The sequence below is a fragment of the Neospora caninum genome, chromosome X, assembly GCF_000208865.1.
Source record: "Neospora caninum Liverpool complete genome, chromosome X".
NCBI classification, from domain to species: Eukaryota; Apicomplexa; class Conoidasida; order Eucoccidiorida; family Sarcocystidae; genus Neospora; species Neospora caninum.
This window is the reverse complement of record NC_018396.1, coordinates 6,412,899-6,550,558: the sequence shown is the minus strand read 5'-3', so window position 1 is coordinate 6,550,558 and position 137,660 is coordinate 6,412,899. Positions and strand designations below refer to the sequence as shown.

At 52.5% G+C, this 137,660-nt stretch overlaps 23 protein-coding genes across 23 annotated transcripts; 13 read left to right on the top strand and 10 right to left on the bottom strand.

Annotated features, from left to right (window-relative positions):
• Positions 1-2,820: 2,820 nt before the first annotated feature.
• On the bottom strand, positions 2,821-5,781 carry NCLIV_052480 (Protein arginine methyltransferase 5, related; the record flags this gene model as incomplete). The annotated part of the gene is made up of 1 exon (XM_003884801.1): positions 2,821-5,781. One exon carries the CDS (start codon positions 5,779-5,781, stop codon positions 2,821-2,823), a length of 2,961 nt encoding a protein of 986 aa, XP_003884850.1.
• Positions 5,782-8,143: 2,362 nt separating this feature from the next.
• On the top strand, positions 8,144-13,709 carry NCLIV_052470 (hypothetical protein; the record flags this gene model as incomplete). Its single annotated transcript, XM_003884800.1, has 4 exons — positions 8,144-10,016; positions 10,416-10,489; positions 11,037-12,546; positions 12,982-13,709. 4 exons carry the CDS (start codon positions 8,144-8,146, stop codon positions 13,707-13,709), a joined length of 4,185 nt encoding a protein of 1,394 aa, XP_003884849.1.
• A 2,248-nt stretch (positions 13,710-15,957) lies between these two features.
• Positions 15,958-16,362, top strand: NCLIV_052460 (hypothetical protein; the record flags this gene model as incomplete). The annotated part of the gene is made up of 1 exon (XM_003884799.1): positions 15,958-16,362. The coding sequence occupies one exon, from the start codon at positions 15,958-15,960 to the stop codon at positions 16,360-16,362; it is 405 nt and encodes a 134-aa protein (XP_003884848.1).
• A 2,457-nt stretch (positions 16,363-18,819) lies between these two features.
• On the bottom strand, positions 18,820-19,257 carry NCLIV_052450 (conserved hypothetical protein; the record flags this gene model as incomplete). The annotated part of the gene is made up of 1 exon (XM_003884798.1): positions 18,820-19,257. One exon carries the CDS (start codon positions 19,255-19,257, stop codon positions 18,820-18,822), a length of 438 nt encoding a protein of 145 aa, XP_003884847.1.
• A 3,223-nt stretch (positions 19,258-22,480) lies between these two features.
• NCLIV_052440 (conserved hypothetical protein) lies at positions 22,481-23,875 on the top strand (the record flags this gene model as incomplete). The annotated part of the gene is made up of 1 exon (XM_003884797.1): positions 22,481-23,875. The coding sequence occupies one exon, from the start codon at positions 22,481-22,483 to the stop codon at positions 23,873-23,875; it is 1,395 nt and encodes a 464-aa protein (XP_003884846.1).
• Positions 23,876-25,621: 1,746 nt separating this feature from the next.
• NCLIV_052430 (putative S-adenosyl-methyltransferase mraW) lies at positions 25,622-31,107 on the top strand (the record flags this gene model as incomplete). The annotated part of the gene is made up of 7 exons (XM_003884796.1): positions 25,622-26,953; positions 27,702-28,384; positions 28,622-28,958; positions 29,459-29,671; positions 30,090-30,542; positions 30,817-30,860; positions 31,035-31,107. The coding sequence occupies 7 exons, from the start codon at positions 25,622-25,624 to the stop codon at positions 31,105-31,107; spliced, it is 3,135 nt and encodes a 1,044-aa protein (XP_003884845.1).
• A 4,064-nt stretch (positions 31,108-35,171) lies between these two features.
• On the bottom strand, positions 35,172-39,018 carry NCLIV_052420 (Protein with possible 2 TPR domains, related; the record flags this gene model as incomplete). The annotated part of the gene is made up of 5 exons (XM_003884795.1): positions 35,172-35,444; positions 36,191-36,262; positions 36,533-37,152; positions 37,688-38,068; positions 38,766-39,018. Coding segments are annotated over 5 exons (1,599 nt in total), but the record flags the coding sequence as incomplete, so codon positions are not given.
• Positions 39,019-41,415: 2,397 nt separating this feature from the next.
• NCLIV_052410 (putative transporter, major facilitator family domain containing protein) lies at positions 41,416-43,250 on the bottom strand (the record flags this gene model as incomplete). The annotated part of the gene is made up of 2 exons (XM_003884794.1): positions 41,416-41,869; positions 42,067-43,250. The coding sequence occupies 2 exons, from the start codon at positions 43,248-43,250 to the stop codon at positions 41,416-41,418; spliced, it is 1,638 nt and encodes a 545-aa protein (XP_003884843.1).
• Positions 43,251-44,378: 1,128 nt separating this feature from the next.
• Positions 44,379-46,727, top strand: NCLIV_052400 (putative adenosine/AMP deaminase domain containing protein; the record flags this gene model as incomplete). Its single annotated transcript, XM_003884793.1, has 4 exons — positions 44,379-44,870; positions 45,195-45,308; positions 45,534-45,663; positions 45,964-46,727. The coding sequence occupies 4 exons, from the start codon at positions 44,379-44,381 to the stop codon at positions 46,725-46,727; spliced, it is 1,500 nt and encodes a 499-aa protein (XP_003884842.1).
• A 1,749-nt stretch (positions 46,728-48,476) lies between these two features.
• Positions 48,477-50,388, bottom strand: NCLIV_052390 (hypothetical protein; the record flags this gene model as incomplete). The annotated part of the gene is made up of 3 exons (XM_003884792.1): positions 48,477-49,024; positions 49,577-49,677; positions 50,384-50,388. 3 exons carry the CDS (start codon positions 50,386-50,388, stop codon positions 48,477-48,479), a joined length of 654 nt encoding a protein of 217 aa, XP_003884841.1.
• A 624-nt stretch (positions 50,389-51,012) lies between these two features.
• NCLIV_052380 (hypothetical protein) lies at positions 51,013-52,366 on the top strand (the record flags this gene model as incomplete). Its single annotated transcript, XM_003884791.1, has 2 exons — positions 51,013-51,372; positions 52,319-52,366. The coding sequence occupies 2 exons, from the start codon at positions 51,013-51,015 to the stop codon at positions 52,364-52,366; spliced, it is 408 nt and encodes a 135-aa protein (XP_003884840.1).
• A 2,059-nt stretch (positions 52,367-54,425) lies between these two features.
• On the bottom strand, positions 54,426-56,970 carry NCLIV_052370 (hypothetical protein; the record flags this gene model as incomplete). The annotated part of the gene is made up of 4 exons (XM_003884790.1): positions 54,426-55,195; positions 55,585-55,704; positions 56,138-56,392; positions 56,940-56,970. The coding sequence occupies 4 exons, from the start codon at positions 56,968-56,970 to the stop codon at positions 54,426-54,428; spliced, it is 1,176 nt and encodes a 391-aa protein (XP_003884839.1).
• A 4,229-nt stretch (positions 56,971-61,199) lies between these two features.
• NCLIV_052360 (putative zinc finger (C3HC4 RING finger) protein) lies at positions 61,200-65,938 on the top strand (the record flags this gene model as incomplete). The annotated part of the gene is made up of 7 exons (XM_003884789.1): positions 61,200-61,396; positions 61,990-62,182; positions 62,696-62,876; positions 63,585-63,839; positions 63,975-64,189; positions 64,623-64,716; positions 64,980-65,938. The coding sequence occupies 7 exons, from the start codon at positions 61,200-61,202 to the stop codon at positions 65,936-65,938; spliced, it is 2,094 nt and encodes a 697-aa protein (XP_003884838.1).
• Positions 65,939-68,826: 2,888 nt separating this feature from the next.
• On the top strand, positions 68,827-72,371 carry NCLIV_052350 (conserved hypothetical protein; the record flags this gene model as incomplete). The annotated part of the gene is made up of 4 exons (XM_003884788.1): positions 68,827-68,863; positions 69,748-69,958; positions 71,325-71,489; positions 72,050-72,371. The coding sequence occupies 4 exons, from the start codon at positions 68,827-68,829 to the stop codon at positions 72,369-72,371; spliced, it is 735 nt and encodes a 244-aa protein (XP_003884837.1).
• Positions 72,372-75,608: 3,237 nt separating this feature from the next.
• Positions 75,609-77,841, top strand: NCLIV_052340 (hypothetical protein; the record flags this gene model as incomplete). The annotated part of the gene is made up of 4 exons (XM_003884787.1): positions 75,609-75,823; positions 76,240-76,420; positions 76,885-77,028; positions 77,689-77,841. 4 exons carry the CDS (start codon positions 75,609-75,611, stop codon positions 77,839-77,841), a joined length of 693 nt encoding a protein of 230 aa, XP_003884836.1.
• A 1,587-nt stretch (positions 77,842-79,428) lies between these two features.
• Positions 79,429-80,091, bottom strand: NCLIV_052330 (conserved hypothetical protein; the record flags this gene model as incomplete). Its single annotated transcript, XM_003884786.1, has 1 exon — positions 79,429-80,091. One exon carries the CDS (start codon positions 80,089-80,091, stop codon positions 79,429-79,431), a length of 663 nt encoding a protein of 220 aa, XP_003884835.1.
• A 1,836-nt stretch (positions 80,092-81,927) lies between these two features.
• Positions 81,928-83,037, bottom strand: NCLIV_052320 (putative RNA binding protein; the record flags this gene model as incomplete). Its single annotated transcript, XM_003884785.1, has 1 exon — positions 81,928-83,037. The coding sequence occupies one exon, from the start codon at positions 83,035-83,037 to the stop codon at positions 81,928-81,930; it is 1,110 nt and encodes a 369-aa protein (XP_003884834.1).
• Positions 83,038-83,501: 464 nt separating this feature from the next.
• On the top strand, positions 83,502-83,979 carry NCLIV_052310 (putative Tim10/DDP family zinc finger containing protein; the record flags this gene model as incomplete). The annotated part of the gene is made up of 3 exons (XM_003884784.1): positions 83,502-83,560; positions 83,678-83,774; positions 83,914-83,979. 3 exons carry the CDS (start codon positions 83,502-83,504, stop codon positions 83,977-83,979), a joined length of 222 nt encoding a protein of 73 aa, XP_003884833.1.
• A 3,175-nt stretch (positions 83,980-87,154) lies between these two features.
• Positions 87,155-89,674, top strand: NCLIV_052300 (conserved hypothetical protein; the record flags this gene model as incomplete). Its single annotated transcript, XM_003884783.1, has 1 exon — positions 87,155-89,674. One exon carries the CDS (start codon positions 87,155-87,157, stop codon positions 89,672-89,674), a length of 2,520 nt encoding a protein of 839 aa, XP_003884832.1.
• A 1,957-nt stretch (positions 89,675-91,631) lies between these two features.
• NCLIV_052290 (conserved hypothetical protein) lies at positions 91,632-95,098 on the bottom strand (the record flags this gene model as incomplete). Its single annotated transcript, XM_003884782.1, has 4 exons — positions 91,632-91,807; positions 92,128-93,297; positions 93,714-94,242; positions 94,697-95,098. 4 exons carry the CDS (start codon positions 95,096-95,098, stop codon positions 91,632-91,634), a joined length of 2,277 nt encoding a protein of 758 aa, XP_003884831.1.
• A 5,057-nt stretch (positions 95,099-100,155) lies between these two features.
• NCLIV_052280 (conserved hypothetical protein) lies at positions 100,156-101,256 on the bottom strand (the record flags this gene model as incomplete). Its single annotated transcript, XM_003884781.1, has 1 exon — positions 100,156-101,256. One exon carries the CDS (start codon positions 101,254-101,256, stop codon positions 100,156-100,158), a length of 1,101 nt encoding a protein of 366 aa, XP_003884830.1.
• Positions 101,257-104,545: 3,289 nt separating this feature from the next.
• NCLIV_052270 (conserved hypothetical protein) lies at positions 104,546-105,508 on the top strand (the record flags this gene model as incomplete). The annotated part of the gene is made up of 3 exons (XM_003884780.1): positions 104,546-104,654; positions 104,919-105,029; positions 105,411-105,508. 3 exons carry the CDS (start codon positions 104,546-104,548, stop codon positions 105,506-105,508), a joined length of 318 nt encoding a protein of 105 aa, XP_003884829.1.
• Positions 105,509-115,209: 9,701 nt separating this feature from the next.
• NCLIV_052260 (uncharacterized protein) lies at positions 115,210-128,960 on the top strand (the record flags this gene model as incomplete). The annotated part of the gene is made up of 13 exons (XM_003884779.1): positions 115,210-115,357; positions 115,776-116,720; positions 116,874-117,443; positions 117,843-118,863; positions 121,627-121,766; positions 122,330-122,815; positions 123,210-123,605; positions 124,456-124,560; positions 125,103-125,156; positions 125,684-125,974; positions 127,626-127,663; positions 127,841-128,048; positions 128,527-128,960. The coding sequence occupies 13 exons, from the start codon at positions 115,210-115,212 to the stop codon at positions 128,958-128,960; spliced, it is 4,836 nt and encodes a 1,611-aa protein (XP_003884828.1).
• Positions 128,961-137,660: the final 8,700 nt, after the last annotated feature.

Genomic DNA, 137,660 nt, shown 5'->3' with positions numbered 1-137,660 from the left:
TGGAAGAAGAAAGGACGGACGGGCATAGTCGCGAGGCTGAGAAACGGGCACAATCCCGGGCGCAGAGAAGGAAGGCGAAACACTGGAGGCCCAACTGCATGACGGATTCAAAAGAGCCAAAAGGGCGAGGTTGCGACGGAGTGTCTCTGCGCACTTCTCGCGTGGCCTTCGCCTGGAATAAAAGAAGGAAATCGAAACTGAGTGTGCCTCCACGGTATATCTGGACGTGTCTCTCTTTGTCTCTTCGCTCGACGCGTGTCCCCTCCGGAGGCGTGAAGCCCCAACGCACCCTCAAGCAGAGACGCAGGGACGGCACGCGCGGATGTGGGGAGTCTCCCTTCGCTAAAGACTCGGCGCGCTCTTCTCGTTCTCTCTCGCATGCGCTTTCCCCTTCTTCTGTATGTACCCAAAGTCAAGGATTCTCCAAAGCACCTACGCCCAGGCACGTCCCTTCGCATCCTGTCGGAAATACATTACCTGTTTAAGCATCTACAAGCATGTGGTGTACGCCGTTCTGTGTGCATGCATATGCAACCAGGAGCCTACATATATATGTATATGTATGTATATATGTATATATGTTTATGTGTATGTGGCACTCTGTCTCGTGTAAGAGTCGACGCACTGTGGCTCGAGGTCGGGTCCCAAGGCATCTGTTCCTGCCTGGCCTGGGTATCTGCGCGGACCGCAAGCCCCGTCGAGTCACTGGATCTGTGCATGCGTGAGTGACATTTTCGGAGCGTATGCATTCACGGAGAGAGCATGGGGTCTGTCTCGGTTTTGTGAGAAACGTGCCGGGGCAGGGTCAAGCAGCAGGACCAGCTGTGCGTGCTTCGCTCTCCTCTTTTCGCACTTTCTTTGCTTGTACAGCGAAACAGAAAGGCAGGCTTTGACCGCGTTCGCCTCGCTCCGAGACTGGGCGTGAGGCACTTGTATAGTTTGGCGTTTCGCCCTCGACTGGTCCGTTTCTTCATCGGGACGCGGCGTGTCAAGAGACGGGAAAACCCCTGGGTCGCTGGTGTATCTTTTGCTGCTGTCTGTACTTACTCCATCTCCGTGTCGTTCCCCCCCCTCTCGCGCGGCTTTTTCTCACAGTTCTCTTTTTGCGGTCTCGTCACCGTGCACGTTTCGTGGCCAAGAGGCTCTCTCTCGCCCGTCTGTGCGTGTGTGGAGTCAGCAACACGAGGTGAGATCAATCACCTCTGGGGAATGCAGCGGTGGAAACGCCCCGATTCTTTTTCTCATCGGGCACCGCCCGCCTCGCCGTGCCTCTCGTCTGTCTCAGTAGAGGATGTGCTTCGTTTGTGGGGTTGGAGACAAAGAACACGTGAGAGAAAGACTCTGTTCTCTGTTCCGCTTTGTGTGCTTGTGTGCACCTTGCATGCAAGGCATTCCCTCGCCGGTCTGTTCATGCCTTCCGTTGGTCCAGGGTATCAAACCTAACATTGCTTAACTGAATTAAATAATACAGGGCTGAACTCAGTACCGCGTTCTCTCCACGCGACCGTCTCCTGGGTGCGTCGGGCCTTCACGGCACGAGGCAGTGTTTCTTTTTCGAGTCGACAGGAGGCCGTGGGTCTCCTGTCCACGTGAAAGGACATCTCGCTTGCTGTTCTACCTGACAGGTAACCTTTTGCTTTCGATTCATATACACTCTATAAAGATTGCCCTTCCGTGAGATATCTCTTCACTTCCGAGTTTTCGCCCGCCAGGCACTGAACCTAAGAAGCACTCGAGCGCTAAGTGCCTCTCGCGAGGCTTGTGTCTCCGAGAGGTTCCCTTCACGGGCTTCTTTTGGGCTCGCCACAGGCAAGAGAGTGAAGACAAAACTTCCTGCAATGCCTCAGCGACAGCGCAGCGCGTCAGCTATCCCGGAAACAAAGGAAAGACGACCGTCTCCGTTTGCGCGTTACCGATGTCGCAATCAACTACCCCGCGTAGAAAGAAAGCGACAGGCGTGAGAGTATCTCCGCCCAAAATGTGTGCTTGTAGACCTCTAAAGTAGTTCCTTACCGGCCTTTTCTTTCAAAGTAGATCTTTAACGGCCTGTCTTTCACAGTAGATCTTTAACGGCCTGTCTTTCAAAGTAGATCTTCTACTGCCTGTCTTTCAAAGGAGATCTTCTACTGCCTGTCTTTCAAAGTAGATCTTTAACTGCCTGCTCTTTCAAAGTAGATCTTTAACGGCCTTTTCTTTCAAAGTATTTTTTCCTACCTCTACATTCGAGACCGCGTGCGTGTGGGGGACTGCAAGACGTGGGAGGCAGTCGGTTCTCTAACGAGCGCCTTTTGGCACTGCGCATCTCGGTGCGGAAGCGCGCAGGCGAGCCTCCGGTCTCAGGCGTATTCGCCAGTTTGTTCTTCCGACTGCTCGAGTCCAGCAGTCGGAAGCAGGAAAAAGAGAAAATGGTTTCGCACTGGAAACTTGATCGCGGCAGAGCAGACGCCGCACACGTGGACTCAACGCTGCACGCTCTGGGAGACATAAAACAGCCAAGCCTTGCGTCTCCTTTCCCATCAACAGGCACAAGGAAAATAAGCGTTGCCGCCGCTCTGCCGTGCCAAGTGCGACGCCCAGCCCGACACTCTCTCTGGGTCGGTCGACACCGTCGTTCGGGGTCTCCCGCTTCTTTTTTGTGGCTCTCTGCTTCGAGATCCACGCTCTGTTTTCTTCCCTGTCTTTCGTCGCTGCCGCTGCTTCCCTTCCCTCCTTTCCTTTCTCGCCCCTCTCTCCGTTCCCTTTGGCCGGGTCGGGCTTTTCTCGGGGCGTCTCGGGGCGTCTTGCGGCTCGGTCTCTCTGCGCGTGCATCGCGCGCGTGGTCTACTTTCCGATGAAGTAGTGCTTCCCTAGGTGGTTGTAGATTTCGCTGCTGTGAGGCTTGACGGAGGCCCATTCGTACCAGACGCGGTGTCCGTCGCCTTCGCGCGCGAGGTACACTTCGAGTTCTTCGCCGCGCTGGACGTACACCGGCACGCGGAACGGGAGGAAGAGCGGGAACCAGCTGAACATACCCTCGGAGAACGACCGCGGATCGATGGAGATGTACACGTCTTTGTACAGACAGCAGTGGAAGTAGCCTGCAAGGCCGTGAATCAGCGCGTCTGCCTTCATGTGCCACGCGAGGCGCGTGCGCCTGTGACGCCACGTGGTCAGCTGCTGCGACGTCGGGGACGCAGGGCGCTCCCCGAAGGCCTTCTTCGGGCCCTTCGCGGCCTCGCCAGGTGTCTCCCTGTCTCCCGTCTCAGCCGCGCCGCCCGCGCCGGAGGTCCGCGTGTCCCCTTCCTCGCCGGCGAACGGCAGGAGGGGCTCTGGGTGTCGGAAGTGGAAGCACTCGAGTGGGCCTTCGACGCCGGCTCTGTACACCGCGAAGAGGTCCACGACGTACGGCGACTCAAAGTGTTTCGCGTCTCCGTAGCTCTCAATCGCAGTCCAGAGCCGCGGCGAGCTGACGGGCTCGACGCTCGAGACGTACGCGGTCGGAATGGAGACGCCTCCGCGCTTCAGCAGCTTTAGCTGCGCGCCGTGGAGACACTCGACGGACAACTCGTTGTCTCCGAAGCTGCCGAGGAGTTCCGAAATCAGGATGTCGGCCTTCTCGGTCACGAGCCCGACTTCGCGCATGTCGGATTCGATCACGCGCACGGCCCGCCAGCCCTCGCACGGATCGGTCGCCTGCCGCGAACGGAGCGTGATGATCGCGTTGCTGTTCTTCTCCACGGCGTAGATGTGCACGCGGCAGAGCGGAATCTCCGCCTCGCGCAGCGCGTCCAGCGCCGCCTGCACCAGAGGTCCGCGCCCCGCCCCCACAACCATGATCACCAGGCGCCCGAGGCGGCCGTCGGCGAAGACCTCGGGAAGGTGTCGGTGCGCAGGACAATCCTCGCCGCCGAGACACCAGGCGTACGCGGCAGGCCGAGCGACTGAGGGAGTCGCGTCGTCGTCCTCGCTCCACGAGTCGCCGAAGTCGCTGTCTGTCTCCGCGGAGCCGCGACCCCGTCGCGAGGTCTTCTTCGCCTTTGCGCGCCGAGACGCCCGCTCGCCCTTCCCCGCCGTCGCGTGCGCCCCGCTCGGGCTCGTCCCCTTCGCGGGTGTCTCCGCTGTCTCTTCGCACGCACGCGTCTCAGGGCCCCAGATTTCGCGGAGACGCCGGAGCGTGGCCTGGCGGTAGCGGACGTACTTCACTGGGTCTTTCTCAAAGACTTCATAGTTCATCGTGCTCAGATTGTCGGCGAGCGGCTGCATGGGCGACTGCAGCACGTCGCGGTAGGGCGCGGAAAAGAGCGCCGCCGGCGAGAGCGTCGGGAGCTGGAGGAAGCGCGCGACAATGTACGAAAGGTACGGCTGCAGATCCATCACGGAGAAGTTCGCCTGGGGAGACGCCGAGACCACAGTGTCGCCCGGCGACGTGGAAGCTTGCAGGGAAGGAAAGGCGTCGGCGCTGGCCAGGTCGAGGGCTCCCACGTCCGCTGCTTCCGCGCACGCGTCCTCTTCGTGGCGAAGAATGATCTTCACGCGGTGCTCTGCACACCGAGAGAGAAAGGCAAAGTGCCGGGGGCTAAGCGCCACAGACAACCCTTCGCGCGGCCCGACGCCCCCAGGAGTTGATCCGGAACGCTTCCCAGGTTTCCGACTCCGCTTCGACGCCTCGGCGGGTTCACCGCCATCGGCCTTGCCGACCCCGTTTTCGTCCTCGTCGTGGATGTCTGCCCCGAGCGTCGCTGCGCACGTGAAGATTGCAGGCGAGACGAGGACGGCGCGAATGGGCTCGGCGAACCAGCGATCAAGTTCCTCGTCGCTCGGCAAGTCGGCGGTGACCTCGAGACACAGACCAAGAGCGGCGTGGTGGCCGATGAAGGCTCGAATCAACCGCCACTGCTGCCACGGGTCGTCATAGACAGACGCGGGCTGCGCCTCCGAGGCCTCGACTCCGTCGCGCGGGTAGACGAGCGGGAGACGCACCCAGACCGACGGCGGCTGCAGCTGGCCGAGCGCCGCTCTGAGCTGTCTCGCGTACTCGACAGGAGCCTCGCCGGGGATCGGCACAGGCGCAATCACGGCGTACGCACCGACGTGCGTCGCCCACTGCATTTCGCGCTGCCACGCGGCCACGTGGAACGACCAGTGGGAGAACTGCGGAGACACCCGGGAGCGGAGAGAAGACGATTCAGGAAAGGACACGAGCAACTCGGTTGCGGGTGAGTCAGAGGCGTCTGGAGAAGACGCGGCGGGAGGAGACGAAGACGAGGGAGAGGAGGAAGCAATGGAGGGGCTCGGAGGTCGGAGACAGCGGTCGGGGGAGATCCACGGAGACAGTTCGCACACGATGGACGAGGCCCAGGTCTGCGAGTCGAGGGCCAAGTCGGAGCCGGTGCTCGGCGTGAAGGGGATGGAGACAGGCAAGTCCACGAGACCGCCGTCGACGCCGCGGAAGGAACAGGACGAAAAGGAGTCGAGGGAAGCAGAGAGGATCTCTGCCTTCTTCTCTGGATGAGCAGCGTACACTGGCAAGTGGTCCAGGGGAATCGACGCGCGGACGGCAGGAACCTGCGAAGCAGACGACGGCGAGGAAGAAGGGGAAGAAGGCGCAGGAGCGGGGGACGTGGGAAAGTCGGGAGAGAAGGCTGCCGTCGGAATGACCACAAAGTCGCACTGCAAGTTGCTCCGCACCGTCTGCAGATGAGTGTGCAGCGCGGACGGTGTACGTACAGCCGCGTGGGGAAGGCCGACCCCGAAGTAGACTGGGCCTGTCAGGCACGAGTTGGAGGGGGGATGCAGCGGCATGGTGGCTGAGGCAAAACGGGAGAGAAGCACGAACGAAGGACGGACGAGAAAAAAGAGCAAGGAGAAGGAGGAGAAGGAGGAGAAGGAGCGTTAGGGAGAAACGAGGAAAAACGCCGATTCTTCTCGGTTACCTGAGACGAAAAACAGGGAACTGGAACAAGGCGCCGGGCCGTGCTGGAGAGCAAGCGGCGACAGACCAGAGCAGGAAAAGGAGGAGATACAACCTATCGAGAGGAGAGAGGGAGAAGAGGAAACGAGAAAGGAGGACAAACCGAAAAAAGGACGAGAACGGAGTGGACGGACACAGGCACGAGAGAGAGACGAGAGCAGAGACACGGACGCGGGATCGGAGCAGGGGAGACAAAAGAGATCCACGAAGCCTGTGATGAATGCGTCCCCGTGGAAAGAACTGAGCTCGCGGTAGCAAAAACGATCCTCGACAGAACGACGAAACGTTTGGCCTCAAGCAAGGAGCAAACCGCGTTTGCCAAACCCACGCTGAGTCGCGGTGTTTCTCTTGTCTCTCAGGATTGCGGCGGTAAAGCAGGCGTCCTTCGTTGGCGAGAAACAGACCGCTCTGAATCTCTCTTTCTTGATACCCAGAGTGGCTCCAGAGGACGAACCTCACTACGGCGACGCAGGAGGCAGAGAGGAAAAATTCCAGTGCAGCAAAGTCGAGACTGAAAAGCGCAAGAGGGCTCTTTGTGGGGAGGTCCGCTGGAAGGAGGACGGAAAGGGCGGAGAAGACAAGAGGAAAAGAAGAGAGGAAAATATACACCTACGGGGAAACGTCCGGGACAGAGCCTCAACAAATGCTTCTTGCATTCGCGGCCGCTTGAACTTGCCGACGAGTTCCGCCATTCTTCATGCCAGCACGCGGATGGGGAGACGGGAACAGCGCGCATGTGCGCGAGGCAAGCATGCAGGGGCGTGCCACGCAAAAACGGCGGCTGGGCAAATGAGCGTGCTCGACTCCGGGCTGCCTAGGCAGCTTTGTGGTCAGCACGGCTCGCGGGTGAAAAAGGAGACGGAAAAGCGGGCAAGCCGCTGCAGAGGAAAGGGGGAAAGCAAGCTTGCGGTCGCTGTTTCTCGATGCAGCTTTGAGCCTGACAACAACGGAAAGAACTGGCAACGCTGGGCGAGTGCGCGCCTGCATCTGGGACAAGACAAGGTGTACGTACACCGAAAATCCGGGCGCGGCGGAGCGCCAGGGAGTGTGTGCGCGTGCCTGCTTTTCCTGTGGATTTTTCGACAGGAGCTCTCTCGATTCTTGTCGAACGCCTGCATGGAGAACCCAGTGAAATTCGGGTTGCCCCGAGCATGAGAGCCTGACTTTTTGCGAGTTGCCATTCTTTTGAAGGCGGCCGGTCGAGCCCTGCAATCCTCGTAGTCCGAGGCTGTGCCAGCAGGCGAGCCGTGCAAAACGCGCCTTTATCCTTGTCTCTGGCGGAGGCAGACTCCGTTCAAGACTCTGTTTTCTTCCTGGAAGTCCAGGAAGGCGAACGCACGGCGTCTCTCCACGATCAACCGTGCACGCTGTACCTATACAGCGCCGCTGTGTGCGGGATGCGTTTGTCTTGCCGACCCCCCCTTATTGCCGGACTTGTCATTTGCAAAATTCTCGTTGCATTCTGGGTAGAACACGATCCACCTAGGAACTCTGAATTCGGCTGTGGCTTCCCTCGACGTCTGCCTTTCCCCCTCACCTCTTCCCGACTCCTCCTTTTCCTCTGTTTCCGTCCACACTCCTCTGCGTCACTCGCCGGCCAGGCGGAGAAGTCGCGGTCTTCGACTCTCTGCGAATGTGTTCGGGTACTTGCTTCGGTGTGCCAAGTGTTTTCCACAAAACAGACAAAACCCTTCCCTGTGGCGCAACTGGCAAAGAAGAGGGAAACGGGAAAGCCTCGAAGGATCCTCTGGCGGAAACGCCGTTGGCGGGGGCCCGCCGCTGTGTCCAGACACCTCGGGCTCCTCGGCTCCACCCCCTCGGCGGCGAGGAAGGAAAACTCTCCTTGTTCCTTCGGAGGAACGTCCGCACCGCAGTTACGGGAGGCCGGTCGAAACGCGAGCAACGCGGGGCAGAAAAAACTGGTTAGCCGTGCACGTGTGGCTACCCTCAGGAGCAGTGACGCGAGACGCGGGAAAGGATTCCTGACAAGAAAGAACTGGGAGAGTACAAGAGGAGAAAAAAGATATGCGCCACTTTGCATGTCCTGGCCGAGCCTACAGCGCGCGTTGTATCCCCTCGCTCTTTCCCTTTGCTTTCCGGAGTTCAGCCGGCGTGTATGTACAGCCCTGGAAGGGGACGGGACCGCTCGGTTTCGTGTCTCCGGAAACTGACGCCGTCTCTAAAACCCCAAGAATGCAGTCGCCACAGCCTGCTCTCGCTTCTCTCAAAAAGAGACCGCGTGAGCAGGATGTGCCCACACCCGCACCTGGCTGTCGAGCCCGCAGCCGGTTGCCTGTCTCTCAGGACTCAGAAGGCAAATCCCCAGAAGAAAGAGAAGGCAGAGAGGAAGAGCGAAGCAGCGGAGAGCGAGAAGACACTGATGATTCTCTTGCTTTCCCGCCAACTCAGGTTCTTTCCTCCAGAGAAAGCCTTGGCGAGTCGTCTCCAGGGCCAGGCGATCTCTCTCCGGAGAAGAGTGCGTTCGACCCGACGCACGATTCCTTTCGTCTCTTCAAAGATACCAGTGAAAAGATTGCCTCCGGTGGGTCCGCGGGCCCCTCCGGTGTCCGTCCTCGATTATTGGGTGAGGCGCCCCCGAAGGGAGACACAGGAGGCAGGAAGGGAACCGACGGAGACAGAAAAGGAACCGATGGAGACCGAAACGATTCGGCACCTGACAAGGAGAACCTTTTCGCTAGAAAAACCGGCCTGGACCAAATAACTGCCGGCCCGTGCCGGACGCCCAGTCTCGGCAGAGAAGTATGGAAGACCGGAGGAGACGTGGAGCAGCGCGGCGGTGGTGCAGAGCCTTTGAAAGGGAGGGCTTCTGTGGCAAATCCTCAGAGAGAAGCGAGCGAGAGAGACCAGACGCGCGAAAGAGAAACGGCGAGAGAAACACAACCAAGGCAGGAGAGAGGCGAAAGTGAGAAAGGTCGGCGGCCAACTCAGGCGCACGACGTGTCTCATTCGCAAGAGACTTCGGGCCCTCCTTGCCGCTCTCCAGATGTTCCCGCCCTCGGGGGCCCAACCTCACTTCTCCTTGGGCGTGCACCTGTCGACCTTCCCGCCTCTCAGCCGCCTGCCTCTTGTCTCCCAGAGTCTTCTCACAGAAGCCGGTCTTGCCCCACTCCCTCGCCTGTTTGTTCTTCAGTGTCAGTTCCTTCTTCCTCTCGCTCGGCCGGTCCATCGAGCTCTCTTCCGTCCTCTCTTCCTTGGTCGTCTGCCGAGTCTTCCTCTCCACCCTCCTCTCTTCCTGCTTCTTCTTTGTCGCCTTCGCCTTCCTACAGCACGCCCGCCTCGGCGTCTGACGCCTCGCCGCCCGCCCTCGACGTGGAGGAATTTCTGCGGCGGCGCGCGACAGCGCAGGAGACAGGGCGAGTGCTCCTCGTCGCAGCACGGCCCCGCCACCGTGTGGAGGCGCAGCGGCTGAAGCAGGCAAACTCCGGCAAAGACGCTCGAGCAGAAAAGGAGAGGGAAGACGCGGGCCGCGCAAAGGAAGACGCTTCGGTCGGAAACGCAATCGGTCGAGAGAACGAACCCAGCAGGGAGTGGAAAGAAGGCAAAGAAGCTGGAGAGACGGCAGGACCAGCGACGACAGACTCGGAGAAGGTTGAAGGCTGTCGAGACAGTGGAGAGCAGCGGCGCTGCGAAGCGGACGCGCTCCCGTCGCAGGCCGCATCCGCTCCACGATCTTGTCGCCCTTCAACGACCGACATCGAAGACATTGCGGAGTGGCTCGATGGGCCCAAAGGTGGAGAAGCGTGTCCACGGGCGCCTTGGGCGCCAGGCGGGGAGACAGCACGCGACGGCGGGTCGGGTAGTGCGCCAGGCAGCGCATGTGGAGAGGCGGAAAGAGGCGCTGCTGCGTCCCAGCGGAGCGACGCAACTCGGGACCGAAAGGCGAACGAAGGGGAAGACCTCGCAGAAAAGGATGAGGCCTGGAATCCCCTGAAATCGAAACACCTCCCCTCTGTCACAGACTTCTCCGCGCAACTCTGGTGTGAACGGCAACTCCAGTTCACTCTGCAGACAGGCATTCGGAGAGAGACGATCGCCATGAAAAAAGGTGAACAAACAAGACCCGGAATACTCGCGTTCTGGCGCATGCAGAACCCTGCGTGTCGTCGAGATGTGGCCCTCCACCCTCGAGACATGCACATGCGCGTGCCCAGGTGTCAGCATGCAGGCATATCTAGGCACCTACGTAGCTCCGTATACGTATCTCTGTGTATATCGATGTATGCATCTATGCATCAGTACATCGAAGCATGCAACAAGTGGTTGCCAGTGAATGTACCAATTCATGTATCTATCTATCTACATATATATATATATATATATATGACGTGTGGTGTATGGACGTGTGTAGGCAACGCAGGACCAAAGAGCCTCTCCAGGCACGTGTCCACAATCGTGTTTAGCTCTTTCGTCTTTCCACCTTCTTTCTCGGATTCTTTGCGCACAGGCAGCGTACGGCATCTGGCGTTGGAGCTTCACCATTATCAGATGGAAGAGATTGTCGTCGAGACAGAGGAAGAGGTTCGTTTGCTTCCCGTCGTCTGGCCCCGCTTGTCGTTTAGGTGGTTTAGAGTCATCTTTCGAAACCACGAATGTTCACTGCTTCCATGGCGTTTTTCGGGTTCGCTTGGCCCTCTTTTTTTCCCGTTGCAAGTTGCGCAGAGACCGGAAGCGAAAGAAAGCGCCTCCTCGTTTCCGTTTTGAGCCCGTTCGTTGTCGCCACTAGCCCCCCTGCGTCAGACACTCCCCTCTGAACCTGTCTGTCTCTGTTCGGGGATCCTCTGTTTTTGCGTCTTTACACGCGAAAACGCTTGTCGCTGTGGTGCATTTCTTCCCCTTTTTTCCCTCCTGCGCCACAGCGGGCTTCCTGTTCTCCGTTTGCGTCCGCTGTTCGCCCGTACCCGGCGCCTCTCTGAGACACCCCAGCGGTGTGCCTGCGCGTTGGAGGCGCCAAAGCAGAGAGATGCCCTGTTTTGCACGTGGAGCCAGAAATAAGCAACAGGAAGCAGGGCGAAGGGACACTCAGCGGAAGGGGCGAACTTGCGCGTCTTGTCTTTTTCCCTCTCAGGCAATGGCCTTTAAACTCCTCAATTCCATTCAGCAGCTGCAACAGCTCCAAACGCGAGGCGTCTGTCGAGAGCTCTGGGTCTTTGGTCCCGTTGCGGGTCTGATGGCCCGTGGCGTCATCGACGAGTTGCGCATTGGCGTCGTCGAGTCTTCTTCCTCGGGTTCCGCCTCCTCTCTCTCCGGCGCGGGGAGTTCTTCGCGGGGGCCGCGTCCGGCCTGGCAGTTGATTCCCCCTGGGGGTGGATTCGGCGCTCTGCAGAACCCCGTCGACCTGGCGCTTCCGGACTGGGAAAGGCTGCTGGCTTTGGACGAAGAGAAAGGACAGCCGAAACACGATGAAGAGGGTGAGGAAACTGAAACGAAGGAGAATCTCCACGGTGGCGACGGGTGGAAGAGAGCGCGCGACGGGGAACGTGGCGGCAGGGCTCGGCCGACCAAGGCCGTCGCGTTCGTTTGTCCGTGGGAAGAAGAGAGACTGCAGGCGCTTTCGGCCCCTCTGGGAGGTGGAGACGAAGCACCGGCTGATGCGGCAAGACCGAGGCAGCGGGGAGCCTTCTTCACGCTCCTCAGCGACAACAAAACTCGGAGCGTGAAGAAGACCCCGTGCCTCGCCCAGAAACAGACCTCGGCCCTTCAGCTGCAGATCTACTGGCATCTGGTGGACCGGCTCCGACGGCAACCGCTTACTCTGGACCTCTTTTTCTCTGCCTTCAAACTCGACCGTCACTCGCGCCTCACACATCCCGTGCTGCTCGCATGCGCCGAAGCAGCCGGTGTTCTGAAGACCCCAGAGCCCACGCGCTCTGACAGCTGGAACGACCAAGAGGAAGCCCCCGCGGAGAGGCTGTGGAATGGCGGGGACACAGGCAGTCAGAACAGAGTCGACGAACAGTTCAGTCCGCCGGAGGTGAAGGGTGGGGAAGGAGAGAACGAAGGGGAGAAGAAACCGGCAGGGCCGTACCTGCTACTCGAGATGCTTCTCGCAAGTCTGCAAGAAGAATTCCGGCGACTCCCTCCTCTCTGGAAAGATGTCCACGTCGTGTACGAGTGCGAAGGGGAAGAATTCGCCAGAGAGAAGATCCCGTACCACGCCGCCTCCGTCGAGTTCTCGCTCCGGGACCTCACGAGCTGGTGGCGAGGCCTGCGATCTGCAGAGGCGGTCCAGGACTCGGAGAAGTGGAAGTGCCGCAGTTGCCCCTTTCTGGCTGACTGTGACGCGACGCCTCTGGGTTGCGCAGAGCGCGAGACGGCGCTGCGGGAGCAAGAAGAAGCCGACGAGGAGAACAAGAGGGCGCTGGAGGAGTTCGACGAGGTTGTAGCCCTCCAACAGGAACAGCAGCGTCTTCAGGAGCGTCTCAGCAAGAAGCGGGATTGTCACCGGCACTGGGTTCCCGCGCACGTCGTGCCCGGTGGCGAGCCGGGAAAGGCAACGGAGGCCCCGTCCCAGGTGACGCCCTTCATAGGCGACTCTTTTCTTTCGTCCGCATTTCGTCCGTCGTCTAGGCTCCGAGGTAACGCCCCGTCTGGGCCGTCTGCTTCCTCTTGTCTTTCCTCTTCTGTCTTCTCGTCGCCGGCTTCTCTCCCGCCCTCGTCTCTCTGCGCCTCTGTCTTTTCTCCGTCTCTGTCCACGCATACCACGGCGCTAAAGAGTCAGAGAAGGGAACCGTACTTTGCCCCCAGCCGGGGAGGCGACTGCGTTCCCGGCTCCGGTGTCCGGGACACACCACGTTCAGAGTATCATAGCGCCAGCTCTGCTGCAGTGAAGCCAAGCAGTCAATTGCTGTCTTCCGGTAGAAGACGGTTTGCTGGATTTCTCTCTTCGCAAGAGAGCAGTTCGCACCGCGGGGGGGGAAACACCGAGACGAAACCGGAGGATGAGCAGACGGGAGTGGTCCGCTCCCCAGCTGATGCGTGTGACACATCGCGAAAGTTTTCTTCTTGCGCAGATGCTGCCTTGTCCAAGGAACGGCTAAAGCCCTCGTATAAAGAGGGTCCCAAACGCAATCCGTCTAACGCAGTTGAGGTGTCTGTACACCACACGTCTCTTCGTCGCAGCACGATTGCTCATTCTCCTCACGCACGTTCCGTCGACGTAACTGAAAAGGCGAGTACGTCCTTGACTTCGATTATGTTCAAAAAGAACGCGAGTCGAGCGGATATGCCTCGTTTTGTGTCTTCGAATTCGTCGTCGGCATCCCGGTGTCCGTCCTCCGACCTCGGCGGTCCCCTGTTCGGCAGGGCTCGGAGTGATGTGAGCCGAGACGAACAGAAAGACGTGCAAACGAAAGCACACATTTCGCCGGAACTGTCTGATTGTGAGGGGGTCGTGACGGCGAAAACAAGCGAAGAGGGCGCAGAGATTACAGGTGGGGATGGAGCGGAAAAGGAGGGCCAGCGGGCACGTACAAAGACGATAACGAAGGTGATGGATCGACAAGATGTGCAAGAGGAAAATCAGGGAGTGACAAACTTCCCAGTTTGTGGAAAGCAAGGGAGCAAAGAGCAAGGAAGATCATCATGTCCTGTGCAGAGAAAAAGGTCTCAGAAGGGAAAGAAGAACGAAGTAACTATGCTGGAGGGGCAGACGCATATCACGCGTTATTTCGCGACGAAGAATACTGGGGAAAGGAAAGAAAAAGATGCTGACCGAGTCATTGGTGTAGGCAACAAGTAGAGCCCTTGTGGGGAGAACTGAGGGATGCGTTCGCGGGTGTACTATTAGACTGCTGTGTCAAGAGTCCTCTTGAGCTGCGCGGTGGTCGTACTCATTGGTCTCCTCGTTGCCCAGCACCAGAGGACAGGACTCCAGAGAAAAGTGTGAACCGCGGTTGGGAAGACAAATGGTCATTCTGCTTTTCGAGTGATTTTCTTAGTTTTCCCCTTCTGACGCGATGCGCATGCTCCTTGTACTGATACGCGAGAGGACCCATTGCGGCTTGATGGCGTTTTCTTCCGAAATCATGGTCTTCGAATACCAGCTACGCCGATGTTGTTTTGGGGAGACAACGAGGAACGTGGGTGGGTTTTCGGGTGAAGCACGCGTCACACTGGCAAACGGACACAAGAGAGCCGGTGCTAACGCAGATCGGTGAAGCACGAAAAGCGGTGCCAAGTCGACTAGATGTTTCTAGCTGATCTGCGTACATCGCGAGACCGGAGGAGGGGAAGAGTGAAGGATTTGCTGAGGTTCACTATTTTCCTACCGAAACTGTCACGGACCCTGTTAGCAGCAGAAAGCTTGTCCGTTCTTCAGAGTTGTACCCGTCTCGTTTGTCCTTTCTGCGCTTCTCTACCGGTTGTCCGGCAAGTTCTATCCCGTGTTGAGCTAAGACCATGCTAGTCTTACATTAGAAAGTTTCGGTTTTCTGGTTTCCTGGCACCATACCTGTAGATCACAGGGACACCAGTTGTGCGATTGAGAAGATGCTGCCAGTGTTGGGCACCCTCTTCGTGTGCGTCAGGGCTTTGAAAATACGCGCGTGGGAAGATTATCTGTATGTAAACGTCTTAGAGACGATCGAGAGTTCCTCGTCAAAGCTGTGTTTGTGGCTTATCGCCTCGTTCCCTGTCGATAAGCTTAAATTTAAATAGGGGGTTCGATGAAACAGCGTATGGTCGAGGAAATCTCAGCCACAATCGTCATTTAAAAACAGATTCTTTGGAGTTGTCCATCGGCTGTTTTCTCTCCCGCTTCACTTCACCGCTCAACTTGGGCAATGAAGAGAGGAAGATCAGTTAAGGATGGTGAGCGTTGACAAGGAACACCTCAAGGTGAAACAGGTCTTCTTGAACGTCGTACCGCTAAACAAAGCTGTCCAGTTGCAACAATCACGGAACGAGTTCCAGTCGATGTGAGTTCCGCTTGTTGCGTCTTTTAGACGCCGGTACACAGCCAGGGTGGCAAAACTAGAAAAAGGATTATTTGTTCGGCAGGCCAGTGCCCCCCGCAGCTGAATGACCCTCTTACAGGCAGCACTGTCCGGCCGCATCTGGTTTCATTCTACCGTTGTCGAGACCGATATGTTACCAACCCCTCTGGAAACTCAACAGGCCATAAAAGTTATGGCACATGTCTCCTTGTCAAAAAGTCGGTTCGTACACATCCGTGATACAAAAAAAACGGATGTAGTATTGTGATTCTGTCGTATATTGAGATGGTACAGGGATGGCTGGGACCTAGTTGAAGCCAGGATGGTGTGGTTTCTAGTGGAACGTGCGGCTCATGCATCATGCGCGGTTGCATCGCAAGTGCTGACGACCACCCCCATGCTGCAACACAGGTATCTGGTTCACCCTCGTTTTGTACAGTAAGACTGCTGGACCCTTCAGGTATACAAGGGAGGACGACATTTCGTACCATCACAGCGCTTACCTCCTACTGCAAAGTGTGGCACCCGCGACCCCTTCTCATGAGAAGAATTTGATGTGCGGCAGCCATGAACACGAATTTTCTATGTTGACCATATGTGCTGTTTCACCAAGAAGCGCCAGGGCACGTTCCACATGACATCTTTAGGCGCTGGGCAGTATAGATATGGGGGATCTACGATTCATCTGAAAAGAAAAGTTTGCCGTTTGTGGCGATCGGCGCGCGGGCTGCAATGTAGACACCGTGCTGGCTGCCACACACCAGATCCGATCCGGGTAAAGTAAGCCCGGAGCTCAAACTGTCAGGAGCTGGCTGCCGCGCATCACCTTGCGCTTGCCACTGCTAAATTTCTCTCCGTTTCCAGTTTCTCATAGTCTAAAAAGTGTCGCTGGATGAAAAATTGGTGGGTGGTGTTTGGTTGTGTAAGGCGTGTGTTGGTGTGCGTGAGAGCTGACGGCGGCTCAACGCACCAGGAGTCGATCAGTGCGGTACACCGTTGGTGTTTGAGCGGCAGAACTCCGCGCCGTGATTCCAGGAAGAAACTGACTTCAGGATGCTAATCGAACTCGCCGGCGCCGGGACCTGTTGTCTTCTGACCTCGCTGCTGGGTGTGGGGGCAGCGAAGACTATCGCATGGGGGACCGCCGCCACGTTGCCGTGTCTCACGAGTGCTGGGCCTGTCGCGACCGCAGCTTCTGCAGCGATAAGCGCTCCGAGCGCTTCAGCTCTTGGTGGCAGCGCTGCCACACTTGCTGCAGGGGCAGCTACAATTCCAAGCGCAGTGTCATGGCTGGCCAAAGTCCTCGGGATTTCTCTTGCGGCCGGCGGCACGGCTGGAGCGTCTGCAACCGCAGCCAAGATCGCAGGCGGGACTAAAGCCGCTGGTCTTCTTGGAGCTGCCACCACCACTGGCGGCTCCGGGGTGCCTCTAATGCCTGGTCTACCGTTCGTAGGTTAAGTCGTCAAAATGGGTCTGGAGTGCGGCTTACCAATCAGAATACCCCGTCTCGCTGTCGATTTTCAGTTTCTTGCCGGTCAGGGTACTGCAGAACGTAGGTAACATACTCACTGGGAGACAAAAAACGTGTTCGAGAACTCGTGAAACTAAGAACTCCACTGAGCGTCCTCCTCTCGTGGCGTTGAAGAGGTGTGACAAATAAGGATACATGTTTTTCAGCGTGGAATGTGCACGCGGAGTAGAAAACCTTTATAGTGTTGTGTTCACGCGTCATGAAAGGCTTTCCGCGCGGTAGTAGTTCCTCACAGCCTCCGGAGCGCGGTGTCGCAGGCCGATGGCCTAAGCATTCATGTGTTGAGTATAGTTTTGCACAGTAGTTGTCCACCAGAGCAGAGCGTGTTGTGTCGATCCTTTCCCGGATGGACCCGTTAGCTCACCTCCCTATCTTGCTCGTATGCTGCGCAGTTCCTGGTCCTGCCGATGTCGCCGGAGCGCTGGGTAACCCAATGAGCGGCAGTATTGTCCCGGGTATATCGAAAGCCATAGATGCTCGGGCTGTACTTCCGCCCACTGGCAGGGAAGGTCTTTCCTTGATGTGCGGAGCCTTCTTCGCGGACCAGCCCGGTGTCGTCAGCCGTGTTGGAAACGATGAGACCGTTTACGAAGAGGCGGCAGAATGTGGCGAGGCACAGTCAGAGAAAACTCAAGAAGACTCATACGATCGAAATCCTTGTGGAGCTTTGCTGGTAAAGCAAGCACGTTGGGTGTGTACCTCGTTTTTTAGGCTGTTGAGTGATCTGTAACTGCCTAACACAATCCGATGTCACGGCACGGTGCAGCGGAGCGGCAACGGGGTTTGACCAGGAAACGAGCAGCGATCGGTGCACAACCCGTTTAAATGGTTGCAAGGTGACAGGGAGTCACTAGCCACGTGTTTGTCTTCACTACGTTTGTGTTGCCAATTTGACAGAAAAAGCTGCATGATTTACACTGGTACACAGTACTCAAGACCAGCCCCGAAAGCAAGCGGTTGTATATCTTTCAGTACGCACACATGCCCATATTGAACGACTGTGCGTGCTATCTCCGCGGTCTTCGACAGATCTTCCATTCGAGCGTATTCTCGCCTCTTTCGTGTGCATATCTGTCCAGCATCGAGGGGGGTTGGACACGAGCCTTCGCAACGCCCCGTGGCAAATGCCGACACCCTCTTCATGTGGTGGAAAGCAAGTATGTTGTCTCAGCATTGCTAACGCTGACTCACACGTCCAACCAACAGAACAGCACTGGTCTTGCCTCCCGGTAGTGCGAGCACAATGTGTGAAGAGGGAGGATCTGGAACTTGGCGGGTCAGGGAACTGTGGTCGAACAGTCAGAGGAGTGAAAGCGACTGTGTTCGCCATTGACCACAAATCGGTTGAAATTGTTACACCTTAAGGTCGATCACAGGAAGCAGGCCACGTAGCTCTTTCTACTGAATACTTCATCAGAGTTTACTTTTTCGCATCTCACATCTGCAGTTTAAATTATTGAGTTGTGGAATACACAACCAGTCAAGTTTACTCTCCAGCGGTACTGGCGTTCACTGTGCCCCAGGTTATGGCACCTGAGAGCCGAGGTGAATTTGTTTGTTTCGTCGCACACTATCAGATGTGCCTGGTTCCATGTTGGAGCGGTAGTTAATCGCCATTGGAGTCTTGCGTGTATCTAAGGGCAACTTGGACAACAGGATGTCTCTTCACTCGGGAATTCCAACACGAAAAGTGGCATATTTGCGAATCATGCCTGATGGGCTGGCATTCCACCGTCTAGTGAAAAACGGGTGCTTGACTATTAAACGGGTGCTTGACTACGGCTATTGTATCCTTAGGGATTGGAGTCATGGAGCATTGAAAAGAAAAGCTGACAACAGCATTGCCAACTACGTAGTTCCTGCTGAACAGAAAGGGGCAAGGTTGAAAAGGTGACCGCTCGATGCCTAGGTGTACATGGAAATCTGGATCGTAGTAGCAGAGAGAAAAGACACTGCACATTTCCTCACCAGTGGACGAAGGTGTGGGTACTACAGGGGTGTAGAACAACGAAGTTCCTTCCCGTCGGTCATTCGGACGCACCAACAGTATATACTGCTGCAAGGGTAGCATTTTGCACATTTTGCGTTTCATGGTTACGCATGAAGGACGAGCGTCTGTCCATCCGGAGACAACAGGGCACATGAACAGCTTGGAATCCCAACTGAGCATTTTACGTAGGTAACGCAACTGAAGGTGCTGGATTCTGATAAAAGTCTATCTCCCAGCGCAGTTCTACTCGACAAAAGTCAGGCAACGTTCGCAGTGCAAGCAGGTGGAAAGGCCGGCGCACTTGCGAAGCGATGCCTGTCACTTATCCTGAAGGTCTACGCTGTTCTCCTGTTGATGTTCAACGTGAAGTGACCTTTCTCTTGTCGTCACAGACTCAAAGAAAATCCCCATAGTACGTGCACCTGTCTGGAACGGTGGAGAGACGAACACGGCGGTCACCACCGTGGTCAGCTTTAGCTCGTGCACGGCAAAGAGCAGAAATTGCGGCATCATCATTACCGCCGAAACCAAATGTCGTTAGAAAGCCAAGGGGCATTATGCTTTTCATAGCAGTACTCTCCGCCTCGTCAATGTCATTTGCTGCCTTCTGAAGTTCATTCTTCGCCTTTTCCAAAGCTTCGTGGCTGCTCGTAGCCCCAGAACTGGCGCCTGATCCATGGGTGGCCGCGAAGACGCCTTTGCTTTTGGCAACGAAAACCCCGGATCCCTTGGCAGCGGCCGCAGCTCCGCCAGTCTTCAGCAGCACTGCACCAGGGAGTGCTTTCATTCCTGCGGCCAAGACCGCGAGAGGGCCCAATACTTCCAGCGGCATTCTGACCACGAACTGAGAACAGACAGAGACAAACAGAACACATGAACGCAAAAAGCGGTAAATGGGAAAGAATCCTGAATGGTATTTTCTAGCATATTATGCGGTGTTAAAAGTAATACCATCCAAAACCGGTGCAGTGAGCTAACTAGATACAAGGAACTTGATAAGCATTCCCGTGGAATGTAACAGACTCGTGAAATACAATAAATCACATGGTTTTTTATGTCTCGGCCCGCTTGTCCGTCTAGAAATCGCTGATGGAACCCAGTACCGTGCATTCCCTAAACACAGTGCACGTTTCCTGCCAACGGACTTAGAGTCTTGGGGAAAAAGCGCCATACTTCGCAGTAACACAGGAAAAGAAGACAGATAAGATTGCAATGACGCCGCATAGCCGTGTAACAGCAGCTCATCAGAGACAATTGGATGAGAAAATATAGCGGCATTTGTGTCCCCAGACGGCATCCAAAGCAGCGTCATTCCTCCGGGAGGTCTGTCTGTAGCCTCCCGCTGCGTGTTAAAGAAATGTGAGATCTACAGCGTTTCCGATTCAGAAGCAATCAAATTGTTACGTACTCTCTCTACGCGGGACGCGGCAGCAACGACACCACCACTGAAATCTAGACACCTTGAAGACGCAAGAGACAGGAAGAAGTTGTGCACAAGCCACCACCGTTATTGTCTGATAATGCGAAAATCAAGCATGAATGATGGCAAAGACTCCGCTACTTCGTATATCCCAAGAGAGGAAACTGACTAATCGTCGAGCGCCCCTCACGTCGTCGCAACTAGCCGTGGCGGCTGACGTCTCGCTCAGATCAGTAGGACGAACGTCCGAATTGCGCTACAGCTACGAGAGTACCTGACGGATTCTGCGATTTCAGACACTCACGGAAACCCTCGAAGTCACGGAGACGAAGGGAAACTTGTCAGATTGTATGGACTACACAGTCAACGACAGATAGATCTTTCTGAGAAGGAAGAGCACCGGCTACCTGAGAAATACAGGTGCTGGCAGGCACGCCGAGCAAACTCAGGTTAAAGGCATTCTTCATTGTGTCACACTACAGGGTGAGGGATGCTGAAAACATGCTGCATTGTGCCGCTGATTCCTGCACCCACATTTTTTATGAAGTTCCAGTGTTCCTTCAATTGTATCACCGTGTGGCCCGGTTAATGGTTTTAACGGCACGTGGTCCAGTGAAGCTTCAGAGACACTTGAGTCCGGAGTGGACAGTGCTCGAAGCTAAAGTTCAGCTACGCTCCAGCGATAAAGCCATCGATGTAGTTTCACAGCTATATCATCGGTAAGAGCTCTCCAAAAAGTAAGATCAGATTCACATGTCAACGTTCTACTGAAATGGCAAGTAACTGAGTCGTTTCGTCCCTTTTTCCCCCCGTGTGCCAGTCACGCCGTCCTCAAATAAATGAAGCACCGCCCACGGTCTGCCGACGTGCCCGTCTTACCAGGTAGATAGGACTCTGGGTACAATGCGGAGTACTCAGAAAGAACCTTGAGTGGTTTTAGGAACTAGCTAGAGTCAGTATTAGTAACAGGGCTTCGCAGGTTCTAGTTCCTTATGGGGTGTCTCAAGAGTGACCGGGCGAATTTTGCTAGTTTTAAGACTGATTTAGCTAGCTTTAAGATTGTATGTGATATATGTTAGCATTTGAATCATCTAATGGTGGCGTAGTACAGGCAACCCGGATACACGCAAACGGTCATTGGAACAAGTTTTTTTGTGCACATGAGCAAGAACGTATTCTCGCCACCACCTACCGGGCGTCGCCATCTCCGCCTACTAGCAACTGTATTCTCTCACGTTTGTCTCTGCCACTTCTGAAACTGGCTCTTTGCTTCCACTGAGGAGATCATTCGAAGTACACGCCGCTTCTGTTTCAGGGCTGACATATATTTCACGCGCCCTCCAGTCTGATGGTCCTCATGCTCTTTCATTTCCAAAGCTCTACGCTTTGCGGAGGGCCTACGAACGTATCCTCCTCTTCGGAAGTGCAAGGAAATGCAATCCTCAGCGTCCCATTCTCTCCAGTCATTAAGTCTAGTTCTAAGACAGTAGAGACCGTATCAGTTGGGAAAGCGTTTTATTTGGACCATCGGCGGCTTTTGAGAGTGACAGACTCCTCTATGCGTAGCTTCGGTGTGTCCGGGAAGCCGTCGCGCTTAATTCTGCACAGCTGAGAAGGCTTGCAATTTTCGTTCACGCGGTCATTTTAACTTGCGTTGATTTCTTTGGAAAGAGAGTTTTTGTCTGCTGAAGGGACCGAATACAGCATCGCTAGTTTTTGTAAGCGCCGCCGTTCATCCGAAGGTCTAGTCTAGGCGTGCGAGACGAACACACGCTTTGAGATGCGTGCACCGATACGATGCCTCTACTGCACGTTCGCGCAGCGTATGGCGAGCCAATCGAACTTGTGATGAGGGGTCATTTATTCAAAATATCCCATCGATATCGACGTGCTTGTGTCTATCGTAATCTGGAAGAGGGGCCAATTCTCGATTTCAGACTGCTTGAGTTAGCTCTTCCGCGTATTTGGCCTTTCGGCAATAACACGAGTTCTTGATGATACGCGCTTTTTTTGTCCTCATTCCGCCATCACTAGCGTTGGAAATTTTTACACAGTGTCTCCGAACTAGTCATTTTTCACTCCGTGTTCAGGAACCTTCTGATCGAGTTTTTCCTGCGAAAAGACAGGGAAATGACACTTCTGATGGCTGGAGAAAGGACCCGCGAACTGCCGCTCTTCGGTTGTGCTCAGGAACGGCCCTGATCTACTTGCTGGCCTGGTAGTTCCGGGACAAGACAGACTTTTGGGGGTTTCATATTTTGTTGAATGGGCCCAACACGAAAGACCGGCGGAAGTGGAGTGCCGTCGGAGTCGTCTTGGCTCCGTTGTGGAAGCGTTGGATCTCTGGCAGCACCATCCACCCCACTTTGTGGCTTTCACACTGCGAACACCTCTGTTGGACTATGCGCCCGTGGTTTCGTGCCTTTAGCGTGACAGCAGGCAGCTATCACCTGGGGAACGCACTAACTTTCGGTTTTCGTCCAGGAGGACAAGTGTCGACCTAGTACTGCTCGGAGGCCCTTACTACACGACACATTGGCCACTCCTCTTATCGAGTTCTTATATATTTCTATCTCCGTTCCGCTATCTTCTCTGTGTGCTGGCAAATATTCGCTACTAATAAAAACCAAAAGCAATGCCAGCTCTCGGAGGGGGGTCCTTGATTGCCTTGACGGCTCTGGGCCCAGTCTTGCTCAAAACGTCCTTGCCTGTCGGGGGAGCAGCAGCCGCCGGTACCTTAACCGCATCTGCTCCGGTTTCATTGGCCGCGGGTGCTGCAGGGACAGCTGTCGCTGGGGGCGGTAAGGTAGCCGGTGCAGCGTTGCTGTCGAAGGGCGCTGTCACTGCTCTTAAGGGATCTGGAAGCTTTCTTTCAAAGGCTACAGGAGCAGCGGTTTCCGCTCCTCCATCGAGTCTCGCTGCGACAACAGGGGAAGCAGCACACATCGCATCTCACAGCGCTCACTTCGCCCATGTGGCAGCGAAAACTACGGGAAGCGGGGGACTGGCAGGTGCAGCAGGAGCAGGAGCAATTCCCGCTCATCCAGTCGGGAGTTCACTGCATCCTCATGCCGCTCCGGTGTCTCACCACCCTGCAGGCACGATGGCCCACGGCACTTCTTCGGCGCACCACGCCCACGCAGACGCCTCTCGTTACAGAACTGGAACTACTGGCAATCGAGAGGTCGGACCGGGAGGGCAAGGACAGACTCGTCCTCCACATGCGCATGGGCAGGTGCGAAATAATGGAGGGCATTTGCATGGGAATAGCAGGCACGTTCTCCGTCACCGTCCCACACAAACGTCCACCGACGGCAACGGGAAGCATGGAAACGGCGCACCTACCCCAACTGGCAGCCTGGGAACGGGGGAGTCAATGGCTGTAGACCCGACGGCAGGGGCAGAAGTCGCGCCGTCAGCTGGAAGCAGGGAAGTGTCAATGATCACCACTATTGCCGGTCTCGCGCTCTTGCGGTGGGCCGTGGGTCAGGTGTGCTGCGCAGGTCGCCGAAAGCAAAGTGACGAGGCTGGCGGTGTAGGGTTGAAGCAGGGTAATCGCAAAGGGATTGCAAAACGAATTGCTCGGTGGAGCCGCGAAGAAGAGGTCGTCGTTGTTCTCAAGGACGAGGACCACGTGGCGGGCCCGGGGATTTCGGATGACCGTAGCAAACAACTGGCTCTTGTATCGGTCGCTGAGACGACGGGGCACCGGCCAGCAATGAATGTACACGTGGGAGACAAGGTAAACAAGGCGCTCTGCAACTACAAGGCGTTAAGGAACGAGGACGCAGGGAACGATAGCGAAGAGGGAAAAGAATCAGTGGATGGAATCATTTCCCATCTGGAGAGTGAGACGACTGCATCAGCTGGGGGGGAAGATGACACGGAGAAAGACCGCCAAAGCAGTGGGCATGAAGATGGGATGCTTGGTCCACAAGAAATCCCTCGAACGCACGAGCGCTCTGCCACTGCACAGAGGTTTACCTACGTCCGCCGCCGACGGAGCGGCCGGACGGCCAATTTTCTGTAATGTGTTTCGATCTGCTCACAAGGCCTCCTCATGTAAGTGCCTGTTTCCAGCAGCCCCATCGTGCCAGCGTTTCCTTATTCGAGGATACGCATGCATGGAACGAATGAGATTGAACTCGCGGGGACTGACGGTCTGATCTGCAAGGGTGACGGAATAACTCGTGTGTCTTTTAGGATTGTTTCGACAATGTTTCATTTCGCTGCAATCTTGAATCGTGCAACGGCAAAAACAGGTGACAAACAGGGTTTGGCGAAGCCTTTTCCGTGCGTCACTTCTCCACTGTGTTCCCTGGTTCGATGCGGTCTTGGTGACAAAATTGGCCTAACTAGTCAGCCGTTGTGATTTGTTCCAGCGTGTTCCCATCCTAACCACGGGTTCTCTGTTTTCAAACAAAAACTTGCAGGTATTTCCGAAATACGTGATTGGTTCTCTCTCTAGTTTACTAACTATGCAAACAGGTAAAGCTGCTGTCATCTTAAGCGGTTGGATCGGCCGAATATAAAGTGTAGGTGCCAACAGCGTCCACAAGACACAGACGTGGCGCGCTTCCTAAGAGACTACTGTGGCATATTCAACGCGCTAGCACGGTACCTGAGCCGTAGAATTTTCCTGGCTTGACAGGGACGCAACAGCTGAAATCTATTCTGTCTAACGGCGAATAAACTAGGGCTGCCAGCGATTACATCTGATACGGCGTCGCATAATACTGATGATACAACGTGGTAGAGGAGTGGTAGCGGGTCTGACGATACAACGTGGTAGAGAAGTGGTAGCGGGTCTCTTGAAGTCTTAGGAGAACGAAAAGGCTACAAAACGTTCACTGTTTATGTGACCACTAGCAGACAAACAGTACCAACGGTTAGTGCCGTTCAGCGATTATTAATGCCTGTGCTGCGATGTATCCCCAAAAATACTCTCATGGTGAGTCAGAATCAGTTTTCGCTTGAAGCAGACAAGGAGACGGGGTCGTGGGACAGGTCGGTTTCGATCGATGCGCTAAAACCTCACTGAAGACGGTTCCTGTTCCTTTGATACAATAACCCCCGCTAGTATTCCAACATAGCGACGCTGCAGTGCAGCATACGCATGCTAGTTCTCTTTCGAGCAGTCACAACGGTTCATGAGTAGTATAATGTCGTGCTCATGAACTCGAATGTTGCCTCTCTCAACCGAACTCCGCACCGTCAGTGGTACTCCACCTGCCTGGCTGGGACAGGCTTGACGGTCACCGGGAGTCCCCAAATATGCGTGAGGGTGTTGCATTGTAAACTGAGCACACATCGGCACTACCTAATCCAATGTATCCAAATGAGGCTTGGAGGTATTATTTCGGCGCTATGGGAGGTCCATTTCAATCCAGGAAAACGACGTCGGCGCGAACACCGCATGCTCGGTCTCTCCGCCTACGCCACCTCTGGCGGCACATCAGTTGAAATGCCGTCCGAACTTCCGGTGCTGATAGTATATTCAGTCGTGTAATAATACAGCATAGACAAGTACAGGCAAAAAACAGGCATTCGCCCATATGGAAAGGCACAAAAAAAGGTGACGAGGTGACTAGATTGCATTCCGCTGTTCATGTTCGCATGCGCCCGAAAATGCCCAACAATCGATTCTCCGTTTGAGATGCGCTGCTTGATCTGTCCTGGTCATCCCAATGTGGTACTGCAGGCCCCTGCGAGAGCGAAAAATCCATTCAACTACCATGGAAAAAATGTGTGCCGTGTCGTTGTCAGTGTTGTTCTAATGGGGGGCGTAATTCCCCAAGGTCACTCAGTCTTGACCGGGTGTTTTTGCATGGTTCTCCGGTTGTTCCTCATCTCCGTGCTCAACAAATTGACCTGCCTATATCGTTTGGGACGCTTATTGAGTAGACAGACTTGCTGGCTTTACGTTTCTCTAGTTCTCCAGACGACGACACTCACTTCCCCAACTTCGGCGTCCACAGTACTTCCTAGTTTATGCACCAAGTACCAGCCAGGGCCTCTGTTGAGTGTAGCGAATTGTGCACATGTGCAACAACAGGGTGTACTTTCAACAAGTTGGTCACGCTTTGCACCGAACCCCTCCGTTTCGACGGAAACTTTTTCGGATCTGATACTGCATCTGGATCTAGTGAGGGAGCATGTTTCAAAGAACCGATCACAATTGACATCACGTTCCTCCAAGTCACTGCCGACGGCAGTTTGCGGGGGCAATCGCTCGTCCCTGCTGGCCTCAACCCATACGAGCAAAAACCAGTTCTTCTCCTCTGGTTACCCCCCCTGTCACCTCAGATGTGCATGTTTTCTGTCTTTTGGGCGATCGGTTTTGGGGGCATGCTCAGGTAGACAAGATCATCTTCCTTGTTTGCAGCTGTCACGACACATCATTGGCTCTTTGTCGGGGAATTGGGATAGGCAGACACCGTCAGTCGCGAAGGCCTCCTCCCTTGTGTGTACAGGGCGTAGCCTCGAAGGGGATAGCGAGTGGTTCGTCGCTGCTCCGTTTCGTGTCACGCGCTCAGGCCCCAAGGCAACCCGTAACTCGTTCGTTTTGCCATCGAAAAGCGCCTTCCCTCCACATCCTGAAGATGGTGGAGATCGCACAAGGAGAGTGCGAGACTGGGAAGACGGGTCCATGAATAGCCTAGCGGCCATGCGGCGGCAAAACCAACAGCTGTGCCCGCTTGAAGCCACGACACCATCCAGTATATCTCGTCGTCAGCCAGGCATTTGTCGAGCGGCGCTTGGGAAAGCAACAGGGAACGTGGGGCACGGGTGGATAGAACTTCGAAATGGAGAGCGCAGGGACGAGAATGGAGACGACTCAACTGGTCATTCAACTTCATGCATTCGAGGCGCTCGCGAGGAAAAGAACAAAAACGAACGTCAAGAAGACACGAGCGCTTCCGACCCGAGGCCTCATCCTGAACAGCATGCGCCCCAGCCATCCTTCGGCAACTACCATGAGCATGTTCCAGTTATGGTCCAGGAAGTTCTTCAGTACCTCATCACCGCCAAGGACGGGGTGTATGTAGACTGCACAGCGGGCGGCGGTGGCCATGTTGAAGCTATCTGGAGGGCCGTGGCATCCGAGGTGCGTTGCTTGGCTCAGCAGTAGCAGCCCAGAGGCGAGGTGGAAATGACGGAGAGCCGGTTTGTGCACGCTCATGAGACACAAAGGCGCTGCGTGAGGGTCTCGTATGCACGGAAATTTTTTCATTTTGTGTTGTTGAAATCGAGGCTGCGCCCAACAGGAAGGCGTCGCGTTTGGAGAAGGCAGACGCCATCTTGCCTGGATCTCCGCTGTGGAAAGCCGGAACCCGGCATAGGTGACAAGAGTGTTTCCGAGAGCCGACACCGTCACCGCGTGTGGTTGGATGTGGGGCTGGTCCGACCTCAAATCGGGGGTCGTGCGATGCATGGGACGTGCTGGCAGATACCCAAAGGATAGGCACGGAGCGTGTATCTCGCTGGAAAAGTAGAGGATCATCACTGCTACCTAGAGAGTGTATCAGAGATACCGAAACGCCTTCATTCCCGTCTACGCTCCAGGCCGCGACGCTGTCGGACGTGTCTAATCGAGTAAGGGGAGCGTGGGGGTTTGTCGATCGCCGAAGGGCTCCTGCGCACTGTTCTTGCTTTCGACGGTGGATTGATGGAGCGACACTGCTTTTTGTGCGAAAGTCAGGAACTACTTCACAACCCTTGTTCAGAGGTCTTCTTGGCCCACTTCTCAAATCCAGAGATAAGTCGGAAACAGTCCTTTTGCGCGTGCATGAATTCCTAGCGGGTCTCCTGTCTGCGTATCGGCGTCTGGTTGTGTCCTTGTTCCATTTCTTTAGGGTGGAAGGCTGCTAGCCATTGATAGAGACGAAGAAGCAGTGGAAGCCACGCGAAACCGCCTGAGGCAACTTCAGGCTCGCGAAGGATGCGATCTAGGCGATACGACCTGCACGAACCCCCGAGAGGACAAAGTCGTGCACGGCACAGAGAGCGCAAAGACAGACCCTGGCAGCTCTTCGGTGGAGAAGCAGGTGCACGTCTCCCGACACTTTCCGCCACACAGGAACGGGAGTTCGTTCGAAAGGCAACAGGGACGGATGATGGGGACCGAGGGAAGAGGGGCGTTCGGAAAAGGCACGCCTGCTGAACGGCCGTCGGTAATTGTCCTGCAAAGTTCGTTTGCTGACTTGCCACACGCCCTTCGGAGGGCGATGAATACTTGGCAGGGCTCTCCTGGCACTGTGCAAGCGTTTTCAGAAGCGGCTCTACCCCGGCGAAGGACACACGGGAAAAGTGCTTCACAAGCCCTCAGAGACTCTCGGCAGGCAGCCGAGAGTGGAAAGGGAAACAAGAGGCCGAGCAAGGAAGACGGGCCGGCGAGCAGAGCCGGCACTGGAGAGAAGAGAGAAAAGCTGCACACAAAATTGGATCTCCAGGCACCTCAAGAGCCGGCGCAGTGCAGTTACGGCGATCCACCCGAGGTTGCTGCCTTGTATGAAGGTTTGCAAGGCACTGTTGACGGGTAAGCCGGTCTTGGGTTTTTTGCCGTCGAAAAGAAGCCACCTAAAAGAAGCGCAGTCGCTGCTGCGCTTTCAGCTGTTCATTGTTGTGGAGCCACAGCCGAAAAACGGAATCTGTTCTCCATTTCATGCACTCCTAGAGTGTTAGGGGAACGATGCCTACCTGACCCAAACGAGGCGTCATCTGAACGCAACTGCTTCGTTCATCTTATGTGTCTCTCGATCTTAATGGTCCTCAGGATTTTCGCTGATCTGGGTGTCTCGACACATCAATTGAATGCGGCGCATAGAGGCTTCTCGCATAGCATACCGGGCCCGCTTGATATGCGTTTCGGAAGGGACAAGTCGAGTGCGTGTGGCGCTGTAGCTTCTCCCACGAGCTGTCCAAACGGCGTGGACAATGCCGACGAAAGCTGCATAGCAGCAGACGAGACAGCTCTACATGGACGATTACAAAGGGGCGCTGTGACCCAAGGTGGGGCGCCAAGAAACGCCGCCTCAAGCGACAGCTGCTTGGAAAACACTTTTTCCGACATCTGCGTGAGTGGTCCTGGTGGAGCTCTTGATGCGGCACAGGTATGCGTTTCAATGTCACCAGCCTAAGTAGGTGACGTGTGATCTGCAGTTTGTTTCTTCCTTTACTCAACGAGAAATCAAGGGCCTGAAAACTTTGCGTCTTGCTTATCTCCCAACTAACGTGGGTCTCCATTTTGGCTAGTCTGTTGGTCAACGCGGAGTTGTGAAATTAGGGGATCGAAGGCTCCCTGGTTACCCACTCCCGGTAAAGAGCACAGAACGTTGTGAGACCGTGCAACAGAGTGTTACGTAAGAGAGTTGGGGAACGACACAACACTTCCCGTAAGTGTAGCGCGGGTTGTGCATGCCACCATCTTACGTCGCGAGCAGACGCGCTGCCGACGGCCACACATCTCCCGTGTTTTGTGTCCAGTGTCTGCTCCGGATGCGGAGTCCCCACGTAGTATGGTTTGCTTGTAGTCGCCTGGGGCATTCTTTTCCACGGGTGCTCTGTGGTGAGCCACCGGTTTGTCGTTCGGACTTCCGCCTGGGTCTAGCAGGTCGTGAACGGCCTGCCACAGGCAGCTCTCGCCTCAATTTTCAAGCTCTATGGAGAGGAACCTCTTGCCGAGTTAATAGCCGCGTGCATCGTACGGCATCGAGAGACGCGCGGTACACTGAGGGCGACGGAGGAGCTGAGGGAAATCGTTGAAGGCTGCTGTCGATATCGGAACCCGCAGTTTATTATCAAGACTTGCTCGAGAGTTTTCCAGGTGCGCAGCAACAGAGTATTGTGGCCTGTCATTGAAGTCAGCCCGTTGGTGCTTCAACATTGTATGGGACACGAATGCTAGGTGGTTACAAAAATGTAGCGGGCTCCACTGATGTGGCTGAATTAAGGCGAGAGTTTATTCTGCCTTCTGGAGTTTGTCACAACTAGGAAATCACCCTTCAACAAGCGCATGGATAAGGATTCGGAGAATAGAGCCTTTCAGAAATGTCCATGTCGTCTTCAAAGTGCCGTATACACCCGCATGTTTAGTGAAACGGGCTACAGTTGTCACAAACCACGTTGCTTGAGTGCTGGTGTGATCTGATCGTCCTTGGGCGCACAGAAAAACGCGTTCTTTCCCACTGCACTAACGGAGACGCGCACGCGTTTCTGTTTTTCCTCTCTTTTAGGCTCTCAGGATGTACGTCAATCAAGAGCTGGAAGTCCTGGACCTCCTCCTGACGCATGCCGAACGTCTCCTTAAACCAGGCGGTCGCCTAGTTATTCTTTCTTATCACTCTTTAGAAGACCGGCTCATCAAGCAGCGTTTGAAGCGCATCACTCAGGGCTCTGGTTGGACTGCTGCAAATTCCTGCCGAAGGGGTTTCTTCTCTTCGCGACACCGGCCAACAGGGGCGGACACTCCAGGCGAATTCGGGTCGGTTACCTCGGCCGAGCGCGGACCAAAATCTGCAGAGATGCATCAACAGCTGTCGCGCTTTCTTGGGACTGTCCTATCAGATGCGGTTTTTGCGCAGGAAGCTGCTAAATCTGGCAGCTTCCTTGATGCAGATGAGGCTCAGAGGGCGTTATTTGGTTTGAGTGGGACGCGCACCGACGCAGAAAACAAGGTTTGGCATTTATTGTTGAAGGTGAGGCAGCCGGCGAGTCGTGTCGAGAAAAGCGTTCGTTTTCTGTGTTTGTTGAGAGTAAACGGCAAGCGTGTTCCGCTTTGTAGGGTAGCTCCACAGTAAACGGTGTGACCTGGCCGTTTTCTGGGTTCGCATAATTGGATGCGGGACCCAGACAAGCTACGATATTTGCACAGATCTCCCACTTTTCTGCGTCTTACGAAAATCAGGATAGAAGGCAGCGAAGCGCGAACAGGAACATTTATGCCCTGTCAAATGTTGTTTTGTGCCTCAGAAGCCTCTGAAGCCCAAGGAGGAGGAAGTGCTTCGAAATCGGCGGTAGGTGCAGGGCGGCCTCCCGATATACCGTGCACTTTTTTGTCAAGGGTCACCCACGGCTAGAAAGCACTACTCCTTCTATAAACTATCGGGGTTTTTCTTGTCTTCAGCACGCAACCGCCGCTGGACGTTTATGGAAACTTGTGGCAAGAGTTTCTTTCTGTGGACGTGCAGGGCGCGAAGTGCAAAGATGCGCGTGGCAGCAAAACTGCCGTACTCCCAGGTCCAGATCATGCAAAGGCCTTGAAGCAGTCCTGGGGCATAACGCATCGCGACGCTACGCAATCGAAGAGGAAGAATGAGGTCGAAAAATGCCTCCACTGCATGGCGTGATACAGTGATCAGGAGAAAACAGTCCGTTGCTCTTGCGTCTAGACAGCCACGTGATGTCACGCACGGCTTGTTTCGGAATTCCACTCTCTGGTTCAGCGGCGTGACCGTCCATTCTTTTCGTTAGGATTCATCTGCGATTGATGGCAACGTGGTCACTTCCACCGGCGGTGCCCATGCGACTGAAGGGCGTCTTCCCGTGTTCGCTTAACTGTTCCAGGCATTTCCGTTGGGATAGGGAGGAGAATTAACCGGGGGCTCGATTGGGAACTCGTGGTGCAATCAGTGAAACTCACCGCGGATATAATTTCTCACAAACCACAAAAGGATCGTTTCCTGTTTCTATTGTCCCTCCGAAGCACCGTGGCTCAGGGAGACGTCACAATTTCAAGCTCCACAAAGAATGGAAGAATGGTCTGTCACTGCGGTGAAATAAAGGTGTGGTACCAGAGGGACCGTCGTCTTTTGGGATGGCACGTTTGGCTGCAGGGTGGTTCCTCGCGGAGCTTCTTATTTAAGTTTGCCTGCAACCGCTGCATGGCGCGAGTGTGTCGGCCTTCGTTCTGGCGAGTGGTGAACCTCGCATAGCCATGAGAGGTGAACCTCGCATAGCCATGAGAGGTAAACCTGAACCCCCACATCGCAAGGAAACGGCCATCCAAGTAACTGATCTTGCTTGCATGTGGCGTAGCAGAGGGAGACATCGGGGTTCCTTTTCTTCCCCTCTATGGGTCACAGTTTTCCCCTCCATCGAATTCTAGTTGGCGCGTCCTGAGGCTGTGAGCAGCATGTGCTTTGTGAGTCGGCGCCTGTGAATGACGACAGTTGTCGCTTCCAAGCCACACACGGATCTCAATCGATAGAAGCAATGCCCAGCAGTACTAAGCCACATGGTGTTACAATCTCATCTAATATGTTCCTTCTTCATTTTCCGTCTCTTTGCGGAGGCGCATCTTCCATCGCATTACACTAACACAGCTGACCTCAGAGCGCTGCTAGTCCATTGCCCGCTGACGTGGAGGGCATGTGTACGTCAATGTGTGTTAGTTACTGTCAAGTACTTTAGTCATACATGCGTCTGTCAACCAATGAAAGGGGCCTGTATCAGCAATCCTCTTGCCCCATTGAGGAAATGTGGTGAAGAGACTTTCAGTGTAGCGCAACGTCACCGTGTGAGGCTGAATCGATAAAGTTAGCCTAGAAACGCTATTCACTGATCCCAAGCTGACAGCACCTTAGTCGAAGAACGCAAGGAGCCAAGTGAGTAAGTGAGGCATCACGTGGAGAGTTGTCAGATCGGTGCAACACGCGAATTTTCCCTGGAGGGGCGGAGATACGCTAGTGCCGCTAGCCACATTGAACGTTCGCCAAAAGTACAAGTTTCAAGGGGTGGACGGCACGTAATGGGTATGAAAATCTGCATCGCAGATATCGGAGCTTTGCCGGTTGTGTGATATTTCAAGTGCCTTTGTACACGTCGAGTCCGTACTAGGGGGGTCGCCATGGAGGAAAACCGTCATTGGAGTCTGCAGTTCTTCCACTTTTCTCCTTGCCTTCAATTGAAAATTTCTACTCCAACTTTTTCACACAGGTGTCCCACTGGTTGAAAGTTCGTGGTAGGATAGTGACCGTTTGGCGATTGGTGAAAGATCTCGTGATGCCACTTCCATGTGTGATGACGTTGCTAACTTGTGGTTTTGAGGTTCTTCGGTACTGTTCCCGAAGGGCTCGTAAACGTGCCTTGTGCACTACCTGAAAAGCCGAATCAAGACGCTTTGTCATCCCTCTAGACTGGCGCTGTCGATGCCTTGGAGCTCCCGACCCGCGAGCGTCAGAAGGGGCATGACCAGAAGTTATGATTGCACTGCGACCTTGAAACCCTCACGATCCGCCTCTTCATCACTCACTCCTGCTATCTCAAAAATTGTCGCTGTTTGGTTCATGTCATTTATTATTGGGGTGGCGATGGCGGCGCCTTACGTCCCTCTCTGAAACGCCTCTCCGAGTTTTTCGATGGCAATTTCATGCTGTACCTGCGTGCAGACATCAGCTACCGTGGTTCCGACGTACGTTTTCACGTGACAATATAGACTCTAATATCAAATAATATGGAACAGTACATCTGATTAAGCAGGCCGTGTTCATTAGATAGGAGATACGAAACAGTCTTCAGAATCGTAGCGGGCCGCGGGGGGGGGGGGGGGGCTACGCGACGGGCTCTCTGCATGCAGGTGACAGTCAGTGTGCCTCGTCCTGAACCACCAGCTAGCCATCGACGTAGTTTTTGCACACACAGCGAGTTACCGTGATATCGAAGGGAGCTATATAACATAAAAAACTCACTGGCAGCTTCCGAAAATAGAGCTCTCTGCACGGTTCTTCTCTACTAGTGATTGATTTTGGAGATCGCACTGTCCTGGGTTCTTCTCTGCGAGATCCGTTGCTGTACGAGCCGTCGTTGGGGAGTGTGTCTGGCGGTTAGGATTTTTCAAGGGAATCATTGTTTCCCTCTTAGCGACGGAAAGTGCCCACTCAATAGATGCACATGTGTGCATATGTGGATAATCTATGTGAACAAAAGAAAAAGCGAGAATTGTGCTGAAAAAGGCGGACGTAAAGTGGAAGTCGGTCATTCCATTTCGCCTCCCAAGTGGCCGGACGGTGCGGTGTGCCTACCCTTTTGCCATTGGTTTCAGTTTAAGCAAATCCCTCCATTATGGCGATCTCCGTGTTCTTCTCGATAAAATTATTGCTGTGCATGTTGTTGGCATTGGGGTTCCGTGCTGACGCGCTCAGAGAGCAGAAAACTTCGTATCGAATCGAGGCTGTTGAAAGGGGGGGAGCGGCTTTGCCGCCAGTTGTCGAGGACCGTATGCCGACGTTCAGTTTTGTTGAGATTGAACAACGTTATCCGGGGCTTACGACCTCCGAAATGACGGGAATCGAAGTACAGTCTGCCTGTGCGTGCATGGTGAACAAGCAATGCAACCCTGATAAGTAAACGAGTTACGCACGAGCGGCGTTTGTTGGGACCCCAGACGCCCCCCGAACCCTCTCATTTACGCGTCTGTCGACACGGTTGTAACACCTGGAAGAAGTATGTTCGGTTCAGAATCCGAGAGTTTCTGTCTCTTCAAGATCGCAGGAGCCCCCATCTGGATGGTTCAGGCAGCGCGTCGCCGTTTAGCAATGTACGTCGCCGGCCGTCCCCTTCTAAATGCCTTCTCTGGGAACAAGCCCTGAAGCAGTGCTCCGATTCTTCCAAGGTGGAACACGAATCTCCTGGGATACCATAGGGGTAGTAGAGCAATGCAAATATGATATCCTCTTCGCGGACCTTGTGACTTTCTTGGGACTGATTGTCGCAGTTTTTGTTGTGTACTGCTAAAATCTCAGCTGCTGGCCTTCTGTAGACGCGCTGGTGACACGCTGTTAGAGAGGGTGTTATGTTTCCTGGTAACTGTCGCGGTGTGTAGTTAGGTGAATGATTGGTTTAAAGTGTTTTTTCTTGTACGTACACGGAATTCACAGGGAGAGGAGAGAATGGTCCTGTCGGTAACTGTCCACTGTGAAATAAACTCGTATTACAGACGATAAAAACCCCTTTCTGGTTCCGATGTCAGGGTTCAGGTTGCTTAACTAGTTTGTCTTTAGTGGAATTTGTAAGTGGCACAGTTACTCTGTGCTTGAATACTCGGATGTCTCTCTATGCACTGAGAGCTAACGAAACGGTTGTAGTAAATACCAGTTGTGGGCGAAAAGCCGTTGTCGGCGGTTGTATCCATCACTCACAGCTCCAAGTTGACTGTCACGTAGTACATTTCGAAGCAATACTCGCTAAATACTCTTATGAGATATCCGCGAATGCAGATGTGTAGTAAAGAAGCAATAGTCTTGACCTGACATGGAATGGGATCGAAAAGAAATGCCACCCGGGTGCAGCTCACGAGGAGAACGTACCCGCTGGTTTCTTTAGTTCATTCACACATTATCAAGGTCAATGAGGTCGCCGAAGATGGCATTCCAGCACTCTTTTCGAAGTTCATCGACGGTTTCGTCGCTTGACCGCCAGCGTGTAACACTCATCTCCATTATGCGGAGATTTTCGTGGTGATTCCTACCGGGCAAATGATGTCGTTCAAACACGGGTCGCTGAATCTCCGGCAGACACTTCCGCACACGGATCAAAAACCGTCTCATGTCAAAGTCTGCAGCACGAGTGGCCTCCTGCAGCTCGGCCTGCGTTTCGGGATCCTGCGTGACGGATCCACAAGGGAAAGAGAATTCCATAGAGGAGCCAATGTGGCACGGTGAGGCAACGGACGAGGGGAGAAAGATCCTTGAGGTCGTTTAAACCGTCGGTTGTGTTTACAGTGCGCAGTCTAATGTAGTCAGAGCCAGTTGGTGGTGCTACATTGTCGAACACATAAAGATGGAAATGTCTCTGAGAATGAGCTCCGGATCAGCGAGCAATATAGGAATCTAATGTGGTTGCCTGAGGTGCTGAAAAAAAAATCACAAGGAACTGTGCCATCCCAGCTGGTATTCACAAATCTGTGGTTGCTACTGCTCGGTGTACCCTGATCAGAGTGAGAGTCACTTTTTAGTTCGGTTTCCTGCTGCTATTCATGTGGGGAAGTACGACGTACTCGAGTGTCGGCAACAGACAAGTGTCATCATTGGATAGTAATGTACCAATGGAGACAATAATTAGTACTCTGTCAACAGTTGCCGTGCCCGGAGGCCTACTGCTGTGTGGTTTGTGGTGCTGCTAATTACCCATCTCCGAACTGTAGCAGAATAATGCATAGTTTTCCGTATCCTTAGCAATAAGATGAGTGCATTGGATGCCTCTGGAGCTCCGTAGGATGGACCGAGAGGCTCGCTCTTCACTTTCTGAGCAGCGCGCTTGCTTGCACACCGAAGCGCGGATACCAGCGATTCGTTGTTCTTCCACAACACTTGCTCCAACACCACCGCATTTAGTGAAAGAACCTCACCGTGTAAGCGTCCAGTAAGTCTTCCAGAAGTAGCTTCGTCTCTTCAAGCGGAAGAAGTGGAAGAGATTTGGTCTGCAACAGGAAACACGACAAAAATGAGCGGCTTGACAGTAGCGTGGTACTCTGTTGGAGGGAGAAACCGTGACCACACCAGAATTTGTGCACTCACGGAGTATCGTCGACTCCAGCCCCATACCATTCGAATGACCAGTGGGGCATACTGGCTTTGTAATTTTCCTCTTCACCTGTGACAAGATGTGCTAAAGTGGGTGGTTGTAAATAAAGCAGATGAGGCAAAGGTGACATCGTCAGTGGTTCCTTTTTGGAAGGCTCTGTTCTCACCATATTTTCCTTGGGAGACTCCTTTTGTCTGTCACTCGTCGGGGATGCTGGCTCTCCCGCTTCAGCTGTCGGAAAGAGTTCCGGTCTAGTTTCACTGTGGAACCAACTTTTCTTCTGAGCCTCGTGAGAGGACCTGACGCTGGCCTTGAGGTCAGCTTCATCTTTTAATGAAACCCTGTCTGTGTGGGTTCCGTTCTCTCTTCTGGAAGTTTTTTCTTTCAGTTGCTCGATGGACCGTCGCGGCTCTACTGCGTGTGATTTCCCTTCCGATTGCTCTGTGCCTGCAAAGTCGTCGACGTGCCCTTCGCGTGCGAACCCACTTTCGTCTGCTGCCGCGTTTTCAGTGCACGTCCGATTTCCTGTGAAAACGTCAATAGCCACGCTCCGCTGCACTGTTTCACGAGTTTGGAGTTTGTACTTGTTGAGGATTCTACGGAGGTTAGCCAAAGCAGCGCGCGCTGCTTTCACTGCGGTTTCATCGACGTAAGGACTTTTGAGCATGAAGACGTAGTCGTCCTTGGCGCATTTGACAAGTCCGAGCATCGTGTAAGCTTTTGCTCTTCGGTACCTCGCCTTGGCGTCATGTTCATCAATGTCTTGAATGATGGTCGTGCACGCCCCTGTGCCGATGCATACAGCATAAGAGCACAAGGACACTCTCCATGTGTTGGCCCAAAAGAATATGCGCCGGTGTGGATGAGCAGCACCATGTATTCAGCGTCGCCTCTTGTCGAGCAGATTCTACCGGCCACTCTACTAGCAGCTAGAGGATTGGCAACGCCACAAACGGACTCGAGAATTTTGCTGTATTCCGCACGTTTTCCGTGCATATATAAGTGTAAACCAGAATCAGCACTGGCCTTCGCCCCGTTAAACAGGTATGTAACGAAGAAAGCGATGAGATGACTACAGATAAGCGCAACCTCAGGTACGGCTTCGACTTCTCCAAGTGCCTCGTTCGCGTGCCCCTAGGCACACTGAACTACGGTGTTGAGAATTGGTTGAAAAAAATCTTTCGCATTCACTGTCCATGCATGCTAGTTAGGCATGAGATTCCCGAAAGTGACATCAGTAGCGGGAAGCAAGTCCTTATCATATCTTTTTTGCCTTGAGAGAGGCTGTTTCTCATCAAGGCGAACATACTGTTCTCCTCACTGATGGCTTCTTGGAATTTCTCGAGTTTCAGGGCTGTTTGCGCTTGGTTGCGCAGGTGAGTAAGGTACATGTCGTCAATCAGGTGTTGGTCCTCAACTCTTGCCGCCTTCACCCAGTTCAGCAGTTGCACGCCCTGTGTGAATCGTATGCTCGCTAGATCGAAATCCCCTACGCCATACGCCGCTCGTCCCTCCTGCAACATTCGGTCACCGAGCTTCAGGTGCTCCTCCAGGCTACTCGGATCCAGCGGCCGTTTGTCGCGCGATACTCCTGAACGCAAACACTTTTCACGGGGGAATTGTTTCAGCGGTTGTGTATTTAAGCTGTAAATGTCTTTCTCGACACTCAAAACTGCCACACACTCCAGCGGGATTTCGATCACTGAATAAAAAGAGTAAGACAACGAGGCTCTGTTTCCACCGTCTAACACTTTTTTTCATTGCGTAAATTCAGTGTTTCGCGAAGGCAGATAATCACGGCGTCTAGCATGTCCCGTCATGGAAGAAAAGGGGTGTGCTCTGATATTCGGCACGCCCTGCTCCAGGATGTGCCTGCAGAGAAAACGCTAGCGGGGAAACGAAATAGGCGCCTTACCCGGAATCCACTCGTCCCGGGGGCATATTTCTCCCTTACAAAGACGCTCGGCAAGTTCATCTGGAGGAATGTCTCTCCATGTGCGTTGTGTTGGAGCTGAGTAATCCGACAGTCCGATTTCTTTGGTTGCCTCGGACCTCAGTTGATTCATTTGTTCTTCTGCGGCAGAAACTTTGGTCACATGCAATGCAACGGTAAGGAAAACGACAAGCAATTATAATATGGAGCTGGTAGTGTCTCATTTGAGAGACGAATGCACTCCCACTTATGTGTGGACCTATCTGTGTTACACTCTGAGCATAGTGGGTGACACGGTTCAGGTGCGCGATACGGCCAACGGTCAATCCAGAAACAACCCCCTACCTTCCAACACAGGCTGCCTCTGCTGCAGGAGGAACGTGTCTTGCAAAACGGCGCCTTCGTCTCCAGCTGACGGATAGTGCACCGCTACACTACAGATAATCGTACGGACTCTTCTTCCTACATGCAACTGGGGAATGTTCGAACTCCTCGCGTAGTCTGCCGAGCGTTTCTAGAGCTGCTGTGTCGGATTGAAGCTCCTCATGGAAGAGTCGTCCGTTTGCTGCCGCCCGATGCCTCACAGTGTTGAGCAGCCATTTGACTCGGGCGCTGCCGAGCATCGGCTGAACAAGCTCCTGCGAGCTCGAGCTGCAAGAGCGGAGCAAGTCCAGCAGCTCTGCTTTCTCCTTGTCGTGGCTACGCTTGAGGTCGGCGGCCTGGCAGAAGAAGAATAGAAATGGAACTGACGAAAAAGTTGAAAGGATCCAGAGTCGGCCTCCACTCTACAAAGATCCCTATGCTAGTAGCTGCGTCACTTCTTCAATACGTTGCGTTAGGTCAACCCTTTTGCCTGCTACGGTAGAACCTCTCACCGCTTCTCTCATCATCAGTCTCTGCTCCAACTGGATAGCCTTTTGGGCGGCGGGGCGCCGGAAAAAATCGTTCCAGAAGGCCTCATTTTCATGCATCGCCATTGTGGCCTCATCACTTGGTCAAACAAGCAGGAGCACGAGCCTGCTCACTCCTAATGCACACTCTTTCGCTCTCCGATTTACCCGAAATCACCAACGAGTGCCATACTAGGACTCTTGCAAAGCCCTTACTTATTACAGATGCGGATATCCACTGACATTTTACAAATGACGGCCTTTCCACGAGTCTGGCTGCCGTGATGTCGGCGCGGGTCTCAACTGCTAGCAATGCTTTAATCCCCGAAAATGATACGCAGGAGTGGGAACCCCTGCCTGTCGAGAGGGTGACTGTGCAAAACTTCGCAAAAGAAGGTATGCATACTGTCGCGGCAGCCCAGGGTGCAGTGTAAATGGAAAGGAAAGTCTGGCCGGTTGAGATGCTGGGGTCAACGATGCGGCCTCACTCGGGGAAAGGGGATGGGATTTAGATGTGCCGAATACACATCATGGATTTTTCTCCATTCAGAGGGCATGGACTGGAAGACAAAAGTTGCACCAAATAAGACCCAAAAAGTCAGGGGGCCCTCCACGCGCGACTGTGTGCCTCGCCCTCAGGAGACGGGGCGGGGGCTGTCTCCCGTCAAAAGTTCCTGTTTCCACCTACATGCAGCCGCGATGGCGCACCACTTTTTTTTAAAAAAAAAGGGCATCTATCAGATGCGGACTTTTACGTGGAGTTACATTTCGCAGTCAAACGTCTCTGTATTCCAAGTGAACTACTACGTTTGAGATAAGCTGAGATCGTGTGTGTTACCACCCGCCAGAAGGAGCTGCGGTTTCGCGAGATCTTCAGTGAGGGTGAGTCCTCCGTATTCCGAAGCGGGAAGCGCAATGGGTAACGCCCATCCTCTAGGTGTCTTTCACGTGTGAGTGTCCCTCTCTGTACTCAGCCAAAAGTCGTCGCTAGGTGGCGATGCTGCTCAGGAGTCTGTTGGCTTCGTCAGCGAAGCACACCAAAGTCCAACACCAATAGACAAAACAATGAGGAACCATATATCCAGTCAAGGAAGAAGCGAAGAGCTGCCTGCAACCCACGGTGATTTTTTGCCTCCCGGATACGTAGACAGCGGCAGCCGAATGGATACAGATGACTAAAAATGTTCTCAGCCTCTACATGTGTGCGTCTATGGATGCATTCCTGGGTCTAGCGTCTGTACGCCAACACAGTATTTCACTTTATTAGAAAAAACAGATTGCGCCCTTGTCACTGGCGCTTTCGGAGCAACCCCCTTTGCCGGAGCTTATATCGTGTATCATTATCGTACGCATGCCGCGTACCTTTACATCCGTCCCAGGGGAGATGATACAGTTGTGCGCGCGGCGGCGTCCTGCTCAACTTGATATGCAAATGAAGCACCGCTTGATTTACAGATCAAATAATTTCGATCTTTCCTCGGCTCGTGTGACCTGCACACCGACTCACTCATGCTTTGGCCTCATCGGCGCCTTTCGCCATCAGACGGCTTCGACCGTACGAATCGATATCATAGAGCACCACAGATGCCATCTACGTATCTTATACTAGTACTGTAAATGAGTTCTCCTGATCTACCTGTTTTTCGACGCAAAAGCACTACCGGCGATTGTAGGTAGTTGAAGTTAATCCAACTCTGCTAAATGCCAGTGCGCAGTCCAGAAACAGTCCAGAAATGAGACGTTTATGAAGAAGTCCTATGTTCCTGCATACATTTTCTTCGCTGGGTCTGACTTTAAATCTCACAACTGAACACCACTGCCACCGAGAGCTGAATATTTTGCCATAACCGTTTGACTTACGAAAACAAATACGTTGCTCTTTCGCATACCCAACTCTGGCCCCTTATGCTAATAACTGAACCTGCACACCACTATAGTTCGCTTTACATCACAGACCTAGTTGAGCGACGTTTGAATGCGGTGGGGTAAAAATCCCCAAAGGTTTACCCACAATATTAGCCGCCGCAAAAGCGGTTATTGGACTATATAGAACCGAGTGGGATGGTCCAAGTTCTGTATCAACCGTTAATTTTTGTAACGTTACTCCACTCATAGAAAAAGCATATGCATATCTCTGCTTTTCCCGTCATCTGCACAAACAAGACCCTATTCATCTGTAAGCCCACACGAAAAACCAAACCTGCACTTAAAGCAATGCGCGGGACTTCATGCTACATCAGCAGCTTGCGCTGCTTTGAGTTCTAGCACGCGATTGCGGATGTCGTCTTGCTCCACCTTTTTCTTCGCGTTCTGCTTGCTCCTCATGGTGAGCAACAAGGGGTACATCAGAACAATGACGAGGAGTAGCACGATAACGACTGGTCCAGTGTCACCGTTTAGCATACCGACAGTAACATTCCCGTACAGGACGTTGCTGATCAACGACATCAATCCTCCGATTAGGCTCGCCACGCCAATCAGCTTGCCGAAGTGCGCCGAATCAAACGTCGACTCGACAAAAACGTACATCTGGGTTGTGAAAATCGAAATGTACATGAAAAAAAAGATGACCGAGAAGTACTGGGCCACCACGTGCTCCGCCGCCGCCACGCAAACATACGTCAGCAAGCCGATGGTGTTAATAAGTAAAATGACGGGCATTATGCCGATTCGATTGATCCTGAAGTACAAACAAACAAGGGGGTAAAAGCTTGATTTTACCCCGAAGCCAAAAACTGCCACACAAGAACAGATACTCTCGCTGGTGTCAAAATACGACTGCGGTTACCTTTTGAAGAGCCACTTGTCACTACGAGCACCTGGAGTGAAACGCGTCTCGAACCTGAAACTGCTGCTGACTTCCGTGTGGCAACTTACACAACCCCGAAGATGAGACAAGGAATCGTCGAGAGCGGTGTCAAAATTTCAAGCGCATACTCCGCGTCCTTGGACAAAAATCGACCAGCGGCTTCTTGGTAGTACGCCATCACCCAGCCGCATACGGTGAAATACAGACAGATGCCGAAGTACAAAAAGGTGAACGCCTGCGACGTGAAAGAAACTTCCTGTTTCTTAAGGCGAGGGTCGTTGGACAAATCGGAAAACGCAACCCCGTGTGAGCTATGCTTTCCACACTCATCGGTCGTTGCGGTTCCCGCAGTGTGCTGAGATCCAGCGACGCGGCCATCACAACTTTCACCTTCACCACACATTTGGCTATCCCCGACGGCCGTCGCTTGCTGCCACAGCCCATCTTCCGCCTTCGGGGAAGACAGATCTGTTGGGGTATTTGCCAGCTTCTCTGCCGCAACATAGGCTGAGAACTGGTCCACCCCCTTGAAAGACTTCAATGGAATAAAAAACACCGCAGCGACGGCACATAAAATGGGCCCCGCGACAGCATATCCAATGCATACTGCTTCGAAGGAGACATCAGTGGAATCCCAAATGGTACGCAGGATCAGCGGAACGAAGAAACTGGTGGAAATACACGCACCTAGCACGGCCATGATAAAAGCCGTTGAACCGGGGAACAGAGAAGAGATCAAGAGTGTCGGATATACGCTGACATCCGCACCAGCTCCCATGAAGACAAATGCTGCATATACAGATCGGAAGTTCGGCCCTGAGAAGGCAAGGAGAATCCATGCCAAGGCATTTAACGTCTGACCCAGCAAAGCAACAACCTTCGGGCCCACGGTGTCAAGCAAATACCCCGCTACCGCGCTGCACGTAAAATGACACGCCATGGCAATTGTGAACAAAGACTGCACTTTGGTGTCTTGCAGCGCACACAGATAATCGGTCTCTCCCTCTTCTGGGGATGTGTCCGCGCTTTCTCCAGTGCATACCCACGCGAACTGCCCGGACTTGAACAGCATCGCACTCATGCTACGCCATCCGAAATAAACTGACGACGTGAGCACTGCATAGATCATGTAAATCACCAGTAAAATATATCGGTTAATCCCAAACGGCGTTTTCTGCTTCGCAGCCGGATGAGAACTGTCGGGAAGCAGCGCGTGCACGCGACTAAAAAACGTGCTGAGCAGAGCTGCCATCGTGACGACACTGATAAAAGACGGAGCGCTGAAACGGTGCGCGGGGAAGGTCGCTTGCAAACCCTAGGGAAAACGGCGAGAAACTCGCAAAACCAGAGAGGATTCTCTGAGACTGATTCTAACCGAGCACAAAAGAACTGGAAGTTATGAGGGCACAGAAGCTGGCAGATGGTAAATCAAACGAACATGACACCAGTTTCTGCTAAAGGACACAGACAGGAGCACGTAAATAGTGAAGATTCAAAAAAAGAGAGTGACGACAGAACACAAATACAAGTACATATACACCTTGGGGGAAAAATCAGCAAAGTTGAGCTGTGGATTTCCAGATCATAATATCAAGATAATCATCTCGAGTGAAGTCTGTCAAGAAAGGGTACCACGAAATCAATGTGGCGGCCATCTTCTCGGACACGGACCGACGTCGCAATGACCCTCTTCCTTGTATAAAAAAACGCTACAAGCAAGGGCACAAACAAAGTCTAACTGCCGGCCGCAAAACGGAAGCAGAGCACAGGATTGTCCCGGAAGCAAATCCACGTGGTGGTGCGTCCCCAAGCTTCGTATTCTGATTGACCAAATTCCGTCGCAAATGCCTGTCCTAGAGTCTGGAAACGTTCTAAAATCGCACGAAGGTGCTAAATAATTTTTGATCCCTTAAAAAGGTAACGCTGGTGTATAGTTTTATAAAACTGAACTGGCTTTCCTGGGAGAAACCACCGCGGGATTCCGGTGGGATGGGATGGGTCCAGCCGGCAAGAACGTCGTCGCAGGGTGGATTCGGAAAATTTTCCTCGACCAGCGGTGCGGGAGGGGGGGGGGGGGGGTTGGGGGGGAGGAAGGCGACTCTGCCCGAAGGACGTGGTATATCAGTTGACACTTGCCCGTGCAGCCACCGTCATGATGCTTTTGGGGCTAATGTGACCCAACTCAGCCTGAATCCCACGACGGTGGAGCCTCGCTGCGGAAAAAGACTGGGCGACCTCGTCCGTATCTGTGTTTCTACCGATTGCGGAAAACGCATAGACGGGCATCTAGCCATGGTAAACGCCGCCTGATTCAATTACGGCAAACACGCGCCCCAAGATACCACACGGTTTGAACTTGGGGAATACACAGGACGCAACAATGGCGGGGATTCAGGTTCAGACCTCATCGACTTCAACTCCGCTCCAAAATGGCATCTCTTCCGGAGCTCATGAGGGAGACTTTCTGTACCGGGCAAACTGCTGCTGTTGCTGCGGCCACGGTGTGCCTGTGGACTTGCTGCTCGAATACGCGAAGAACATCCCCAAGGTAGAGCTGCACGTCCATGTGGAGGGCACCCTGGACTTGAGCCTGGCGAGGGAAATTGGAAAGAAGAACGGCATTTCCGTCGGCGATGGAAGCGAGGACGAAAAGGCAATGAACGAAGACGGACAAGGTATTGCGTTTGGAGATCTGGACTCCTTCCTGGCCGCATACTTTAAACGTGAGAAAGTCCTCTGCAACCGGGAAGACTTCCACAAACTCGTGCTGCGCTACTTTGAGAAGTCCGCGGCCCAGAATGTGCGGCACGTCGAGTTGTTCTTCGATCTTCAGTCACACACCAGGCGCGCCCCAGCAATTGACGTCGTCCAAGTGAGAATACAGCTGCTTTTTTGTGTGCAGCCGAAACGCATGCAAGAGAGTTGTCGTGAGGATATTCTTCATCTTTTTGTGGCCGAGATTCAGGGCCCGGGCACAGTGCAACGGCAGTTTGTTCCCATTGCCCATATTCCTCCACGGCGATGTGCCGCGTGAGGACACACCATCGCAGAGTTGTCTCGAGTAGTCCTCATGCCGCTTGTGTAGTGCGTTGTTATTCGCCTGGCTGCCACATTTTTGACGAGACCCCACAAAACAACGTGAGCCGTTCGCTGATTTTTTGAAACGGTGCGCTTTGTGATTGATTGCCTCCTTCAGGGTATCTATGACGGGTGCTGCGAGGCCGAGCAGCGCTGGGGTATCACTTCTCGCCGGATCCTCTGCTTCGTGCGCAATCTTCCTGTGGAAGACCACATTCGATGTGTTGAGGAGGTAGGCTGCGGATAACCTCAAGTCGTACATTTTCTCCAGAGAAAGTTGCTGACGGACTTCCAGTGCCTAATGCGCGGTGGGTGGGAAAACCCACACATTTAGATGTCCGTTTCTCTCAGGACTTGTCGGCTGCTTGGGAAGACTTGGGCCAGCTTGTGTGGATCCTCCGTTGCAACGCCTGTCCCTTCAGTTCCTGGGTGCGACTGGTTTTCTCTTTTTGCGCAGACGGAGCCGATGTTGTCCATGATCGACGGCTTTGGACTGGCCTCGTCTGAGAAGGGAAATGAAAACTACAAATTTCGCGAGGTGTTCGACCTGGTGAAGAAGAGGGGACTTCCGTGCGTTGCACACGCAGGTGAGAACTTCAAATGTCCTGGGGTGCCGAGGGAAGTTTTTTGAGCTATCGGTAACCAGCAGAACGTCACGAGGTTGCACGACATTTTTCAGCTTGTGACCGAATCTGCCGTGACCAGCTCATGTCGCGCGGAGGGAAGAACTTGGTGGGGGACTCGCCGTGGCCGTGCTCAATGCCCGCTCACGCTCCTCAGGTCCCGCGCTCAATTTCATCTGTTTGTCCGTAGTAACGACTTGCAAAAGCTTTGCACAGCCCGCTGCATCTCTCTTTCTCTGTTGCTCTGTGCTGCTTACTATGCAGGAGAGGAAGGCCCGGCCCAGAACATCATCGACGCCTTGGTGTACAATCACGCAGCGCGAATTGATCACGGCTCATCGTCGGTGGAAAATCCCGACTTGCTCAAGCACCTGGTGGCACATCAAATTCCGCTCACTGTATGCCCACTTTCAAACGTTTGTTTGGGCGTGTGTAGGAATGTCGAAGAGCATCCGCTCCTCCGGTGCATGCCACAGTGTGGTCTGGAGAGGAATACACCGAACGGCGTTGCCCACAGGGAATTTCAGAGCCAGAGGGAACGCCTTCGATGTGAACAACTGGACAGATTGAAGGCCGCTGGCCAGGATCAAAAAAATACCTCCGGGGTGCCTGAGCCTGTCCCGTTCGTGGCTGGTCAGACAGGAGCTGACGCGATTGCTCTTGGACCCAAAAGGTCGACGGGGAGTCGGCTCGGCGTTCAGTTTGAAAGCCTTATCGACCAAGGGCTTCAAGTCACGATCAACAGCGACGACCCGGCTTACTTTGGTGGCGGAATGAACGACAATTTTGCCGCCATTATCGAGACATGTCTGTTGAACGAGAAGGGCTCGACCGGATCAACGGAAGATGACTCCAACGGGGGTGCGCCCCTACGCGAAAGTCTCCACTGGAGACTTGATACGATAAAGACAGTCGTTTTGAACTCCGTGTTTGCTGCTTTCCTGCCTCTTGAAAAGAAGCAGGCACTGGCTCAGGAAGTCGAAGCTTTTGATGCTGACTTCAGGAAGAAACACCGCATCGGAAACTGATGTGCCTTTAGGGCGGACTGTTGTTTGTAGCAAAGAACGTAGTCTCCGACATTTCGTGTTCTTGTCTCGGTATTAAAATATACATTGCGGATGTATCAAAGGTGAATTGAAATGTGCGACGTGCTGCCCCAACCTGACACGCGAAGCTATTGGCTGAGACGTCCTTGATTCTGGACGTTCGTTTCACGGGGAGCTGAAGGGATGCGAGTGTTGAAAATGGTTCTACCCAAACGAGTGCAGGTTACGTGCCGCTCACTTGACTGTCTGCAACAATGTGAAAGTTGGCTTCGAAAATCTAAGTCTGCATGCATAGTGGGAAAATGCAGTTTGTGTACGTAGCTCATTTGTTTCTCCAAATGTTTCGATTGTGGTGGGATGAATAGGAGAAGCTCCGTTGACGCTTTTACAAGCGTGATTCTATCGATTGAAGACCAAGCGGGTGTACGGTAATTTTTCTTTCTGTTGCGTCCTGACTTACGTGTAGCTTTCAACATCAATCCAGGTGTTTGTGCAATGCGTCTCAGCCGTCAACACACCAACGAAGCAGTCTATGAGGAACTGTCCTCACTTTTTTTGCCGCAACGTTTCATTGACGTCTGATCGAATCAACAACCGATGTTTGGGTTCCTGTGCGCTGCTGCCGCTATACGAGTCCGTCTTCCCTGGATGCGGTACCTTCACCCGTTACCGGCAGAGATCGGGTCTGCCCCCAAATATATCGTACCAGCAGTGCGGTAGAGCCGCCTGACTGTGAGACTGCATGTGAACCGCCGCAGGACGTGCACGGCTGAGACACCACAAATCCGATTGAGTAGAGTATGCGGGCACCAGAGCGCACGTGAAATACCTATGCTAGCCCAGGTTTGAGCCCTGTCGCCCCTATCACACCCTGTGGAAGTCGACAGTGGATTTCAGATGTGATCTTCCCGATGAAATCCACGGATCTCCCATTCCAACGACAGTAAATCGGGGCAGCGAAGTACGCACACCGGTCTATGCATATGGATTAAGGCTGGAAAACCCTGCTGAAGCATGCGAGTCTGCCCGTTCACCCAGGATCCCCTTGCTGTTACTGAAGCACAACTTCATGATCCTCTTCTCTCCGTGCTTTCCCGAATCGTATGCCAGGTTTAAAAGATGGACTGAGATTGTAACTAGGCCTTCGATGCTTTTAAAAAGTGGGACCAACTGCCACGCTGCATGAGCGTCTCGCTACTCTAAGATCTACGCGGTCTCCACTCTCCTCCGCACCCCGTCGTTTCTGACTGCAGTCACAGCGCGCGACGCCTATCCCCTCGTCAGGCGACACGTTGGATGCGCGGCAGAGAGCGACAAGTACTCGTTCCTTCGCTCCCGCACAATTGATTTGGAAAAGATTCCTGGGGAGGACGAGACGGGGCAACGAAAGCAGAAGAGGCAGAGAAGACAGTTTCGCTGTTCCAAAAGAAGTCCGGAAGACAGAGGAGACCGGAGGCAACACGCGCCTCCCGCGTCAGACTCCCCCCCGACTTTTCTCGCGGAATCTCGTTCAACCCCCTATATCAAAGACACAGTGGGAACATACAGACACACACATATAGAGTATATATGCATCTATATCTGGCAACCGCATGACCCAGCAAGATTCAGGAAGACGTCCTTCTTTTTGCCCAGCTTCCGCCTGTCGTCCCGGAACCCTTTTTCTCAAGTTTGAGCCGCACAGAAGAGCCATACATTTCGAGAACAAGAGCGCGTGAAAGGCTACTGGATTTAGCCGTAAATCTGCTGAGGCTTGCCCATGGTGCTCTTGATGTGCAGGGTTTTCACGTTGTTCCAGTTCTTCTTCAGGAGAGAGACAAGGAAGTTGATGGCCAGTGTCAGGTTCACGCGGAGTTGCTCCTCCGTCATGTCGACGTTGCCGACGGCGACACCCATGCACAGCACCTTTTTGAGTTGGAATTTGATTGAGCTCTTGATTTCCTGAATCTTATCCTCGAGCTTATCGTTGTGAGTGATAAGCGTCGGGAATTTGCCCGCCTTGTTAAGACCCGGACCCAGGAGACGGGGGATCTGCGGAATCAACACTTGCGAGGCCAGGAAAGCGTCGTACTTCCGTGCGAGTTTCTTCACAAGCTTCTTGTTCTTGTTCAACTTCTTCATAGCCTCCACGTCCATGAATTCCAGTCCCAGCTCCTTTGCTTGCTCGCAATGCACAGCATCTCCCATCACGCACACGCGCATGCGGGGGCGGGGGACGTTAGGAAGCCTCACGCTTCCGCTGAAACGCTTGTCTCTTTGGGTGTCGTAATCCTTCAAACCTACGAAACAAACAGAGTGGTGCAGAGCCGGCATGCCATCTGAATAAACCACGACGTGACCTGTGAGAGCGAACGGGTCTCACAGTTTTCTTTACGAGATCCCAGAAAACAGCAGGCACACAGTTCGCACATATATAGGCGCCCTTATCGTGATGGCTGAAAAATGCTCTGCCGTTCTAGAACAAACAGAGCGCCGCCACCTGAACAGCGTTTTGCAAATTGAGGGAAACGCTCTACAGAGAAGTGCAACTGCGCGGTTCCACGAGAAATTTGCAGCGTGTGCAGAAACCCCGCGTAGGCGGAGCGCCACGCGAAGATCCTGCGTGTTGAGACCGTGGGAAGAAGCTCCACTTAACAGTCGATTGAACGGCACAGGAGGATGTTCCCCAGAAACCAGAAGCAGGTTGGACATTGACGCAGTCTTCTTTCAAAGATCCTCCACGACCCGTGACTCTATATCTGGGCGACGTGAAAAAACTTTGTTTGCGACACGCCTGCAAAGCTTCCGCTGTAGAATCTCCTGAACAAGTGCACTCTAGGTTTTGAGCTCACCGATCTGAAGCTCGACGGTCTCCACGAACTTTCTCTTCTTTTCCCGCGAGCCCTCCAAGATCTCTCCGATGGCCTTCTTCAGGCCGTCTGTGCTGAGCTTGCTGTTCGCACAACGCAGAAAACGGGGATGAACGCATACACACACACGTCGCATTTGAGCGAGGGCCCAACACACCGATTCCGCGCGCGGGATTGTCCACCAAGAAACACGGACACACATCTTTGTCTGTGGACAGGGTCTGACTGCGAAGTCGAAACTCTGCCGACACACACGCGGAGGCTCGCATCCGCGCCCATCACAGCTGCTGTTCCCTCCCTCTCTGACATCCCGTTTCCTCGTTTCTCGATTCCCTTCGCTGGCATGCCTGTCTCTCTTTCTCCCCTGCCGGGTGCCGCCGGAGACTCGGAATTTCTCGGCCTCGTGCTACATGCACGCGGCTCCACCATGGAGGGACGAAAGCCAGGCCCCTGATTTCTGTTCCGGAGAGATGCAGCGGAACTCTTGATTTCTTTCGCCCCCTTCTGTCCCTTTCCCTCTACATCACTCCACGCGTTTTCACGCTCCGTCAGTCCCCAGCCCGGCGGAAGAGCTCCAAGGCTTGGCGAATCGCGCGAAGAGTTTGGAAGGGGAGTCAGCGCAGAAAGAACTGCAGTTTGCCCCCCCAAAAAGGAAACGAACCTGGAGAAAGCACCGGGTGAAATTCTTTGCACGACAGACAGAAAGCTGGCCGAGAAGGGTAGAAAACGCGCGACCCCAAACACAAATTTTTGGACTCGTGTTGCACAGAAGTGGCGAAGGGATCTTACCTCATCTTGAAACGGAGAGAAGAAAGGGGCGGGAAACCGGAGGAAAAGGATTCGGAAACCTCTCAAAATGTCCACAGAGAGAGCAAACGGGAGTCTACCCGCCCCGAGAAACAGACAACAAAACACAGTGTAAACGCCAGTCGGTCTTCCCGTAAAAGCGCCCGCAGTCTCCCCCCTAATTTGCCGCTCTTTCTCGTGCCTCCTGGCAACGGAAGCCCCACATGGAAAAGGCCCAGGCAACGCTCACCTTTTTCGCTGCATGCACTCGCCACACAACCACGCCCACACGCTGGACATGTGGCGTGGGGAATTTCTCGTTTTCGCAAACCACCGCTTTGCATGCTCGACTGCTGGTCCACCCCTCTCGTTCTACGTTCGAGGCTGACCCCGCTGAGCAACAGGAGAGATTTCGTATCCGGTTCTCGGAAAACGCGCGCCGTCTCTGGGGAGGAACTTGAAACTTTTCCGTCTCGGTTTTCGTGTCCTAGAAAGAGAAACGCAAGACGGACGCGTGCGCACAAGAGAAGGGGACTCGAAGGTTTGTTCTGCTGTTCCTCTCACGCCACGTACCGTCTCTTCCCGGTCTCTCGTCTTTTCCCGGTCTCCCCTCTTTTCATCCAGAAGCAAAAATGGCGGACACCGGTGCCTTCTCTCTTCGTTTCCGGAAACTGAAGACAAACCCTCTTCTGCAGAGAAAGCAGTTCGGCGTGGACATTCTCCACCCGAGCCGCGGCTCTGTGTCGAAGAAGGAGTTGGTCGAGAAAATCGCCAAGCAGTTCCGCGTTTCCGACCCTCAGAGCATTGTCGTTTTCGGTCTGAAAACTGCCTTCGGTGGCGGTCGTTCCTCTGGATTTGCGATGATTTATGACAACCCCAACGCGGCAAAGAAGTTCGAGAACCGGTTCCGCCTGGTGCGACTGGGATATGTCGAGGCGAAGGCATCCAAGGGTCGTCGCGCATACAAGGAATTGAAGAACAGAAAGAAGAAGGTAAGTCGGGTTGGCAAAGGGGGAAAAATAGCGAGCCACACCGTTTTCGATACGGGGTGTCAAATCTCCACGGGGACAACTGAGATGCTGCAGCGTGTGCCGGAAGATTATGCATGTGGGGCGAAAATAGAATCCAGGGGGACGACGCGAATTGTGATGTTTCGCTTCTTGCCTTTCACTCGTGATACGAGAAAAGGAACTTGCCCATTCTCGGCAACTGCATGTCATCTAGGAGGCAGTAGCTACTGAAGGAATACTGAAAAGTGTCGTCCTGTTGGGCTGCCGACTCAGCATAGGCGGAAGAGCAGATCAGGCTGAGAAACCGTGTGCTCGTCGCCATGCTCGACATCGAAACGTTTCTATACGGATTTGAGATGTAGACTGCGTGAACGATTTTTGCTGGAGAGGGGAACTGGAAACCACTCGAGTTTTCGAATGAGCCCGTACAGCGTGTGTGTGGCTGGAGATCACTGTCATTCCACAAGATAATCTGATTTCCGGCGTAATTAGCGTTGGTGCCGATACACCCTAACCGTGCCACGGAATTGGCAAATTATAAGGGAGACGATCGTGACTGTGATACACACCGCATGCACGGGTAGGAAACAGATGCGTGTCTGCTCTGCCGTTTCCTCGTGAGAGGGAGAAGAGGGTCGGTGGGTCAATTCTTCAGGACGCCGGCTTCTTTTGACTGGAGGATCAGTATCGCATCCGCCTTACAGGGTCTGGGGCAAGTGCGGAGTGTTGGTGTTTCTCTTGAAACCTGTAACCCCGTGTTTTTACCTCATTCCCAGAGAGCGAGGGGGTGCACGAGGCCGTGTTACCGAGAAGCGATCGGTGTATTTCTTTACGGGTACATGAAATTCAGTCCATAAACGCTTTCTTCGCGTTGAAGGCGAAGCGGCGACTTAACGCATGCTTTCTCTCGTGTGTGGACTCGCTTCAGGTGCGCGGCAAGGAGAAGGCGAAGTGCTCTGGCGGCGCCAAAAAATAAACGGTCTTGTTTGCGGCTATTCTGGAGGACTCGTTCATTGCCTTCTCGAAACAGTTACTGTGCCTTGTTAGTCAGTTGGATGAGGTGCACTGAACCATCCAGGTGGCGAGGCTCTTGTGCGGGCTCGAGCCACGTGATGTACTCCCTGCAGACGTGCATATACATGTATGTACACATTGTATGCATGCGTGCATTAGGTTTACGTGAACGCGTTTGGGGTTGTTGATGGGACAGAGTTGTCTAAAGGCGCTGTCTGTCGAGAACGGGGAGATATTTCGTGGACAGGGCTTCGAGCTGACTGACAGGGTGTGCGGAAACTCGAGAGAGCGAAGATAGGTCCTCGCCGTCTCAAAAGTGTTGATCGAGCAGATGTACCCCGGAACCAGGGGGGCTGGATTTCCACTTCTGCTGTCCTCTGACAAGCAGGAAATACACGTTGACTCGAAATTGACTCGACCGCCGGTTTCCCGACGACAGCTGGTCGGACTCCTATTCGATTAACATGGAACCGTAGACACCTGAATTCGTTGTGCGCGGTACGTAGCTATGGAAGGGGTGTACACGAACACATATACCCTGATGCCAAAACAGTCTTCACAGCTGCGTAGATTTACCGCACCGCAGGAAAGGGACTTCTTATTCCAGGGTCTACTACGTCGTTTACAGGATGCGCTTAGAAAACAAATTTCCACTCGCTTCCACCCAGATCCAGCGGTGAGAGGCTTTTTCGGATCGATGCCCACTCTTGCGAACGTCGACGAATGGGCTTTGCGGTAGCCCGCCTACCGTTCTGCCAAAATGCGAAGCTCGAAGTCCCAAAATATAGTAACCCTCTTGCCGTTCTACCAAAATGCCAAGCTCGAAGTCCCAAAATATAGTAACCCTCTTGCCGTTCTACCAAAATGCCAAGCTCGAAGTCCCAAAATATAGTAACCCTCTTGCCGTTCTACCAAAATGCCAAGCTCGAAGTCCCAAAATATAGTAACCCTCTTGCCGCTCTACCAAAATGCCAAGCTCGAAGTCCCAAAATATAGTAACCCTCTTGCCGCTCTACCAAAATGCCAAGCTCGAAGTCCCAAAATATAGTAACCCTCCTTCTCCCGCAGACCTGGTTTGATGTGAACTTTCGCTGTCTATCAGCCTAAAGCGATGTGTTGCTGTGGCACACACGCGTCAGCGCGCAGCTTCAGCGCCGTCGCAATCTACAAGGTCTAGACGGGTGTTGCACATGTTGCCAGCCGAATGTTCTTTTCTCCTCTAATTCCAATCTGGAGACCGCTGCCGCAGAACGCCATCACTTAACTCCCGTCTGTCGTTCACCCATCACTGGATCTGCAAACGCGTTCTTGGCGACAGCCTATTGTGTAGGCGATCGTCGGCACGGTGTCGCTGCTAAGACACGAGTTTAAAAGAACTGTCTTCGCTTTGTGTGAACCGGAACCAGAACCATCTGCGCCACGAAGGCAGACACTGCCACTTCTTACGCCGACTTTTGTCCGCGAACCTTTCTCTGAATGTGTGTTCAAACATATACACAAAAGCCTTTCATCGCCACACGCTGCGCGCACGGAGTCAAAATTGTCGTCTAGACACACTACCCTGCGGGCCCGTCAGCAGATCGCGATTTTTTTTTCTTGGCGGTTCGCAAGCTGTGAAGCAGTTCAAAAATCTTACGTAAATACGCAAGCGAAAACCCCGATTCTTTCACCCCTTCGTCACGAGTTCTCCACACGACTGTCGATCTGGAAACCCGTGCTCTGCCGTTCGTGTTCTTTCTCTCTGGCTTCCCCCTCTTTGTATATCAGTCTCTCCATTCCTGTTCCTCCCGTCCCCCTTTCGTCTTTCCCTCCTCCTTTTTCTCTCGTTCCTCCTGCCTCCCTCGCCGCCTACGTCTCCCCGTTCGTCCCTGCCTCTCTCCTTTACGGTGCCTTCTGATTTGCGACATTCTCCTTGCCCTTCCTCTGCTACATTTTCCAGGTCTCACCGTTTCTCCTCTGTTCCTTTTCCCTTCTCTTTCCCTCTCCCTCACTCTCCACTCGGGGATACTGCCGCTGTCCCTTCAGAGCCCCTTGAAGTTCAAAAAGCGTAGCGGGATAGGATTGTGGTAGGCATGTGTCGCAACATAACCCACGAACGCAAACATGGCACCCAAAAACGGTCCAAATAAAGTTACCAGAAGTGCGCCAACATCGATGTTTGAATTAGCTGTACAAATGTTTGAAATAAAAATACCGAACGTGACGGCTGGGTTCATCGTCGCCCCGGCTAAAGCCCCCGCCAGGACGCACGCACTGACAACGAAGGGAACCGTCAACTCCCACATCACCCCGTACCCGAAAACGAGGACAAGGACAGCGTAGATCATGACCATCGTAGGAATCACTTCGTGGAACAGCTGGCGGCCGGCGCTCATACCCGGATCTAAAGGGAGGATATCCAGGGCCTTCCCCATTATTCCGTATCCAACAAACGCGCCTACTGTTCCGCCTATCAGTTGAGCGGCTATGTAACTTACCAGATCTAACAGCGTGAAACGTGGATCTGTCAGATAAATTGTACACGATACCGCTGGATTGAAATGTGCGCCGCTGATATCCTTAAACAGCGTAATCAAGGCAAAAATGGTACTGGTGATGGACAGCGGCGCTGCCTGAGCGCCGCCTTCTTTCGCTAAACCAAAGGCAACTGCGGTAACGATGACCATCGCTGCAAAGAATTCACACAAATACTTTTGCATGTTGAAGATGAAACGTTCGAACCTTCCCAGTTCTGGGGTCAAATAGTCGCGCTCAGGTTCTACCCCTGACTCGCCTCCTCCTTCAGAACCTGCTGACAAACAAATTGGGAGGAAACGAGAACAAGCACATGCGAATGCGTGGGGGTATGCCACAACGATGTACATATTCGGATCACTGAAACTTTAATCACAAACATCAGCGTACTGTTATCGTGCAGTAAGGTGATACGGACCAGGTAACGAGACGCTCTCCTGAGCCTGCTGAGGAGGACTCTGTGCGTTTGACGAGGATTCAAGTGCCATGGGGCAAATGGATAGTTATGCGTTCGACAGATACGCTCGCAAGGAGTAGTCACACAAAACGCAATTCGCTGTTCCGGAAACACACGTGAACGCTCGAATCACGTTTCGGCCCTTCTCTTCTGAGGTTTTCCTCCACAAACAAATGGACATTCTTCAACACACAGAGACGAAGTTTTACCTTTTTGACTCCGGTCGACATGCCGGAGCTGGTCGTCTTCCTCAAGGCCGAGTGCATGCGCTAGATGGGCACTGCGACCCATCTCATCTGACAGTGGAGTCCGAAGGTGTATGTCTCCAGCTGCACACGCACGTAAACGGTGTTTTCCCAGGTGGAATAAGAATTCGCGGTCAAGATGGAGGCAGGCTCCCACACACTGGCGTTCGCTGCTAGAAACTGTAACTGAACCATACCGGTAGAGGGTGGACGCCCTGTGCCGCCGCAGGTCGTCGCTGGAATCAGTTTCCTCCGAGGCGAAACCAAGGACGTGACAGAATCCACACCTTTCGGCGAACAGTGCTTCGTGATGAGCCCAAAAAAACCATCACGCATCTGGACAGGCCTATCTACAAGCTGTACATTCGTTCTTGGCATCATCCGGGCATACTATCCATAAGAGATTGACAGTCCGAGGCTAGGCGCTTCTAGAGTCAGTCTCGCCAAAAAGTTAGATGTGCATATGCGGCTATGCAAATGCACGTGCATACACATGGATGTGCATATGCAAACATACCTCCTCTGACAGGGGCGAATTGCTGCATTGACGGATGCACGCGTCCTATGAATGTGTTGCTTTCCATGCGTCGAGACAAGACAGCAGCTGTGCTAGAGGTCCGCCCTTGAGCAAAGCCCTGGCCAGGAAATCCTCGTACTGTGTGCGATGGAGATACTCCAGGCATTAGATTGCTTTCTTCAGGTTTCAGGCCGAGAGGCCCCGCCCCAGCCTCTAAGTCACCCCCGACCTTTTCATCGTGGACGTCCTTGGATACTGAAAGAAGAGCAAACAAAAGAATTTGTACCCCCACCTTGGGACAACTCAGGCGACGCTGACCGGCTGACTGATACAGGGAAGTCGAATACGAGTTTATGGCTACATAACTGGTTTTGAACGTTAACACACTGTGGGAGAGCAACACCGCGGAACAGGCCAAAACGTGTGGAATGTCCTTACATTCTGATCAGAAAGAGCTTTCCCCTGCCTCCAGACACCGACCAAAACGAGACCTCTGAATCTGTCCCAGCGACAGATGCATTTCCCTTATATATATATATATATATATATATATATCTATATGTATACCTACATATATTTATATATATATATACATATATACAACTATATATCTAGAGAGACATGCACTGATGACGCCTGTGGAGACATGATTCTATATCCAATTTTACCGACTTGCAGACGCGACTGACTACGCAGAAGAGGTCCACAAGGCAGTCTCGCGCCGTCTGGGCATCACACCTTCTTTGCCGAGGACGAAAGCCCACTTCGTCGAGTTCACATGGACAAGGCGAAGTGCACCTACTTGAGGTCCGATCGTCCGTGGCGGCTGCCATGTTTGCTGCCATCCTTATACTCCTTCTCTCGCTCGCTTGTTATATATGTAGATAGTTTTCAGAACCACGACTCCAACGCGGCACGACGTGGCTCTCTGGCCCTTTTGTCTTTTGAGAAATCCAGCGAAGGCAGGAGTGCTTGCGGAAAAACGCTAAATCGCGGCAGTACAGAGTTGATCGTTAACGCGGAAAAACGTGTAGGAGACTTTTTCAATCTCCGAAGCCGCAGATGGCTTCACCCCAAGGACAACCAGCCGCGGCGCAGTGGTGAGGGTTGCGACTGCCACTGAACGAAATAAAACGCTCTGTCTCTAGTGCTTCGTCCCAAGAAGAGAAACGTCAAATGCACGCGAAAATCCTAGTCAACAGGATGATGGAAACTCATTTCCCAGTGCAGAAAAGGCAAGCACACAAGTAAACGAACTCTTAACAGACAACTTCGCGAGCGCGTTTGTCGTTCCAGGGGTCCACGGGAGATTCCTTGAGTTGTCTTCGCTAACTGAGCATTACGGCGAAACCGCGCAGCAAAGGAGAGAGGCGGCAGAAAGAAACGAATATTTTCTTACCGAGAAATTGAATGGTGTAGTGGAAAGCGCAGAGGACACAAGGGTCATAAAAAAGAGGATTTCCCAAAATCCAGAACCTTGACCCGGACGGGGTAGTGTGTGCGAGTAGGGCGCGGCGCGCTTCTGCGCGCTTTCCTCATTGTGGGAAGAGAACTTTGCAGAAAATCAGAGCCTGGCTTCTCCTGCTTAAAGCAAGAAAAACAACGACAATTTGTCTGAAAAAAGGACGACCCCAACGCGATAACGGCAGGCTTGACGCGCCAGCCCCAGAAAACACGCCGATCTCCCTTTTTTAGCCCAGCAAACTGTGCGGACGAGGCAGCCTTGAAGATACTGCGCTTTGTGGTTTGACCTCGGTGGATTTTTCCACACGAATGCAAGCGTCTTCATTAGTAGCAAACACTGAAGGGTTACGCGCAAAGGAACGGAGCCGAAGACTGCCAAGAAATCAGTGAGTAGTCAGCGCTCTTCACAACCTGCCGGCACACTGCAACTTCCAATGGGTAGTGCAACCCTGACAGTGCTGGCCACGCCGAGTCATCAGCTAGAAAGCGCCACTGGTAGAGCACAGGAGAGACACGTTAGCAACAATCTCTTTCTTCAAAAAGGAAGCAAAACGATGTTGACTGAGGGAGCGTTCTCCTGTTTACCGCAAACTCGCAAGCGGTCTCACTTCAGTTAGTCAAACGACCGTTACCAAAATTCGTAGACATCTGTTCGCGAGACATCTACGTACTGTAGGATTTGCCACCGCATCTTGCTCGGCTGCTCACGTGCTACAGATCGAGACGCGCTTCGGTTGGAAGCACTGCCGTTCGTTTCCTGTGTGCCCTACACTGTGTAGAAGGCGCCTGTTAGGGTTTGGACAGGCAGACAGGAGTCACCAACGCGCAGCAGCAACCACGTGATCAGGTGCGTCTTAGTGCTTCGAAACGTACGCTGTATGGCGGAGAGGTACGAACCGATATATCCGAGAGCGAAGTTTTTCAGCTCGATGCGAGCGTGTGTCTTTTCCCCAAAGCACCAGGTATTGGGTTTGATTCAATGCCGGCAGTGACAGCAACCAATCCCATCGAAGCTGTTGTTCTAAAGCCTTCCAGGAATCCGGTGTCCGGATACCCAAAACTAGACAGAGGGGCTACTGAATGATAGATGTATATGCAAGATGCTAGGCAGCAGATCCTGCGATGAAGAATGTGAATATCTGCCCAGCATTCGAGGAGCACGAAGCACACTTGCCACGGATGCCCGTGAGCACGCCCAACCCGCTGTGGCGTCACTTCTCTCTACTTTTACGGGTTCACCTGTTCCCGATCTCACAACGAACCCTTTTTGGCTGGCCGACCTGGAAAACCGAAGAAGACTCCCAAAAACCTACATGCAGTTGCCTCGCGGTCGTGTTTCGTATCCGACATTGCGGGGTCGACAGTGAGTTGCGTGTGTTGTAAAATAAGGACACACGAGATGCACTGCCCTCTCAAAAACCTTCGTGGAGGACACACAGTGTCATATTTCGCGTACGCGAATCCCGTTTTCAGGGTTTACTGGGCTACAGGGAGACCGCATCATATAAAGTAGTGTCGAGTTTTCCCGCCGACGTCAGCTCGAGATGTGAAGTTTTCTACCGAAAACCCACCAAGTTTTCTTGTCCCATTTGAGACGCTGGCGAACACTGGAATGCATTGTAGCTTCGAGCTGGGAGCGCCAAACGATACAGAGAGCTGCAGTCGTAGGATATTTCAGTATCTTCTTGCATCGCGGGTTTTATGTGGCCGTGGCCTCACAAAAACGAGGTACGAAAACCGTGCCATGTTTCCCTTGGTAATCCGATGCCATGGGTTGCTTTTCCAGACAGATCGTCCTCCATCGAAAGCGTTTTGTCTCTGTGAAGTTTGCTTGAAAGACGCAAAATCTCGAACTCAGCTCAACCCTTTGACTCGCGTGTCAGCGGCGGGCGGCGTTCGAGTGTCGCGTATGTCTCTCAGTCAGGCATCCCAAGGGCGTGAGGAAATCACTTTGGACCTTCTCTTTCGTTTGGGAACGGCAGTGAGTTCTTGCTTACTTGAGCGGAAAAGATGGCTCACCACCAGATTGGTGTGAAAGGGGGAAAGTCGAGGTCTCTTCCTGTCGCGTGTATTTCCAAACGAGACACTGCAACGTCGGGGGGGCTGCTGTGAGTAGGCGGAATGCCGGCGGACGGTTTGCACTGCCTGTGTGTGACATATCGGACTTTGTCGCGTTTCGTGGACTGTTTGAATTTTGACATATGTAGAACTTTTTCGTCTTAATCAGCCTCCTCTCCCACGCGGTTTTCCCTTTTCCACGCACGGTGGTAGTAATCAATGTACTCCGTAGGATACTGCTTTCCTTCCTGTCCAGTTGCGACGGCGAACCAGCTGCGCGGTGTGGTCTTACCAGGACTAACGAAGAAGGCTGTTGTCGTGGGAAAGGTCGAGTTATAATTCGTGTTTTTATCATGCGTTTTCAAAGATTGTCTTTCTTCATGCAGTTTTCGTTGCGGGGCCTTCCTGCGCACCTGTCACCGCCGTTCGAAACTTGAGTCAGATGCCTAGGACTGACTCGCTGCCGCACACATCGATTCCGGCCATCCTGCCAACTTCCTTGGCCTTTTCTCCGTTTCGACCGTTTCGCTTCCACCGATTCCAAGGGCTGTGCCGTTCTCGGAAAGAGGGCGTTTGCTGCGGATTGAACCAGTGGGAACCGTCGCTCCACAGCGAGGGCCCTCAACTCTCTCCTTCACCGCCACCGAGGTGTACTCCCGTGCACACCAGACACAGTTGCTGTAAAAACTCGCTGGCTTTGCTCTCTCCTTCAGCCCCAAAGAGGCCTTCCCAGACCTTTTCTCAGAAGGAGTTTCCTCAGGCTTCGCCGTAAACAGACTATTTCGTTCAGCGAAGTGGGTGGCCTGTGGCCTTTTGTTTTTCTGGTGACCTGTCGAATGGGAAGTGTCGAAAGGACACACAAAACGGTCCCTCTTTCGACGGTACGGATTTGTTTCGCGGCGTGTCGGAATCTGGCGCGAAGGGAGAAGTTTCTCTCTCCTCTTTTTCAACAGCCAGTGGACGCGCGTAAGAGACCGATGGCTGCGTCTTCGGGAACCTGTTCCGACACCGCCTCTCCTGCCTCTCCCGCACTGCCCTCTTCGGCGAGGTCTCCTCTCTTCTCACAGCCGGAATCTCAAAGAGACGCAGACCTCTCTTTCCCTCCAAATCTGGCGCCGGTCGGGGCAGTGTGGCAATGGCAAAGCGAGGCAGGCTGGCATTGCTTCAGCCCAAGTCAGTGTGAGACACTCGAGGTGGGATGGGCTGCTGGACGAGCTGTGGTAAGTATGCACCAATAACTTTGCAAAAACAGTAGGTCTTCATACCCACACACGCGAGTGCCCCTTTTCCGTGATTTGTCGCCTCTTCTCCTCTTTCCCGGCTTCTTTTTTCGCTCGTTTCCTCTCTCCGTCTTTGACGGTCTCCCGCATTCGCTTTCGTCTTGCTGCAGTTCAGAAGCCACATGCCGATACATCATGCTTCACTTGGTCTTTCTCGCAACCTTGCACGCGCATCTCCTTGCGTCGGCCCTTCCGCGTTTCCAACACGCTGTGGGGATGCTTGTGGTCAACGCCTCTTCTTCACAGCTTTCTGTGCGTCCATGGCGACATCTCTTCGCGTGGGATTCTGTGTGCGCCTCGGCCAGGTGCACCTTCGACTGGGACCTTGGGCGTACCGCATCGACTTAAACAACATGGTCCAGCAAAACACTGCGACCCGGCGCATGCGCCACATTCGGCGCAGTACGCGCAGCGCCGCACTCTGGTTCTGGGAAAGCACAGATGGAACTGCAACCAGGTGAGAGCGAGTCCAGGGGAGAACACTCGCCTCACTGCTGTACGTATCTGCTGCATGCGAATCAGCGGACGATGATGCAAACTAGAAGCCATGCCGCGTTCTTTGCATTTCCCTTTCGGTTTAGGTGCGTGCGGGCTTGCCCGCGGAACAGTAACGCGTGTGCGGGTGGAGAAGCCTCAAAAAACTCGTGGCGCGGAACCTGTTGCGTCTCTATATATGAGGTCGAGTATTTCTCGGGGATGTCTACAGTCGCTGGAGAACTGAAGCAGAAGAAAAACCACGCGAAAGAAGGCCCAGGAGCAGCCCGCTCCGTGACAGGGGGTTGCGCCTGCAAAAGGGGACTGCACAGCGTAGGTTATCCGCAGTCCCTTTACCTCTCTAAATGGGGCCTGCATGTGCGTATCTGCACTTACGTACATATATATATATATATATATATTTATGTGGGTTTCTCTTTGTCTAGACATTCGTGCGTGTGCAATTCTATGCATGCACATTTCATGTGCTGCAGTTCGTTTTTCCGTCGACACGCCCTGCATGCTCGTTGCCGTTTTTTCCAACGCGCATGCGGCGCCTGTCTCGTCTTTGCACAGATACGACCCTCAAGTCGAGGCGTCTTTAGAAGCAGCGCACTGTGAGTGGACGGAGAAGGCTGGCGGGAGTCCCGGCGGCGTTTCGAGTCCAGCTGCCTCGACTGCATCCTGGTCAGGCAGAGACGGGCACTGTTTCGTCGCAGATCTGGAGAAGATGACCGAAACGTGTAGGGCGACAGGTGCAGTGAGGCGAGTAAGTGTGCAGAAAAACGCGCCGTGGCAGGCGAGAGTGTCAGGCCGGAGAAGCCGCTGTTCTGACGTGGCAGCCCACCGGGAAGAGACGGAAGATGGGGCTGTGGAGGAAAGGAAAGCTCGACCGACGAGGGGAAAGAGAGAAAGGGTCCACAGAGCAGAGAGCAGCTGGCTTCACAAAGTGGGGAGACAAAGAAGCAGGAACCGTCTGCTAGGCGCCGCGATTTCGAAGCCGTCTTGTGCTGTCATAAGGCAGAGTGTAGAGTCGGTCGAGGAAGTGGGCATGCGGAAATGCAAACATGCCGGGGAATCTATTTCTCGTAAGACCGTTTTCCTCTATCCGCATATCGACCGCTGAGCGTGGAACTGAGGAAGCGCTTCAGAATATCCTGAACTGCTCTAGGTTCGTCTTCTTTCTTTTCTGTCGAAGCTGTCGCTGTTTACGGACCGATAGGGGAGTGGAAACACCCTTTGTGTCATGATGCGCTTTCCTTTCTGTCCTTCGTGTCTGCAGATTTGTCGGTGCGTCTTGAGACCGGAACATCGACTGGACGAAGACATGGCGACAAGCCGAAAAGGCACAACTCTACCGTCGCTGAGAGTGGGGATAGATGAAAGTGGCGCATGCAGGTGTGCAGGCAACTTGCGAGTCGCCGATCCCGAGGATCTCAATGCGGTTCTTCTCCCCGTAGAAGGTGAGGGAGAAATCCACAAAGAAGGCTGGTGGATAGGAATGTCGTGAAGAGCAGCAGCTGGAGTCCCCGCATCTTCGGCACAAGTATCGCGAGACGCACAGATCTTGGTGGTAGAATCGTCTATCGTGTCTATATCATATATATATATATATATATATACATGTATGTCGATTTGCGTGCCAAGTTTCATCTGCCGGCTGGATGTGCCTCTCTGTTGGTGTTTTTTTTGGATGAGTTTTCGTCGTAGGCAGACAGGTGCAGGTGGATTGTGGAATCTTTATGTTGAATGCGCTTTTTATTCGTTTCCAACATGCTGTGGGAGTGTCGTGTATCGGGGTTTTGAGTCGCATCCAGGAGACGCAACTGACGGTCTGTGCCTGTCTACACCACGGGGAGTCTTCGCGCTATTCATTATAGACGCGAACACGTGGCATGTATCTGTGCTCGTCTCTACCTATCTGGAGCAGGTGTGTGCATTTCGGACTCTGCCGGAATGTAAACCCGAGTATCCGCGTCGAATTTGGTGGGGCAAGCATGCAGATCGATCGGTATGACCATTCGAGGGTTTCTTTTCAAACGTGGTTTTGTCGACACCTGCAGTGTATGCACACACGCTCATATACCCTCAAATTCTGTGTATTTCGTGCATTTGCGTGTGGCGGTTGTTTCCGCCGTTTCTGTTTCTCCGTTGTGGTCATCTCTCTGCAGAAGTCGTGGATGACGTGTGCGCCATCTGCCTGGACCCACTGGAGATTCCGTGTCTTGCCCGGAGGACGACGATGGCCGTGACGGAGAACTCTGGCGACTCTGAGGAGCCAAAGGAGGTTGTAAAACTGAAGAACTGCAGCCACATGTACCACCGGGAGTGCGTCCTCGTGTACGTTTCCCGAGCTGACCGAGGCGGGTTCGCGTGTCCCACATGCAGCACGGTGCAGTGTACAGGCAACGGGCCGTCGCCGGCAGGTACGGCTTGAGATGAGGGTTCTCGCTGGAGAGAAAATGCAGACGAGGCGATCGGAAATCGGCTCCTCGACGGTGTGCTTCGACTGTCTCCCGCGAAGCCGCGTTTCCCCTTGCTGTTTCCTGCTGGCTTCTCAGGAACGATGAAGTGGAAAATCGACCAGGCGCCAACTCTCGGGGGCTACAGCGCCAGCGGAACCATATACGTGGAGTACGACATACCACGTGGCATTCAGTCTGCCAGGCACGCGCGGCCTGGGAGCCCGTTTGCGGGGACGCGTCGGTTTGCGTATTTGCCTGACACGACAGAAGGCCGCGAGATTCTCTCGCTCCTCATCCATGCATTCGTGAAGGTGAGTGCGGCGTGGGCTCCTCTCCAAGTCCTCATCCACAGGTGGACCTCAAAACTCAGACTCACGTCGTGTACGGAAACCTGCGTATTTGTTTTTGTATGCATGCGTTATATCCACACGTCCGTGCGTTTGTAGATGACGTCACGCAGACACGCATTTTCCCTGGTGTGTAGAGTGGAAAAGTGTTTCAGATGTATTTCCACGTTTCTCCGTAGGGTGTGTAGGGCGTGATTTCGGGAGTTGTTCTTAGCGTTTCCGTGGTCTGCTTACGCAGGCAGTTCTCTCCGTTTTCACAGATGAAGATGGGTGACTAGCCATTCGACTGCGCGAAACCTGAGAGTCGTGCCTTTCCTCGTCCCACGCGGGTCAAGGCTGCTGCACATCACACTTCGTGACTAGTATCGTTTTCACGAGTGTCTGTGTGCATGCACAGGGTCACACCTTCACAGTTGGCACGAGCCTGACGACTGGTCGTTCCGACGTGGTCGTGTGGAATGGCATTCACCACAAAACAAACCGTTCAGGAGGTAAGCCGGACGGCGGCATTTCTGCTGTCTCTCGAGCTGCTGCACGTGCCCGACAAATACCGCCCTGCAATAGAGACAGTCCAAAGCGGCGAGTGTCGAGGTCGTCCTGAGATTGAAGCATGCAGAATAGGATATCGTTGGAGATACCGGATTTTCTCACCTGGGGAAGTTGTTGTGCCGCAGCAAGGAAGCGTCAGGCTTTCGACAGCCACCGGTGTTGCACTGCGGAGGCGTATACCGTGTGCATGTGTCGCTAAATGTAGCCAGTCCTAGAATTCTGCCAGCAGTTTGCGCTCAGGAAATGCATGCCTTTCTGTTGCTGCCTGCTGCCGTGCTCCTGTTGCCCCTGCGGTCTCAAGGTCCCGCAGTGTATGGCTATCCGGACGCGTCCTATTTCGACCGCGTTCGAGCCGAGCTCGAGGCGAAGGGCGTGACTCGGGCACTTTTGTCTTCCCCTGACGCGGCCGTTTGTCAGCTGCCTTCTGTAAGCCCTGAGGGAAATCTGATAGAGAGCGGCGAAGACGAAGGAAAACCCGAGGCCGCGACAGTCAGTGCCCGCAGCGGCGTGCCTCACACCACCCGAGAAGGCGCAAGTGCCTGCGAGCCGGGGGACTGTCTCTCCTCTTCCAGTTCGCCGAAACGTCGAGGCGACTCGCGAGGTGGGACCTCAAATGGTCGGCGGGCGATGCGGGGGGCCTGCTGCGGATTGTCCACCGCTGCTGTCCGTACACCCCCCGTGAGACGCGGGCAGGAGTCCGTGAGGACGGTGACGTGCCGGTCCGTCGACGAGACGCCAGCTAGCAGCCTTCCACAGTTGCAGGCGCCACTTGACGCGTGCATGCAGTCCAGCGAAAATAACGAGAAGCGCCTCACCCGCAATTCCGGATGTAGCCGCAGCCGGAGGGAGAGCCGGGAGCATGTGCCCTCGAGTGCAAGAGACGATGATGGGGGGAGAGTTGGTGGGCGTACCGAGGAAGCCCGTTCCGCGTCACAAGGCGCGAATACAGTGGGAACTGGGGCGTCGTTGACGCACTTTGGGGAGATGGGCGAGGAAGGCAGGAAAGTCAACGGGTTGGAGAGAAAAGGCCTTGCTGAACTGACTGAGGCTGACAAGGCGCTCAAGAGATGTCGGTCGAAGGACATTCTCAGTGCCCAAGCAGAAAACTATCAAACACACAGAGGGTGCGGGGAACCTCGCGAGACGTCCAAAAAGCCACAATAACCACACACCAGTCGAACGAAAGTGCAAATACAGATGTGGACATAGTTACTCGTAGGGCGTACACATTCAAAGCTGTGTGAATGCGTGGCTGAGCATATAAATACATGAGATCTAGCCAAGTAGACAGAAACATGCTTAGACAGAAACACGCTCTATTTTGTCCATACATATATATATGTATATATGTATATATAAATAAGGGACAGGATTGAAGGTGATAGCGCATGTGCACAGTGGTGGAATCTTTTGCAGGTCAAACATATAGGAGGGCATTGGCAAAAACTCCTTGCTGTGATGCTTTCAGATTTCTGCATGATGAAAAAGCATTCGCTTGCCACAGCAGAGGTGACAGGCACACAGAAAGTTCTGTCGCTCCAGTTTCCTGCGCCGTTGTGTCACTTCTAGTCGAAAACAGGCTGCAAAATCTCGGGAAGAGTTGTTGCTCGGCGAGGAACGAGAATTCGATGCTGTTGTCAAGATGCCGTGCCTTACAGGCGCATGGAGACGTGTTAACAGGCGTGTCGCTGTGTTTTCGGTCAACAAAGCTGCGGTGTCTAGTTCTGCAGTTTTGTCTTTCCTTCCATACTACAGAGTACATCGATATTCGCATGTCTGCGTACCCATTTAACTGTGCAACCGTATTTCCATGGAATCCGTTCAGCTCCTCCGAAGGTCCTGCGGTGGACTCGGTAATTCGGTGACTGCAGCTTGCAGAGTGTCTGTAGTTTCGATACTGTAGAACCCGCCCCCGATAGGAGCGTACCTTGGCAGGTCTGACACATATCGATCTTCGTGTATAAGGAAGTGTGTCAATGCTGGATTCGCTTCCAAGCCGGATGCGTCCTTGATTCAGTTTTTTCGTTCTCTCTCGTTTGTTTTTTACTATATGTCTTTTTGGCTGCCACGCTGTCCTCGCGCCTTTTCTAGCTACCACAGGTGTGAAGCTGCGTCAACGTCATACTTGGTTTCCAGGGTTTGGATTTTTTTACGAGCTGAGGGTGATCGAGTTCCTTCCTCTCGATCTGTTTTCTCACTAGAGATGGGTTTTAGTGCCATTCTTCTTCCCGAGACGCGATACCGCACACGCAGGTCTCCTTTTCTGTTGCCGAACGAACAGTGGATTTCTTGACTAGCATTCTGACACGCCTTTCCGCTGCCATTTACTAAAGTGTTTTGCTCTCTAGCGTGACCCGTTGAGGGCAAAACTTCCACTAACGGTAACGTCCGGAAGGACGTACGGCGAGAACAAATCAGGCTACGCTACCCACAGCAGGAAACAGAGAACGAGAAAGCTTCTCGGATCATGTTGCTTGCCACTAACCCTTGCCTTTGAGCATAACTGCTGGCATGTCTTCGTAGAAAAAACGGGAGAAACGCCGACGTGACGACCGCAGAATCAAACCACACCGTTTTCCATCCCTCAGGTTCCTGCGTGTCACACCGAAGGTACCTGGAAAAAGAGGTTAACGCCGGAAGCTTTTGAATTGAGGTTTTCTCGATCCTCGGCTGTGCATTCGGTTTAGGTGAATTGGGGTTTTCTCGATCCTCGGCTGTGCATTCGGTTTAGGTGAATTGGGGTTTTCTCGATCCTCGGCTGTGCATTCGGTTTAGGTGAATTGGGGTTTTCTCGATCCTCGGCTGTGCATTCGGTTTAGGTGAATTGGGGTTTTCTCGATCCTCGGCTGTGCATTCGGTTTAGGTGAATTGGGGTTTTCTCGATCCTCGGCTGTGCATTCGGTGTAGGTGACACCGCTACGAATGCACACCTGGGCTCGGAAAGGAAGCGGGGAAGGCGTCAGGCTCGATGAGCGCGTTCGGGTAGGCATCAAGACCTGAAGAAAACGCCGCAGTTTTCCATGTGTGTGCTTGTAGTTCGTTTGCGAGGAGTCCATTGTGTTGCCTAGTTAACGACTCTGCTCTCCCCACTTCAGAGTAGTTCCTGTAGGATGCCTTTGCGTGAGCACGAGTTTTTCAACGCGCTGCGGCGTCACCCCGCGATCTCGACTGCATTTTAGGCAGAAACGGGAGTCGCGTTCCACTGCAAAACTGGGAGGCCCCGTCTACACGCACACCGCGAGAGGAAGAGCGCGTTGAGGCCTGGACGTCGTTTCCCTCGCATTTCCGCTGCAGGGCTCCCCCTTGGTGGTCTCTGGAAACAGCTACACCTTCCGCGAAATAGACAGCCTTCTTCGACCACAATCCACGTGTCCGGAACGGAGAAAGCGATTTTTGTTTTCCGTCTCGTCTCTCGGTGTGCCACAGAGAGACAGAGAGACGGTGAACCCGCAGAAACGCCCGCTCCTCGCCTGCGGAACCGCCGTAGGGATTTGAAGCTCCGCCTAAAAAAAGAAGAAATGGAGCAGCAAGCAGTCCTAGAAAAGGACTTTCTCTCCTCGTTTTTAGCAGTTTTTCGAGAGGACAAGCGTCGTTTTGACTCATGCCAGAGGACGAGCGAAAGGTCGACAGGTGTGCGCTGGGGGCAGAGAGAAGACCTCAGAGTTCCTTCTTCCCACGACTACGGCATATAAACAGTCGCGCAACGTTTGTGCTCGCCGACTCTGCACGCCCCTGGTGTGGCATATTTTCTCCCGTTTTTTTCCGTGAAAGCTGCTTCCAAGACGGACCGCCATGCCTTCTTGTCAAGAGGAAGCGGAACGCCTGGAATTTTCCTTTCCTGATTTTCTGCGACTTTTTCCAGTCAAATAATCCTTGTCTCGCGCGCTACATCGCACGCGGGGCGGGGACGTTTTGCGTGGGGGCTCCCCGACTGCTCTTCCTGGTTCTGCTCGTTTTCTAAAACTTTTTGCGGTTCGCCCTCGTCGCTCCTCCTGTTATTCTTCCGGCCTTTTAAAGAAACCGACGAGGAGGGAACCAGGAGCGTCGCCGCCATGCAGCTTACGTGGAAGCAAATCCTCCTCATTGCTGGTACGTGCTCGTTTCTCAGGATTTCCGGAAATTGCAACGAACCCGAACCCCGGAAGGCGTTCGCACACGCCGCCTCTCTCTTCGCGTCCGAACCTCTGCCAACGTCTCTCTCAAGAGAGACGCCTTCTGTCGTTTTCTCCTTTTTTCCACGCGTGACGCGGATGGGGCCGAGAGGATCCTGGACGTGGTCTCGGTTCTTCGCTCTCACCATTTGTCTCTCTCCGTCGGACTTATACCGCCTCTAGTGCGCTTATGTGAAGAATCGTATTTGTAACCGTCCACTGAATTCGGTGATTTCTCCCGGTACCCTCACCTTGCTCAGGGTTGTCGTTGCTCCCCTCGTCAGCCTCTCTGCCTCTCCTTGTGGCCTTGCCTTGTCTTCTTTGGTCTTCCTCTACGTGTCTTCGCCGCGTATCTGATTCCAGTTGCCTGTCTCTTCCGTTTCATTCTTTACCTTTTCCCCTCTCCGTGTAGCCGTTTCTCTCCCCCTGAGACGCCAACGGTAGACTGCCGTATGCCCGCACAACCATTCAAGAGGCCCTTAAAAAGAAGCGAGCGGAGAACCCAATTACGTATATTCGTATATATATATATATATATATATATATATATATATGTATCGATGTCTAGCTGAACGCATCTCCTAGATTAAACGCCGGCACCTTCATTACCGACTGCTCTGGGAAGATCGGAGATGCCCCATCTTTTTCCGTTCGCAGGCTTGAATACACACATTTAGCAGGCTTGAATACACACATTTATCTCTCCACATAGTATCATGTGCATATATATATATATATATATATATGCATGTAACTGACGGAGTCCCCTTTCCGGTATGGGTATGTAAGAGCTTCGACGGTTCTGGTGGGTTTGTTTTGCAGGAGGGACTGCGGCAGCAGGAGCGTGCCTTTACTATCTCCTTCGGGAAGATGGATCCGAGGCAAAGGAGGCAGATGGCGAGCCGAAGAAGATCACCGGCGAGGCCACGAAGGAGCAGGTGATTACTATCCTTCGGGGCATTCTTAAGAGCCAGGAGAAAACCAAGGCTCTCATGAAGGAGTTCATTAAAGACATCCTCAACGAAGACCTCGCGTAAGTCCCTCATATATATATATATATATATACATATGCGTATGTATGTATATATGTACATATATATATATATATATATATGCGCGCGCCTCGACATGGGCAGGCTCCGTGCTGACTCTGACAATTAGTGCACGTCCACGGGGTCGAAGGTGTAAATCTGGATTGTGTGTACACGGATAGGCGCGATTGCATGCACGTTTCAGGCGTGTCTGAGAGAAACCTCTGTGGGTTGTAGTAATCAAAAGAATGGAGAAAACGAACTGTTCTGTGGAAATGTGTATATTGTGAGAGGGGCGTCAAGTGAGTGCGTAGGCGTCGCATCCACTGCACGCGCGTCCGTAGCCTTCTGGCTCAGCTCGCGGCAGCACACCCACGTGCTTGGAATCCCTTCTTTATGTTGTGTGCGGAACTTCGTGGATTCGCGTTATCGTCTGTTTCCGGCAACTCTCTGGGGCACTCTGATGAAAGCATTGGGCTCCGAGGCTCTTCTGAGGACAACAAAATCACATCCCGGGCCACCACGGCACACGGGGACTCTGACAGCCCCTCATTTGTTCAGCACCACGTTGCCGGCGAAGTGAATTGTGTATTTTTCCGAGACGGTTTTGTTTTGTGAGGGTAGGGATGCGCTTCCTACTTTGTTTCTGCTTCCGGCCAGAATCTGAATATTGTGTAAGTGGGCTGTGGATCCTGTGCACGGAGAAGCGAGGTGGACTTGTACTAACGTGTCTATCAAGAGAACATGGAGAGAGATGGGCAAACGCTCTTTGTGCATTTGAATGGGGCCTCTCTCCGGGCAACTCTGTGATGGGCACGGTCGAGAGAAGCGCGCTCCCGTCAGTGTGTCTCCAGGCTGGTTAGAAGGGTGTGCATGACGATTCCAGTACGTGTGCATTAATGAGTATAGATGTGTAGCTTTGGGTGCTTTTTTGTTTGTCTGCCGTGGAGTGCTTTCGCACACGATATTTTCTTTCATCCGGCTTCTCTGACGCTGTGGCTTTCTCTGCTTGTTCTTCTTGTATGCCTGTTTCCGCGGGACTTCCTCTCGCAAGCACTGCACGGTGATGAAAGCATTGGGCTCCGAACATCCTCTTGGGGATAGAAAGCACAACCCCCTCCCGCAATAGGGACCGGGGGCCTGACCGCAGTGCGCTCGAATTGACGCTTTGTGGCGCGCGAGAAAGGGCCGTGATGCATGTCGGTGGCGGTTTCATTCTAACCCTCATGCTTATCTCCACGGAACTATCGCTCTGTTGAGTGTGCATGACACAGCTACTCATCTGTATAATGAGATACAGATCAGGTATGCGTTTGCCGATGGGACGTCCGCGATATTTCCGAGGTTTTTTCCGTGCGTGCGCACCAGCTTTGAGCAGGCCTACGAGCGCGTCCTTCAGAAGCACCCAGATGATCCGCTGGAGCAGTACGGGCTGACGATGCCCGACTTTGACAATTTGCTGGACAAATATCAGCATGATCCCCAGATCAAGGACCTCATTGTTCGCATCATGAGCTCGTCTGCTCCCTCAGAGTGAGAGCCGAGACGGGAAGCGGCGACGGCGTAGCCGAGGCAGTTCCTTCGCGGAAACCGGTGTCCACACCGTTACAGATGGTTGGCGACTCGTGTTTTCCGTCGCTGTGTCCCCATCCCTCGCAGAGCGATCCTCTCGAGTGCTTCTAGACATGGAGTCGCCGGGTTTCCCAACTGTTTTTCGCGCCTGTTTGTGGATCGGTTGTTCGCTGCCGCTGACGGAGAGAAAGAACAGACTCACCGTTGTGGTCGGAGCTTCCGGACTGTGGCGTGGACAGTGTCGCCCGTTTTCGGAGTGTGTGTGGCGCGTTCCTTCGACTCCGTTTGGACCGAACTGTCTTCATCTTGCCGTGTGTCTTTTTGTGGCGTCCGCAAGAGATAGGTGCGCCGCGCGCGTGCATCTGTTGGTGCTTTTAGGGGCGGAGACTGGGCCTGTGGTGGGCTGTGAGTTAGTTTAAACGCCATGCCCATAGGTGCGGTGGCTGCCTGGTGCTGTGAGCGTCTCCCAGTGGTACACGGAGGGGAGACCGTTTTGTTTGCATTGCGTTTCTCGTGTATAGGCCGAACCCCCGGGGTCAGACGATCGACAAGGCGAAGGTGATTCAGGTGCACGAGTACATGAAGCAGGAGCTGCAGAAGTTGGTTGACTACATTCAGAAGAGTCCCAGCCGTTCCGAGTTGGATGTGAAGAATGTGACTTTGACGGCCCAGGCGTTTGTGGGGGCGAAGGTGCAGAAGAAGTTCGGTCTGACGTCCGAGGACGTAGAGTCCGCAGTAATTTACAACCACAAGGAGCTGGCGGTGGACCCCGATTTTGTGCGCGTGAACATTGCGATTCAAACCATCATGAACCAGTTGATTGTTCCCCAGTTCGCCATGTAGATGCGCACAGCTCTAACTGCTTTGACTCTTTCCTCTCTTTCTGTTTCTTGTGCTAGAAAACTCACGTCAAGTCAAGCGGCTCTTGGGGGGAACCTGCCCTGGAGAGCGCTCGGAAGCCGTTTTTGAAGGAACGCGGTACAAAGTGAAGTGTGGACAGCTCAGTCGAGAGTGGGTCTCGAGGGAATCTCGACGAGAGAGGAGGGACGGGCGAGAGAGATCTAGGGAGCGGACGATTAAACCGCAAGCGCCTGGCGGGCTTCGCAGACTCAGGACCGCTGCCGGAAACGCGCGGCGGGTGCATGGCTGTGGATCTGCATGCGATGGGAGGCGTGCGATTCGAGGGCCGGAGCGCCCCAGAGGGGCGGCCGGTTTGTCTCGGAGCTAGCGCAAAGACGGTTCAGATATTTGCTAATGGGAGGCGTCGTTTGAACAGGTGTGCGTCGATCTGAGAAGCCTCAGCGTAACGCGAAGGCGGCACTGACTCTCGGGCGCTCCGGTTTAAAAGTCGAAGGGAAGGAGGAACCAAAGCAGAGCACATCCACACAAATTTATACGCATTCACGTATCCGGCTCTCTCTATATAGTTCACGCATGTATAGATATACACGTAGAGTCTGTGAACATCGCACGCGCGTGCACATCTGGAGAGCCATGTCTTCGTGGCTGTACATGCATATACCACGCACGAGCGTGTCGCGTTATCTGTGAGAGACCGTGAGTCTGGTTCACCCACGAGTGCGCCGCGCGGTTGCCGGCGCTCTGGAGCCGGACGGTGTTTTTCTTCTGCATGCATGGGGGGGACTTTTGGGATGAACTGAATCTCGCGACATCTGTGGGCCGGTTTCAAAGGCAAAATTGTTCGTCGAACTCGCCGGAATCTTTTGCGATTTTTTTCACGGAAACCCAATGGCTGCGCTCTACACACGCATTCACTCCCCGACCCTAGACGGGATAACGGATGCCGGCCCATCGGAGTGGAAGTGTTTTTTCCGTTGAGGCAAAGGGAGCTATGTTTAGTCGCAGACCCTCCAGCAGGCACTGCTCCTGTGCTGGTGAGCCACTGCAAGTTGTAGGGCTGTCGAATTCTGTCGACACGGTTGTTGACAGGGATGTGTTTTCAAAGACGTAGATGCCGTCCCTACTTTGGGAACTCAGAGGTAACTGATGAGCGAATGATCGCGGATCGTAGGTGCATGCACATATATGCGTGGGTTGTTCTATCATAAAAAAACAGTAATCAATATGTTACGCCTAGAACATAGCCGATGTGGGATAACCTTAATGTAGTAGGATATGGAAGTGCAACACTTTTAGCTGTCTTACGCAGAAGAATCCTGAGGAACGATGGACCCTGCAAATGCTCAGGCGTTGTGTGTACAAGGTTGGGCTGGAGCGTTCCACAGGAGCCAAAGTTATCTCACTTACTTCGCCCCAACACTCGGGAGGCTGCGACAGAGGTGAAGATTTGTAGGAGGTTCCCCCTCTTGCAAGAACAGAAGAACAGTTGAGGGGGTAGCAGCACGAAACACCCACTTGTCCCAGACCGAGAGATTCAAAGGAATATGCATGCGCAACAATAACAAGAGAGGGACGACGCGGGTACGCCGATTGAGAGATAAGACGTGAAGCGTGTTTACATGCTTGTAACGCAGTGCGTAGTCGCTGTAGCGTCCACGGTAGCCGTAGCTGTTGATGCGAACGTGGACAGCCGAACAGGATGCCCCTTACCAGGCAAAGGATTCTGCAGCAATGCAATTCATGTCTATTTCGTGATCCATCAAACGTTTTTTCGCTCTCCCTAACAACTCGCAGCTCCACTCGAACCACTGAGACGCCCACAATTGGCGGGAAGTGTTTCTGTTTCCAGCGCATCCCTCCACTGAACGAAACCACTACTTTCCGCGGTGGAAAATTCTGCTTTTTCTGTTCGTTAGCTATGTTTTCTTCTTCCTCCACTTCTCTCACTATGCTTCCCACTCTCGACATATACGTAGATTTACAAGGGATACACAAATACGATATACATAACATAGAATATATATATTTTTATATAGATTGGTAGATACAGGCATGTACATATATGCGCATTCGCAATAAACACAGATGTATCTATGAATTATATGGAGGTGCTCCCCCACCTTCGAGACTTTTGCACGTTTTTCTCGAAAAGGTTCGGTTAAAACATTGCAAAATTCGGGCAATCTTATTCTCTTTCGTGGCCTATACTCTGTAAACAGAACGAAGCTTGCCGGGCGTCAGGGCGTATATGACAACACACGACTGCATGCAGAATTTCCGGGTTGGCGAATCTGCGGTCTAGTTTATCGGTCCTGCTACAGCTGTCGCTGCCTCGCTCTTGTCCTGCTAAAATCGAGCCACAGTCTCTTGATACGTCTTCTGAGGCTTTGTCTTTTTGTGTGTCTGTGGGAAAGACGCGACAGATCTCCTTTGTTGTCTTGATCCTCTTTTCTTTCCGGACCAACTCTGTCGCTACGCCTGCCCTGTGTCTGACTGCGTCTGTGAGTACATCGAGAGTTTTTTGGCGGCAGAACACGCCGCAAAAGTAGGAGAAGAAAGCATCGCGAAAACTACAGGAAGATAAGCCTCTCATGCGTCCAAAAATCGACCTCAAAATTTCGTCTAGTGTATAGCCCCGATGTTTGTTGACCTTTCCCTCCTGTGCGCTTCGTCGATGTCTGTACCGCATCGGAAAAAAAGCTCCTTAAACATGAGCAAATAAAATGCGCAAAGACGTGATTCTCTCAGTGCTTATCTCTTTCTGTTCCGTGCGTTCGCTTCGTTTGCTCCTCTTTTACCCCCTCTCGGGGACACTGTATTCGTCCGCCGTCTGATGAAACACCCAAAATTCCTCTTGCTGGCCACCTCCGTCGTTTTCGCTTCCCTCAACAAACGAGACTCTTCAACTGCCTTTTCCCACTTTCTCCCCTCTTCACAGGCCCCTCTGTGTTCCTTCGAGGCCACACTGCTAGACATAAACAGGCGCCAATCAGCACTCTCTGAGAGTCGCGCACGCTGCTTTCGCGAGAAGGCTTCCCAAAGCCAAGCGGCATTCCTCCTCCGTCTCATTTCTTATTTCGTCTTCGCAGCAGCTGGTTGTTTCGTCCCCGCATTTCTCGTCTTTACACTTCCCGCTCCTGTGGTGGCTTTGTATGAGACACTGCCTCCGCACTGCCACGCCGCCCCCGTCAATCCGCAAACGCAGAAAAACCGACAAAAATGAGGCCGAGCAGTGGAAGTGGCATCGGCCGCCCGGACTCGATGTCTAAGCCGCAAGTAAATTCTGCGGCGAATGAGAAGATCGCTCTGTACTCTCTGATCCTCTACAAGTGGAGTCCGGAGAAGCCGATTCAGCTTGCTGCTGCGTTTGACCTCTCCAGTTTTCCCTTCTTTCATCGAAGCACCATGAAGGAACACATTGTTTTTCACTCCAGGTGCGTTTTTTTTGAGAATAAAGAGAGAAAAACGACAGTGGTGTCGTTCTGCTGGAGAACTACAGCTCTGAGATGAGAGAAAACAGACTTGTCTGCGGGCCTGCTGCGGCCGTTCATTGTCGCTGGGTTTTTCAGGTGTAGTTACACCGCAGAACGGCCTTCGTCCCGCACTTGCCAATTTTAAACAGAGTGAAAGGAAGAGAGGATCGGCTTTGTTATTCCCCACTCGCGTGCCGTTCCTACCCCGTTTTCTCGTCTCTCGAAGACGCAATGCTTCTGTCCTTTCTGTGTCCGTCGGACATCCTTTTTCCGCGTTTCGCCCGCATCTGCCCGTGCGCCTGTGAGCACCCTCATGACCTGTGCGCTGCTCTTCACATTTTTCTCGCCTTTGTCATGTGTGTACGCGGTTCCGTTAGGCTGATTTGCGCCCGCACGCCTCTCGGCCGCAGGCAAGTTGTCGAATTTGAACAGAACATCGGCCACTGCCATGTTTTCGTCCATTCCTCGGGCCTTGCGGCGACGGTCTTGTCTACGTCAGCGTATCCCATGCGTGTAGCCTTTGGGCTCATCACACAGGCTCTCCGGGGTTTTCAAGATGTGAGTTCTCCAGAAATAGCCGGCGAGACGAACAGGAGGCGAGGCAGACACACTCCTTCCACAGGCGCAGTGTGGCCTTCTTCGGCGTGCATGATGCGAGGAAATCCCGTCTTGAGCGATACCAGCGCGTTTCCAAAGTCACAAATGCGACGCAACGGAGTCTCTCATTCGCAACACACGGCACTCACCGAGAGATCCATACCAATTTTTCAGCGCTCCCCTACATCCACAATATATTGTGTACCAAAGCGGATACCAGCATGCAACGATATGCATATGAACAAAAGTGATAGAGGCGTGTTTTGCCTGTGCCTTGCCACGGAGTCTTCTGTTTCTGTTTCGGCAGTTTGCGCGGTGATATACACGAGATGACCGAATCTTGATCAATAACAAGGGAGTAAGGAGCCCGGCCTGCATAAGTGGAAAGTTGCTCCTTTTTTGCCGTGTCTGGACTGCATGCGCAGATCTACGCAGGGCAGTGGGAGAATATCACAGATGATGTCAAGGAAGGGACGATGTTCAACAAAGAAGGCACGGACCTGTTGAAGCTCTATCAGAATCCAGTGGAAGCCGACAAACTGCTCAAGGTTCAGAGAGACCTCGACGAGGTACGTGTTAAAAAGGGGCTCACGAGCTTTTCCAGGAAACGTCACCGCTCTCCACGGTCATCTGCCTACCTTCTCACCTATAAGCGTTTATTTGTATAAAGGTACATATGTATATGTTTCCTTACCTGGGTCATTCACTGCAATCTGTCAATATGTATGTATAAATATATATATATATATATATATATATATATATATATATATATATATGTCTGTATGTGCGCATCTCTGGTTCTTCCGAAGCAACTGTTGTCTTTCTGTGTCTGGGCTAAAGACTGAATGGCTGAGTGGCCTGTGGGTATTGTTTTGTGATATTAATACATGGCGTTAATTGGTACTGGTACTATTTTCACAATAGTTTTCATCTTAACTAGGTATGCTTCGCGGATGAATCCCCTCAGTCACGCCGGAGCCGGCGCCACTTTATGGGCTGTCAGATCCCGGGGGACAGATCTCTTTGATCTACGGGTCTGTTTATACAAAAGAAAGGAATTGTAATACAAAGTATGATTAAATATCCAGACGGGAAAGAGAATTCTACCAGAGCAAATCGTGTCTCTGTACCTCTGCGGAGGGATTTGAGTGCATGTCTCTTGCGCGCGCACTGCCCTGCGAGATTTGGATCTCTACGGTTTCTCTGTGTTGTCGCGTATGGTGTAGGTGAAAGATGTTATGCTGAAAAACATCGACGACCTGCTGCAGAGAGGAGAGAAGCTGGATGACCTCATGCAACGAAGTGAAGACTTGTCGAATACGTCATACCAGTTTTATCGACAGGCAAAGAAAAACAACCAGTGCTGTCAGCTCTACTAGATAACCTTTCTGCAGAGATCCTGTTCTTCCGAGTCAGTAGTCATTCCTTTCTCGTGGTCTTCATACAATGTTTTCTCTGCGCGCCCAGCCAGTATCCTCTGTTTCTCAAAAATCTGGACGCTGCTCCTGCCTGGAATAACCAGCGAGCCTCGGCTCTCTGTAATCGTATCTCTAAAAATATTTTCCAGAACGACGGTCACAGTCCGCACGCTGAAGAGGCGCGTTGTGATGTTCATCATACACAGCACGCGCGCGTGCACGTTGATGCGGCAGCAGACTGCCTTTTGGGTCTCGGAGAAAAGCCCGCGAAACGCGCGATCCGAGTGGCCATGCGTGCTGCGGGGTGGCGTCGAAGCTCCTACCGCGCAGTGTGAGCCGATCAGTTTCACATCTCCACGTGCCAGCGTAGAAGACAAGATTCACGCGATGCTGGACGGAATAGAGCACCGCCTTGTACGTAAAGTGTCAAACTCTTACCAGTTTCTGTTCGACAAAAACGGTACACGCAGATGCTTTTCGAGAGGCATCGCATGGAAAATATGGAAGACCGATGTATGAGACCCCAATCCTTTGAAGAGGACCACCTAGGTGATTGGACACAAAAGGCATTCGGGGAGAGAGTGCATTTTTGGAAAACGGAGGGAGTTCTAGTTGTATGCGTTCAAGATAACGGGGACGAAGTTGATTTAGAGAACCAGAATTTTCAAGCTGTGAACGAAATCAAGGCAGCGTGGAAGGTGGCCACCGCCTTCTGTGTCGAAACGCTAATCTTAAGGGCAATTCCTCCCTATACAGAGAAAGGTACTTGAGAGACTTCCAGCTAAATCTGCAGCTAGGGAGGAATGCATGCATACACATGTATACATATTGGTGGGCAGCAAATGTAAAAAAGGGGGGCGGCGCCTGTTGAGGGAAGTGGAGGAAACACTTAGCAGACCGTAGACTTGGTCAGTTCACACTGAGGGAGGTGCGCTTCGCTTCTTCTCTGCGTTTCCTTTCGAGATCCAGGACCTAAGCAAGACAAAGAACGCAACAGGGGAGCATGAGGTACAAGATCTCCCGCTTTCTGTTCGAAGTCGTGGCCATGGAATTACCGTGAAGACGAAAAACGGAGTCTGATCTACTGAGGAAGCAAAGGCACAGGTAAATCTAACCCTAACCAGGGAGTTCCAAATTGTGAAGAAACTCAGCACCGCGGATCAGGCAATACAGGAGAGTGGAACATGCAAGAAAAGCATGAGATGACGTGCCCTGAAGCCGTGGTAGTTTGGAATCTTTCTCCCAGCGAGGGATCCCGAAGAAGTGGCAAACCGCCTTACAGACAAAGAATGAAATGATGCACCAACGTACAACGTTATGTGTGAATGCTGGGAGTAGAATTTGCTACTCGCTTCTTTCAAATTGCCCGTATTTATAGAATTTACATGCATTTCCATGAGAACACATAAGTTATGCTGCCTTTCTTCTCTGTATAACTTGCACTTCGAGTTGTTTCCCGCATGTTCCAGGGAACATACTAATCAAAGCGTGAGGCTGTACGAATCCATTTCGCTCTCTCATTGACAAAGTGTCAGTCCAGGTCTGCATTTAGGCATGTGAAAGAACAAGCCCGTGTTCTCTCAGAAGCGGTTGTTTAGCAGATAAGTCACTCACTTCTTGTGGCTTTTTGTAGGAGACAACCAGTGTGTTATGCTGATGAGTCCAAGAGAGGCTCTCACGTTTTAGGGAGAGGCCGAGTGTCTGTATATCGCTCATACGCAGCCGTTTATAAAATTTTTTGTTGGTGGTGCTGATAACAATCTCGCGGGCATCTCCATCAATCTGAACACTATACGTATCGCGAGGATAGGGGAGGTTACGTATCCTCCACTCGAAAGCCTCTTTTGTGTCTCGAGTAACACAGAGAGGAGATGAAGTACTGGGCGCCATAACTATCTCATTTCTGTCACTACTCCCGACGATAGCTTCCGTGCCTTCCCTCGGGGCGCCGATCTCATACTCCCACATTGCCTCTCGTCCAAAAAGAGAGGGAGGTCTACGGAATTTACGGACCAACACCGTGTCGTCGCGAAGATCGTACTCTTCCACTTTCTCTGATTTATCCGGATATGTTGTGTGAACTGTCCGTCGACCATCTGCAACGAACGAAAATATCTGTGGTTTGCCGGCATCTCCCGGTCCACTATCGGCCTTTTGCAATATTGACATCTTTAGGTTGGTCTTCTGCTTTACGCTTCGCAGTTTGAACATACAGACAGCAGAGCTTCTGGATACATGCACCCCTCCGTTTCGTTTGGCTGAGGGCCGCGACGAAACGGATTAGCGGTGGTTTCGGTACAACTCAACAACGTGTTGAGTCAACGAACACGAGCCCTCTACAGCAGAAAAGTTTCTGTCGTTATTATCAGTGATTCGGCTGTGCTTCGAAAACACGCGGAAAAAGGCAACAGACACAAACTTACGTAGAATGTTCCGCAGGCGACTGGTGGAAAAGAGCCCTACTTTGTAGCAACAACATCGCATCCCTCTGAGCATGAAAAAGAGGAATATCAGTCGGGTAAATTGCGAACACTCGTAATAACATTCGATCGCTCTACCCTTGAAACAACAGTTTGCCTGTTGATCATTCTGAAACTAATCAATATGGTAGACCGTAGGGAATAAAAGAGTTGAATGTCAGTCCTGTGCGCAAAAAGTAGGTTCCGCTATTACAAGTCTCCATCGAATCCAATCGGTCTCCCGTACTCGTTCAAAAAGAGGAAGGGGATGAGGCTCTTCCTTTTCTTGTTTTTTCGTGGGAGGAACTGCGCATGCATGGTGTGGCGGAAAAAACTGGATGGCCGTTGCAGGGCCTCTTTTCCTTTTATCAGGAGAAACGGCTGCAGAGATACCTACCCAAAAGCAAAGGTGCATGGCTCTGCACGCCACCAATCCCTCTGCCCACGAGTACCACGCGGTGGGGTGAAACCAGAAGGGTCAAATTTCATTTAATACAATCTCGATATCAACACGTTATGTGCTCCGCCGCCACTCGGTATTGCCGTTTCTATGAACGTCTGATCCAATAGAAAAATCAAAAACCACCATCAACCTACAAGCACCGCGATGTTCCGCGGCGCCGGTGCCCGCTTCAGAAACACAGCGTATTATTTCTTCGATACTGCTGAATTGTTCTAGAAAAAAAGTGTTGCAGTATGTATTTTCACTGTGGCGAACTTGAGATTGTGGCACATGCATCGCTGCGTGACGAAAAGCACAAAGCCGAAACTACCATGTGTGGCTGATGATGAACGTCCTCAGTTAGTGAAAAAGAGACGTGCCACTCTTAAAGTGGTGTGGTGATGCGGAAACGAAATTGCTCTACGTGGACTTCCAGAAAAAAACAATGCCAAGTCCAGCATGTGCGACACACGTAGCTGCCTGTTCTATGACCGAGGAAGCTCCTTAGGAGCCAAGTGGAAAGGTTCCTTCCATGTTGAGGTGTGTGCTGTGATTCGGCGGAGACTATCAGGGTGCTTCTACGGGCTTCACGAAAACACCTCGCCAACACAAACCCTCTCCAGTCGCTACGTTGCTCCCCTCAGCCTGCCTACAAGGGCTAGTAGAACGGGTTAGTCACCATATCCACTGAGCAGCACCGGACACACATGGGCGCTCACCTGCTTTTTTCCGCTCCTTTGCGTGAAGAATTGTCTGGGTATCTGCCAAGAAATGAGTAACTTCATATAAGTGGCGAGTTGAGCGTGTGCCATTGGTTACGAATTGTTTCTATCCTCTAAGCTCAGTGCTCCAACCAGACCATGAACGCCCGCTAAATACGTTTAGCTACTGTTTAGGACAAAACGATTACAGAAAGGACGTGCAGATTGGTTCCAACCAGTAACCTGCGTTCGTTCAGCGTTTCAAGGAACACTAGCCCCTTTTGCCAGAGCTTCCTTCAGCAAGAAACAAGCTCATACGTGCCTCTTTTACGCAACAGTCTCCATTCCCAGGCACAACACACGCTTGACACACTGCTAACCATACATAGAACCCGAGGCCCGCAGGAAATAGACAGGACGATCTGGTTGCGAAGAAACGTAAAGTCTAGCATTTCTTCGCCCTCTTTCGTGACGGCTCGTCACCTGAGCTGGTAGACTTGTCCTTCTGCAATTTAACGTCTTCTGAAGGAGAAAGCTCCTTGGCACTGGCTGCTGGCGACCTCTTGCGACTTTTCAGTCGCACAGCTTCCCGCCGTTTCGCCGCTTTATCCAGTTTGCGTTGTTTCTTTTCAAGGAGCTGCGCTCGGACCCATGCTTGAACTCTGCGGCGGTGCTTCCCGCTCTCTTCAGCGTCTGCATTGTCCTTCAGCTCATCGAGAACAGTATCGAACGCGTAGTCGATTCCGAGATCTTTTAATCGCTGTTGCTTCTTGAGGCCCGACACAATCTTTCGGTTCACTTGCCTTGCAGAGGCCATCTCGCCTTCTGCTTTATTGTGCTTGCCAGCAGCGATGAGTCGGGATGGAACCCGCTTGAACTTCTTGTTTGCGTTTGAAAACACCTTCGCAGACAGATTATGAGGGGGTACCACATGGCAGACAAGCGTTCGCCCGAACATCATGTAGTTGTCCATGGCCTCTGCAACTATATCGGCAACCTCGGGCAACTCGAATTCCACGAAAGCATGCCCTTTGCTGTTGCCAGTCCGTTTGCTTCTTCGTAATTCCACCCTCGTAACCTTCCCGAACTGTGAAAAGAACTTCTTGAGTTGAGGTTCAAAAAACCCCTGCGGCAAGTGCCCCAAGTACACGACGCCCCGGTTCAAAACAGGCGATTTTTTGCTTCGCGACTGCTGGGACCGGACGCCCTTGCTCGCACTTGACCGGGATTTTTCCGACTCGCGTGTATGGTCGGAAGTATCCAGCTCTCCTGTAGACTGTCGTGCCACCGAGCTTCTCTTGGTTCGCACATCAGCTGACGGTCGTTTCGCCACAACTGCCATCTGTTGTTGACTGGCATCTGGCTCATCAGCTTTCCCTTGGTTGCCTGTACGCTGCCTCTTTGCAAGAGGCACTCTGCCACTCTTATTTGGTGTTTCAGAACTTGCAGATGCCGATGCCGCCCTACTTCGCTTGCCCCGCAGAGACGAGATTTTCGCGGCCTTTCGCTGACTCCTAGCGGAGGCCGCGCCTGGGGACGGTGCCGCAGGCGTCATGGTGCAAAGCTGAGAACAGTTTATGGACACAATGTCGTACGGATGCACAGAAAAACCGTGAACGAAAATGCCACCGTGAATTAATCATGCAAATGCAAGCATTTTTCGTTGTTCGAATCAAGTAGTCGCTTCTGTGGGGCTGCTAGTCTTCGATACACCAGGACAACGGAAGGCGTTCGAACGGCAAGATTTGAAAAAGATACGCTCCATAGATGAAACTGTGATGATGAAATAGCCACGTTGGGTAGGATATTTTTTCAGCGAAGTGAAGATAGTCCGTACTAGTGCCGTGCTCTGTCGCTCGTGTCGCATGCCAAAGCGATGGGCCACCTTGCATGCAAAAATGGTCTCACGTCACGTAGCAGTCAACTGCGCACCAGGCTTGGATACCACGTCGTAAAATCTCGTTTTTCTACTGTTGACATCAACACTGAAACACGCAGAACACATTGAAGACTGAGAGGATGGATCCTGTGCAGGCGGCTGTGGTGGAGATTCTGGGAATGGCAGACTTGTACAGGAGGTAAGGCCGGGATTTGCCTGCTGGTTTTTGCTGATCCGCTGTCATGTCTGTGTACTTGTCGATGGAGACTGTGGCCAGGTTCGTGGCGCTGCGGTGTATTGCCTGTTGTCGCCTTAGGATTCAGGACACGTGCTGGACAAAGTGTGTACCCAACGTGAAGGAACCGACGTTGGACGCAGGCGAAAGCAGCTGTTTAGATCGCTGCGTGAACAAGGTGAGGTTGACATGCGTTGTAGAGTTCGGGAGCTGGTGTACGGTGACTGCAATAACGTGGCGTTTCTGCAGACTGTCTTTCTCGTCATTGCTGCACGCACTGACCGGATTAATGCCCGTGTTCCTCTTATTACCCGCAGTACACGGACGTTCACACCATCGTTGGCAAGGAGCTCCAGACAAATGCGCCCGAAGCCCAGAAGTGAATTGTTTCTCTCGTCGCAGGCTCGCCAGAAACGCAATGCCTGCTCAAGCGCTATCAAAGGAAACCTTCAAAGTGCAGCTGGATAAATCAGGTTGACACGAAGGCGCCGTTTTTCTTTTAAGTAGATTCTCGGTGGTATCTGTGTCGCATTGTATTCCACTGTCTGCAACTGATGTGGAACAGGTCTGCTCATTCTAGTCCTCGTATCATGTTTTTTACTTGTCTCGAGGAATTTCCTCAGTGTTACCAATGCCATCGGCGTAGTTACTGACAGAAAAAAAGATGAGCGTTCCATCAGGTTCGGGAATTTTTTTCACTTTTTCTGGGCTGCACCTGCCGACAATCCGATGAGAGACCAAACCATGCCTCCGCTTTGACAAATCCCTTGTTGAGGGCCTGATTAACGACAAATCATCAGGGTGGCGGATTCCTCCATGCACACATGACTTACAATATCGTTGCAATAGATAGCCTGATGATCCTCCAGCAACAAGACGAGCGATGAATTTTGGGAACCCGGTAAGCGCGATTACTACCGAGAGAGAGAATGAACTACATCACTAGCGAGCGACGTTTCCACTGTGTTGGACACTTACCTGTTCCCTCCCGTCCCTCGTCACCAACCTAAAACCGTATAAAATGGTGGTTTTGTGTACACTCCATCAGTGGAGGGAGGAGCCGTACCATCACAGACATCTCAAGAAACCGTGGCGCCCAGATAATCTCTCCTATGGTGAAGACTGCTACGCTTATGACAGCCGCCACTATAGAGGACGAGACACCCTGGAAGCTGAGGATCGACGGTGGCCTACGCGGGAGTGTAATCGGGACGTCTTACCATGACAAACATAGATAGTGCCGAGATGGCAGAACCCTGCTGTCAGCGTAGAAGAGATGTAATCGTGAAATCTACGTGTAAAAGCTTACTAGGACAAGCATTTCGTATGGAGACATGTAGTAGTTGAGACGAGAAAGAGACATTAGCGGCATCATTGACATAATCAACAGTGGATTGATAGAAAGCACAAGCTCAAAAGGCGCGTTCGGTCCGTTCACTAAAATGGGGATGTGCTCCATTTGATGAAGGCTAATATGTGTACGAGGCTCTACCTCTTGTAAATGTTTTCGGGAATGTACTTCCTAAGTGCCTGGGTATTGATTGCAAGAGCCAGAAATTTGCAAATGAGGCTCGCATGTGCTGTATCGCTGCGAAGTATGCACGTACCGGAGACACGTGCCGACTCCTATATAGGCCACCACCATACAGCGAATGGCTGCCGTAATCAAACAAAGCACTTGCTTTACCTGCGCAGACGAGAAGCGAAATGCCTACAAATTGCCAGAAACGGGGCAATTTGCACACGCCTTTGATAATCTGTAAGAACGAAGGTTTAGTGCTGTCGGAGGGTGACGCGTATCATTCTCAAGCAATCACCTCGACAGGGTGAGAAGCCTCAATGAAGAAATCCCGGACGTCCTGGGTCTCCTCGTGAACAACGATTTCTCTCAAGCAACACGCGAGGATAAACTGGATGAGGCAACAGGAAAAAGCCAGCAGAAGATACAGCCTATAGTATGGACCGTACTGCGAGGCAAAGGCTCGCGTCCCTGTCAGGAGAAGTGCAGAGGCGAAAGCCGCGCAGTTGATGGTGAAGTACCTGCATTTCCATGTGTTCACACCTGTTTTCGTCTTAGGTTGTACTGACTCACGAGCAGTCGAATGCGAGAGTACGATTCGCTTTTGTCGTGTACCTTCTTATCCCAAGTTTGAGAACATTACTGGTCATGGCGACACCCATGGGCAACACTGTCAGGAGCACTGCGAGTAGAAGGGCTGCTTCGGACACGAATACGATTGAGAGCCGGCCTACCGCCGCAAAAGCGGAACCTACGACCAGTGCCCACTTTACTCCAATGTTGTCAATAAGTGGGCCCAGCACAAGCCCATAGACGAGAACCATAACTCCATACAGACCATATAGCCATCCAGCCCACTGGTCACTGAAACTGAACACGTTACTAAGAAAAAGCACAAACACGTAGTCCAGAGCGAAGGTGCTACAGGAGTCGGCAAATTCGCAGGCAAGGATAATGGAGAGCTCACGAGGCGCCCTCAAAAGGGCTCTAACAGTGCCTGTCATGCTTGTAACGCGAGCAGGCTGTCCAGTTGAAGTTAGTGCCTTTCGTTGTGAAACAGCAGAAAATCGGTATCCCCGGCCGTGGCGAGAATTGGTGCAGTCCTCATTCGTTGCCTGTAAGTACACCATTGCCTGCCTTCCAGCTTTTTCTCTTCAGCTGTGTCCGTCCCTTCAGCTGGAACGAGTAAGTACTTCTCTAAATGCTACAATAGTACAACATCGGAGGGTAAGGTTTCACCTTGCGATAAGACTCGCCGTTGTTTCAACGCATAGTGGGCATGACAGCCCGCCTACCTTGGCGGTCGCCCGTCTTTACGCAAGCGAATTGGCCGTAGCTTACCTTCGGCGGAGTGGGCTCCCGTTCGCGTTTGGCTCAAGAAGAACCGCTAGTACTCCGGTGTTTTCATTTTATGAACGATTTTCAACTAACGAATAGGGCGGAACCACTTCATATATGTTGCAATCCTGTTAGCGCTGTGCTCATTTACTGACGACTTTAGCAGCAGCCACCGAAGCGCGCTTGACCGGCTGCCACAATACTGAGTTCCGAACAATTCTGCGTTTTATCGGTTGGGACCTTGTGTCCGCCTTGATAATACTGCAGACGACCTCAAACAGCGTTTGCGCTTTGCTTCTGTTTGCTACGGTGTTTCAATGTTTCCATAGCCACCCCCTGCTGGCGGCATGCCGTTTTGGCGTCGTTTTGCATTATCGCTCACTGCGGTGCGGCTGGTCGTCAGCAAGGCTTTTGACTCGTTTTACCAAGTTACCGTGTTTATCGTTAGGAGAGGATGTGCCTTCTGGATTGATATGGATGCTATGTTTTTTCCATCAGACTTCACATCTCTCATAACTACCGGCCCCCTCAGGTCCCCCGCTAGCAACTGCTGCGAGTATTACTTTGCGCCAGAGCAAGTGGTGAGGAGGATTTTTTGCAAATGATTTAACAGGGGTCTGCTTGGTCGCCTTTTAGGTTTGCGAGCCGAGTGACTTTACCCACGGACAAACGAGAGCCGGTACCTAGAATGACGACAAACCATGGCGTATAAGGACGGCACTCCAGTTGTCACTGTTCCGTCTGCGGCTGATCCGCAGCAGCCAGCTGCTGACGTGACAAATGAGGCAGATTTGCCACGTCATATATCCAACGAACTGGAAGATGTGAAACGTGGCGAAGAAAGCACAATTGTTTCACAGTTTGCATCAGATGGAGATCCCAGCCAACTGACGTGCTCTGCGACGCCATCCACGGTTAATAAATTGGGAACACAACATGATAGATACAGTACTCAGCATGACCCTGAAGGAGGATTTGCCGTAACGAGTAATGCTGGTATCGGGGCTGAGGTGGCTGTTTCTGCTGAACCGCCACGGACGGCGGAAGAGCAGGTTGTGCCGGTGAAGGATGCCATAGCGGATCAAGCTGCCCCAGGCAACTCAACTTCAACAGAGGAGCCGCGTACATTTCCCACCGAGAGAGAAGGTGACAGTAAGCCCATTTGCCAGGGCGGTGACATGTCAGCTAAAGGGTCGTTAGCTGAAATCGGGGGTGCAAAGAATTCGTCTATTCGGGCAAGTGAGCCTACCGGTCTCTCGAGTTCCACGGGGTCTTGTCGCACTATCGAAGACAGCATGAGCAAATCGGAAGATCCCGACGTCCATTCTCCCGTTGTCACCAACGGTACGGAGAAGACGACTGTGCTTAGCGAGTTTCTCGGACAGTTCGAGAAGAAAATTCAAAAAACCCAGTCTCATGATCAGACCAGCCACCAGGACACACCACCGAACACGGGGGAAACGCCGAGCGTGACAGGAGGACCGACGCAATGGGAAGCAATGAAGGCCGTCAACGGGAACGCTGCCGGTGCGGCCGCAGCGGAAAGCAGGGTAGACACCAAGGTGGCGCCTTCCGGTGGAACAGAATACGCGACTGTGCCGTCAGAGGACAAGGGAGAGGAGACTGATGTGAAGTTGGTTAGTGTGTTAACTGTTAGTCCTACAGAGCCTCAGGAGCAGAGCCCACTTGAATATGAAAACGACTTGGATGGGGCAGATGCGCGGGGAGCGTCGGAGAAGTTGGAGGTGGAGCCAGCTGCTGGCGCGCAACGGCCCATTTCGGCCGTTATTGGTAAGCTAAGACAGATGTTTGAGAAACATGTGCCCCCACAAGGAGGAAAGGCTCCTGCGAAGCCCGAATCCTCGTGGACAGGTGAAACAGCAGAGAAGACGAGCGGGGAACCAAAGCCGGAGCCACTGTGGAAGCAGAAACAGAAGGCCCGGCTCGCGGCAGCAGCAGTGGTGGGAACGGCGGTCAGGACGAGAGACCATTCAGAGAAAGAAGAGGCTTCTTGCAATGGGAAGCCCACAGGGGATATCGAGGCGCAGGGTAGTACCGCGTGTGGACGAGGTGTCGGGGTACTGAAGGAACAGTTCGAGAAACCAAGGCCTCCGGCCGACAATTTGACGAGTCCGCGGGCCGATCACACAGCGACAGTAGGATCTGCGAACATTCAGAAAACAAAGGCCTTACTAGCTACAATTGACATCGCCAGCCGCTACGGGCGCGAATATCGCCCGGCGAAAGCTTCACATGGTACCGATGGAGACCACGGTGACGCCAGCGAATGTCAGCATCGATCGCCTGCGCTGACTCCTAAAGCAGGACCGGGGCCAGGGAATGAGGACTCCGTCTCGGCAAAGTTTCCGGAGACAGTGATGCACGCTTCAACCGATTCGCACACGTCTGGCCTCCTTGCGGCTCATGACCGTCACGGGCAAGGTGGGGGGCACGCAGCTGAACACGTGGAGGTTTCTCATCACGCGTCTTCAAAGATTGAGGCTCTTGCCAACGCAGTAGGTGCTGCAGCTCTGAATATTGGAAAACCGCCGCCTCCCGACCTATTCAAGAGAGCTGCGCCCCCGCCGGAGTTAGAGGCAGCCGAATACGTTCCACCACCTTCGGCTTCACTGACGCCGCACCAACAAGAAGAACATGCGAAGGGGAACCAGCAGCGCGAAGGAGCGTTGACTGCGTCGGGAGACCATCTTGAGATAGAACACCACGGCGGCGACAAGATTAACCAGGTGGAATCCACGGATGTAACACCAGGTAGTGGTCCACTGGAAACACACCCAGTCGAGGCACGTGGAACGGAAGAGGAGGAAGCGCTGCCGCCAGTACCACGAGTTGCTCCGGAAGAACAGGCTGACTTTGGCGATGAGATTCATCGATCACCATTAGAGGACGGGGAGGGGAGCAGCACAATCAAACCACATCATATACAAGGTGAGGAGGATCAAGAAGAAACACTGTCTCCAGAAACGGAAGGCGAAGAGAAAGAAAAAGCGTTGCCTCCGGCATCGAGGGCTGCGTTTGGAAGCGATGTTCAGCCTGGTGACCACCATGAAGCGGTCTCAGGTGATGCAGCGGGTGACAGCTTCAAGCGAGAAGATGGTCTTCAGATGCTTGCTGCTGAGTCTGAGAAACGTGGCGTACATTCACAAATTACCGACGCCGCAACAGCACGTAATGAAGATATAGTCACTGCAGAAGAGTAGAGCACGGGGCTGTTTGCCTCGACAGGTTTTAGGGGAATTGAGGAGGTTATGCGGAGTGACAGTGTGCATGTGGCATTCGATAGTCGTTTCGCGCCGGTCGTCGAGGGGATGACGCGTGATCGTGTACATTTTGGTGAATACACATCTGAGCGTCTGAGTCATGTGCCAAAGACTGACCGGCCTGTGTGCGGGTGCAGCTGTCGGTGAGTGACCGTGACTGTTTTTCTCGTGTTTACACAAGTCGGTATATGGTGGTGCGGTGGCCTTTATTCTGACACAGCGGAAGGTGATTCAGTCTTGTCCTCGCCTATATCGTAACAGTCGAAATGAATACATTGCATCTTACGGTGTTTGTTGTGGAGGATTCAGCGTGTTGAGCCTGTGGTCGCGATCGAGTTGCTTCGGTCGGTCACTGCATCGTTCAGCACCTCTAGAGACAATCCTGTGCCGACCGCCTCTCCCGGATGGGGTTCATCGCTCAGCAGAGGTGAAACTGGCTGATTGAAGCGCCATGCAAAACCGTGGATGTGGTGGCAGATGATCCACGGAAGCTGATGGTCTATTTGTTGTTGTTTGAGCCACCGGAACCCCATCCCAGGGGCTGCTCATTTTTATAGAACGATTTCTTGGGGTACTTGCAGTTGTTTATCCAGTTTCTGTATTTGACGAATGTGAAGCAGGTTTTGCAAACCCTGAAGGCAGCATCCGTTTCTGACAGCGGGCCTTTCATACTCTGTCAGGGTGCCTAGCCGTGTTGACTAGTGCATCGAGACGGTTTTCGCGCATCCCTTTATTTTCGTCACGATCTTGTTCTGGAAACGCTTTTGGGTTTCGTGTACGTCTTTTAATGGTACATGGAATGTTCTTTGTGATCAAGTGAATTGCACGGATTGGACAACTTACGTCTAGGACGGGTCGGTAACCGGACCGTACATTCGTGGGAACCGCAAACGGGACACGGGAACCCGTGCAAAGAAATAGACCAAAGTCCTTAGTGGAGACGTAGAAAACGTCATCATAACGGATCGGCGCATAGGAAGTGGCTCTTGTTCCTGCTGTGTCTAGTTACGGTAACATGTGACACATCGCCTTACCTTTTGGGCATGTTTCCTTTGATCAAGTTACTTTTTTGTCATGAAACGGGAAGTGTGCCGTTCCATTTCGGGCTAGTGGCGGAGAGGCAGGCGGTGTTGAGTTGGCAGCGCCGTGCTACTTGATCGGAGATTGATTTTTCAAAGAGAGCATGTGGTACCTAGTCCGTGCGCAGGTACGTCGCCAAAGTGTAGAGCAGAAGGGGCTCTATTTATGGCGTGCACTGCGGTGAGCTGGTTTATCAAACGAACCGTCCTTGAGTCAGCGCCGTTCTGGGCTGCCAGTTTATATGATGGAGAAACTAGTAGATCATTCTGTTTCTTCCTGTATGTCTCTGTCGCCGCAATCGTCAAAATTCCGTGAAACGTTTCCTTGCGGGGCTACCCCGGTGAAGGGCACACAGGAGCCTGCTAGGGCCGCTGCTCGACTGGCAATACACGGGAGTCGTCGCCTTGGACAGTTCGCGCCTCAAAGCCCACTATTAGATTTCTCTTTCTGGGAACTACCCGCATGTTTCTTTATCCGACTCCACACACGACAGCACCTTCGCCAACCAACTGTGACACTGCTCGCGTCAACGCCCAGCTCGCGCTCTGTTGAACTCCCCAAGAACTGAAATCATAGGGTATCGTCTCAGTCAATCCCTGAACTGTGCGAGGGTTTAAGACACGTTTGCCAAGCAATGCATCACTCTGCTACTTGCCTTCACAGGAAGACCGTCGTCTCGGCACCTTAAACCACGACAACCTATAAATACTGGGATAGTGAAGAGATCCTGCAGAGTCTCGCGAAATCTTCAGTCCGCATTGCACTCCAGAGAAATTGACGCTCCCGCGCAACCCGTGCCTCCACGAGACACAATGACTCATTCCTCCTGCAACACTTGCTGGCGGACTCGTCGGAGGGTCACTCGACGCATAATGCGCCGTTCTCGTTTCGGCTCGTGCTTCCCGAATCTCCGTTTCGGCTTCAACAATTTCAGAGTCCCTTCTTCCTCTAGCAGCTTCCAGCCTTCTCCTGGAACCACGCCGTACGACCGGCCTGTACACGAGTTGGAAAAGGCACATACACGAAAACAAATTCATCACATTGCCATGTGCCCCCTTTCAGCCATTCGAACTGCGGCTCACGTACACGCAGGGCTCCACTCCACTGTCAACCACCACCTCCTTCACACTCTCAAATGCTGAACTATTGGAGAACACGATCTGCCTGTCTCTCGTAGTTGTCTGCAATACTTCGGTATCTCCAGGCAAGTTCCTACGATTCCTGCTCTCGAACTCAAGTTTTTTTCTAATTTCACGCACACAGTACAATCCAGGGCTGCAAATGTCGTTGTGGATGGTGCGAGAGTGACCTACCTTTGTATCGGAATCTTGTTCGGTGCCGTCCCCAGGCCGAGCCCCACCACCTTTCTGCCCCGGCTGCGTCGTCGTCCCCTTCCTCGGAGGCGCATGAGTTCGACCCCAGCTCATCGCCTCTCTGGAACTCCCACTGCCATCCCCACTGTTGGCTGTCCGGTTCCACGGGTACAAGGGCGGACGCTCTGCTTTCAGATGTTTCGACACGTGCACTCTCGAAGGGAGCATTTCCAGTCGTCTCGAAGGAACTCAAGGAAGGTGAGACCCGAGTGGTCTGTACTCGAGCCGAAGACCTCAGTGTGGACCGGGTGCCTGACGCAAGTGATGCTGTATGCTCCGTGGTGTCAGCTTGTGCTCTTGTTGTTGCACGGGTCGGCATGCTGCATGCGTTCTGAAGCTTCCCGTGCGGCCTGGCCATGTCTTTTTCATCGGCGTCGGGTGGAACTTCGCGTATCCGCACATCGACGTCGGAGTCGATATCGCTGTCTGTCTCCTCTTCTGAGCGGTCGTGCAGTTCATCGTCCGAGTGTTCATCTTCCATGGCGCGATCGGCGTTCTGCCCTCGATAATACCGATCTCTGATGTGCTTGTAGACCTCGTCGTTGTCGATGAGCTCGCGCAGCTCTCTTGCACCCTCGTCTTCATCGCTACTCCACTCTTCCTCCTGCTCGGCCTGGATGCGTCGCTGTAGCTCCTTGTAGTCTACTCCCAGGTGCTCCGCGGCAAGGATCAAGTCATAAATGGCAGGTCGCTTCACCGTTTCTTCTTTCTCCCCGAAACCCGTTTGCGATTTTCTCCCCGCCGGCAGTCCTGGCACCCTCGCGAGACTATCGCTGTGGCCCCCAGCCTTCGCCTGCCCAGCAACCCTGCGCTGCGCAGGCTGCAGAGCCTTCTCGGCAGCAACAAACGCCCGAGGCAGTCGGGACTCTTCCTCCAATCCAGTGCCTTGAGGTGGAGGAGACAGGCTGTCCAGTCGGAAGAAACGCTCCCCAGCATCAGCGACCCCTTCCACCTGATCAGGGGAGGCGTGCAGCTGCTGTTGTAGGGGCAGTTGTCTGTGGCGTTTCAAGTGAGTGTACATGTAGAACTTTGAAGAGCTCTCATCAAGCAAGCGAACATAGGACGACAGACGATGGGGGTGGGTCACTATCGGTGGAAGCGGTTTCACGCCTGCACACAACGCTCACAAAATACACTCGTTTAAAGCTCTGAAAGTTTCCTCGCGGGTCCGCAACACCATGGCAACTCGTGAGAGGCGCCCCTAAGGTGTACTGCCACAACCCGATATTCTCTAAGGTACGCTAACGTGGCGTATATCGAGTGGTTGGTAAATTCACGCAGAGAGCTTGACTGCTGTTGTGAGACGCACCCCGGCGCGCCGGCGGTACAGGACCCACTGAGATGAGGACGGGGCCATCCGATGGGACACGGAAAGGCGGTGTGTGAAACCACGTTCCTCGCTATGGCAAACCGGCGTAGACCCCAGCACAGTTGACGGAGCGGAGAAACGTCGAAACCCCCAGACGACGTCGGTGTCCCTCTGTGCTGTGCGTAACCAGATCTCTGGGGTGATGCCAGTTGGTTACCTCCTTTATGCGCATAGCGAACAAAGTCGAACAAGCGGGGATTCGCGCTTCTCTCGATTTGCTGGACAATGAACTGCTTGGAAAAACACCCAAACCTCCTGACATAGTTCACACCCCAGGCAATGGAGATAGTCTGCACGATCCGGCAAACGTAAGCCACCAGAGTTGGGCCAAGGTCGTGTGGTGTGGAAGTACACGCCTCGTAGTGCTTGGTGAACAGGAAGCCCATGTCGCGAATCAGGTTCTCATACGCGAGTTGCGTGTGGACATCCCTGTAAACTGCAATTCGGCTGAGCACTTTCAGACAGATTTCCGCTGGAAGATGCTTGACAAGGAGAAACATAAAGGAATGATGCAGAACAGCAGGACTCACAGAATCCAGATCGAGCACGCGCATCCGACGAGGGGCCCCCACAGCTCCGCGCGTGTTCGACGCCCTCGAGCCATTGTATCTATAGTGTTTTCCAGTTCCCAGGAAGGTGTTGTCCCATTCTCTGTCGACTGGCACCACATGACGACGGTCCACAGCCTGCAAACACGAGTCAGCGCAAGGAACCGAAACGGCAGACTTGACGTAAGCTCGAATCTCGCGGCATTTCCACGTACACGACCCTTTCTGGACCGAGTAGAAGCACCACCAGAAACACGTGTGAGTTTTGACAACTTACCAGCGACCGCAGGTCACTTGCAGAGACTCCTTCTTCTTGAATGCGCGCTAGCCTGTCGCTCCACTGTCCATACACTCCGCCCGCGCGCCGGGGCCGAGGGGTCCGTAGCGCCTCCCGTTCCGCCAGTGCCAAACGCGAAAGAAGCGTCGTTCCAGGAGACCCACGCCCCACGCGTTTGGATGAGGATATAGACATTGAGCTTGTCGCAAACTCCGTGTCGTCCGGTTCTTCCCACCACAAACCACCTTCGTCATCGTGCCTTGACTCAGAGTGCACACATCTGTCCCATTCGTGTGCTTCCCCGCGAGAACGGACCAATCCGGCCCTCCTCTTCTGGCGAATCAGCGAGCGCTCGTCCGTGCTTGCACCAGTGTCACCGTCCCGCGGAGTCTGTCGCCCGTCTCCATTGCCTGGATCTGTGTGATGGGCTGTCACGGGACGCGCAGCACGTTGGAGACCTGGTTTAAGCCACATGCGAGCATGGCGATGTGTGGCCACCTCAGAGGTGTATAGACCGTGCAGGAAGTCTTCTGGACAGTCCTCTTCCTCGATGTCCCCCTCAAAAAGAGAAGGAAGAGGCACAGGTCCCTCGGCGCCGACGCCGAACTGTGCGTCAGTGGGTGGCCGATGGGTGACCAAGTCTTCCGAAGCCGGGAACTTCGATATCGCTTCATCGTCGACACACTCTGGGGAAGATGGCTCGACGGAGCCATCCATGTGGGGGGTTGCCGAAGCGAACCTGCCTCTGATTTGAGAACAGTGCCGCCCTGCATGCGGTTCAACGTATTCAAGTGACGCCTCCGATGGAGGCTGGTGACAGTAAGTGCAGGTCTCTAGCGTCGGCGGGCAGGCAGCCGAGGAGCCCCGCGCGCCGCTTGCCCGACCCGTTGAAAACGGGGCTTCCTGCAGGAATGGGGTTCGAGCTGCGAGGAAGGATGCCACAGGTTTGCGTGGCGAATTGTGTGCACACAGAGGTGGTTCACTTCGTTGTCGGAACAGAAGAAATTCCGAGAAATGCGTGACGCGTGGTGGTGCGCAGCTAATTGTATGGCCAGCATGTGAGCTCGACGCCAGAACTGGAATTCTGCTACCACGCACGGGGCTTGGCCCGTTCTCGGCTAGTTTGCATAGCTGAATTTCCTTCGAGGACTCTGACAAGAACAACAAGGTGGAGGATGGTCTCGGGCTGCCCACACACCATGGGTGATTCCACAGAAACGCGTCTCCGTTCCTGCAGAAACAAGATAGTAGCGACGGCGGCGACGCTGAATGATGGCGTCCAAATAGGGGCAGCATGCTTGCCATCCGGTGCGACAGCCAGGGCGTGACATGTGTCCTGAAATAATTTGGGACAGACACACAAGCTGGAGATCTCTGCCTGACGCTACAACCGGCAGACAATCGAAGAAAGGAGCGTTCCAGTCACAATGAGACGTCATGAGACTGAAGAAGAGACACCCGGCGTGCGTGCTATTTCCTAATCCCGAGACACCCGACTTCGTCGCGACACACTTCCCGCTGGCACACGGGCCTCCTCCAGCGTCAAGATTGACGGGCGGGTCGTCGTGCTGCAACAGGCGATGGGCAGTCCATATTTCGCGAGTGAGAACGAAAGCTCAGACGGCGACACTAACAAAGTATGTAGAAGCTGAAAGTGGTGCGATATTAGAATAGAGGATCGGACAGTAGACCGTTGTGATGAAAAAAAGCGGCGCCGCACAGGGCGGGCGGGGGGCAGGTTGAGAGAGAGAGGCTCCGCTTTTGCAACTCAATATCAATACGACCAAAAGCAGAAAAAGGGAACAGGTACCTTGAGTGGAATCCACAACGGATATACAACATATCAATCGAGTTTTGTTTATTCTTCCTGTTGAGTTGCCAGGATGAAAAACCCAAATCGCTTGCATGCGGGATGCATGCGCGGATTTTGCGCCGGATGAGACCCGTCGGCAGCTTCAAATTTCGGTAGATACCCGGTGACCGGGGTGACTCGCTGTCATCCACACGACGTTATTCTTAAAGTCTATTCTCTAGAGTGAAACGCAGTTCGTGTGAACCAACAACTGCCTCAGATGCAGTGTAGTACTTCCCTCCCTATTTTCGATACGCCAACGCAGCGTCACCATTTGTTTGCCCCCGCCTCAGTATCCTTCTGCGAGTTGATTTCGCCAATAGCACAGCCTCTGCAAAGCATTAGAAATCGAAGATTGCATCTGAGCGAGTCGCATATACGCCAGCAGAACTCTGATAACTGTTCAACTCTCCATCCGCCACATCTGCAGCGTCCGCATGTTTAAGCGAGCTTCCTGCTAAATTTCCCTTACAATTGAATTGTGAAAGCCCCGAAAAATGGAGGACTCATTACCACTTACCCCCAAAAGAAACGCGCTGATGGATTAATGCGTATATGCAAATCTATGGAATCCCGACACTCAAAGTCGTACTCTCAGGCTGACGACACATGTTGCAAATTGGTAGTACCCTTCTGAGGATAGCTGCATGCATACAACGACGGATATTTTTTTAGATATTTTGAAGATAGTTCTACTTTTGCGACGACAACGATTTTCAAGTGCACTAACAAGCATCTTTGGTACTTACGCTGCGCGGGCGAGACACAGAAAGTGAAAGTTTTTATGAAGTCTGTGTCTACTGCCCCATAAGCATCCGAGCCGTTTATGAATCTATTTCCCATTCCCAGGATGTGAAAGGCGTTGTAGAGCTCTCAGGAACTGAGCAATGTCGTTAGAGCGATGAAGGAGGCCGCTTGAAACCACTGGCAGGGTGGCATCGCATTGCGTCTGCCCGCTGCCAGGGGACAAGCCTCCCTCGATAAAATGAATGTAGAAAGTCTCACCTTTCCTAGAATTACCCATTTTACACATATGTCGCTTTTCTGTTAGGCTTAAGCAAACGTGCAATACATGTCTCCCAGCAACACGATTATGTTCCTCTACGCATGCTTCAGGATTTTCTCCGTGCACTCCGTCTACCTGACATCTTCGAAGGCATTGAGGGTAAAGTTCCGCGCTAAGTGGTACAACGTTAGTGCCATAGAGTCCAGTCTGATATGGGGCGAGATACGCAGAGTCGTTTGGCTCGTCGGCGAGGCATGGATTCATGCTTGCATTTCAGCTTACGTCTGAGAAGGCATTGTACTGGGTCTTTTCTGAAAACAGAGGAATACAGGGCAGTGCCAGACAAGGAGCTCGAGCCTCTGTACGTATCTCTAAAAGGCAGCTGCGCCTTCCAACCTTGGCTCCTCGATATACAACCGCGGAATCTATTGCTTTTTATGAGCCTCGTCAAGACACCTGGCTGTCGCCTGGCATCAAAAGAATCCCCAGGCAGAATGAATCGTGTTTCGATTTGTCGCCTCAAGCTTCCTCAAGTGAAACTCGCAGCCACTCACGCAATTGAAGCAGTTGGGTTCCCTGTGAATAAGCGCCGCTACCGACCTCGTCGAGAAGAACCATGTATTGGAGACCTTATGCCGTCCAGGTTCTCAGAAGCAGACAGTCAAATGCTGTAGTGGCACTATTTGCAGTTCGTTGTCGTGTCCGACTCGTGCGAACGCTTTAACCTATCAAAAGCACCTTCGTACCACAAACAAACGTGAACACCCGATGTAAACAGAGACCTTCAAGAGCTAATCCAGCAGTCCAATCCTGTTTCTGATTTAAGGGATGTATGCTCAGGGTCTAACCGTCGGGCAGTCCAGAGGGGTGGTGGTGTACAGCAATCATAAAGAACTTGGTCGATCCATATCCAGGACGTTACCATCCACTTCTGTAATGCAATAATCAACCAGCCTTCCATCGTGATCACTCTACCAGCGTCACTCGAGACCCACAACCGGATACACAGCAGCAGCACACGATTTTGTACTCATCAACGCCGGTGGAACGGCACACAAACTACGACATCTAACACGTTACTTCATTAATTATTCACTCTAAGCTTCGTTCAATATACAATGATTATTTATGAACAGTATATTAAAATAATTTAAACTGAATTTTGTTTACAAGTGTCATTCAATATATCAATGGTTCAGTAACACAAAGCCTTTATTGGATAATTAATCATTTTCTTGAAATTGTAGATATACATCTCTGTTAAATACGAAGTGTCGTCTTTACTTCTTTGATTGTGTTTCAAAACTGGCAGTTGGAACGTAACATGTAGAGGGTGCTGAATGTCTCGGGCGAAAACCTCAGATCTTCTAGTCTTCCAAGAACCGCATCGCAGCGATGCCTTCGGTGCCGTTCATACACCGTTCCAAATGATACCAGTGCGAAATAAATCGTGTCAGCAAGATATGCTTTTTTAGTGAAGGAAAATGCGAACGAAATTAGCGTGAAAGACTCTCCCCGATTGGTTTCAGAAGACTAATCCAACTCACTATGATCGTCGTTTAGCATCCGTTACATGTATGCAGATATTAGCCGTTTATTTTTACACTGTCAAATGAACAGCAGTAAACAGTACCTTCTTCTTACGCGCTCAGGGCCGGCCCTACTGTCAGCGTTCCAGGTCATATCCATTTTCAGATGTTCTGGCCTCCCCGTAGGGCCTGCAGAGTTCGACACCGCGTACGGATTTGAAAAGTCTGGTATTGTCGAGGCCAATTTTCACGTTCTGAACGCACATATTGTTTCCTGCTTTTGGTGTCTTTCTTCCCGTGACGACTAACCTCGGCTTCACGTAAAAACTGGAAGTTTTCGGTCGTGCCGACAGGTTCCTGGCACAAGGAGGAGGATGCACTAACTGGTCCACCTTGTGGGGAGAAGTTGTCAATTGTGACGTTGGGTAGCCATGCTGATGTGCCTCATACCATTGTAGCACTGGCTCACACACGAAACCGAGGGTCTCCGCTTGCATTGCACTGGTGCTGCCGCCATGTCAACCGAATTCTTGTCGGTGGTCTCTGGCTGTATGCAGTAACTTTGTTCAACCAGGAGAATCTGGGGCTTCATTCCGAGTTTTTAAATCGGGTGAGCCATGCTTCCCAACAATCATCTCGCTGCATTGCTGAAACAATCGTCGTAGAAGAGAGGTAACGTCTGTTCGCCGAGCACAGAGGGTGATGGTTCGTGGTCCCTGCAGAGCTGCAGCCAAGATGTAGGTTAATTCCGACATCTGCAGCACTTAGAACGTAATTTCAAACAAGGGTGCACGGACTCTCAAAAGAGAAACCTTCACTCGTCAGTCCTCATTGAGCATGGCGAGAAAGAAACAACAAAAAAACACCGTGCCCCTGCAAAGCCGCCCACACAAATTCGAATACTGATTTTGGATGTCTGTGAGTCTATCCATCTGCTTGTTGACGAACGGGCCATAACTGCTGCGGCATGGTTAGAATGGAGACGCTCCAAAGAACAAGCACAGCGTGAAACACTGGGAAGAATGCCGCTCAGAGACTCTACAGACCGCTGGTCTTAGCTATCCGTAGGAAAACAAATTACTCGGGCGATGGCACTGCTCCATACATACAGATTCACACGAGGGGTAGGAGGGGCGAGAACGTTCTAGGTGCTGCATTTCACCAGGTTTAAACGTGAGGAGGCAGAGAACAACAAGTATAGGTTTCTCTCACGGGTTCCTCCCCAGATCCAGCAGTGACACAGTTGCGACTCTGAAGCGCCAAACGTCGCTTCCACCCCTTCGTCACTGTGACGTCGCCGGCGTAGCCTATCATGATGAACCCTCTGAATCTACACGGAAAAAAGCCGGGGAAGCAAGTGAAATCGTTCATGGAACCTTCCATATCCTCACTCATCACCCGTAAGTCTTTCTAGCTCAACTAGTTTCTCTCTCTCCGCTGCTATTTCTCTTTTAACTTCGGGTTCTCTTTCCTCTAGCAGACGGGACACTGCCGGTCTCATATATTTGCGGAAAAAGTCTTTTACAGGTGTAGACTTCTTAGGTGTGTCTAACCATTCTTGCGCATCTGGGTGAGTTCCCGGAACTTGGATTTCTTCAGCCATTTTCCACATTTGTCCGTGGGGTCCACTTTCGGGATGATGCTTACCGATGGCTTCCTTAAAACGGGCTCGAACTGAGTCGTGCTTCTTTTGCCACTGAGACTCTTCCTTACTTACAAGTCTCATTTCATCTTCAATCTTGTAAACAACGTTGCGAAATGGGTCTCCTAGACTGCCACCGCTTGACGAGTGAGCGGAAGCGTCAGATAAACGTGACGGGAGAATTGTTTCATAGATAGGTTCCACCATCGAGGCTGGGTGCTGCGTCCCTGATGACACCGGCTGTTGTGCTTCGTCAGAGGGAGGAGGAGGAAGAAAACGAGGCAGAAAATTTAGTGACTGGTGCTTCTTGCGTTTGTTCCTACTCAGGGACCCAAACGCCTGTTTGATGTTCATCTTCTTCATCTTGTGTTTCCATGTCTGTGGGCGATGTTCATCGGCAACTTCATCGGGAAGATGATGTTCCAGCTCCGTGATCTGTGCCTTCTTCTGCTCGATTCGCTGTTCAATGTCGTTTGCACGGTCCAGGTACGCCTGATCAAGGGACATCTCGGCGTCAAGCTGTTTCTTCGTCTCTTCTGTAGCAGTCTGTCTGGTGGAAACCTCCCTCAGCACAGACGTAGTTTTCACACCGACTGTAACCAACCCAGCAATCACAGCAACCACCGCAACGAGACGTATCAGCTGCTTCAGCTTCTGCGTACGAGGATCCTTGCTCTTTGTCAAGATACCTTTCGAAAAATAACGTGTCGACGATAAGGCTTCTTTGGTAGCTTTACCATAACTACGCAAATAATCATCCTCCTCATTGAAGCCATTGAAATCACGGTTACTGGCCCAACCGGTGGCCTCTCCACCGGCATATTCGGGCCACTCGTCCGTACCCATCGCTGAACGTGCTACCAGACCGTACGAAACACGAAAGAGTTATAAGGCGAGCCGTCTCGTGGAACCGCGTTATGTGTCATGAGGTCGTTCATACTATTTATATGCTTTACCTCATTCATTACCGCATCGCAATCCGCTTTCCTTTTTCATGATCCGAGCCGGCTGCCGCCGCCACACAGAATCATGTGCAGGAAGAGGGCCGCACAGAAACAGAAACAATCCCCCTAAGTGAGCCAGAGTAGCCACGGGTTACTTGCTAGATTCCATCAGGAAGATGAATTACACAAATAATGGAGCAGGCAGCCTGACTCTACCATCGTGTATGTGTGAGAACGGGAAACTACTCGAAACTGTAGCAGTCGGTTTGAGTGACTATCTCTGGGTCGGACCGCCAGGCGCGTCTCTATCTCGCTAGCGCCTTGTGCAAGGCCCGTCTGCCGATACCAGGCCTTCCCCGTAGCTGCTACATCGGCATGTGACGAAGGCTGACGCGTCGAGCTCTTTTCGCCTCTGTTTACCCATTGCAGATGTGGTGTTCGCGATTCCCATTGCACGTCTCACCCCAGCCGCTGCTCCGTGGGGCATACTTCATGACAGTTCAACGATGGAGGTGACTTATCACTGAGCTGGAAACCTAAGCTTGCCAGTGCGCACGTATAGCCATTTCGTGTAGCGGTTCTCGCAAGCGTGCCGCATAGTGCGATGAGTAAAGTGTGCGGGAGTCAGTGGCGGTGTCGCTGTGCGATTTGTGCAGGCACCGAGACTCCGGCTAGGTACATAGTGTAGGCGCCATGCAAGGCTAAGGAGCCACAATGACTAATTCGGATAACCCTTCCATCAGATTGATTACGAACAGAGAACACGGGGTCGACGACTTAAAGGACACCTTCGTGTTTCCAGTTTTGGAACGCCGTGCACAATCAACCGTCATATTCACGAAAACTTCCGAGTGCGGTCCAAAATTATAAATTGACGTGCATTGCGATGCCACATACTCCACTCAGGGGCTTGGAGCTGAAGTTTCGATTTTGCTCCGGGATATTGACTGTTTCTTTCGGGCTTCTGCATTCCATTCCCCCTTTGTGGCAGCGGGGTCTGTCCCAGCCCCTATACACCATCAGGGACTCACGAGTCCCAATGATGCTCCGGAAGCCAGAAATATACAAAAACATATCGGCTTTACATCGAAAGCTGTGTCAGGCGTTTAAAAGTGACATCAGTCACACTGACAACGACTTGTTTCCTCATCCAGCACTCTACAGCCTCACCTTGTGAACCATGGCAAACAACAGGTCCAGCAGACATTTAGAATCATATCTAGCAACAAATTTTTTGTCAGGCTAGCAGGATAGAAGCAACGCGTTTTGCCTGTCGACGTGCGGCCCTTCGGGTTCCTATGGGCACAACTACTGTCCCAACCAGTTTACCGATCCACGGCAAAAATATGGAAAGTGACAGACGCAGTGCAGCTGTTGGAATTTCATGGATGGCTCTCCGGCGTAGTTACGTGACCCCCTTAGCCCTCTCTGTGTGCAGCATACACCACCGCGGTGGTCGTTTCACGATTGTGCAGCGATGGTTTCTCTTCGGCACGGTTCCGAAAATACTTTGTACAGACAAGAGGACTAGCCGAGCACAGCTGCTGACGGTCTAGCCGCCCGAAATGGCACTCGCGGCGGTTTCGTTTTATTGGATGCTCGCACGTTGGAGTCTCGCCTACGCGAAGACAGTTGCATTCTTGCGTTCTTGTAGCGAATAATCCGGACTTCTCTCTGTAGACTCAAGCCACCACCATCGATGCCGATGCTCATGTTGGATGGCCTGCGGCACGGCAGTGTATTCTAGGCCGAAAACTGTTGGATGAGACTTCGGAAGGACGCCGTAACAAAGCAGAGGTGCGCAACAGAACTAAGGTGACACTCTTGAAATGTCTGAGCTTGTGGCAACCTGTTCTCTGATGTTTCTGGCACCTGTAACACCAACACCACAAATGTTGTTGTACAGCTCGATACACACAACAGAACCCTTGGGTTGTTCTCAAACAACCGGGTCGTGTTGGCTAGGTGAACTAATCACACTTCATAAATACAATCAGTGAAAGCTCTTTTGATTTCCAGGAACGGAGTTGCATATTATATTATGTTCGCTGGTTTAAGCATACGACTAAGCCCTGGGTGGCGTTGCACAATTCAGTGATTGTGGACTGTGCAGACCACAGTAACTGCAGCTACCCGAGGGCTCTCTTCGATTATGCCATACACTCGCTTCCGCCTGTCTGCTGCTTTTGACACTATCATGCCAATGCAAAAGAATGGGCTGAGTTGGAGAGGAATTTATAGTTGGACGCCTCCGCGGACGGTACTGCAAGGCGACATCTACCGGTCAGTGTGACCATGAACGTACGCTACCTCCTGCCTGGTCGCCGTGAGACTGGACGACACGCTGACAGCGGTGGGCGGCAGGAGCCACAAAATAGTTACTTTTTGCCGAGAACTATTTCATTTCCTTCCGTTGCAAAGCAAACCACCATGAAGCCCGTCGCATCAGCGCGCGGTGACACGTGACTACAGTGTGTCTGCTGTGCTTTTTCTCGGGCGATGGTACAGCGGAGCTGCCTGACGTGTCTGAAACGTGTTTGCAGATTAGCCGGAGCGCATGCATTAAATCTGGCGAGGCACCGGTCCGTCAGTGTTTCAAAACCATGTGAGAAATGGACTAAGTAGCTGAGTCACACGCAAAACCGACTCGAGAAACCCATATTCCACAGCACCTGCGTCCTGTTAAATTTATGGATGCTTTCGTAACAGACATCTTCTTTTAGTCTGTGTGCAGCACCACGCAGTGTTCGCAGTCTTCTTGATTGGCATTAGGACTATCTATATTCCCTCACAATTTTGCGGACGCGTTGCGCCTGCAAAGCACGCGGTGTTGATCGGCCTCAGCGAGACAAGCTGTAAAATACTTCCGTGTTGCTCCCGATGCGGTTTCATCGTCACTGCCCTGTGTTTCTGCGTCGTAAGCCTCATTGTTTTTACTGATTTTTAATCCCTGGTGGCAGTGCGTTCCCCGCACGTTCCCCTCCGCTACCTTTTCCGTGTGTACAGCCACAACACTGCATCGACCTCAGTTTCTAAAGGCCACTAATCAGGAAACGGATGAGAAAATGTCGGCATCATCCTGTGTAGCAGTTGCCTTCCGGCGTGTGGCCAGGACAGCACTGGAGAGTGGGCGACGCGACGTACAGAGCAAAACAACAGACGCTTCGTCCCTTTTCCGGTGCACAGACCGGATGAAGTTGCCGCCAGGTGGCCTGGTTCTGGGGGCTCGAAATTTCAGCAGTGTCAAATTCATGGACCAGAAGCGGTCGGGAGAGGAGACTGTGTACTTCAAGAAAGAAGGTATCTGCTAAACTTCTTTACGTGGGTCACGTTCGGCTGTGGTTCATGCACTAATTCGTAGTTAATGGTCGCAAGAAACGGGGTTCGCCCTTGCTGAGTGGTGTATACTTCAAGGTGATGCAGTCGTTGAACAGTTTTCACACGCTTCTGGCTGGTACCACATGCAAATTTTCCAGTATAGCTGTCCCAGTATTTACAAGTTGGATCATTGGAAGCGCGCCGCGCCACATATACAGTGCGTTGTTGTTGCAAATTCGAATGCAGATGAGGCTCTTTTGCGCAACTTGCTGGCGAACCATCCAGAATACGACCCAAAATATTCAGTGGACCATATGAGCTCCGAGCTGGGCGCCATCGCGCGAGATATAACTCTCGGTAAGTCGGCGTTGCGGTAAATGACAATGCTCCTGCAGATCTGCATGATCCATCAATTGAAGAGGACATGCGCCAGTGTCGACGTAGCCAAGGTTTCGGTGCTCATCAGTGTGTCCATTTTCCTGGCAGTTGTGGTCTGAGTGTTTCTGTGTGTATTTTCCCACTATGCACCAGCCAAGTGTAACTGTTGCCCACTCCTCTGGCGACACACAAAGATACCATCTTCTCACGGATGTGGTAGCTTCTCTGTACCAGTATATATTGGTGTTTCAGAACCTGTGCTGTTTATTCACCCGTACAGGCTCATGCCTATTGCCTGAAATGGCTGTTAGCAAGTTTGCTTACCTACTGGTAATGCGTTCGCGTGTGATTCTGCTGTAGCGTGCCAGAAGCACGGCATGAAGGATCCTTCGGCGGCATTCATGAAGGACTTAATCTCGATTTTTAGCACCCATGGATATGCGAAAGTTTCCAAGTAGACTCGTTGGTGCCAGTGCTGCGGCGACGAGAATGTGTTGGCAGAGTGTCCAACTGCAACCGCGTCCTCATTGGAGGCGGGTCACTTTCTGAGGGGCAGTGTACAGGCCTGGAGTACCGATCACCGAGATGACTGCCGTCGGGCGTTGTTTGGCTTCGGTGAACACGTTCGCTTTCTTCGATGTCTGACCTTCAGCCTCAGTACACGCATATTGCAAAGCAACGAGCATCGCGAACAGGGAGATTGAAATACCGTTGGTAAACATGCTCATGGAGCGAATCCGACCCAGAAAACGTAGTCAGTGCCAGTTTTTTGTTCCATAAGACCCATTGTGCAATACGTTCCACGACAGAACGATCACAAACAATGGCTAGCTCAAGGGAGGTTGCACAGAAACAATAAGAAGGGCGTTTCGACTACAACGGACGCCGGGTAAGTGTCTCCTCGCGGCTGTCACACGCGCCATGCCCTATATCCGGAACGGCATTAGCGTCGGTGGTTTCTCCCGCCTCGCAGCGTGATTGTCAGCTTTCAGGTGGTGGATGCTTTTTTTGGTAACTGGAACGGGTGCCCTCTTTTCTGGCTTGACTATGTTGGCTGAAGGAGACGGGGGGACGATGATGGTGTTTGTCTCTGGACTGTACGATCTGTGAGCGTGAATGGGAGCGGCATGGGAGATAATGGAGCAATCGTTTTGCTTTTCCATGCGAGAGCGCGAACCATGGGGCTACGTGCTCCGCTACCCTCTACCTCGTAAACTGGTTCATCTCGTGAGGATTTGCCCTCACGTTCAGAATGTCTTGGTCGTATTTGTTAGAGTAAAACATTGCATTCGACTGCAGAAAATGTGTGTGTCAGTTGGCACCATACACGTAATGTGTCTCTGTGGAGACGTGCACGCGGAGGCACGTAACAGTGTCCGGGTGCTCACCTTTTAGCGACTTTTTTTGACTTGCCGAGCAGCACCCGAGAGTGGGTGGCGGGTTTTGTGGAACCAGCAAGCCTTCTCAGATACACATGAGAAACAAAAGCGAAACGACGGAGAAGGAGACGTTGGAGGGCGTACGAGAAAAGAGAAGAGGAACGACACTCCACAGAATGGTAACTTTCAAGGCCAGATCAGTCTCGCCTCATCTCTGTTGCCACCGTTCAGTTCGCCATTGGATTTCGGTCACATCGCGTTTCTTAGTTTTTTAGGGATACACTAAATACACAGTGGAAAGAAAACAGAAAATACATTCAGTGGAGGCAACAAGTACGTCATCATGCAAGTGCTACAAGAGTGGCTTTGAGGCATTCAGGAACCCACGGAACAGCCTCCGCCGCAGGCTTCGGATTTTAACATCACATGCACTAGGTGGAGGCTGCTTCAGGATCTATGTTGTTTTTACGGATTGGTTTCCCAAGTTTCACTGAGGTATGTATCGCTGAAGCTGAGTCTGCAGAAGCCTGTGTAATTCTGAAAGAGGGTGGGTTAGTGGGCGAGAGGAAGAAGCCAGTTGGAAAATGACCTGGCGCACTGGCGCTTGTCCACCTAGCGCGTGGTGAACTCCGCGCGTTGCACTGAGTGCTCAATTGTGCGCCGGTGTAGCACAAGAGATGGTAAGGATGTCAACGAAATGCTCCGGTAGCCGACAGTTCTGTGACGGACATTTCCGTACGAAGCCCACCACGCCGATATCCTAGACGTTACACAGTGCTGCGGAGATAAGCCGCATATGCCGGTGGGCAGACTGTGTGCAGGTGAACGAATGCCACTCCGACACCGGTCGGGATCCGATCAATCCAATAACACCAAAAATTCATGTAACAGGAAACACAACACAATTTCCTTTGTTCATAGAAGTTAAAGTCGCCCTGTCGCTAGTACACGCGTAACGACGCCAAACGCGGTGTGCGTGGATAACAGAAGCTGGTAGCAGGTTCTCGATTTCTCTCCCTGCTCAGTCTAGTCTGGCCGGTATATCTTGAAGTTCTGCCTGAACCGGGACATCGGATGCATGACATCAACACTGAACGGTAGGACCACTGCCTTAACTCTGTCACCACCTTGTCCCAGTGACTCTGTGGCGTGTGGGGGGGCCAACAGCTCTTACACAGTTTGGGATTTTAGCGTGAAGCTGACCTTCGTGCCCGTGCCTTTCACATACGTGCAAGTACCAGTCCCGTACGTGTAAAAATGCGCGGCTACGGTAGCAATACGGATTTCCGAACGCGGCAGGACGGCGGCGTGCATCCCGTTCATATCGTATTCACGAGTCCCGTCATAGTGGAAAAAGTTAACATATTGCGGTTTCAAAAAGGGATACTCCAAACTCGGTCCTGCGGTGCGTGTTGATTGCGGAGGGTCTCTCCTGCGACACAACTTCATCGGTGGTCTCCAAAGCGTGCGAGACGGATTTGCCTCACCATGCTTACTTGCAATGTTTAATCGTAGTACAGCGTGAATCTACCTCTGTTAACGAACTTTCTTGCTACGTGTGCCTTGAGGCCCCCGCGGCTCAGTTGGCTGTGTGTGATCTTCTTCTACAAAGCGGCTTTTTTTTCAGCAAATAGCTTGCACCGCGTCGTACTGCAACCACTCAGATCGTTTTGGCTTAACCGCTCTCTCTCAACCCTTGTTCAACTCTTCCCTCTGAACCACTGTATTCGAACACATCCATCCTTGAAGGAGTGCCACTGCTACCTGCCTCGTGTGTCGCACGACCACAAATTCCGAGATCAGTTTGATATGGTTTTTGGTTTTCTGACCACTTGCTGATGGCAGCGAAGTTGTAGCTTGTGAAACGGTCAGCTGCGTACCCCTTGGTTCAACTCTCTTTCAGACGCTTATCAGACACTTCCTCATGTTCCAAGGCGTCCTGCTTCAGCAGGTATGCCAAAGATTGGTGAAACTCTGCACCCGCCTCGTGGCTGAAGTTAGAAGGGAACTGTCATTCCTCCAACACTTCCTTATAGTTGAGCGCGAAGAAATGTTGGGTTACAACGAATATCCCACCGCCGAAAAACTGGACGAGCGCCTGGAGGTTGTTGCCCGCCGCACGCGCAGAGTTTTGGAACGCGGAAGATGCTTGCGCAGTATCGGCAAATGATAACTGTCGTTTAGCCAAACTGTGCTTTTTACCTGGATTGGTAGGGCTTCACTGAAACTTTGCGGGCGTTTTAGATCGAATGGACTCCGGCTGGTGTGATGACGCTGACCACTAAAGTGAGCTGGGTGGCCCAGGGGAGCCCGTCACGCTGCACTGCACCACGCCCGAAACACTGCGCACCGCCTTGCGTGGCCCCCCTCCTTTCGCATCGTGCCTTCAAATTCTTTCTTCGTGGACGATGGGTCACGGCGTTTTTCTCCGACTCTCTGCCTGCAGTTGAGAGACTTTTTCAGAGCTTTTTCACTTGCAAAGACCCGTAGGAGAAATGCAAACATGGTCAAGCCTCAGATGGAACCTTACTCCGGTATTACCTCTCCATACCTGCACCCTACGTCTTCGCTGCTTGTGGCAGATCGGCGACCAGGATCACCAAACGACCGCCGTTGTTGCGCACAGACACGACCACGTTTCTCGACAGTATAGCTTTACGGTTTTTCTTTTGCAGATGCTTACCGGGTCCGTACGTTAGTGCGCGACGAAGAGCTGATTTATTTTCCTCCAAGAGGAAGTTTGTGGTTTCGGCGAGTTTGTTATCTCGTTGCAGCACGACGCGCATCGTCCTACGGGACGACTCCCGAAAAGGCTGTGCCCGTGCCCTGCCGGACCCCCCGCTGCCTCGAGTGGTGACAGAGCACTCGGTGCAACTGACTTCGCGTGCCCTTTGTCAAGATTAGCCTGGCAGGTGCTTGCAGCATTTTTAGCTCATTCTTGTTATTCAGTGCTCAGTATATTCTGTGTGTTTCTGGAGGAAGCGATTTCCGTCAAAAATGTAGGCGCCAATCTCAAGCCTGACCATGAATGGAGTACTTGCATCCCAGCAAGCGGGTGTGCATTCCCTCGGTAGAGAGGGCCTCCGCCTTGGAGACCGCGAAAGCCTGACGCTCGCAGCAACTTTTTTCCTTAGAGAACTTCCAGGCCGTGCAGCTACTGTGAGGCACGTTTTCTGTGGCGCAGACATGCCGGCCTTTTTTGACTTTGCTCTGCCTTGACGTGAAACTGTGCACAAATCGCCTTCAGGACCACTCGGGAGAGCGACACACTCACAAGCTCGTAGAGCGGGGCAACAAAGGAACCGCGTGCGCCTGCCGTCGGTCGTCCGCGATGTGACCATCTGCACAGTGTTTGTTATGAGAGAACAGCTCTACCTGCAGCTGGATCGCATCCATTTCTTGGACATTCGATAAGTCACAGCATCTGATTTGCACCGTGTGATCTGAACGCTCGGTAACATTGATTGTCGCAGCGGTGCCGCACGTCGACACCCTTACCAGTTTTCCGAAAAAGCGAGAGGCACGGTGAAAGAGCCGAAAGCTGATCCGAGCCGACGAGTGCAGAACGGATTTCCTGCACAAGGTCCATCCTGTCATTGATACTCGGTATGACAGGCTTGAATGTTATGGGCGCTTCACGTGACGGAGATCTATCGAACAACGACGCAGGCAGGTAGGCGCCCGGGTGGCAGCTGCAAGCTCCCACCGGACCAAACAAAGAGCCAGCAGGCTTCTGAATCTTGTAAAGACCGTCCAGAGCTTGAATGTAGTCCGTCGCTGTTTGTCAACGGGACTTGACTCCGTGTCTGAAGCCGTACCCCTCACAGTGGGCACGCCGTGTTGGACTGGAACTTCTGATTCATGATAGGGTCTGTTCTGCCGGACAGTTATGCAACAAACTCGCCCTCCTTTTTAGACGATGTTCTCTCCATCAGCAGCGATCTGGAAAACTTGACCCTATGTCCTGGACACTGTCCAGGAAGTCACGTTATCTTTCTGGAAAAACAAGGCAACTCCCGTTCTGATGAAGTTGCTGGGGTCACAGACAGTCGCCCTCTGCTGATTCAAACAGATAGCCAGCAGTCCTCAAAGGACTCCGCAGTGGCTCCTCTATCGTTATTCACCGTTCCCTTCTGTACCGCTTTGAAGCAATCCGCGCCAGGGCAAACGTATTCAGGGCGGAGGGTTGCACGGCTGTTCATTCTGCAATACGAATCGCAAGGCTGCAGGGCGCACGTCACAGCGCTGATGGAAGCAAACGGAAGCTGTGGCACTTGACAAGTGCAGCGCCGAGTGGTCATGGACACCCGCATGTTTCCAAACAGCGCAGCGGCCTTTTAAGTCTCTAAATGACTGTGGACGACACAGTCACTTTGCTTCCGCATTTCAACTTCCTTCCGTGCTTGTAGACTCCAGTCTGCAAACACGATGCCTGTTCCTCCTCTGTGTTCGGCGACGATGTCAGGGCTTCTTTCTCCGGGGAGCGGAATGCCTTCTTCCGCTGACACTGCATGCGGCGGTGCACAAACCGGTCCAGTGGGCTCACTGCAAGGCAACTCGCGAGAAGAAATCTCAGCTTTAGCTTCGTTTCCAACTCATTTACCTCCCTGTAGCGTATCACCAGCAAGGATTTCACATTCTTCCCTTGCATCGACTTCATGCCCCGTTACGGAGCATCCCAGCGTCGACAGTAACTTGGAGGATCTAGCCGGCATCAGAAACCAGCAGACGCCGCAAAAATTTGAAAATTGCAGAGCTACGGAAGAACTGATCGGCAACTGTACAACCTCAGACGCTACAAAACCGCAAACTCATACTGCGAAGAAGGAAGGTTCCTCCAGTGATCAGCTTTCATCAGCTTCTAGTCTTGTACAACAAAAGCGCTTGTGCACGCCATTAGTGGTTGCCTGGGGAAAGGGATCATCCGTACTTGGTCAGGCAACCGGACTGCAGCCTAGTGTACACAACGGGAAACCAGCTGGTGCATATCCATGTACTGTTGCTGACGAACAACATGACATGTCAGCACCTTCCCGTACGGCTACAGAGTCGAGAAACTTCGAATCTGTTCCCTGCAGTGGGCCGTGCTCTAGTCCTAGTGCCCCTGCAGAGGAAGAGAAGGGGCCGCAGCCTCCATTATCTTCTAGCAGAGCTCTTGGAGCATGTGCAAATGACGTTTCCTCATTGTCGCCCGGACCAGTTGCACTCCACGGAGAGACTTCAGAAGTCCTCGACTCGGCAGCAGTCTCTCGGCAACATTCTCCATTAGCCGACAAAACAGGTTCTCTTGTGCCGCCACAACCTTTGCAGCTGCAGCTCCTTCGGCACATGCCGGCCTCGTCTGCAGCAGGAAGCACAGCAGCAGGAGTTGTCTCCTCAAGGCCCCTGGGAGGACTCTCGATGTCTTTTTCCGGGGCACGCATTGCTGAGCAGGAGGCCCTTGAGCTCTCCAGAGTTTCACATCAGCAGCAGCCAAAAGACTCCTTGGCGATTTCCAGGTCAAATGTGTCAAGCGAGTCAGTGAAAAACGAGGACGAAACACCTCATGACCAACACCAATCTGAAGGACTGCAGCTACAGCAAATGTCGAGACCCGGTCTTTCTGGAGTTAGAGCAGCAGCTGCAACTGCAACAGTCTCACCGCCGATTTTAGGTGGAGAAGCCTCCAAAATGGAGACACCAGCAACGCAGCAAAACAACTTGCAGCTCGGAGAAATAACAACTCTCCGTGGGAGTGAGGACTCAAAGTCGGCAAAGGCAGGCGACAGGCGAGCTGCTGCCACGATGGCCCGAGACGCTGAAGTGACGGCTGCTACATCTTCTGATTCGTCTTCGGCTTTCGTCCCCACGCCTCCCCCCGTGTCACAGCCGAATAAACAGTTGGTCACTACTGAAGGTTTGTCCTTCTCCGTTGCACCCTCAAGAGTTGAGCAAGCAAATGTGTCACAGTCAAATGCAAAACACGACCGAGCCATGGAAACAGGGTCTCCTGCTGGAGGTCAACATCAAGGGATTTCGGCCTCTGGCGCAACCCATACAGGGCACCCTTTTCAAATTCATGGTGGGGACCCCTCCCCTGCTTCCGCCCAGCACTTTCCCGTGGAGCACAGCCGGTGTGTAGTCCCGGCAATTCTACATCGGACGCAGCCATCGAGGACAAACAGCGCCCGAGATGTGCGCTTTCCAGGGAACGGAATGAACACATTCGCCGCTCACACCCCAGCAGTAACGGGCCAACTGCCTTTGCCCGTACTTTCTGAATCAAACAGCTGGGACCGGTCCAGTCTGAAGCGGCGGTACTTATTAGCTTCATCTCTGCGGAATATTTTCAAATTGCTTATCAAGCGGGTTCGGTTACAACAGAAAAGAGCGATGACAGAGGCGTCGGCTGCCTCTCAAGCCGCGGTCTCAATTTGCGGTCACGCCTCGAAAACTGGTCACATCTCGTCGGCTTCAGACATCTCGAGTGGCAATGAACGGAAACGGGGCATGGATCCGTCAGCGACGCTGCATCAGCCAGAACCTCGCGGTAACCATGGAGGAAACTCGACACCGCAGAAGCAAAATCTTCGCCAGCCGGTCAACTGTTCAGAGGTGAGTTTGTTTTCCTCGCACGGTTATCAGAGCCAGCGCATGGGAAGAAAGGGAACCACGAGGCTGGCCAGGCGCCGGACATGGATTCCTTGCCGGCTGATACACAACCGCTTTTCGTAGTGACATCACGCGTTTCAGGCGTGTTACACAAGTAACGCTCTTACCTTATTAGGTTGACGGCTTCTTCAGCGAGGTTTCGGAGTGCTTCGGTTCTCACACACGCTCCAAAAGTAGCCTTGGATTGCATGTGCGTGGTTCAGGGACCGGCTGTTGACCGGAGGAGCTTCATTGAAACGCTGAGCAGAGGTCCAGTGTCGACGTTCAGCGCTGACGTGGCATTTCTGGCGTCCGATACAGCATTGCCTGGCGCACACCATGGCGCCGGAGGTGGCGACAGCCGCATTCCGTCTGACAAGACACAGGAGGTCCAGTCAACAGGAAAAGCAGCTCTGCTAGCGGATCTGTGTTCCGTCGCCTTTCAGACACGAGGTGACGCATTACCAGCCTCCGGCGGTCTTCCGTTATCGGACATTGCGGCCTTCCAGCCCCATCAGAAAACGAGCCCGGACACACTGGCAGGATCAAGCAAAACAGGCAAAACACACTCTATTGAAGATGTTTCTCCTTCTGGGACAGCCTCACCTTCCACAAGCGCGTGTGCCAGTGCACTCTCGGTGGCGCATCCCACGCTTGCTGAAGCACCAACTGGGATCTCGCCTCTCGCTGGTAACATTTCTTCGCAGCTGGGAAGTGCCTCTACTGATTCCAAACACCAGCAACATTCCACTGATCCTGCGCCGGAGCTGAAATACTCACGGCGTCTTCTCCTTCCTTCTCTCGACACACTTATCGACGACAAAAACGAGAGACTTCCATCATCTGCCTTCAGCTCTCCCGTATCGGCTTTCTCACGCGAAGAGGCCATGCGTACCACTCGCGAGCCGAGAGGAAAACACAGAATAAACTTCGAGCAGCAGATGTGTTTGGCAGAACAGCAGCTGCTCGCTGCCTACCGGGAGTGTTTTCTGTTGCTTGCAGCAGCACAGCGGAAAGAGGAACTGCATGTTTTCGAGTTTGTTCTCTTTGGAAGCAGTCTTGATGGCCATTTCTGTGAGGACAAAGCGAGCAAGGGAAGCGATTCTTCTGGACTGCCGACTGAGGCAGTGATAACCCCAGATGGGCCACGCGGTCAGACTGAAGGTGACCGGACATACCCCTTTGAGGAACAGGCAAGTGATGCAAAAATACAGCTTCAAGCATCTCCGGAGGCCGTGCATTTTCAAAATCCATCCGGCGCTACTGAGCTTGACGGGTTGAGAACTAGAGGAGGAATTGGGGCACAGAATATGGACATGGCCGTCAACGGATACGGCCAGAATGAGCCTTGCCACGACTACACGCTGGACCAAGGAGACGGAAAGCTCGTGCATAACTCACAGTGCTTGGATCCTGAGGCCTACACGAACACAATCGACCGGCTGCAGACACGAGAAGTTCAAAGAGGAGGATACGCTCCAACCTCAGGCAGCAGAATGCCGGAAGAAGGCCGTGCGTTGCGTCGGGAAGAGAAGAGGGAACAAAGCAAGACGCTCCGTGCGGAGGAATCATGTAGTGGGTCACGTGATGCTGAGACTCCCGGCTGCACAACGACAGAAGGGACCGAGAATAGTTGCACCGCGAAACAGAGAAAGAGGAAGAAACGAATGCCGCAGGCTTCAGCTTTGGCTCCAGAAACATGGAAGGAGAGAACGTAAGAGGAAACCCGTTTCCAGCGTAGAGCATTCGGAGCACTGTCAGGCGATCTCATTTCCCGTTGCTCCCCATCTTCTCTGCTCCATAGGGCGGTGCTGACCATCCTTCATGGTGTTAGTGTGGACGGCGTACACGGAGGAGCCCCGGCAAGGGAATATTGCTCCATGCGAGAGGTCGGATTTTACTTATTTCTGCGCCAATAGGGCAGCAGCATACAGTGGCTATTTCGTGTCCCCGGCCTTGTCTGCGCTTGAAGACCTCAGAGCGAGCGTACGCCGCATAGCAGGAAACGCCGCTGAATCTGAAGGACGAAAAGCTTGTATGTCTCAGTCTGACTTGACAAGCGATTTCGGCTCGGATATATCATTTGGCATTTAGTGCTACCATGGAGCCGGTTACGGAGTTCAAGTTTGGAGTGTTCACCGGATGGCAAAATGACGCGTGTGTTCTTTCGCCTGGGCGTGAAAGATGCCAATGCATCGTTTGTCCATATTGATCTTATTGCACTCAGCCTTCATTTCGTCCTGGCAGCTTTGGACGGCCTTCGAGATGCGTGGAGAGAAGGCAGCCGGAACACAAAAGGTATGACAACGCAACTACCTTACTGGTGAGCGTCTGATGACGTCTTGCTAGTGCCGTGGGTTTATGCGAGCATGACGGGGCTTCGCCCCTGGAGACCGCGTTTTTGCACGGCTTCGGCGATCACTTTCTCTGGCCCAAGTCTCCCTACACGTTCCACCCGTGCCGCTGGCAAGCGGACGGGAGCTTCTACATTGCCAAGTCCAGGAGGACAACTTGTACATTGTGTTTGAGCGAAGAGAATGATTTGCAGAGGCTTGGCAAAGCCCAAGGACACCCGACCGAGCAGCGTCGCCTCATTTGCGTCATTGGAACGAAAAACAATCCTTCCGTGGAGCTGCAAATCAGAACTGGTGTGTACCTCCGTGGTGGTATTTTGTAGTGCGTCGTGTGGGGTGCGACTGATTGTGTTTTTCCACAGCGAGGGCCCAAATATTGGAGTCTATCCTGGCACCGCTCTGTCTGCAGCAACGCTGCCGTGGGTCGTACCCCTTTCGTATCCCTCAACATCAAGTCATGCAGCATCAGGCTCTTCTGGGTCTGCAGCTCCTAGGCTTTCTTCCCGGGCCGTGTCCTTCTCCATCATCATTATCATCATTGGCGTCATGTGGCGCTTTGCTGAAGCCCAATTTTTCTGGGACGACCTCCGCCACTCCTGCAGACGCGGCTGGGGCAGCCACTCTGCCAGCAGCTGCAGCGCCAAGAGGCGGTGCTTACGGCGGTGGGATGCCTCCCGTCTCTAGCAGTTGGTTCGTGCCGCCTTCTTCACATCCAGTTGCCTTGACTGGTGAAGCAGTCCACAACTGCGGGGCAGGAAGTGAAGGAATAGGGTACAGGGACGTTGCTTCACTCGCGCACCACTCGGCCCGTGGGGGTACTTCTGAATGTTGCTGCTGCTGTGGATACGGCCACGATCGGGCGGGCCCTGCGCGTGCAGGAGCAAAGCCTTCGTTTAGCGACGATTCACGCATTTTCCCCGATCGAACCGGTCACTCACAGCATCGACCGGGGGGCCGCCACCAGCCATCTCCTGGAGATCTTCGCTGCAGCACTTCAGAAAAGGCAGCGAGCGCACGCGTTCCTCTGCAAGCAGGCAACTCCGGTAGAGCCGGCAATGCAGGAATGAAAGCCGGTGCCGGCGGCTACGTGGCGACCGGAGAGGTCGTTGGAGGCGGCGGGCAGACGGGGCCTAACGGAGGCGCGAAGCAGAGAAGAGGCAGATACAGGACGGCTGCTGTTGTCGCTGCCGAGGAAGGTGACGACGCAGACATATATAAGAAACCGCGGCCGGCTGTGACGTCACGACGCGTTCTGCTGCAAAGGCAGCAACAGCAGCATGCTGCCACCGGAACAACAGGAGGCGTCGGTAAGAGACATGCACGGAAGCCAAGCCGTATTAGGTTCGCTCATTCGTGAGCCAGAGATACCATTCTGGAGGTACCCCTGCCACTGAACGGATTGTGGGCGCCATTCTATATCCTTCCGCGGCCTTTTGCTTTCCACTTGCTTGACACTGCAGGACAAGCCTCGACTAACGGCGCGTGCGACGTGCCCGAGGTGAACAGTCTGACACCCTGTCTGCACAGTGACATGAATGAACAGAGCACTGCTGCTCCTTGCAACCAGCATCTCGGCGAACTAGAAAATGGTGAAACAGACGACACTCTCGCGGAGCAGGACCCGGAAGCCACCAGCGTGTCCGACGCAGTTATCAGCACACCCTCGGCAGGCGCCGAGCACTCCGCGTGCGGCATCGAGGGGGGCGATTCAGGAGAACAACAGCCGCAAAAGGATTTGCCGCCGCGCAACGCTATTCCCGCGGCGGGACAACGGTCGGCAGGGTGCAACGATACCTCTGGCGCTGTAGATACCGCAGCTACAGGACGGACAGCAGCAACAAATCTTGAACATTCGCCTACTCAGACGCCACCTCCGCAATTGCAGCAGAGCGGGGCTGCTGCCGTCCCTGCAGCTGGGAGCGCACCGCATTCAGGCAAACATGCATCAGTTGGAGCAGGCGCTACTATGACAATGAGGACGACTCGACACAACAAAACAAAGCAGCCGGGAGTGTTTCAGTTCACTAGGGGTAAGTGATCTTTCCTAACAGAAAAGCGGCAGAACGCAGAGTCCTGTCAGCAGGAATCGGCTACCCTATGCTTCAATTAGCCTAGCACAAAACAACACTTAGTGGCCTGTCTGAAGAAACAGATACTGTTTCATGAATTCCAGTCCTAAGGACAGAGGTCAGAGTGCATCCATGCCTCTTTAGCCGACGTCAGTTTTGAGCCTGGGCGTGCATGAGAGTCGCCTCGTGTGTTAAGAGTGTTCGGGCAGGCCGAGGAAACACTGAGTATCACTGGGGAAGAGCCACGCTTTAGTGCGTACTTCCGTCTTCCTTCCCATACAGATTCACCCCTAATTGTTGGCGTGGTGAGCACTTGATTCAGCCACTCAAAGCCTGCAATCTGTCGTGCGTCGTCACCAGGCATCAAGCGCTTCTGGGCAGCTAGTTGGTACGCGGATGGACACCCAGGATGGAAGGCATTTTCCGTGGAGAAATGGGGTAACACTGAAGCTCTCAAGCGCGCCAGAAAAGCGTACGAGGAGAAAGTTCCGCATGGAGCGGCAATGCTAAATACATATAATTTGGGCACGGACGAGACGGCGACGGGAGACGGAGATACATCTGTTACGTCTCCAAGTGGTGGCGGCGCTGTCAATGGCAGTGAAGACATTCGACGCGGCACTTTAGCTGTCAGTGACAGCTCGCAGCAGAAGCAACGGCCAAACATCGGGAAAGAATCCCAGCGTCAGCAAGACCGCGGTGTCCTTCTCCATCAAGCTAGCAATGCGCCGCGAGCAAACAACGGCCGGAAGAAACAGCAACAAAGCCAGTCGGGCGCGGCAGCCGTTGAATCTGCGTCCGACCAGCGGGGATCCGATTTGACCTTCCATGGCAGAAGCACTGGTGCCTCCTTCGGCAGTAGTAGCAGCATATTCAGTGGAGACACTGAGAAGCACACGAATCGGTTCCCCGCGGCCACACAGACACAGCAGCAGCTTCAAGGAGACGACTTTCTTCAGGCATTCTGGGACGAGTTTGATAGCAACGACAGCCAGGCTGTTGGGACAGGTGGAATTCTCTCTTTGGGAGGATCGTCAGGCCGATGCTCCGCATCTTCCTGTTACGACAGTAGTAGCAGCAGCGGATTCTATTTGAGGAGTTCCCTCAGCTACAGCCCGAGGCCCGGGTCGGGGGAATCCTCCGACGGCCATCAAGGCTCAGCGATGGATGGACACAAACAAAAGATACACAACTTTTTCGGAGAACCCGGCACGGATCAGGGTGCATTGCTCGGACGAGATCACAGTAGTAGACACGAATTCGAGGAGGACGATCTAGCGTTGCTGAGCCCCACACAGTTCCTCTTAGGCTCTGAGAACGATGATATCACAGGCAAATTGCTACTTTCCGGACCTGACATGGACACACCGACGTTGCCCCAGTGAGGGGAACGTGGCATTCTACGCCTTTACGAAGCAGAAAACATCCCAGACGGAACTACAGACACATGCGACTCCTTGAAAGGAACATCGTGACGTACATATGCAAGGCGTCCGATAGCTAACGTTCATGCACGACAAAAAAGTGTCCCAGCAAGAAGTTTCCTTGCATAGATTAAAAGGAAGGCCAGCGAGTTATTTTCAATCGTAATACAGGTGTTGGAAACCAATTCTTGAGTTCACTTCGGCCACTCCAGTTGCCCCTGGAGTAAAGGGGCAACTAGGGACGCTCTGCGATAGCCAAGGAATATGCTGATGCCTTTTAAAGCCTCATCGAGAAGGCGATTCTGACAGCTGAATATTTTGCTTAGTTTTCTCTTAGCAAGCGGTATTATTTCTCTTGTCAATTGAAAGGCGATAGGGAAACTAACATACTTTCTGCGTCAGTACAACTATTGACGACATTGAGTGCCGGAACATTCTCTGTTCTCCGGCTATCGCCGAGAGGCTTCATATTTGCCTCAGAGTTCCAGAAAGACGAACCGAATGAGGAGTATCTGGTACCGCAACAAGTCACCAAGCTTGGCTTCTACCTGACATTCATCTTCTCCTCAAATGTACTTTCGTTTTCAGATAGTCCGTCCTGGCCGGAAACACATTTTTTATGTGGAGGGTTTTGATGAAGAAGTTTGTTTCCCAAGGGAGCATTGGAGCCATCCGTGATCAGACATGGTACTCCGAAGTTGCCGATGTCGTATGTCGGTTTTGTGCTAAGGTATCTTCAACTGGAATTTTCAAGAAAACCTGTCGGCACCTTGGCCGTACTGTGTCCAACAAAACGGTTCAACTATTCCATATCAGGGTTCCCCAGCTGTGACAAAGTTGGGTCTCTGCGGACGGAGCGCGGGCAATTTGGTTCGCTCCCGTGTTCTGGCACCTATAGACTGATTCTAGAGGGCACCTTCGTTTCGAGCCGTACAGGGGCTGCGTACGTCTTTCAAATATACCGATATTTACACACCACGGTTGGTACTGTACCACATACACTTCACGTTTGCCTTTAGGGGCGTGTCACAGAATCTCGTCTGAGGGTCTTTGACTCATAATTCATTCCTGCTAACACGAACTTCGTTGCCAACTCCAAGACCATCTAACAGGGTCGTGCACCCTCCGTGTACAAATCCCTCAATTAACGCCCACGCCGAGCCATCCATCCTCATCGAGGAGCTGCACACCCGTATCAGTCATTCTCTGAAGCAACGAGGGGGCCTCGACGTCCGTTATAAAATGTGGGCGAAGCAAGTAGAGAGGGGCTGGATTGCCGTTTCTCGAATAAAGACTTTTAATTCGACCGCTGAATGACTTCCGGAGCGCTTAGACGCACGTTGCCAGTAGAAACAGAAAAACGTCTTGCACCTTGCTCAACCAGAGAAATGCTCAGTTTTGCTTCGGAAGTTGTGGGCCCGCCCATTCCCAGCGTGTGCACGACGTTGGGCGGCGACTGAGCGTAGACAGTGACAGGGCTTTTGTTTCCGTAGCACGAATACACGATCTGTAGCCCGTTGCGCGGGATTCAATCCTGAGTAGATTGATAACAAACTGTACCGTTCAGTGCGGAAGGTCGCGCACTCTGTGAGACCCAACCACATGCGATAGAGACTTAAAAACTGCTTTCGGGGCCGTGCACGACTCTTCGGCGGTGATGAATCGACCACGCCACAGCCCAAACCGTGGAACATTGTCCTGGCAACAACTCCCACAATAAACCAAGATGCGCCGGCGTTGTTGACGTCTCAAATTCTATATCGGGGCGACCAAAGAAGAAATCCGCTACCGAGCATTCCATATTGCTTCTCTCTATTGGTACCAGTCTCGACATTCGGAATCGAGGACAGTTTTCTTTGTCAAAGAAGCAATGGAGCGGTGGAATGGATGTAAAACAATGGAGCAGGTCCTGAGACGTGGAGGAGAACTTCCGCTTGTGGGGGTTTCAGTGGCCCTGAGAAACGTCACTGGTTTGCCTGTGACGCGGGCTGCCAAGGATTCCACCACTAGAGTTTGGCATTAGCTCCCACACCAGTGTTGGCGGGAAAAAGTAGCCGTGCAGCATGTTGGCTTTTTCTATCAGGAACAGAGGACACTCGACCATAACACGGAAAGAGAATACGGTTCACTTCCAGTTCTCACACAGACTCTTCTAATGAGTCAACGTGCCGGTCAAGAACTGTCCTCTCAGACCTGTAGCACACTTTATCATTCACGTGTTCCTGGAATACTCGATTGTAACGGGATCATCCTTTGCACTAAGAGATAAAAAGAGAGTAGGTCAGTGACATTCGGTCTAGAAGCTGCTCACACGTTCTCGCTTGCCCGCTCTTCTCCATATGCCGGAATGCGGCGCGGGTTGACATGCTCGATGACATGACAATCATGATCTCCACAAATGTAGGACTAGCGATGCGAAAAAACAACCCCACTTGTTGGGTGGCTCTCGTGAACTGTTTTGTACCTCTTTGCGAATACTTTGTGCCGACATGCAGAGTAGCAAAGGTCACACACGCAACAGCTTTGTGTCATGTGTGCCAACGAAGCCTCGCCGGTTTTTGGGAGAAAAACGTTATTGGTCGATTCTTTGCTGTACAAAACCGGCGATGTCGGCTCACCGAATTCGCCACGAGTGGTATCAATCTCGATGGGGTTTCAGGACGGGGGCATTGGTAACTGTCTATGTGGCCAACTGTGTTGTATAACCACTTTGGTGTAAGCAAGAGCCTTTTCACCACCGAGATGAGGGCATGGGCCCTTGTTGCCGCCGCGACTGCTGAAGTCTCAGCTGTGGCAGGTCTCGCAATTCTGCGGGGAGTCTGGGTGAAAGAAATTAACGATGGAGCCGCAGTCCATCTAGGTCAGTTTTCTTGTTATTGTACTCGGCGGTTTCGCAGAAACGAATGACTAAATGCCTGGCTCTGCTCAGATGCCACCGACAAAAAACACTAAGAATGATCACAGTATAATCATGAATAATGCCTGCCAGTATGGGCACCGTTATCCAATAGGAGTACATCTGAATATTTTACGCGTTGCCAGTCCGCAGGCGAATGCGTATGGTGAACCTTCAGCAAACCTGTTCAGATCTTCTTGCATGTAAAACTTGCGGAGTTCTTCACCTGGCCTAGAGGTTCACTCACATGCAGTAGTCGATTTGGGCTTACCGCCTTTACTTTTGCACTGAGATAGTACCACTCCAATGCTAGCCAATGTGTCACGTAAGGTAGTCTTGGAGACACAAACAACTAATAATGGCAGCAATGTCAAGGAAGAAAGGTTCCAAAACCATTCTGAGCACAAATTGAGCCTGACAGTCACAGGATACATGATGCAGTCTCCGGATGAGACTAGTGACTTCGTTTATATGAACTTAGGCGACGTCATGCGCTGGACTTACCTTGATGTGTCCGGTGCTTTCAGGATTGGCAGCAAGCCTCCACGCTCTTGTGCAACTTCTTGGGGCGGCGGTACTTCCCGTGATTATGCTCAAGACAAGCTTTACAACTGCAACACGGCTTATGCTCTTTCTGCACGCTTCGTTCCTTCTTATTCTTGCCGCTGCTGTCGGCACCGATTTGCCGTCCTTCTACTTGACTCATGTCTTAACTGGCCTAGTGTCCTGCGCGGCCGAGACCTTGCTGAACTGGACCTTACTCACTTCTCGAGACCCCATTGAGCAACTCAAAGATTTCGCCAACTTCCAGAATGCGTATTCTGTCGGACCGCTCCTCGGTGCTGGCGTCTGTGCTACTGTTTTCACCAGCTACGAGTTGTGGGCATACAACATGACAAGAACAGGAACGGTGGTTTGTCCGTCAGAACACGGAGTTCGAGCCGTCTTGGGGATTCATGGGCTCATCATGATCCTCAGCTTCATCGCTCAGTTCAGCGCGCCAGTTCCTTCAAGTAAGTAGAAGTACCCTTCTCTAGGGAGTCGCTTGTACTGCCCGTTTTTGAGCCAACGCAGAGATACACCCTTCTAATGGCAGCCCACGACGAAACCCGCAGTAAGATATTTCTCCGGTTTTACCGGGTGGCAATTGAAGCTGCCTTGCCTGTTTCCGTGGGTTACCAAGAATGAGACGTGAACACCCAGAAACATTGAATTGATTAAGCACCCGGGTACAACACAAAATATAACAAAAATATGCCTGTCAATCTGATTGGCGCAAATGCATATTGATACACACGGTCTGTCGCTGAGAGCTCCAGAAGTATCAGATATCGCCGAGGACACAACAAAGATGAAGAATAATCACATGACGGAGTTTCTGATATTTCTAGTGTTTGCTACTTACAGGCTGTGTGGCAGTTCGAGGGTACACTTACGAAGACCTGATGGACGCGCTGACTCTCAGTAAGAACTGGGCAGACAAGGCTGCTACAGAAGAAGAAATAGAGAAGACCAATGAACAAGAAAGGAGGCGGGTTTCGCTGAAGGCAGGAATGCCGATTCTGAGAGTTGCTGAAGACGGCAAGAAAATTGTGCGGCATCCCACGGGAAGATTCCAGCCAGAGGCGGCAGGTTCCGGAGACAGACCCACCATAGAAAAGACGATCTTCGACCGCGACAGCGAGGAAGACTACGACGATACTGGCAGCGATGAGGAAGAGGATAGCCTCGACGGCAGCGGGGAGTTCTCTAGTACTGACATCCACAGCCAGGCAGCCGACAGTTCCGACAGTTCCGACCAAGGTACTCTCCGAGACGCTGTCGAATGGTTCGCCACCAACCCAGAGAGGCGATCGTGTCCCATAATCTCAGCGGCATGTTTGCCACGCAGCTGAGCGTTGCGACGGCGTCCAGTTAAAAAAATTTTCGACATTCGTATTGTACCTCAGATGTTCCTTAAAAGAAGTTCTGCGCAGTTTCCCCGTACTCATACTGGCCACCCCTGTGTGGGGATCCACAGAGCGTCTGACAGCGATGATGCAGATGATGCCCAGACAGAGAGGATTCTGTTGCTCTCCTTTCTTTTCCGGCAGTTTCGTTGGGGTCGCCAGACCACTCCAGCTCTACATCATCCAGAAGGTCCCACGGATGTGCAGTTGGTGCCAATTCATTCGGCGCGAGTTCCGAACGGGGGCATCGACATGCTGCGGAAACATCGCCAGCCTTTACAAACGACACTCCAGTTCACTCATCGCCGGTTTCAGTGTCATCAGAGAGCTCAAACTATGTGAGTTATTCTAAGTTTGTTTAAAGTTTCAGCGAAGGCAAAAATGCACTAGAGGTGGAGCGCCGCAGGACAGATCGCCATGGCTACAGCAAAAGAGCTTACGTTGTTTTGATCAGGCGTGAAGCACGCCATATCTTTTACGGGACAGGCTATGTTGACTGCGCGCTACACGTCCGAGAATATTAGACCAGTGGCGGCATCATCTCACCACGACTGCTCGACATGCACCAGGTCAACAGGTGTTCCATCCTTCCGACTCTTGGGTTATAGGAACCAGTTACGACGTTGAAGGCCAAAAGTGTGAATGGATTCGTCGTCCTGCTTGCTTGGGATGCTTGTAGCGTTTCTCTTCACCACGGTCGTCAGCGGTGTCCCCAGCAGTCGAACCTGCGGATGATTACCAGCGCGAGCACAGAGACAAGTGTCTCTCGAAACTAGACTCCGCTGAAGGCATCAGACTCGCCGACGCAGGTGAGAAAAGCAGGTGCAGACTGCACCACACGGATCACCCCTAACACTCCTCAAAGCCGAAGACTGTAGCACGGTCACCTGGAGCAAACACCGTTGCCCCAGTGACTGGATTTGCAGCCTGCGGAACAGAGAGCCAAAATGCGAAAACATGTATGATTCAAGAATTCAGTTCTAGCGGCAACGTACATCTGCGACGTTTGCGTAGGTCCAGAGGTTAAGACTTCCATTGATACCGATGCTTCTCCGGTGCGCAGTGAAGGACAGTTGCAACAGTACGAGCTCAACTGCCAACCACTCCCGGAACGTTCCCGAGAAACTGACAAAGTGTCCCTGTCCTCTCTTGATCAAGCTCCCTCGCCTTCCAGTACGGGTGGCTGCCGCAGGAGTCCACCATCGCTGTTAAAAACCTCGTTTTCAGCAGCTGATGTAACCGTGACCGGAAAAAAGCGACAAATAGCGACGGCGGCACCTGATGAAGTCCCCAACCACCTATCGTCGCAGCGAGGGTCCGTAAATTTTGATCATTTCGCAACATTCTTCAGTCCCGGTGGATCTGCCGAGTTACCTGGAGACCGTAAAAAAGACAACAAAAGACAGTAAGTGATTGCTGGTGGAAGGCGGCATAGATTGGGCCCACTGCTGGTAAAGAGGAAACGCGTCTACGAAATATATCTTCTACCGTACAAACGTCGCTTCTATGGTGGAATGCGAAGTCGCTACATCTATCGGGGATATCGTTTGCACTTTCGCTTATGTCTCCCTTGAAAATGATAAGGCACGATAGAATTTAGTGCCACACGAACCGTAACGGCAAGCACTGTGTTCGACGAACCCCGTCCGGCCTGCTTTTCATTTACACATGCAGGTGGCTGTACTTCGAACCAGATTTCATAAAACATAGTCCGTACAGCAGTTTAAATGGTTCAGAGTCGAAGCACGAGCCCACCGGCGCGTACCCCCTCCCTGGTATGTGTTTTTAGGCGCACCAACAGAGGTGTGTGCCCTATCGTACGAGAACTGTCCGATCGACACTGCGTGAATCGTAAACTTGGGAGAAGAAACCAACCTGGGCAGCCGGTCTGCTTTCGACGAAATGGACCATCGCTGATCTCCGGCTTGACAGTTAGCAAATACGGCGGACTAAAGCAAGCGCCTCTGGAGTTCAAAGTTCATGATGAGAAAAGGAAGGAGCGAGCAGAAGTTCGCGGAGGAAAGGACCTTCAGCTGGTTTACTACGGTTTCTCTGCAAATGCTCATATTTGCTTCACCACCAAAGAAGTGACGGAAAGAGTTGCAAACACCTGGATAGAGAGACATATGGTCACCATACCGCAATTGGATTTCCTGCCCCTCAAGTCTTACAACAAAGAGATGTTGACGGATGACGCGCTCAAGAATTCCGTTGCAGTCGTCCGTAAGGAGAACCGTGTCTCCTGGCCCTACACCGCACGGGGTTCCCTGTTGTCTGGCCCGCTGAGCCTTTGTGCACCCATCAGATAAATAGAGCGCATGAAGCCGGGAGGCCCTTTTCTCTCATCGTTTAGTTGCGTGAACGGATAAATGGAGCGCGCGTTGAATCTGCAAAGCCTCCATGAATTTGAGTGCGATTTAAGTCATGCTGGGCCGTATTGATTCCGTGTGGACCTAGCTTTCGTTTCCATCCTGCAGCCACCTTCAATGGAACGTCAGTTGCGAGTCACAACAAATGGTTCAACGCATTCCGGATTCAATGCTGCCTGCCATGAGTGTGCGGGTGGTCTGCACTGTATCCTACTCTCATGAGGCAGCACTGCCATCCCAGAACCGTCGCTGTAACACCCTTGACGCACTTAGCTGAAAAACTTCTGGATTGCTTCCCCCTTTCTTCGGATGTTTCAGGTGAAACAAGAGCAACTGTAAGAAATGCACCGGATTCCTTGCTGTCCGCGAAAGCCCTCCGTGTTTGGCCCATTTTCTTTGCCGCGGCGGTCTTCCACGTAGAAACTCTAATCTACACTCTCTTCTGTAAGGTTCATTATGTTCGATTAAAAGGCGACAGCCTTTGGGATCGAATAACCATCTACTCGAACATACCTCTAGCCCATATATATATATATATATATATATATATATCACGGCTCGTAGACCTCAACAATATCCGTGCATGGATCGGTTCTGCTGTGGCGACAGTAATAATAACCCATCCTAGCGGTATTCATATGCCCGTTTTCCGCTACGGAGCATGGCATAAAGAACAGGCGATGAGTAATAAGAATTGACGGCATCGATTATCTCCAACAGCTCATACATGCCATCAGCTTACATAAGATTTACAAGCCACACCCGAGACAACAGACGTGCCGGGTGCCTGCTGACATCTTTTTGCCAGTGTTTTACCAGATGGACGTATTGGAGAATTCTGCTGGACTCTCTTCTCTAGTAGCTCTCGGGTGCTGCGTCGTTTCGTTTCTTCTTTCGGCATCCTCTCGGCTCACTTTTCGGCACAGTTCGCACGGTAAGATGCCTTTCCCGCAATGAAAGGGGGGCACCACAGACTGACCACCCGCTTTGGCAATGGTCTGGGCTTGTCATTTATAATGATGAGGTGGTTGATCTTTGGATTAGAACTGCTGTGCCGATAGGGGCGTTTACGTACACAAAGCATGGTTTCTACAATGCCTACGTCCGCGCACAGTCCACAAGAAAAGGATACCGCTCGAAACGTTACCCATAAGTTTTGGTTCTGTTAGAACCCGTCTGCCAGGGTTTCCATTTTGTGTGTTGTCCCGCGGGGACTGTCAACAATTGGCACTCTGCGGGGGATGCCAGGGATAAGCCTTCCGAACCGCGTTCGCCTGCTGGCTGTCAAGCTTAGTTTGATCTGTATTTATTGTTAACAGTGATGTCGAGCAGCTGGCCAGTCTCTTTGAATCCACCCTCTCGAATTGTCTCCCGTGTAGAACACGAGTCTGGCACCTCGCAATGCTAGCACCGGTTATCCTCGCTGTCGGCACCAGATTTTATCTTTTCCGCGGCACCTGGAGTATGCAGTGTCTTCTCCAATACACGTCCATTTGTTTTTTTAGGGCACGCTGTATACTATATTGTGGGAATCATTACCCAGGTAAGAAGAGGGTCAGGTGCAGGATATCAGACGCAGGATGCCGCGCGGCTCCGGGTGCCTTTGGGCTTGGTGACTTGGGCCCATAGTAGCTCTCCATTAGCACCCAATTGATATTTCAGTCATAGTGCAACGGTCGTTGGGTGATCTTTTGCTGTGCCACATTCCTGTGTGCTGCAGATCGGAGTGCTTTTCGCCATGGGCTTCTCGGGGGACAGGGCTACTTCCATCATGCTGATGTTGATCTGCTGCTGTGGGGTTGGCATGTTCATTCCGGCCGGCGTGAAGGCAGGGACCAAGATGGTGCCCCTGATGATGCAGCTCCAGCAATTCGATAACCAGCTGTGCTCGGCTCACGTTGTGAAAATCATATCTCCCACCATTATAGGTAGGCAGAACCCTCCGCGCTTTCGCGTGTGCCTAGAGCGAGATGGTGCCGCCCGGTAGGGGCTTCAGTTGACGGGTTTCCTCGGAAAAACAACGCAAGTTGTTTCACCTCACCAACGCCCTTGTACATGTAGAGGATGCGTCGCTCTAGTCATGTGTGCAATGACATGCTGTCTGTTTCTCTGCAGGTTGCTTGTACCACTGGGACAAGACTGCACCATTTATCTTTTCGGGGACTATTAGTGAGTTTATCATCAGCGAGCGATAAGGTAGAACACTGTCAAGCACATCTGGGGATTGTTTTGGCACCGGCAGCAATACCCGCGCTTCGACCCATTGGTGGTACGAAACTGAAACACACTCCGGTTCTACTGCCATCTTTGGCATAAATCGTGTGCTATCTTGATATACTAAAGTACAACACAGCCTGTTCACGAAGCTTTCGTTTTGTTTGACCTTTGTTCTTTTACTGTTCTTAGTGACTGTTTCTTTTATCGTAACAAGTACAACCTTTTGTCTGCGTCCGCGTGCGTGGGCATTCGATGGACGACCTGGCGCGGAAGAATCTGGACAGTGTTTCTCGGCGACCTTAACAAAGACTGTGGATGCTTTAGAAGCCGCTACCGAAACTCCGCAGAAGGAGTTAGCTCCTCAGCCACAGACTGGAGGGGCGAACACAACCGGAGATCCCGTAGAGATGATTCATACAAACATTGCTAGAGTGCAACAGGCGATCAAAGATCTAACGGATATAGGGGAAAAACCTGCAGTTCTGCCCGGATGTGTCCCTGATGCTGACGAGGCAGTGGACGGAGACGCAACTCCGGCCTTTTGGGGACAAATTGCAAAAACATTAGATGGCCACACGTCCCCATTGAGGGCGCTAAGCCGCCAGCATGCCAGCCGCATTTGATGTTTTTTTCTGACATCGATCCAAACCCCGCAGTTGTTTGAAAGAAAGTCGTGGAAGCCTGATGTCGCTGGCGCCTCTCACGCTGCTCATCCGGTTCAGGTGGTTTCTCCTCCGCACTCCAGGCAAAGGGGTACCTGCATCTATGTCTTGTTACGGAGTTGACGGCGGCGACGTTTGTCTGGGTCACTTTCCTCTGTGGATGCCACGAACGTGTAGGGCTGGTGGCAACTTGTGAGCCATGAATCGTTCTCGTAGACGCGGTATGCGCTGTAACAGAACAATATGGTTCCATGTAGAAGGAATCAGCTTCGGAGTTACATATTAGATTATCTTCGACGGGGTCCCATGTGCAAATGCCACTGGGCAGGAGAGTCACGTGTTTCGCCACTGCCAACAAGGATCTGCCTGGTCGTGCCTAGGAGGGTATGAGAAGTACAAATGTGTGAGCCTCAGCTCGACCGGCTCGTCATGAGCTTTGTGGACATGGCTAGGGGCTGCATGCCTCTCATTTTATGTAAGATCAGTCCAGCGTCAGCACGCAGTCGCTGTTTTTGTCAGTTGACGCAATTTGCCAGGCCGTTGTGGTGCTCGATCGACTCCACGGCAACCTTTTCTCGTTTGCGGAGCGCCACCATTGCCCCTTCTCCATTCGCAACCCATAATAGTTGAACAGATGCATGGAACGCTGCCTTGTCTTTTTCTTCCCCGTTGACCAAAAGAACTGCGACCACACACGTCATCTCAGCAGGTGGGAACTGACGGCTACACTCCTTTCGCGGCCGTGACCGGGAGTCTCGCAGAGAATTTGCTGCACCACACGCTCAAGCGAAGATTCCTTCAGACACATGTGGGGAGATGCTGGGGTGCCACCGCCTGGGATGAGGCGTATGCGATCCAGAACAGTGGCAGTTGTTCATTCAGCGACAGTAGCCATAGCCCCTAAATACAGAGTTTATCTTCGATGACACTGCATAACATATAAATGCTCCTTTTGGCTCGGCTATGCCTTATCTCATATTGGTAGCCACTCCCTTCTTGTAGGTTGGCATTTGACGGAAAATAACAGAGCAAACATGTTCATGAGCTTGCAGGTGGACCACCGTATTTGCCCCAAGACAAGAACAAAGTATTCAGTCTCACAGCTACTGGGATACGAATGTAAAGTTATGGAACACAGATTCACATTTGAAGGCTGTTCTACTGAAGGAGACTTACACTTGTGGGTCGAGGTGCACGCACGGAGATGGACAGGGGCTGGCTATTTCTTGCGAAGCTGAGCCCGTTAACCGGTGTGCTGAGTTCTTTCTGAGAAAGGAAACAGTACTGTGAAGCGACTGTCCACTCCACTCCCTACGCGGATGCATGTGAGAGTGTGCCGATGTCATCAACGGGTTAGGAGGCTTCGTCGTGTACCAAAATCTCTCGCATCATTAACATGCCAGAGAGCTAGTTATTGAATGTTGTATACCTACCCTTTGCGTTCTTCACGACGCCGCCTAGCACAAAACCTGTCGTCTTAGAATGGAGGAACGGGGATATACGCAAATTATAGTGTTTTTGGGAGAGTACAAAGTTCCTCTCAGCTTCACGGGACCAGTCACCACAGGGCCCCACACTTTTGTCAGCGCGCATCGAGCATACTCAACTGCTTGACTGCTGGAGACGGCGGGAGTCGATCCTTGTCCTCGCGGACGCCTAGTGAACACAGCAGTGCTTTTGCAGCCAAGTATTCATGGCATGGAATGAAGGACCCGACAGTCACGTGGCGGCCGACAGCTTCGTTTGGTGGCAGTCGAGACTCTCCTTATCTCCCTGGTAGACCTCCTCTGTGGGGTCCGGCACATTAACCAGGTGCTCAACTGTGACCGTGTTTCGTTCTGACATGTTAACGACCTCTGGAGTTAATATTTCCCCCATTATCGTACTTTAAGCAGCCCAAGCTCCATCTGCCTCCGACCACGTGTTGCTTGCAGCTGTCAGACTCCGATTTCCGTTTTCGAACATCAGGGTCAACTATCGTCATCACCTTTATAATGCCGTAAACAAGCGGAATAATTCCAACAACACTACGTTTCAAACTCACAACTGTACGCGCCACCTGGGAACAGAAAAACGTGTGCGACACATATTTCATGACAACGTTGAACTGTGCATTCGTACAATTCCTGTATTGAAAAAGTGAGCACACTGGGCAAGCCCCCCCCCGTCCGTTCAGCATGGTGCCTCCGAATCGCAACTGTTTGCCATTCGCCACACCGACTGCCTTGTGGGAGACATGTTAAAATGCTGGGATCCAAGCCAAACGCAGTGTGGGTGGTGATGTAGTTCGCTTATTCGAGTACCAAACTCATGAAAACCAAATTCGATTCTGGTAAAGCAACAAAAACTTAACTAGCTTTGGTGTCAACCGGTGTGGGGTTCGGGCGCCAGCCATACCAAAGGGCTCAAATGATTACATAATTATCCTAAGAGCGTGTGTCCCAGCATTCCAAGTTTATGAACCGAATCTCGCTGAGAGGAGTTCCCGGTAAAAGCCAGCTTTCTTCTCTTCTTGGTAACACACCGTTTGGCCAAGGGGATTCAGAACCAGGCGTCCGCAGTTTTGCAACTGCAGTTGGTGAGACAGCTCACAACGGCGCAACCAGGTTCTTGTGAAACCATGAGACCTGCAGTTGCAGTGCCGCAGCTCCTCCGCCAGGAGTCGTTTTCTTCGCTGCAGTCGTCGGATCACCCTTTCAGTCCCCGGCGGCCAAAAACAGCGGCTGGGGCGCCAATTCCCAGCGCCCTGAGCTGCGACAATGCGTTCTCCAATGGCATCGCGAACGCGATGGACTCCTTCACTGTACGTGACACACATGATAGTTGACGAGGAATAACGGTGAAATGTGGTAATTCGCAAATGTGCGCGACGCGGCAAATCGCTTAGGTAACAGTCAGTATGATCTGGAGGCTGCATCTGTAAATTTTTAAGGCAGTCACGTGCAGGATTTTGACGCCCAACACGGCAAGTAATTCGCCTTCTCTCGAGAAAGATGGCATCCCGCAAGGCAGGTTCTAAATGCTCACAACAGAGAGTCCGCTACACGCGATGAACCGCCGGGAAAGGTCTACTCAGACTGGCACGCAAAGGGAATGGATTTCAAACCCGATCCCCAGCCAGCGGTCCAGTAGAAAACAAGTACGAGATACTCCTGCAAAAAAGTACGCGTCTTTCGAGTTGTGACAAGCAGCCTTTCATATGATAAAGGAGCTGAGCTGTGAACGTTCTGTACGGTACGAGGACGTTCGCACTTGGGAAGGACCGCAATTCACCTTTTCTTCAGCCTGAGCGCACGCTCCGATGTCGTGGCAGGCAGACCAGCAAACGATGGCCGCCGGAGTGGAGCAACTACTTGCTGACATGAGGAAGCAGTTTGATGACGTTCACATGGAGGTTCTCAAGCAGACCGCTGATTTCACCCGATTCAAGGTGCGTTTCCGTGCATCCACAATCCTGCTGGCGACACTGGACGTGTGTAAAAGAGATGTCATTTGCTATCCTATTCTTGACTGCGTCGCCTCGATGTCCCAAGCGATGGCTAGCATTCAGTATCACAACAGGATTTCGCGTCAAACGGAAACCCTGTCAAATGTGCACATGGTACTGAGTGCTCCCAAGCTGACAGCTGTGTTCGTGTTTGTCCTGGGGGGTCCTCAGAAATGGCAAATCTTCTTTCCAAAGACGCAGGTTCCAGTTAGGGAGGCTTGCAAGCAACATCAGGGATGATATGAAACGGACAACAGCATCCATAAGTACAAACGTCGCTGGAGTGGCATACATCATCAAATGTTGCCCTTTCTACGGTACTCATTTAATTTCTTTCGACGGCTCGTTTCGCCCCCCCCCCCCCCCCAGAGCGCCCGAGCATGGGTTGTCATCATAGTGCATGCTGTCACTCGCATCCATCCCGTTTGCTTTCACCTTGCACCCACACCGGAATACGTCCAAACTGTTCACTGCCGTTGTCGTTGCTTCGTACGCGGTGCAGGAGGGGATACGACAAGCGGACTCGGCGGAGCAGCTGAAGGAGCAGGACATGACTCGCCTCAGCTGCGTAAGAGTGACACTGGGCAGTGGGCGAATATTTGCGTTCTTTTCGACGTGGCTGCTTCTTGACCCTCTGTAGCCGGTCGAGCCCATGCAATATAAAGGGTACCCAGCAAGATGGCCCGGTGCGGTGCGCATCTGGCATTCGTGAGCAGGATGCCTTGGTGTGAAACGTTCACCCTGGAAAAGCGTGTGCGGAAGTTCTTCCTTGAGTCTTGCAGAATCCCCCTTTTCTGACTACAGAAAGAACACCAGTTACAAGCAAAGCTACAGGATATGCAGCGTCGCATTGAGGAAACGAGTGCTACGAGGAAAGTGTATAGACACATCCTTGACAGAACTAAGGTAAGGGCATCCGTCCAGCCTTTGGCATTTCTGTTTCGGTCCCTTCTGCTTTGTGATTGCGCGTTTGCGATCCATGACTCCTATTTCCTTCGAGGCAAAATACACGCCGCACATTGGGGACTACAAGTAAATGTGTTGCTAGGGACTGGCACGTGGAGGGCGGCCTGCAGACAACAACTGGAATACCTCTCCTCTGCACTTCAGAATGACTCGATACACGTGTATTCTAGAGGAATGGCCGTTTCATAGGCAAACGAAGAAAGTGTGCCAATGCTAAAACACTGACGTTTTCTTGTTTCACGTGTAAAAAGTAGAGCCTTCCCTGGGTCCGCCCGACTGGATCCTACACATACTTTGCGATGGTGACGAGCGACATACATTCTCGCCTTGCAGTTTGGAGGACCGGGTGTCGGGAAATTTCCATTCAGATCCTCCTGTACTCGCAGACGCAACTCTTTGCACGAGGCACCGTGAAATGGCACGTTGTCCTTTCCGTCCGAGCGCTAAACGAACACGATTCTCATGTGCCACACTCAGAAAGAACAAGAGCTTCTCCGTCAACGAATAGTGAAGATGCAAGAGAAATCAAAGAGTTACCAGGGAGAGTTGAAAGACAAACAACGGTTGTTGGAGTAAGAGCAGACCCACAATAAACAAAACCAAAGATGGGCGAACGCACAGAGAGCGCCACTTATCGCGAGGGGGTGTGCCGAAAAAGACAGCAGAATTTGTGGCATAAATCAAGGTGACCGAAGCCTCATCCACTGGGTGGGGCTGTCGTTTACAAGCTTTCCCCCAAAATGTGTTTCGCTAGAATCAAACATCCAATACGCACCGTCCACCACCGTCCTTGACCGGGTAGTACAAGCGCCGCTGGAGAGGTAAATCCGTGATGTTTCTTGTTCTCAGAAAGCAACTACGGATTAAACATCGGCTTATGTCAGAGTCGCGCGCGCTTGAAAATGTGAGTCGTTGCATTGCTTGTGTCCTGCTCAATGCGGCGAAGGTCTCCGTTCTGATATAGTAGACGAAGCCAGCAAAGGACGACAGCAGAAAGCATCCGCAAGGGGTGCACTCATATGAGCATTGTGGTTCCCTCGTGTTCGTCAGAGTGTGCTACAACAAGAGGGAGCATTTCCACTAGAACGAACTCGGCCATACCTTTTCTTCGTTATGGGAAGCACCGGTTGCCGGGGAGTTCATGAGCTTGCAACTGCCGGTGTCTTGATGTATCCCAGGAAGTGCAGGCGGAAAGACAGCTACGGGTGACGCTGGTTAAAGAGATGGAAGATGCCATTGCCTCGAAGAAAGAATCCATCCAGAAGAGGTGCCATCCCACTTGATCCTAACACTCCGAAATGCTACGCTTCTCAACCCTGAACGCCGATTCCCAATTTGAACTCGAAGTCACGACGCGCCTGTCCAGCGTTAAACAAGTACCACCGTCTGTTTGTGATCCTGCTGTATCTCTGGTCTCCAGATACAGCCATCATGCCCATTTTCAGGGACCCTCGTTCAAATGCTTGTGCAGCTTTTACTTGCCAAAGCGACTGGGGCATGTTTGGGACCTTCTAACGTACGGGTTCGCTCTTTGGAATAACATCTAAGGCGTAAACAAGCATCTGTTTGTGTCATAATGAATCACAAACACTCCCTCTTTGTGACGAGCACGCACAGAACGATAAATCCTGCTTGGAAATATCCCGTCAAAAAGCCATCCTTCATCACGAGTTTTTGGAGTGTATGCAGGCACAAATTGTGTCAATGGCAACAGTCGGTCATCAAGGACGCTGCAGCTGCGGCATTTTCCGCGTCGTCCGGACGCTGGCGAAGGATGTACGGCATGGAAAAGCTGATTGCGAACGCCCTTCAGAAAATCACAGTTGAGGAAGTGGAGAAGTCACAGAATACAGAAGACACGTTCCAAAAAATAAGAGAAGCGACGGTGAGACAGATATTGCGTACTGATCTTCCTTTCATGGGGAAACAATCACTTACGAAACACAACCGTCTTGAAAACCGAGAGTCGTTTAACCTTGCACTGTATGCAGTGACTGCTATAGTTCCAGTGTTGTTGACGGATGGCTTGTGGAAGGAAGATTGAGTAACCTCCGAGAGTGAGCTCGGATCGAACCAGCAGAATAGATTTTGGCGACAACGCAACCTGATCTGTATTATACTATGTTTCCTTGGCCTGGAGTTCAGGGTCTCGACGACGTAATGGATATCGTACAGAAGTTCCTTAACAAGGACGTAGAACACGAGCAGTTACAACATCTAGCGACTGTAGCGGAAGCTCGACTTGAGGTAAGGAAAATACGCTCTACAGTGCTGGAGACCCCAAACGGTCGCTGATTGCGTCGGTTGACGCGTCGCATGGTGAGTTTGGTCAACCGCGCAGGCAGTGCCACAGGAGTCTGTCACTCATCGCTTCAGATGACGGCTTCGCGAATATAGTCTGAAGGCAGAGTCGGCGTTTGATGCCCTATGATATAGAAATGCTGTATTGCACGTCTGGGGTGCTGGGTCACTTCACCGCTTCCGCCTTTGTTGCAGCAAACAAGAGCTAAGTATACCGAGGTACTTCAAAAAGCAGCCGAGGAAACCCTCTCAGGAGACTGCGGGCACAGGAGACACTTTTATGCGGTGAGTCCCATTTTCTTGAAGCTTTTTCCGAGTCACCAGCATTTGGGCAGCACGAGATTACACTATGTATCTTTCCCTGGTTCTTCACACTCAGGTATCCTGATCGACAGAAGTTTGCAGATGTCCCTGTTAACGGGGATTGCTTGTCCAGAGGATTCGGAGAGATGCTGCCTTATTCCGTCGGCGAGGAAGCTGGCTCGCGAGAAAGGCCACTGGATTATCATCTCTATTCTTAAAACTGCTAATCACCTACAAATAAGCGGAGACACACCCGACTCAGCGTCGCGTTCCTGCAAAAACACGGAGTTTGCAGATGGTCTCTCATTAAATGGATCAGCGATGGGGTTCGCAACACTGCCGTACTGTCAACCGCGAACAAAAAGCTATGTGGATCATTCCCATCACTGTCTACCGGAGGGAGTTGCGTTTGGTCCTGCATGCTTGCCATGGTGGCCAGCTGGCGATGCCGCGCCAATGCACACTGCTGTGGAGGCTGACTTCGTCTTCCCCGAAAAAATGTAATCGATGATGAACGGTAGTGTTCTGGTTGCTCAATGCTGTGCAGGCTGCAGAGGCTCAAGATGAGACACTGCAGAGGGCAGTAAAACAGCACATTGCCAGGTATTTCTTAGTATTATACGAACACGGATTTCCCATATTCTCTGGCCACTCTCGTGCATGTTTCTCCTCACCAAAGGGGGAGTCACGATTAGCGTCGACGAGGAGGAACGGCTACCCATTCTCGCATCTCGTAAGGGTAGTTCCGCTCAGCAGTCAGCTGACCACGAGGCCTGCCGCTGTCGATATTCTGGCTGGAGTTGTCACAAGCTAAACGGCGGTTCCAGGAAACATCCGTGGGCTTGTGTTTGTGTTCTGTGCAGTCTTGACGCATTAACAGAAACCACGATGCAGTTAGACCACGCGAAACAATGGGCAGGGAGAATTAACGCGCTTTTCGTGCTTGCCGGTCTGGAAGTGAGTGAATGCTTGAAGAGATACATATTCCCTCGAGTGGTTCGTGTTGCACCGGCGTCAAGCTTACATCTGCAATTCGGGACTTCATCTAGGAGGAAGCCAGGGCAATGAATCCCTCTCATTGGCTGTAAAATTATAATGACCACCTTCTCCTAATTGATTACCTCTATGTCAATTCTGAATTGTAGACATCTTAAACTAGCTTACCCTAAAACCTACATTTGCCCAGTTCTTTTTGTTGGGATTTCATCTTCACTCGCAGCCCCGCAGCCCGAATCGTTTTTTTCGTGGAAGGTAGACGCGGAGTTTTCCTCCACGATAACTTCTGCATGTTAACTATTTTCAGTGGAATTCACCTCATTCAAGCCTTAGAGCAGTAATCGTTCCACCACGCAAACCCACAGCTACACCGCAGAGGGCGTACGCATTTCAGTTCTGGCGCACAGGAAGGAACGGCTGAAACTGAATTCTGCCGACGTACAGGAATTGTCACCATCTCCCTAGGCGAGAACCCCCTGCTAGCGGTTTGCCGACGCAGAGATTCAGTTTGTCGTCCGGAGGGCCGAGACCTCTGGCCGCTTGGCCTGTATTCTCTGGCGTTTAGGAACCGTTCGTCTGCGAGTCTGTGGAGGGTCTCGTCGGCTACA